The 144,179-nt window shown below is 43.5% G+C and overlaps 4 protein-coding genes and 1 long non-coding RNA gene across 7 annotated transcripts; 2 read left to right on the forward strand and 3 right to left on the reverse strand.

Annotated features, from left to right (window-relative positions):
- Window positions 1-6,925: 6,925 nt before the first annotated feature.
- Window positions 6,926-13,066, forward strand: prep (prolyl endopeptidase). The gene is made up of 14 exons (XM_034579244.1): window positions 6,926-7,114; window positions 7,470-7,544; window positions 7,923-8,056; window positions 8,181-8,311; window positions 8,483-8,692; window positions 8,861-8,982; window positions 9,074-9,179; window positions 9,437-9,628; window positions 9,730-9,927; window positions 10,119-10,222; window positions 10,771-11,002; window positions 11,373-11,504; window positions 11,600-11,756; window positions 12,106-13,066. Exons 1-14 carry the CDS (start codon window positions 6,977-6,979, stop codon window positions 12,398-12,400), a joined length of 2,226 nt encoding a protein of 741 aa, XP_034435135.1. The 5' UTR covers window positions 6,926-6,976; the 3' UTR covers window positions 12,401-13,066.
- A 9,684-nt stretch (window positions 13,067-22,750) lies between these two features.
- lin28b (lin-28 homolog B (C. elegans)) lies at window positions 22,751-41,467 on the forward strand. Of its 2 annotated transcripts, XM_034579246.1 has the most exons (4): window positions 22,751-23,425; window positions 24,286-24,464; window positions 35,095-35,282; window positions 37,923-38,993. In XM_034579246.1, the coding sequence occupies exons 1-4, from the start codon at window positions 23,416-23,418 to the stop codon at window positions 38,233-38,235; spliced, it is 690 nt and encodes a 229-aa protein (XP_034435137.1). In that variant the 5' UTR covers window positions 22,751-23,415; the 3' UTR covers window positions 38,236-38,993. The 2 variants fall into 2 exon arrangements, with proteins under 2 accessions (XP_034435137.1, XP_034435136.1); XM_034579245.1 differs by lacking the exon at window positions 22,751-23,425 and having other exon boundaries at window positions 23,911-24,464; window positions 37,923-41,467.
- A 7,935-nt stretch (window positions 41,468-49,402) lies between these two features.
- On the reverse strand, window positions 49,403-109,098 carry LOC117757982 (glutamate receptor ionotropic, kainate 2-like). 2 transcript variants are annotated; one of them, XM_034579241.1, is made up of 16 exons: window positions 108,578-109,098; window positions 90,547-90,714; window positions 89,562-89,825; window positions 86,883-87,064; window positions 85,179-85,232; window positions 83,491-83,664; window positions 67,586-67,729; window positions 66,649-66,756; window positions 66,384-66,497; window positions 66,087-66,293; window positions 64,877-65,100; window positions 60,591-60,709; window positions 59,501-59,718; window positions 58,521-58,746; window positions 54,943-55,193; window positions 49,403-52,233 (listed from the first exon to the last, which is right to left on the reverse strand). In XM_034579241.1, exons 1-16 carry the CDS (start codon window positions 108,702-108,704, stop codon window positions 52,069-52,071), a joined length of 2,745 nt encoding a protein of 914 aa, XP_034435132.1. In that variant the 5' UTR covers window positions 108,705-109,098; the 3' UTR covers window positions 49,403-52,068. The 2 variants fall into 2 exon arrangements, with proteins under 2 accessions (XP_034435132.1, XP_034435133.1); XM_034579242.1 differs by having other exon boundaries at window positions 89,568-89,825; window positions 108,578-109,097.
- A 10,382-nt stretch (window positions 109,099-119,480) lies between these two features.
- On the reverse strand, window positions 119,481-121,834 carry LOC117758247. The gene is made up of 10 exons (XM_034579765.1): window positions 121,758-121,834; window positions 121,595-121,652; window positions 121,465-121,498; window positions 121,269-121,348; window positions 121,202-121,235; window positions 121,040-121,159; window positions 120,766-120,937; window positions 120,266-120,375; window positions 120,003-120,177; window positions 119,481-119,611 (listed from the first exon to the last, which is right to left on the reverse strand). The coding sequence occupies exons 2-10, from the start codon at window positions 121,604-121,606 to the stop codon at window positions 119,515-119,517; spliced, it is 834 nt and encodes a 277-aa protein (XP_034435656.1). The 5' UTR covers window positions 121,607-121,652; window positions 121,758-121,834; the 3' UTR covers window positions 119,481-119,514.
- An 8,104-nt stretch (window positions 121,835-129,938) lies between these two features.
- Window positions 129,939-132,456, reverse strand: LOC117758307. Its single transcript, XR_004613263.1, has 3 exons — window positions 132,344-132,456; window positions 130,422-130,577; window positions 129,939-130,268 (listed from the first exon to the last, which is right to left on the reverse strand). It is a non-coding gene; the product is annotated as an uncharacterized LOC117758307 (long non-coding RNA).
- Between the last annotated feature and the right edge of the window lie 11,723 nt (window positions 132,457-144,179).

Here is a 144,179-nt window from a genome sequence, read left to right on the forward strand (position 1 = left end):
TTTTGACCTTTCCCAATATTAAGGTTGAGACTTTACAACATCATTATTCATGCTAAGAGGAGTACAAAAAATATATATTGGGTTAACTCAAACCTGAACTTAAGGTATTAATGTTAATCACTAAACTTAAAACTTTACGGCAATTCTTTCAACTTTTTCTTGTATGTACAGTGGCAGTACACTACTGGTTTTAATCATGTGTGGCACAAAGAGCTGCCACTGGTTGTGCTGGGATCAGTTCCAAACCATGTGGCAGCCACAACCACTGATTTAAAACCTGTCGTCATATTCTGTTTGGTTTCTGTCACTACAGACTGTATCTGATATGCACAGTTTGCTGGTGGCTATTAAAATATATACAAATGCAAAATCTATGCAGACACACAATTAAACTCAGACTCAAAAACACACAAACATGAGAACTACATGACCTGCAGAGCTGTGGACGCTGTGTCCTGCTCCGGGAACTCAGCTGACTGTGGTTGACCACGGATTTCATTATACAGTAAAAATCCTTTTCTGGGTATTTGATCTCAAGCAGTTCTCAAGTGTTTCCCTTTTCCCACAGTCCTTTCAAACCTGATTATCTGACTCAACACATTATTCATACTTTAATTCCTTTTTTTCTTCTCTAGTTTACGTTCACTGGACGGACCCCACACTGCTGAAAATGCTAACTTTATTTAGAATTTATATAAAATGTATGAATACGTGTAACTTTTAATCAGGGTTTACTGACATGTGGTCGGCAGTGTCCGGCCCCCAGGAGCCACACCTGACTGTATTAAACAGCTCCTCACATTGTTTTGTCTCCCCCCCTGATTACTAAGGCAGACTGAGATGATGATCAACAGGGCAACACGCCATCCGGGAAGGATGCACTCACACACACACATACATACACACACAAACACACACAAACACACACAAACACACACTCCTTTCAACATCCTGCTGTTTTATAGAGGTTTTATCCAGCTGAAGAAAATGGTCCTGTTGAGCTTAATGATTTGTGTGTGTGTGTGTGTGTGTGTGTGTGTGTGTGTGTGTGTGTGTGTGTGTGTGTGTGTGTGTGTGTGTGTGTGTGTGTGTGTGTGTGTGTGTGTGTGTGTGTGTGTGTGTCTCTCTCAGGAGCCTCTGGTATCTCGCTGCTCTCAGATTCCTGCCATATTTCTGGACGGCCGCTGAACAAACAGAGGTGAACCTGATCCACGTCACACTTTGACACAGGGTAGAGTTTCCTCTAACTCTTTCTCTCTCTCACACACACACACACACACACACACACACACACACACACACACACACACACACACACATCCTATCATCCCAAATAAAGACCTACAGGAAGAACCAAGTGTCATCCATTTACATGCGTATTCGTTCGTTCACATTCCTAATCGTGTGCCTCCTCCTCTTGTGTGAGTGTCGCTCATCCCTTGACGCTGCAGTGGTCGATATTGACCCAGATCTCACCTTGACAGTTGTTTAATTATTTACAGCCAAGTGGATAAAAATAGCCTGTTTGTCCCTTTAAATAAACCTTTATCAATCGAAGAAATAAAGTGAAACCTGTTTAACGGAGCTGCGCGACTGCACCAGTCATGATGGTAAAAGAAGATAGAGTTTCCCTTGACATGTGAGGAACAGAGCAGGACATTTTCTGGGTCAGACGCGTTCACAACAACAGGAAAATGTCAGCGGCATTTTGAGGGGTGGTCCCTGAAAAGAGCATTTTGACACTGGCACATCGACACTAGTGTTGATCCTTATCGCGTAAAGCTCTGGAATCTCCGTCTGCGTCTTACGTGTACGGCTCCTCTTTTTCATTCTCACATGGGCTCACCTGAGCATTTTCTGGACATTACTCTGATGTGTTTTAACCTTTGGACAGAGCCATTCTAACTTATTCTACTGTCTTCCTGTCTGTAGCTGCCTATTTACGGATCACATAAGTTTCTGTGGTGCTCTTACAAATGTCATGTTACAAATGTCAAACTATTTTCCAGGTATACATACGTCATGTCACGCATTGTGTGTTGACGAAAGCGTTTGTTGCAATGTCTTGGAGCACAACAAGAAGAATGGTGTGTTTAAATGCTGTGAGTTATCTGCACAGGAATGGTGTCCATTATAAAAGGGGAACTTTACTGCCGCTCGGTGACAACACCAGTGACATCACCAGGTGCCACTGTGTCTGTCTGCACATCTCTGTGTCTGTGCTGACGCTCACGTAAACACACACAGGGACACACATACACACACACACACACACACACTGTCTTTTAGGTGCAGTCAGACAGCACCATCCTCCACCTGTCTCCAGTGTTACCTGCCCCAGTCATTACAAGGGTCCCAGATCCCCACTGTAAGTGCACATGTCAACAGCAAAATTACAGGGCACGCACACACACATATTTGTTTTGCTTTTAAAAGGGTAATATCCGTCTGCACGCAAGCGATACGTTCATTTTCTCTATCTCCCCCCCCCTCCTTCTTTCTTCTTTTCTTTTTCGACAAACCCAGAAAACAAAGCAGGTGAGGTTCAAAGACAAAGCCCAGAGAAGGATGAGATGTGCAGAGATGACGGACGCACACTGGTGCTGTGTGTTTGTGTAATGACAAGGGGGACACTTTGTGTTGTTTGGAGCCTGTTTCTCAGTCAGTCAGTGCGGACTTTACCTCGGTGATTACAAACCCTCTCCTGGAGCCAAAGTGTCATTAGATCCCAGCTTTGTTCTCCCGGCTAAGCTCGCGCCCTCGCCGAACTAATGAAGACAAGAAAGTTTGTCCAGATGTCTGCGATGAAAGTGTCTCTGTCTAGCAATGTGACAAGTCTGACAAGGAGACGGAGAGACAAAGATCTACGTTCTGACAACGCTGTCAGCTTTGTGTTTTCACTGAAATGACTTACACCAGTGGTTTACTGTCAGTGTAAATATGACACGGTGCATGCACAAGCAATCTTCTCTTTCACCAAGTTGGCTCATGGGTAACGTGAGTGCTCTCTTTCCCTTTTCAACATGATCAGTACAAACAATGACAAACTTTGCTTCTCCTCAGGCTGATTGACTCGGTCTTATTGTGGGCTTCATTATCCGTTTAGTGTTCTGCTGAAAGAGATCACGACTGTCTGAATAGATACTGACAGAATCTGTTTTTTGGGACGTGGCATCATCCTAAAAACAGACAGAGGTGAGGTCACCGGTGGACGAAGCCGGACTTGTTTCCACTGCTCGGATAAAAAGTAATGATCGCTCTTTCGTCGATTATCAACACATGATATTAGTCACCCTGTCTTTCCTTAATCCAGAGAAACTTCGTGGAAATGGCACGGCCTCAGACAAAAGAACCAGCTTCACCTTCAGCCAACACACTGTACGTGCATGATGACAAACGCATTTAGCATTTCCTATAATTTGTGCTTCCAATCACGTCCGTCTTCCGCGTGAGCTGTAATTTCCCTTTGACTGGATCCTCAATAACATCCTGTCTGAGGACATCTGAGGGGACAGGTTGGACAGACCCTCCACCACATCACACACGGGACAGAGCAGGGACTGTTATTCCGGCCCTGGCTAATGACAGCTGAATGAGAGAAACAGGCAGGAAGCTGTTCCCTGTGATCTCTGTATTTAAAAGCGTCCTTATTATTGCTTTTGTATTGTATCGGTGCGCAGGGATCCCTTAAGAGCTCTATTATTAAGTTGAAGGACTGTGACACGACTGTGGCAGTGGATTTTTTTGCTTAGGATGTCACAAAAGGACAATGGCCTTCCCTTAGTGATGAAATAAATGCTCGGGAAAAAACAGTGTGATCCTTTCCAATGATAAAATGACTCATGAACAAATGTTTCTTTTATGGGAATCCAACAGTTGCAAATAAATGAAGTCAAAACCACACATCAACTTCACGGTGGCTCTTAGGAACATCTATCCATTCATTATCTAGACTCTCTCTATATCTTGGCTGGATCTAATCTCAGTTTACAATGGGCCATGGAGGCTGGCTACACCCTGGACTGGTCGCCAGCCTATCACAGCGCCAAAAGACAAACAATGATTCATGCTCACGATCTTCCATGAATCCTAAACTACATGTGTGTGGGCTGTGGGCGGGGGGGGGGGGCAGAGTACCTGGAGGAAACCAACGCAGACACGGGGAGAACATGCAAACACAGAACCTCACAGTGCTGCCCTACTTCAGGAAAAGTAAATTCCCATGAGAGTGTCTTCAACGAATTAGCCTCTGGGAGCAGCGGCAAATATTTTGGGGCTTCTGGTGCAAACATGCGGGTCAAGACTCATCACATGAGTCGATCGTTGTCAACACGAAACACAAACAGCAACACAACAGTTGTTTTAGGTCCAGACGACATTTTGTTCTCATCATGAGACATGGACGTGAACAGAGCTGACAGAAGTGGCCATGGCGTACGATTTTTAATAAATAACACATCTACATTTGGAAAAGGGTTGAACCGTCAACTCACAACAAGCAGGTTATTGGAAATCTGAATAATGAAACCAATAGTGAAGGTATTTCAAAACCTCCAACTGTTAATGTTAATTAATGTTTGAACAAGGTGTCAACTTACTGTTTCTTATTGTGTCTGAATTCGATTTCACAACGCACGTGAAAGTGCGTCAGTTTATAAAGAGGGATTACTCAGTGTGTTTTAAATAAGGCCTTGGTTGGCCAACAGCGTTTATTGTTTCATCCTGTTATGTTAAAACCAGTTCATCCAGTCGCATGATGTTAGAATTTTAATGTTGTTTTTTTATGATCTGTGTTGATTGACGTGATCACTGCTTCCTTCTCAGTTTCATTATTTCACAAGGAGGTGGGGGAAAACAAAATGAGCACCTCTCTCTCACTGAAGGAGCGACTGGGAGTGCAGGGCGTGGAGATTTACGAATGAGTTAACCTCGTGGTAACCCTGCGTAGTGAAACACAGCAGGTGGTCATCCATCTTTGTCCGCAGCGACAGGTGCTTCCGACTGTGGGGGGGGGGGACAATGGAGGAAAACAGGAGGAGGAGGTGGTCTATGGACACTCGGCCATTCTCTACAAATGCATTGAACCCACCCACTCACTCCGAGCATTAAAGTCCATATTTCAACACAAGCACAAACACGTTCCTACAGACTGTCAGTGTTTTTCCATCCCGTAGGACAATAGTTGTGTGACCCACATCTGAGCCTGACATAGGCAAACAGGAAGAGATCCCCTCAGCGTATGAGGGGTATTCTTGACTCCAACGTGAGGAAGAGAAGAAGAATGGAGTGAGGGGGAGGAGGAGGCCGGGATCATCCTTTGACCCAAAACATCCACCTACAAACATTTCCGATACCAAGGGTCTATCAGAGGAGGCCTGAGATCAGCAACACACCCACGATTACATTGATTTCAACATAGGTGAAGCATTTCTTGCTCTTCCTCCACCTGCGTCTGTCTTTCCCCACTTTCACTGTTCAGCCGTCCACACCGGGACGCCACCACGTGAGGAACCGTCTCCTCTCTTAAAAATCCGAGAGCCGAGTTGCATGACAGCTCTGACACGCTTCCGAGAGGCGAATATGAAAGTTACAACTCTTCAGAGACATCTGACTGTCTGATCGGCCGTGGTATCCAAACAATGCGTTTCCTTTTCAAATGGAACAAACGCTGCTGTGTAATTATACCTGTCCCAAGGCTCTTATCTGCATAGCTGCAGGATGACACACAGCCACAGTGTCGCGTCACTGGAGAAAAAACACAACACATGCAACAGGATCGACTCTGTACAAAACTCTGCAATTGATTTCAGCTGGAAACAGGTTTCTCTGTTGGTAGACGGAGAGAAACTTTTATCAAAATAGAGATTAATCCAAAATCTATGCAAAAATATAAATCATTCACTTCGGTTGATCCCTCGGATACGTGCTACCTCCGCGTCCTTTAGCCTCTACTATCACTCATTGTGTAAGAGGAGGTGCCGGCGGTAATGATGGTGGAGTCAGGATTGATTGATTGAAGTAAACAGAGGACGGAAGAAGAGGAGGATGATGAGCAGTAAGAAAGAGGAGTGAAGGGTTGACCTCTCTCCTTTGCTGCCACGCAGATAAGAGCGGTGATGGAGATTTCCAGTGGACTCAGATAACCTTTACCTGGAGGGGCACACGTCACCTTTACAACTTCACTGTCTGCACCAAGTCTAGACTTTTTGTTTTTGAAATAATAGGGCGATAGTGTCATATACTTTATGTTCTTTATCTTCTAGGCTCAACCTGAATAGTGACATTGGATACAAAAGAACTTTGGACTGTAGAACAAAAACAAGTAATTATCAGCTTTAGTTTTTCTTTCTTAAGTTTTGTTTTAAATTCAGCGGAATCAGAAAAACAGTTTAAATCCCTGCAGAGAAATTGCTGCCTTGCTGTTGCTCAACTTGCACACGCACACACACACGCACACACAGACACAGACACACACACAGACACAGACACACACACACACACACTTGTCTAAAAGGTGTCTAAGTAAAAGGAAATTAGAAAACTGCACCAATGCTAATGTGCAAAAAAGTCACGTGTGAGGTAGAATCTCATTATGGACAAAAATGTACAAATCACATATATGAAATTGCTCAAATAGAAAATGAATATTGCTCCATTGAATTAAAACCTGTTAAAGATGGATCAGGTGCATGTGATCGAATTTATTGTCTTAATTTGCTTTATAACAGTTTCGCATGTATATATAAAGGTGTGATGATTAATTTCTGTGTCATTTAATTTAAACCTTGAACACGATGATTAAACCAAATCTGAATTCATTACACTTTATAAACTCAGGGTCGGTGTTGTCTGTTCTCGCTTGTTCCCAGCAGGGGGCGCTGTGAACACTTTCTCCCAGCGTCGCTCTCCTGTCTTCACTCGTTGTGTGTGCGTCCTGACGTCACTTCCTCCTGTTCGGCTGCGGTGCCCCCAGTTGATGTTTTGCAGGATCAACACAGTCGTTGTCAAATCTCTCTCTCGCTCCCTGAGGCCGCGTTTCTTGTCCCGCACTCCCCGCACACCGGCTCCCAGCATGTCCTTCCAGTACCCGCAGGCGTACCGCGACCAGGCAGTCGTAAGTACACCCGGCCGGCCGGTTAGCCTAGCGTGCTAACCGGCCGGGGATGCTTAATCATCACGCTCATTCATTCGCTGGAGCGAGCCGTCTGCTTTGTTAGCATGCTAGTTAGCTTAGCCGCGCTCCTGCAGCACAGACCTGACAGTGTTGACAAATGAATGTGACGCCTTTTAATGCTAGTTTTTTGTTTTAAATGTAAATGAAACACATTAGCTAGCATGTCCGTCGCTACTTCGGTTAACTGGGCTAACAGCTGGCCTGGACGTGCCAGCTCGGTAGCACCAGGCTGCCTGGGCTGTTTGGATGCCACACCCAGCTGCCGCATGCTTCTAACATCTGTCATCTGCCTCAGGTGGATGACTACCACGGCAGCAAGATGCCAGATCCGTACAGCTGGCTGGAGGACCCGGACAGCGAGAAGACGCAGGTAAGATCAGCTGAGAAATCACAACACACGTCATAATGACATGAAGCCCAGATTGGCACATAACGTCCCTCAAAAGACAGCTGTGTAATTATAGCCTTGTTTTGTTAATGTTGTGCTGTATGTCATGTGTTGTCGTGTCGTGTTTTCCAGATAATGGTGTCATTCATAGTGCATGGGGCTCTGTAAGTTTTATGTTTTGTTGATGTGATGTGCCTGTTTCTGAGATGCTGGTTTACTAAGAGATCTGCAGAACTAAACCAGGTCCTGTTTAAACACCCTGGTTGTTCCCCTGCAAATGTGCTCATATATCAGTACATTTGATCACAGAGGTGTTACCGCTGTGTAAATCATCCACGTATTGGTATCTTCTTCCTCCAGGCCTTTGTCGGTGTTCAGAACCAGCTGACGTTGCCGTTCCTGGAGCAGTGCGAGGTCCGGGACCTGTTCAAGGAGCGCATGACGGAGCTGTACGACTACCCCAAGTACAGCTGTCCCTTCAAGAGGGGGAGCAGGTGAGGTGATGGAAGAACTGCAGGTTTACTTAGGGTTGCTTTCATTAACACAATAAAGCCTCCTATATTGTATAATAGCAAAGCCTCCTTTTTCACCTGAATGGATTTTTCCTCCTCTGCTCAGGTACTTTCACTTCTACAACACCGGCCTCCAGAACCAGAGTGTGATGTACCTGCAGGAGAGCCTGGAAGCTGAGCCCACAGTCTTCCTGGATCCAAACACGTTTTCTGATGATGGGACAGTCGCCCTGCGAGGTAAGAGATGAAAATGAACTTTTGTGTGATAATGTTGTTTGATCTGGTATAAAAATAGAATCTGTGATGTCCAAAAATACTTTGCTATTTATAGTATCCACACTGACGGCCAAATAAATCATTTAACGTCGCTGTTATCTGATATTCTATTTATGTCTCTCCTCCTTTGAGGCTATGCATTCTCTGAGGATGGGGAGCACTTGGCGTACGGCACCAGTGCCAGCGGGTCCGACTGGGTGGAGATCCAGTTCCTAGGGGTTGAAGGGGCCACGCCTCTAGAGGACCGCCTGGAGCGAGTCAAGTTTAGCTGCATGTCCTGGACCCATGATGGGAAGGGACTTTTCTACAACTCCTACCCTGAACAAAAGGGCAAGAGTGATGGTGAGATCAAGATGTAACTTTCTCTCTCCCCTCCCACAGCTTTGTTTTATCACTGATCTTTCTGCAGTACACACCCTCTCACTTTGCTTCTCCTCTCTACTCTCATCATGTATTTTTCTGTCACCACTGGGGGGCAGTGATGAATCTAAACCCTGTTGTCTCTGTTAGGCACTGAAACCTCCACCAACCTGCACCAGAAGCTGTACTTCCACGTGCTGGGGACCCCGCAGTCCGAGGACGTGCTGTGTGCCGAGTTCCCCGACAACCCCAAGTGGATGAGTGGAGCTGAGGTACGACCAGAAGGTTATCTTGCTTCTGAGAAAATAAAAGACCCAAAGGTTGAGTGTTTATTGATGTACGACACATTCATGTGTACTGCAGGTATCGGATGATGGGAGATATTTGCTGCTGTCCATCAGGGAAGGTTGTGATCCAGTCAACAGACTGTGGTACTGTGATCTTAAGACCACTCCTCAGGGTATTACAGGTATGTTATGCCCAACTGTTTATTAAGCTTTTCAACATAATTTTTTTTTTTTAACCCTGAATTAAAACTGTGACAACTAAACTACATATATAGCTTTGGTTTGTATTTATTGTGCCTGTTCAGCACCTTCTTATTTATATATAATATTTCCCCTGGCATTTTCAGCCTTGATTTGACAGCCAAGTAGGATCTGAACCAGGGTGGCTTCAGTAATGATTCGCCTTCTTCATAGGATTAAAACACTCCTTATGTTCCAGGACTTTTGCCGTGGGTGAAGCTGATCGACAACTTTGACGCAGAGTACGAGTATGTGACCAACGAGGGCACGTTGTTCACATTCAAGACGAACCTGGAAGCCCCACGTTATCGCCTCATCAACATCGACTTTGCGTCGCCTGCCCAGAGCAACTGGAAGGAGCTCATCCCTCAGCACGACAAGGACGTTATCGGTCAGTTGCTGCAATACTCACATTAACTGTATTACTAAAACATCATCTGAGATTCTTAACTTCTTACCCATCGTCTTTCCTTTGCCACGTGTCGCCCACAGTGTTCGCCACCTGTACGTACTCGAGCTTCCTGTTCGTGTGTTTCCTCCACGACGTGAAGAACGTGTTGAAAATGTACCGTCTGAGCTCGGGGGAGGAGCTTAGGACCTTCCCCCTGGACGTGGGCTCTGTGGTGGGCTTCACCGGACGGAAGAGAGACTCTGAGATCTTCTACTATTTCACGTCTTTCCTCTCTCCAGGTAACGCTATCCGCAGGTTTTCAGAGACAGAGTGTGATGATAAAGTCGCTAAAATTAAAACTGGATTGTACTGACTGAGTGGGACTTACTTGATCTTGCAGCTGTGATCATGTGGTTTGATTTCTGGGTTACGTGTTTCTCACATATTGTCTTGAACAAATTAAATGATGCTTTTCCTTTTTTCCATCCAGCCATCATTTACCACTGCGACCTGACCCAGGAGCCGCTGCAGCCCCACGTCTTCAGAGAGGTCACCGTCAAAGGCTTCAACACCTCCGACTACCAGACCACCCAGGTGACAAGCAATTATTTTTTCTTTTTGTGTTCCTAATAACTGAAGTGGTCCCTGAGACATATAAAGGAAACGTGTTTACATCGAGTTGTTCACGACAGCCGACCTCGACCCAGTTTTTCTGAAGCAACGACTCGATGTATGAAAGGTATTAATTGAGTTGTCAGGAGAGAAAAAAAAAAACGGAGCCGACACGTGTGCTGGACCAGAACAAATCCCTCTGTCTGTTGATGCATGACAGGAGGCGTTTTCAAACTGTCTAATGTCATATTTCTCAACTTTCAAATAGCTCTTTAATATGTTTTATTATTCAAATGAAAGCAGTTGAGCCTATAATACAGTTTCTCAGAATCCGATTCACTGTTTGATCTCTACTGAGGACAGTGAATAACATTGTAAATGTGAAAAAACGGAGGCACTGAGGACAGGCTGTTATTGTGCCTCCTTTCTACTCCTCTCTTCTGACCTCAAGGACAGAATAAGATCCAAGATAAAGCTTTGTTGTCCTTGATCGGTTCCTGACAGCCTGTCCTTGTCCATGTTTTGTCCAGATCTTCTATCCCTCCAAGGACGGCACTCAAATCCCCATGTTCATCGTTCACAAGAAGGGCATCAAGCTGGATGGCTCCCATCCAGGTTTCCTGTACGGCTACGGGGGCTTCAACATCTCCATCACACCGAGCTTCAGCGTCTCCCGCCTCATCTTCGTCAGACATCTCGGGGGAGTCCTCGCCGTCGCCAACATCAGAGGAGGAGGAGAGTATGGGGAGACCTGGCACAAAGGTGAGGCTGAACATGTGACACGCTGATGTACGTCTGATCACGTGACCATTCATGTCCAGGTTTGTGCGCTGGAGTTAACAGGAAGTAGATTGTCTTCTCTGCTACCGGTTCTGGAAAATAGAGAAAATACTACAATCGAGAAACAACAGTGCGACAATAGATTTCTTTTCTTGGGCCACAGACAACAGGGAAGTGTTAATAACGTTTTGCCGCCACTTCTCCGCTGGTAGTCGAGTTGAGGATGATAATAGTCCCAGCGTTTTATTCAAAATAAAACAGGTCCAGCAGCTTTATTTGTCAAGTCAGGCTCATCCGTCCTTGTAGCACAAACCTCATTTACATGCTTCCACTCTGTGCTTTTCTCTTGTAGCTGGCATGTTGGCCAACAAGCAGAACTGCTTCACAGATTTCCAGTGTGCAGCGGAGTATCTGGTCAAGGAGGGATACACCTCCCCGTCCAAACTCACTATCAACGGAGGCTCCAATGGGGGTCTGCTCGTGGGTATGTATGCTGCCGCCGGCTGAAGATCAACATTAACACGAGTCTGAGCTGCACAGTGATCAGTCGATGACGTATCTGTCTGCTTCCTCTCTCAGCCGCCTGCGTGAACCAGCGGCCGGAGCTGTTCGGCTGCGCTGTGGCTCAGGTCGGCGTCATGGACATGCTGAAGTTCCACAAGTTCACCATCGGCCACGCCTGGACCACGGACTTCGGCTGTTCAGAAGACAAAAAGCAGTTTGATTGGCTCATGAAGTAAGTGCTCCCAGATCGAGTTGAAGTCAAATACTGGAATAAGCGTTTCATCTTTAAATGTCTAATTTAAATTTTTGTAAGTAGAATGTCACTTAGCAGAACAGTCTTCTTAGGAAACCACATGTAAATTCACTAGATCCAGATTTTTGTTTGGATCTACACCAAATAAATATCAGTCCTCTTAACATGCCAGATTTTTTTTCATTATGAATTATTGCCTTGAGAAAGTTGAGAGTTGGCCGATAAGTGCTGATCTGAAAAGTCTTATTGTACAGAATAAAGAATACATTTACATTTTACGTAAGCCAGTGTTTGTTCTCTCTAACTTTCCACTCCTTCTGTGCCTCAGATACTCCCCGCTCCATAACATCCGTATCCCAGAAGGCAATGGGGTCCAGTACCCCGCAGTGCTCCTGCTCACCGGTGACCACGACGACCGCGTGGTGCCCCTCCACTCTCTGAAATACATCGCCACCCTGCAGCACATCGTCGGCCGCAGCTCCAAGCAGACGAACCCCCTGTTCATCCTCGTGGACACAAAGTCGGGCCACGGCGCCGGCAAACCCACCAGCAAGGTCATCCAGGAGGTGGCGGACACCTACGCCTTCATCGCTCGCTGTCTCAAGATCTCCTGGGTCAAATAACTAGTGTTTTTCTTTGGTACTCAAAATCATCTTTTGGAATACTGTTCACTTTCTGTACAACTTTACAGCAGCACTTGCTTATGTTTACCAAGCCATCACTATTCACTATATCTTTAGTCCTGGCCATATTTGTAGTCCTTTTAAATCCAAGCGACTACATTTTCAGTGGTGGGTGTTTAAAACAGAGGCTCACCTTCACAGTTACAGCAATCAGCCAATCAGCCGTCACAGTCCTGAGGTTTAAGTGGCAAACGTTTATTTGAATTTGATCATTTCCGCTCCAACATGATGCGTATTATTTATTTTTGGAAAGGATGTTGAATGGTATTGGGTTGTAGGGTTCTGACGAGACAGTGTTGTGCAAGTGGGAAAACGTGTGTGTGTGTGTGTGTGTGTGTGTGTGTGTGTGTGTGTGTGTGTGTGTGTGTGTGTGTGTGTGTGTGTGTGTGTGTGTGTGTGTGTGTGTGTGTGTGTGTGTGTGTGTGTGTGTGTGTGTGTGTGTGTGTGTGTGTGTGATGACGTGAGTGTGTGTTCAAATGTCAGTCCCTACATTTCTTTCAGACTGATGATGATTTCTACCTCTTGACATGTGCTGATTGTTTACCTTCGAAAAGGGAACAGGACACAATGCCACAACTACAATAAATCATCTTTTTAGACAGTGAATTTGTTCCTGTCCGTTTATTCTTTTCAGAAAAATAACACTGATAGAGACAGTAGCCGTAGTTTTTTGTCTTTTACATACATTACAAAGAGCTGACCTATAAGGTCATGGTCACCAATATTTATCTAGAGATGAACTACAATTTTTTTGTTTAGTAGCAAATTGAGAAATAAGAGTTATTCTTTTTTAATCTGCCACGAGTTGTGTTTTTTAGAAAAGGAAGTGACAGCAGGAACATGTGCAGATGCTGGTGTTTTTGTGAGTGTAGGTGTCCAGTCGTCCACCAGGGGGCAGTCGCTGTGACACTGAGCAACACGTGCAGCAGGAGCAGAAAGTGAGGGTGGTCTGACAATGGGCCCCATGTGGGTTACTCAACATACATGTTTTGTATTGAAGAACTTCACTGATGCTTCTCTCTCCTGTTTACAGAGGAAATACTTCAGTGACTTCAGAGAAATTCCTTTCACAAATGATTTCCTCTATTTAACCACTTCTGTGACGATTATTATATTTAACTTATGATATAAATTCACAAAGAAAGAAATGAAAAGTGCTTTAGTTTTTTTTTATCAGTTAGAAATAAACAACATCCTGTTTTATTTTCCTGCATGAATGAGTATTTGAAAAAGGAAAACATTTCTGCAAGGAAAGAATCTGCAATTTAACAAATTAATAAGTAGAGAAGAGCAGGTTTGACTGAAGTATCTTCAAGTGACAGATCTTCATTCTCATTTCTCTCCTTTAAATTAAACATTTTTTTCTAATCCAACATTTCATCCAGTTGGAGACATTTGTGAAAATACAGTTCGGCCTTTACATCACAGGACAAGCTTTAAACGGTTAGTAGGATAAATTCATCTGAGCTCAACGGGGGAAATTATTTGATTTTGTTTTAGAGGCTTTTTTTATGATTCAAGGAAACAAAAGCTCACAGCAAAAGAACTTTAGAATTCTTCTTGTCAAAACTTCACTTCCTTAGTTTGAATTTGAACTTTGAGATGATATAAAACAAACTTCCCATTTCTTCAAATAAGAAATAAAACATTGTAAAACAAGATACAAATCATGACAGTAATGAATTTAACATTTAAACGAGGAAAATAAATCTCTCAATTCAGTCCTACACAAAACTGAATTTGATGTACTTGTAAAAAGTTCTTTACACAGAGCAGGAGATGAAGTGGTCAGAACTTTTTATGTTTCTCACAGAGAACCAAAGAAAACATAAACAAATTCTGACATCTGAAGCCAGAAACACACACACATAAAACACATTACAAATTATATCAATTAAATCCCTTGCACAGTTTTGCACAGTTCATTTTGACCAGAAAAAGGCAAATTTACTCATCTGGTACAAACATAAATAATTTATCAAATATAGGCCTGAATTCAAGCGTGCATGAGAGTCTAGTGAACCACCAGGCGGCGCTGTGCAGCCCTGTGACACTGCAGCAGGCCCAGAGAGACTGATGATCTGCTCCGAATTATAAACGAATATATATAACAAAAAAATATTTCATCTTATCTCGACCTGACGTCATCTTGTTTATTATAAATCATTTGTTATAGATCATATGTTATATATTATCTGTTATATGTTATAGATTATAAACTATTGATTATAGATTACATGTTATAAATGATATGTTATATGTTGTATGTTATATGTTACAGATTATATGTTATATATTACAGACTCAATTATTTAACGTTAGAGATTGTAAATTATAATATTTAATTATATTTATATTTGTCCACACGTGAGATTTGGATTCAGACATGTTCATCTTCTGCTCTCTGCACGTTACTAAGTTTTAATGCTCCTGGCTTCTGATTGGCTGACACGTTTGAAGACGCTCAAAAATATCCAATGAGCACACACCTGTGGCCGTGCTGAAATATTAATGCGCCGACCGGAAACGGCCGCCCGGGCCACTGCGGAGGGACTATATGAGGGACTATATTCCGCAGCGGATGAGCAACGATTTAATTAATTCCTAACGACACGTCGCGGTTTTAATAATTTTTAGATGATTGGTTTATTTTCTGTGGAGGAAGTTTTCAACCTGAGAAGATGAGAAGAGCAAATATTCAACTACATCCAACTTTTCTTTAAAGTAATAAAATTCAGTTTTAAAGAAGCAACATGGAAAACCACTCACATGAGGCCAGAATATTTACTCTTTATATTTACTTCTAAATAAATGAAATATTTCAATCCCTATGATAAATGTGTTATCTTTATTATTATTAATATTATTGTTGTTCTTCTTCTTATTAATATTATTATTATTACAGCTAGTTTTATTATCCTCTTGAGTAGAAAGGTTATTCCTTTGTGTAGTGATTTGCATTTACAGAACAGATCTACTTTGTCAGTTTAAGATTCTTTATAAAAGTATTTTCTTAAACTTTTCTGAAATAGCTTGAGGCCTAAAAACCCATCCAGGTCTCATGGTGGGGGGGGGGGGGGGCGTTATTCACAGGGTGGGCTTCAGGGTTGTTGCACGTGATTGGTCCCTTTAAGACAAAGACCCTGTAATACTGTGAACCACACAAACCGGTACTTTGCCGCCTCTGTGTGTGATCGCATGTCTTTCCCGGAAACAGAGGCGTGACCTGGGCCCCTGTCCCGCCATGTTGGCTCTGCTCAAAGCTAAAGGGACTTCATGTCTGCAGCGTTTAAATCCTATACCCTTAGCTCCCATATCAGCTGATCCAGGGTCAGTTGTGGCCACTGCAGGAGAAGTGAGTGCACGAGGAGCAGATGTCAGATCAGTGAGGAAGGTTTGATGAAGAGGATAATTACCAACATTTAGATTGAGGGCTGGAAACCTCCTGAAGGAAGGTGTCATACTTGTTTTTGAAATGAAAAGGAAAGTGTATTAACTGTGGTTTTTAATGGAGGATAAAGAGGGTGCTGGGTGGGGGGGGGGGGATGTGGAGTATTGATCTTTATCAACAAGGGACAGAGGTGGGGGGATGGCTGGGAGGCTGCAGGGGGGTGGGGTGGGGTGGGGTGGGGGGGGGGGGGGGGTTGCCACATGGTTTGAAGAGCAGTGATAAGCTCAGGGACAAGCAGAGGGTTCGCTTCTAATATCCACTCAGTGTGGAGCTGAAAACATCTGAAACTGCAGCTTCAACCTTCTCCTCACCTCAGGACCAGTGGGTTGAGCTCAGAGATCTGAAAATGCTCCTCATCTCTGCAGGCTCACTTCTGTGGAGACGCTTTAAATCTGCCTCCTCTTCCTCCTCCTCCTCCTCCTCCTCCTCCTCCTCCTCCTCTTGTTCCTCCTCCTCCACCGCCGCTGCTGCAGCTTCTGTTACAGCTTCACCATAAAATATTCATCCATGGAAAGTCTCTCTTTGATTCCAGCGCGGTCACTTTGGCGTGCACGCAGGTTCACAAGTCGCGCAGCCTGAACATGTAACTCAAACCCCAGCGTCGGTGTGAAGGCTCCAGCTCCTGCGAGGCGACACCTTCCCTCCACATTCGCTCCAGCAGCGGGACGCAGAGCGCGCACTGCTCCGCCGGGGCCATCGCATCATCCACGGGGGGAAACCGGGAGGATGTCCGCTCCTACAGGTGAGTCACTTGTTTTTTAAACTCTCTACAGAAACGCTCCTGTTGCAGTTTATTCGTCTTTACTTTGCACACATGTGGTGTTTGGCTGCAGAATGAAGCGCATCTGCACAATCTGCTCCCATTGATCCGAATGCAGATGTGAACAAAGTGACTGGTGATTGGTTCTGGTGCCACAGACACTCAGTGAAGTTATGGATCCATTAATGCGCCTTTAATAAACCTATAATTTAATAGGGGTGGATTTAATCACGTGCAAACTTCAAGACCTTATAATAAAGAAATAAGAATGAAAACCACCTGTTAATCAAATGTGATCGAGCTCCTCCAGGATCGATGCTAAAGCTGTTGCACGAGTATTAAAGGATCATTGATGAGATCTTTCGTTAAAGAGACGAATCCCTCATCAGGTCTGAAGCCTCGTTCAGGCGTCATTTCAACTTTGAACAGGTCCAGTGAAGCTTCGGGGGGAAACACGTGGAAACACACTGACCTGAGGAATCCCAGGAAAACGAAACGAATCTAATAAAGAGCTGAAACGCGGATATTCGTGCGTCCTTTGTGCGCATTTTTTTGTGCGCATCGGCTGCACAGGCGCTTCTTCTCCATCCTCCCCCCCCTCGCTCTCTCTCTCTCGCTCTGTGACGTCACCGATACGTTCATTCACATATTTCCAGGCTCTTTACTCCTGTCGGAGCACACAGAGGAATTTCAGGACAGAGAAGAGCACGTGGTTTAGTAGAACATTGACTCACCTAAGTGATCGTCCTCGTTGCTGTTGTCTGAGTGAACCTGAAGTAGGACTGAGTGAATCCTGAGAGACTGAGATGAAGAAGTGTTAAAAAAAAACAAAAACAGTCCTCAGTTTCTTAAAAATGTGTCGGATTGAAAAGCTCTTGTAAGAAATGTGTGTTTCTGCCGAAGATATGTTTAATAATCACATGAAATATGATTTTAAACGAGCGGTTTAGTGGCGTTTTGGTGAAGTGCAGAGTGTAGAAAATGCACCACAGAGACTTGTGGGTCACCTTTGTGGTCACGTATGGAGCACATGCTTCACGTGAGAGGCTTTAAACTCCTTTTATTCGTTGGTTGAAAATATTTCCAAACGAAATTCGTGGATATGTCCAAGAAACAACTTTGATTTAGAGGAAAGTTATTATTCTTCTTCTTTTCCCAGAGCAGGAAGCAGAGCTTGTGAGAGGAAGTGATTTGAAGCTGCAGTGACTGAGGCCTGATCAGAATTAAAAAATGATAAACTCATCGTTTAATCGATGTTTTTCTGCTTGTGAGACGCTTCCTCTTCTTTCTGGGTGAAAACCTGTGTGTTGCATGAAGCTGCTTCGGGAGCACAACTCTGTTTACACTTTCTTGTGGAAGGATGTAAAAAGTGAGGGATTGGGGGCTGGAATGCATGAAGTGAACGACAAATAACAACCCCCCCACCCCTCCACTAAAAAGGAGAAAGAAAGGAGGAAAGAGAGAGAGACGAACCCAGTGAACCCTTTGAACTGCATTGACAGCAACGCTGGGCTAAAGGCAAATTTCCTCTGGGAGCCTACAGGGTGAGGAGTGGGGGTTGGGTGAGGTTAGCTGGGGTGAGGGAGTCTAAAGTCTGCTCAGGAAAGTTGGTATTCAAACAGCTCAGGAATCTGTGTGTGTGGCACCGGGGTTCAATCATCATGATCAACCATTCTCTGCTCAAGACTCAGAGATGAGACCGAGTTCAGTTTGCAGAGATTTTACCTCCAAGGCTTTTTTTCACTTCTTGGATAATTCACTGAAACAAGTAAATAGTTTGAGCTTCAGCTTTTCAAATGGAGACTTGTGTGTTGGGTTAAATCTAAATCTTTGTGAATTCATTGTAATTTACAGTTGATATTCTATTTACAAAACAAAACAAAAATCTGTATTTAAAAATGGTTTCAATGGATACATTTTCTGTTTAGTGTCTAAGTTGTATTTCCTCATCTGACATTTTGATAAAAACACCAGAAGTTACATTTGAATAAGTCCAAACCAAAGAAAACCTGCACACTCTAAAACTACATTTCCATACAGGTTTAACAGAGATTCATTCATTCATTCATTCATTCATTCATTCATTCAACCAATCAATCAATTGTTTTATTTCATCATGACTGGACTTTTCATACAGGCAGAAATGTGACGTTTAAACTTACATTACAAGCTTTTCTTATCAAAGCTTTTAGGCCAGTTCATTGCAAAACATACAAGAAGTTGCTCTTTGGTCCATTTCATTTGTAAATTAATAGAAAATAAGAGAACTGATTAACGTGAAGTTACAAACTACATTTTAAACTATTTTATCCTGCGGCAGTTTGTCTCACAGTGAAGCAAATAAAAAAGTAGATTTAAACTAAAATGTCTTGTCCCTTGATCAAGCATGGGTCTGTTAACTTTTTGCAGAAATTCATATGAACAGTTTCTGGTTTTGTTTGATCCTAAATAGAAGCAGAAGAAACGATTGATCGGAACTTAAAATAAGTTTGAAAACATTTTATCCTGCAGCATGAAGACAAATAAAAAGTATGACATTTATTTTCAGTTCATTTAAAAAATAGGCCCATTCATTCTCAAGTTACTAATATGAGTTCCCTAACTTTTAGTTAAGTTCATTTGAGAAACTCCTCTTCTCAAACCTTCACTGTATTTCTTCACAACTAGAAAAGTGAAAAAATACATAGATCTTCAGTGAAAAGACGTTATATAAAAATATAATAATCTTGTCCTGTTAATGCATGACTGTGGTTGTTTAGGTTGGTGCTGATAGTAAGTAAAAAAAACTAATGTGAAATAGACTTTTTTATATTTATGTAGCAAATATACATTTCTGGACTTTACTTTGACAAACTTCATATACAAATCACTTGGTGAATAAAATAAATCTGTACAGTAAAATATGAAAAACAATCTCATCACATAGCGACACGGTTTAATGAAAAATAACGAAAACGAAAGAAATGCAGCTGCAGTTTCAGATCAACTTTTAATTTGATGTAGTGTCAGTTTCTTTCCTCTTTGTTACAAAAGCTCTTGTGAAAAAATGTTGGATGGATAAAAGAAAAGTGAGTTAAAATAAGTCAGAAGTTGTAAAGTTAATAAAAACTCGTGTTTGTTATAAAACAAGAATAACAAAAGAACGTAGATGCATTATTAGTTTATATATATGTCATTTCACTTCCTTTACTTTCTTTTCAATATTTCATATAGAGAATAGATGATTTAATTCTCTTCTCCACAAGGAGAAAAGTGGAAAAAAGACTGAAACAAGTTGAAAAAAGTTTAATAAAACAATCTCATCCAGTAGCATTCGGCCAAATAAAATAACAAACAGTAAAAGAAGTTGTTTTTTGCAAATGTTCTTCTGAAAAGTTGCTCTTTTTAGTCCATGTGTTTGTCTCCATGATAAAACAGTGGAAAAACAATGTGATTTGAAATTAAAACTGGTTTAAAAACGATTTGATCCTCCAGTTTAACAGCAAATATTCAGGTGGATGTAAAGTATAACTTCCAGCTGGTGTTACAACTAACAACAGAAAAGAAAAGTTCAAAGTTTCCTTACAACTAAAATATATTTGGGATGTTTTCCTTTCACTTGACAAATGACTTAAAAAGTTGTTCACTCTGAGTTTAAGTCTTTTAAAATCTCCTCATGTTGGTGTTTCCGCTGCTGCTTGTGACAAACAGGCTCATCCACGTCAGGCTCCTCTTGTCATTAGCTTGCACACATGTCAGTGAGCTGTGTGATTTCCACTGACGTGTCCTAATCAGAAAGCTCCTGTCAGGATATGAGTGAGTGGATAACATCTGACACTGGCATCCAACCCTGTGACCAAACAGTGCGGAGGCCTCCTCCTCTGCAAGCATCTTCAAAAACAGGCCTTCGCGCGGGGGGCTGGGATGGATGGGATTGGGGGCAGGGGGCAAAAAGCGCGTGAATTCCGGAGGGTGGGCTCTGCGGCCCCGGTGGGTGGAGATGGGGCTTGTTGTTGTTTCATTCCTCCAACGTGTTTTCCCCCCTCTTCTCCTCATACCCGGGAATAAACCCCCTTGACAAACGTGCCACCAGGGGAGATGTGAGATAAGATGGGGGGGGGGGTCCCGGTGAACGGAGCATGTTCTCCAGGCCTGTTGTTATTGATCTTGTGTGTGGTCTCACCAGAGCTGATGGTGGACATGTCATCTGAATTAGCACTGAGAGGGGCAGTGCTGTTTAAACCCGTGCAACACTTTCACTTTAAATGTTTTCAACGGAATAAGGTACATTTTGTGGTGTACTGTAGTTTTGAGCATCAATAAAGTATCAAGTTTGATTAATAATGGCTGTTTTTTGCCTTATTAAAGTTACTTAAAATAATCGGAGGTCTTCTATTTGCTGTTTCTTTGTGCTGTTGAAACGCAGAATTGAAAACAAGCTACAGGCCAACTCCTGCCTCAGTTTACGGGCTCTCTCTCTATATTCTTAAAAACTGTACATCCAAATGTCCTCAGCCTAAAGGATTGATTTCCCATTGACAGCTTCACGTCACAGGACCGAACACATCAGTTCTCCCAATTGTTTTTCTCAGGGTTTTTTCCGTCACATTCCAAAGCTGTGAGTTCAGCTCTCCTCTGGTGCCCACTATGATGCTGGGAGGTAACTGGTCGTATATATGGGGGGAACACGAGCTGCAGCAGCAACAAGTCCATGCATGGAAACGCAAAGAGAAAGTGAACATGTAAAGTTTACTCTGTGTTGTTCTCAAGTTATTCTCAATTTTTAGTTACAGTAAATTCTCTCTCGGTTGTTTACATATTTCATATATTGAGCTTAAGTTTTTAAACCATTTAAGAGCAGAGTTGCTTGTATCTGCAGTCAGAAGTCAGTGGGTTGAATAACACAGATTGTAAACTAGTGGTATTGTTGGTTTACTTTGTATCTTCCAAATCATTTAATGTTCTATGCTTGTATAATAAATATCTGAGAGGATCCTCAAACATGTAGATAGATAGATAGATAGATAGATAGATAGATAGATAGATAGATAGATAGATAGATAGATAGATAGAAAGTCAAGGGCATTGCACATAGAGAAAACAACTAAAAAGAGACTAAATACAAAAGAGAAAAACTATGAATAAGAGACAAGCGTGCAAAATTACAGTAGTGGTTTGCAAAGGTAAAAATAGGAATATGACAAACATAAACGTGAATATAAGGTGCAGGAGTAATCAGAGAGTTTTGTTGTGGACAGAAACTAGAGACTCGTGGTTTTGAGAGTTTCACCGTTTGACAGACGTACAGGTGTGTGATTCTCTCTGTGTTTTAGAGAGGGAGCGTTTCTTGTAACTGTAGGTTATTCGTTGAACTTAGAACAGAAGATTGAACTGAATTCTTTGGTTGTAATGTGTGTAAGAAGTCATGTTGATGACGTGGGACAGATGTTTCACCACTGTAAGGGTGTTTCCTGTTAGCTGGGAACTAGCAAATTAAGCAATTGTTGGTGTAATGTGCAGATTTGTATCTCTACTCACATGTTGCAGGTCCATGAAGCACAAAACACAAAACACAATACACGGGACACACAGATACCATTTGGATCCATGCACCTTTGGAGGGGAAATCTTTAGAAATAAGACAAGACAGAACTAGATCAGCTTCATCGTGTATTTAAAATCATTGATTATTTTTGTTACAATGGTTTATTTTTTGTGTTTTATCTGCTTATATGACCTCAAACCTATTAAGTCACAGAGCTGATTAAAATGTCTATCTAATTATCTGTATATAAGATATGATGAGACTGACTTTATTAATCCCAGTTTGCGCCAAGATTACAGTAACGGTGAAAATACAATAGAGTACAATAGAATAAAATAGGGAAAATAAAAAATATAAAGTGTATTATGAGTGGTAATAAAATATAAAGAGTAATGTAGAACCAGTGCCTTATAGAAATAACAATAGAATTCAAATGAGTTATGTGAGACAGTAAACTATTACTAAAGCTTCAAGAGAAAGGAGTAGTGTTAATAATAATAGGAGAAAGTAACATGGAAGTAATATTGCACATATTGAACATAATATGATGCTAGATGTAGTAATATTGCAGATGAATAGTAATACTGCACATACAAAAGTATTATTACACATACAAAAAGTAATATTACACATTATATAGAACATTATATGATGCTAAACGTTGTACTATTGCACATGAATTGTATTATTGCACATGACCCAAAGTAATATTGCACAGAGCGTGTAGTAGCCTAATGTTGTTGTGTTGCAATATGTGACGGTTGAATTTCCTAATCACGCGACACGTCGTTGTTGACGGTTGCGGGTGCGACTCCCCTCTTCCCCGGGAATCGCGGGGCAAGGGGAGCGAGTCGCGAGGGAGCGTGTAATTGGCGGAGTCACGTGTTCTCGCGACGGGAACGGGCACAGCCAGCTCGCGAGCGAATGAGAGCGAAGGAGAGAGAGAGAGAGAGAGAGAGAGAGAGAGAGAGAGAGAGAGAGAGAGAGAGAGAGAGAGAGAGAGAGATCAGTACAGAGGTGGTGTGAGTGGAGAGAGGGATCGAAGGGACGAGAGAGAGACATGATCGACGGACCTGGAGGCAGAACGCACCTCGTACCATGCGAGCGGAACTGGTGACCGATGGGATCGAGGATGTCGGATTAATGGTGACCGCCGCAGCCCGTTTTCGCAGAGGAAGCTTCTCTAACGCAACTTGGGCGCAGAGGGTCCGCGGGGAAACATGGCCGAAGGTTATAAATCTGCAATTATTACCACTATCAGTATTTATTTCTTCCTTCTATTCCTCTGCCGCGCTCATAGTTTTTCTTTCTCTCTCTCTCTCTCTCTCTCTCCCTGAATCTGCTACGCGCGTGGAAGTAAAGGGGGAGGAGGAGGAGAAGGAGAGGGAGGAGTGGTAGTAGTAGAGGAGGAAGAGAAGAGAGGAGGAGAGAGGGGGGGGCAAGGTGCAACGTGATTATTGTTCCAAAGCTTTCACACAAAAAAAAAAATCTACGACCTGAACCTCCAGTGACGAGCAGCGCGTGCAGAGAGCGAGTTTCTCTGCATGGATTTGTCAGAGCTGTACAGTAGCTCGAGGAAGCATGTGTGTGTGTGTGTGTGTGTGTGTGTGCGTGTGTGTGTGTGTGTGTGTGTACACCTGCCTTCTGGATCCCATGCAGCCCACTGCACTGTTGCAGCAGCGCGGCTGTGAGACGCAGCCCTGCACGAGTGGACCTGTGAGCGAGCCAGAGGCAGACATCTGTCATGGAGAAATAAACGACTTTCTTTAGAGAGAGAGAGAGAGAGAGAGAGAGAGAGAGAGAGAGAGAGAGAGTGTGTGTGCCTTGATGTGCCACACAGGATCAGAGCACCACGCGCCCCGGTGTGATGGCTGGAACAGTAGCACACAGGAAACCTTCGTGTTTGCAAGTGCTTGGGGATTCCCCCCTTCCCCTCAACACACACGCACGCGCCTCTTGAAGTTTTAACACTGCTAAACTTATATAAAACAGTGTGCGCGCATGCATGGAGGTTGGCCCCCCCTGTGATCCAAAGGCCTTGTGTGTGTGTGGAATGATCCTAACCCGCTTCCTCGTCCCCTTGTTTCCAGGAGGGCCGGGTAAAGGTGGCGGAGAAGCCGCCGAGCAGGAGGACCGGCCTCGGCCTCAGGTCCTGTCGGGAACGGGCTTCTGCAAGTGGTTCAACGTCCGGATGGGCTTTGGATTTATCTCATTGACGAGCAGCGACGGGAGCCTCGTCGAGCCGCCTCTGGATGTTTTCGTCCACCAAGTAAGAACAAAGTCAAACACACACATTAGGCACGTTTGTAATCTCCAATCTGCACAATCTGCTTTGCGCACTGGCCTCCTCCAGGATGTGTTTTGGTTTTTCGGGATACGCGCAAAAGCAGCGAATTACGCACAGTTTCTATGAACACTTTCCCTGTCACTCCTCCAAGGCCCCCCTCGTTCTCCCTCGGTCTTTATTTTGCACGTCAGGCAACATCCGGATGTTTTGCATTGTTCAACACGTTACTGTGTAATCACATGTCGTGCACGGGCCTGAGGAAAGAAAAGAACAACAACACGTTGGGTTTCCTCTTCGAGCCACATGCGTCCAGCGCCCCCCCCCTCCCTCCTGCACGGCCCCAGCTTCCCTCCTGCTTTGTGAAACGTCATGTGGCTGTGACACGGTTAGTTTCACACTTTGGGCCCCGAACTACACAACAGAGCGTCCCCTCGGATCAGGTTGTGATCTCGGAGGCTGCAGGTTGTGTGTTGCTGATTTATTCCAAACCAACATCCTCTCCTCACTCGAGTGACCTGCAGCCTGGTCTCTCCTTTTTTTTTTCCACTGTTGATTTATTGTGCATGGAGTTCATTTCAGAGGCCTTGTTTTCGACTTATTCGTCCCTCCCTTCTTTCAGCTCCTCCCCCCCTCCTGTTAAATCGCCCCCTTTACAGTCCCATAAAGTGGCTTTAAAATACAGGAGGAGGAGGAAGGAGTGAGTGAGGATGAGGAGGATTTCTGTGTTGACACCCTCCCCTGAGGTCTCACTGGATGCTGTGCTGAGCAGTTGGGTTCTGACATTGATCAATTTCCTCATCAGCCCCTTTTCTCTGAGGTTGAACTTCAATATCTGTGGTGTGATTGTATCGTTTAAAGTTGCCGGGCAACCCAAAATTAGAAAATTGACTTTTTTGAGTTTGGATTGTTTTTCTCGAATAATGATGTTTTTGTGCCAGTTTGCTTTGATGAAATTGGATCTGTGACTCTGCTGAGTTTAATATTTCTCTGTGATATTTGTCAAAGCATTCACTCCCCCTTATTTTTAATTTTTAAATATATTTGAATTAACCTATGACTTTATTTCGTATTTGACATTTATCCTGACATTGATAGAGTCATTAACCACCTCCACTAAGGAAGTTATGTTTGTGTTTGTTTGATAGTTAGCAGGATTATGGACGGATTAACACAGAACCTGGTATAACGATGCTGAATGATTCAGAGAAGAACTTTTCATTGTTTTCTCAGAGAATAATTCATGGATCATAAAAGAAAAACATCTGGCATGTTTAGATGACGGATATTTACGTGTGTGTGCAATTTGGTGCGGATCAAAATAAAGATTTGGATCTATTGAGTTTAATGTGGTTTCATTAGGGGACTTTTGGGCCTTAGTGCCATTCTAGTTTATTATTATTTAATTATTTAGATGATTTAAAAAACAGACATGACATTCAGCTGTCAGATATAGATTTCAGGGATCACATTTAGTTTAAACTACACGTTGACCTTTTCTGGTTGTTGGCATGAATGTGCATCATCGTGTCCACGTCAAATATCGCATTTTTAATTATGATTCATTTGTGAGCGCCGCTGTGAAAATGAGCAGAGGCTGAATCACAGCAGCCGGGTGATGATCAGTTGTGGATCGATACCGTCAGGTCGGGGCTCTGTCGACTGACTCCACACTTGCAGGCTCCACATTTCTCTGCTCCTCGTCAGAGATGTTTTAGCAGTGAATCAGTCCGGGAAGAAGAGGGAGTGGTGGTCTATAGTCTGGGAACCAGCCTGAAGAGCTGCAGCACAAGTCAAATAAACACATGTGTGTGTGTGTCAGAAGCTTGTAGGACGTGGCTGCATGGGCCATGTAGGTTCTTTTCTTTTTTCTAAAGAATGATGTGGTTCAACAGGCTCGGTCCAGGTGTTCCGATAATAATTAGGTGTAGAGATGAAGTCAGCTTCTGCTCTGGATTAGGATTTTCTGGAATCGTGTGTAGCTATTGTTTAATTCTTTGAACGTTGTGAATCATGCATGATTGACGAGAATATAATGAATAAAATGTTTGTATAGCCCAGCGTTTCTGGCTTCAGCTTGTGTTGACAGTAATGTAAGTGTCGCTCAGCACAAAGAGCAGACGATATGCATTCTCAAACCAGGATTTGCATTCATCTCGAGACTCTCATTAACTCTGTCATTTTGTGTGACTGCTGCTCCTCCTCCTCCTGCTCCTCCTCCTCCTCCTGCGTGTCTGCTGGCAGCCGGGAGTCATTCAGACATATAGATGATATTTCCGGGTGTTTACGTTTGTGTTCGTTTGGCTTCAGGATCAGAGTGTGAATGTTGTAATGCTTTTGTGCGGCTGCAATTGAAGCTGATTTTTATTTTCCTGTATCGATAAATCAGATCAGATATAACCCCCCCCCCCCCCCCATCATCTCTGTCAGACATATTCTTTTTGCATAAATCCATTAATTCACCAACATCTATTTTATTTCTGTTGTCTTGGGGGAGGGATCCCTCACATGTGACTCTCCCTATGGTTTTCTTTTTTGTACCTAAGACCCATGAGGCTAATTGTGATTTGTGAATATGGGCTACACAATTAACATTTAATTGATTATCTGTTTACTCAATTAATCTATTGTTTATAAAAGTGAAAAATGTCCATCATAATTCCCCAATTCACCTATGGAAAGGTATTAGAATTGCATTTTCATCCGAAGCAGATTCAGTTTCCTTCTATAAATTAAAAAGATATGGATCTAGTCTTTACATTTGAGACACTGCATCGAGCATAAGTTTGACATTTTATCTTTCAAAGGGAATAAAATGAGTATTTGAGAAACCAGATTGTTGCCGTTAGATTTTCTTCTCATTGATTAATGCTCTAATTGTTGCTGCTGAACAAACAACTGATTGCAGTGAAAGAAACACTTCTAATCAGCGGCAGGCTAACAAGCAAACCTGCATAAACAGGGTCTTATTTTTAAATACAAGCTGTTTAAAAAGAGAGAGTTTGACTTGACGCATAGGTCGGGCGATATTTCCTGCATTTATGATATGAGGTTAGGAGTAATTTCATGTTAAAGAAATAAAAGAATAGAGCCTTGGAAAGACAACAGAGTTATTCCTGACCCTGAAATGCACAAGAGAGAGAGAGAGAGAGCGATAGAGAGGTGTAAGAGCTTTATAGGGAGGGGAAAAGGGAGTATGGGAGGACAGGAGAAAGGGGGGGGGGGAGAGTGAGGACGAGGAGGGGGGATGTGGGAAAAATAAGTGTGGGTGAGGGGTGGGGGGTGTGCTAGTGGTAGCCGAGGAGGAAAACATGAGCAAGAGGTTGGAAAAAGACGAAGGGCAGGACGTAAGAGAGGGTGTGTGTGTGTGTGTGTGTGTGTGTGTGCATGTGTGTGAGTCAGCGAGAGGGTCCCCGCCCGACCACGAGTTCTCTTCCTGGGAGGCCTCTTCATCAGAGCTCCTATCTGATCATTTCCTTTTGGAAGGTGAGCGTGTGCGTGAGGGAGCGAGCGGGCGAGCGAGAGTAATTAAGCTTCTTCACCCGCTCCAGCCCTCTGCTCAGTGATTCTACACACAGGCCATTTCATTATCTCTGTTTGTCAACCCCTTTCTCTACCTGCACTCACTGTGTTTTTTCCCCCGTGTGTAAAGTGTGTTTGTGTGCGTGCATGTGAGTTCCTGCTGGGACATGGGGGAGTGTGTGTGTGTGTGTGTGTGTGTGTGTGTGTGTGTGTGTGTGTGTGTGTGTGTGTGTGTGTGTGTGTGTGTGTGTGTGTAGGGGGGGTGCACTCTTTCCCTCTCTCTCTCTCCTCAGGCATTCTTTAAAAGAGGAATTTCTTTAAAGACAAAAAGGCAGGAGGGTTGGGTGGGGTGAAGGGGTGTGTGGCGGTGAGGTGGGGGGGCTGCTTGCCCTTTGTCGGTAATCAGTTTGAAATGTTGAACAGTTTGCTGCTGCTGTGGTTATTCTCCTGAAACCTCCAGAGAGTGTGTGTGTGTGTGTGTGTGTGTTCAATTTATGGAGCCTCTGAGAGTAGGTGTGTGTGTGTGTGTGTGGTTCTTGAACAACCAGGTAGTCGATGTCTACATGTGTGAGCCGTTCGAAGATGTTTTAGTTTTTTTGAGTGTGTGTGTGCGTATGCGTGTGTGAGTGCACGAGGGAGAGTGTGTGTTTTGTGTAGCGAGGTTAAAGTGGGCCCCTAGTGAGATTAACCTCTGGTCCGTGTCACCGTTTGGCATGCAGGCCCCACCCATCTCTGCCTCCAGATAGCAAGTATCAGGCTTTGTCTCTCCTGCAGCCACACTATCCCCCCCCCCCACCCACCCACCCACCCACCCGCCGCCTCCTCCTCCGCCTCCGCCTCCGCCTCCACCACCCAACCCACCCTTCTCTTCTGCACATCAAAAAACACAAGAGAAGAAGAAAGAGTAGTCACATGACTTCCTTTTGAGGAACCGGCCACATACAGCGGAGTGATTGGTAATTGGAAAGGTGGCGGAGGAGAAAGCAAGCCGCAGGTCACCTGAAACACAAACAGAAGCCAGTTCAGCTGCACTCTGACATTTTGGGTATTTTATCTGATTAATAAAGGAAGTAACATAAAACATTTGAAAGAGGCTTTTTGTGCGCTCATTTTAAAGTTTTGCATATAAGATAAATAATACAAAATCCCAGTAAAACAATCAAAACCCCAAATAAATAATAATAGATTTTTAAAAAAGGCACCAAATTCTCAGCTATAAACTGCATTTGTGCTTGAAAAAACCAATGATCAAAATGATTGCAGACAAATATATATATAAAAAAAATACACTCTTGCTTTTTTCATCCAGATAAATTAGTTGATAAGATGGGAAATTGGTTAAAAATGTCAAACAAATGCCTCACAATGTTAGAGTGAGAGAAAATAAATCCTGGCTCTGCACCTTTTGTCCGGATCAATGCCAAAATTTAATGGGTTCTTTCTTGGCTCACGTCCCATCCTTCCTCCAGGTCTTTATGTAATCCTGCTGACAAGCAAACCAACAAATAAAGGGGTGAAATCATAATCTCCTTGGTAGGGTAGAGAACTTCTGTATATGTAGGATATGTCACTGCATGCGTAAGAAATTAAAATAATCGACTATCAAATTCCCTCTCAAAACTGTAGAGGTTGTAAAGGTTGGTAAATACTGTCAGTTTATTCATTAAAAACAGTTTCCACTGATGAGAAGATAACGTGTGAAGCTAAGATCTAAAGGGGCAATGAAAACGTCTGAAGCCTTTATATCTAAATGTGTTGACGTCCATTTGATCACATATTCCTCCAGCTTATCTGTACCTATCGAGTAAAGCGGTTAATGACCCACATCCTCCCTCTGTCACGTCTGACCAACTGTTTGTCATTACATGTTTTCTGTGGCAGTTTGAGGTCATTGCCAAAACAAACACAGGACAAAACAGTAGCTGCTGTTTGTTTTGCTTCTGCAAATGTGGTCGAGTGTAACACAATCAATGAAGTAACGACTTTGATTCAAACCATGTGCCAAAACCACATCGATCTTTATAACTTAACAAAAGTGCTGCTTAGGATTTGAAAAAATAAGGCTTGTGTTAAAAGCAATCGATATTTTGTGAAAGGGATAAAATATGAAAGTTTCAAATGGTCCAAATGGACTTTTTGTTACAAACACCAGTGTTTTCTGAGAGAATCTTGATGCTTTGTCGTTGGGATTCTGTTGTGAATGGGCAGGGTTGTGCGTTTTATCACCCGTCACCTCAGCGAGGCTCATTTCCCCTCTCGTGCTGATAAACGTAGCGAGATGATCGAGTGCCCCCCCCCCCCCCCCCCCCGCAGATCAAATATTTGCCCCGGTCATAATCGGGGGAGGTGGGGTGGGGGGGTGTTGGATGTTGTTAATTTGAGGCACGGGAAACATGAAGGCTTTTAAGTGTTTGATGGGGGTTGGGAGGGGTTCAGGGGTCAGGGCCACTAATGACAACGTGCTGAGGAGTGCCGGGATGTCAGCGTCACGAGAGAACGGCTCCGTTGGTGGTTTTCCTCGGCGTGTTTGCGAGTTTGTTTTTCTTTTCTCTCCTTTCGCTCGGCTCCTCTCGCTCCTTTTCCCTCGCCCCTCTTTCTTCTTTGGTGTACACGCGTCCTGTCGGGTTACGTCCATCCGAGCTGATCTGGCCCAGCTTTGTCCACTTAGCATTTCCTGTGTGTAAAAAGCTACTTAATGGCACCACGCCACATGGTGACCGCCATCTCCCTCACGCTCACCCCGAACACACACACCCTTTTCCTCCTAAGGCCAGCTCGATCCGTGGTGATTGGCTCCGTGTGGGCCACCTCTGATTTAAAGCATCCCATAATTAGCCCCTCCATAGCTGTTGGGTCTCCTCTCCACTTCCCCATCCCCTCATGTTAAAGCTTCCTGTATTGATTGCTGGGCCCTGGTGATGACGAGGGCCTGGCCAATGAAAAGGAGGGCTATTTCTATCCAGGATGTTGGCGTCCGTATTGATCGCTGCCTCCTTCCTACACACACACACACACACACACACACACACACACACACACACACACACACACACACACACACACACACACACACACACACACACACACACACACACACACAGAGAGAGAGAGCTATAGGAAGATATTTATTACATATAAGGAATCTAGAAAGAGAAGTCAAGCAATACTAGAGTTGGTGTCCATTTTGTTGGATCAGTTTCTTCAGTTTTGTAGGGTGTGTTAGTGGGGGGGCTGTGGTGAATTGCAGAGAGCTGGTGTGGTCCCCCACTCGGGCAGGGGGTGGTGCTGGGATGGCTTCACCGCTGACCCTCGGGATTTCTGCCGCTGACCTGTGGGGCTCCTTATCAAATGGGGGTTTTGTGCCCGGGTTCCCCTAAAGTCCAGCCACTGATCAGGAGTTGCTCCTCCACTGGAGCTGAACAGAATGTGCTGGAGGCATTTCCATGAACCACTGCCCCCCCCCCCCCCCCCCCCCCCCCCCCCTTCCCCGAACGAGCCCCCTCATCCCGCTATAACCCCCTCCCTGCTCCAGGCCACTCCTCCATTTTGTCTTCTCCCTCCCTCTCTGTCTCTCTCTCTCTCTCTGTGACGTTCCCTCATTCCTTCTCCCGAGCGGTGCCCTTTCCTGACCTCCGGACGTAAAGTGAAACGGGTCAGGACACCCGCCAGGTCACTGGAGAGGAGGGGACTCGGGTTGCAGGTTCTGATTTGTGAAGCCTTTTTTGTTTTTGTTTATACACACACACACACACACACACACACACACACACACACACACACACACACACACACACACACACACACACATACACACATGTAAATACACATGATGCCTCTCATTACATAATTGAGCAAACTGAGCTGTCGTTCAGAAATTAAACTCTTAAAGACTTGTAGGCATGAGTGTGATACCACATCCTATATGGAGAAGGTCTGTGTGTGTGTGTGTGTGCATGTGTGTGTGCATGTGTGTGTTTTCCTGCATTTCTACAGAACAAAAGAGGTTGTGTGGTTTCCTCACTGGTGCATTGTGGGCATTGAGGGGGTTGGAGAGGGGGTAGGGTGCTGAGACAACCACTCAACTTTGACCTGGAGAGACAAGCTGCTTGTATGAAGACAGGAGAGGAAGAGGAAGAGCTTGTGCTACCAGTCGATGGTTATTCATCATTATTCAGAAAACATTATGGGTGATGGGTGCGATTCTTTTTTTATATTTGCTTTTCACCAATTTACGCAGCAGGACTGTCTGTGACTGGGCCGATTTAATCGTGCTAATCATTAAACCAGTTTAAATCCGAACGTTCACACAGCTTGAGGTGCTTGTGTTTTTTGTTTCCTAAAAAAAATAGAAAGCAGTGTTTTGGTTGAGAAATTAATAAATGATCAATCTTGAGCCTCCAGGCATTTGAGATCAACTCTTATCTGTTGCTCAGCTCCTCATCCCTTCTGTTTCCTTCCCTCCTCTTAACATCTGCTGTGCAAACTCTGTCGCTTTCCCTCCTTTTCATTCCCCCCATCCTCGTCCTTTTTTCCCCTCAAAGCCAAATCCAATACCCGAACGCACAAAATGAATGAGTCGTCCGTCAGCAATTGACCAGAAGCACAGTGACCTTGGCTGGAGCCCTCACAAACAGCAGGGAGAGAAAGGAGAGGAATTCTGAGCGAGTGGATTAGATTAATATTTGGCAAATGACTTGTATTGAATATTTCAACACCGGTGATTTTTCTTTCTTTTTAAAGTGGGTAAATGTCAAAGTGCGTAAGTAAGTAGGAGGAATATTTAAAAAGAAGTTTGATCTGAAAGCAGAAGACACAGTTGATCTGTGAATATTTTCTATGGGCAGGAAACTGATTATTTTTAAATTTAGATAAGTAAGATTTTAGAATATAAATTAAATAAAGTTTTTAATTCAATTTCAGTCATTTGAAGCAGTCTTTTCTTTTGATAGTGCCTCTTGAATTTGACTTTGTAGCTTAGTAAGATTTATACTCAAGATTGACTGAAAAAAAGACAATATAGAAAACATCTAAATATGCACATTACTTTTAAATTAATTAAAATAAGACAAATATATGTCCATGACTTTATTTAATTGTCAGGTTTAAAGTTTTTGAAAAACATAACAGAATTCTGTAAATCCCCTTTTCCCCACAGTATTAGTATCAAAATTTCTGTTCTCACAGTATCAATAGGAAATAATTGTATTAACCTTATTTTCACTTTAATAAAACGTTGTCTTTAAAATAGTTTTAGGTATTAAATTAACGTTTTATGTAAAAAGAGATAAAGTTAATTATAAGGTTAATATAATAAACAAACTAATACGATTAAGTGTTTTAAATTGACATAACTACCTGTTTTTAAAAATGGTATTGCATTGAAAAACTCTTAAGATATGTTTCTGATTCAGTAAATGCCTTTAGATTTAATTTAAAAAGAGTTTGTGATAATATTGAGTTGAGGGTGTCAGATAAGCCAATGCTTTTATTTTCTTAAAAATAAGGTTTTTAGTTAAAAGAATAATTTAACTAAGTTTATTCTCATCAGACTAGTTTTTCAGAAACAATAAAACCAAAACTATTTCAAATATATTTTTCAATCTTATTTAATCCCTGTTTTATTCTAAAATTTGACTTGATCTAAATTCATTGTATAGTGATCATCAGATTTCTGGACTCTATTCTTAGTTTGAAATCATTTCACACGCTTTTGTCACTTTGCATTGTTTTATACATCAACACCACAATCTCTCTCTCACATAATCATTTACGTCTATAAATAAAGCACCTATAGAGCACTTTTAGCTTCCTGTAATTGCAGCCGGCGACACAGACGCTATAGAAAAAAAATGCTGCCGAGCACATTTTCGCTCCTTCCTCTCGTTTCACATTTGATTCCCTCTGATCATTTGTTCCTTTCTCTTCCTGTCTCCTACACGTTTCTCTTCAGCCTTCAGCAGAGTATGCATTCACAGACACCTTGTATTATATATATCTAGATAGAGGAGGGAGGAGTGGATGTATAGTAGGTAGCAGGTAGGTTTGCTGTGCACTCTGCACTTGTGTGGGTGTGTGTTTACCTATATGCCAAGATCTGCAGGGGTGGGTGCGATTCATGAAGGTCGAGGATCCAGCGCCTCTCAGTCGTCTATTCTGTGTGATCAACGAGACATAAATCATTGTTCGGTGGTTATGCAGTAACCAAATCAATAATTCCGATCATGTAGATAAGACAGATGGTGGAGGGGCTGATGGGAAATGGTTGCACTGGTGGAAAAGACAACCTCGTGTTTTTTTCCCCTGAAGAAAGAATAGGAAGTGGTGTTTCTGCGAAAGGTAGATAAAGGGAGCACAGCAAGTCCTTCTGTGCGCAAGCTGCCTCGACAGTTGGTGCAAACCACACACAGTTGATCCACCATGTTTGAAAATGACGTCTTCCTGTGTTCGTCGTGCTCGTGTGTGCTGCAGCGACGAGCCTCCAGAGCAAACTTGCAAGTGTTGATAAGTCTCGTCTCTTGTGTGACAGTTATCTGGAGACAAGGTGTTGATAGGATGGTTGTTTGTTCACTCACACATCGTATATGTTAATTTTTAATCTGATCGATGTGGACGTGAATAACTAAATTGTGTCATCTCATTACAAAAAGCAATTCTTAAACAGTTTATCAGTAAAGCATTTACAGCCTTTGTCAGTTCGATTTATTATTTGAGGTTAAGATAAAAATACCCATGAGAACCAGTCAAGGCAAAACACATACCACTGTGTATTTAAAACCTTTAGAATGACGTATTTTGAGATTTTTTAATCAACATTAATTAAATCCCAAATTATTCATCACTACAAAAGGACGTGTGAGTTAGAAGATCATTTAAATGACTCAGATATTGTTTCAGCTATTACACTGACTTGTGTTTTTATGATATTTTCTATTACAATTCCTATTATATAGATTACATCTTATCAATCAATCAATTGAGTCTAAAATGAGTGAAGATGTAAGTCACTTTTGTTGCACTTTTACCCTCGGGTGTGAATATATTGTCGTATTTATAAATCTCTGTTAAATAGATAATTGCTTTTTTCCCCCCACAGAGCAAACTGGTGATGGAGGGCTTCCGCAGCTTAAAGGAGGGTGAGCAGGTGGAGTTCACCTATAAGAAGTCCTCTAAGGGCCTCGAGTCCCTGCGGGTGACGGGACCAGGTGGGGGACCCTGCTCAGGCAGCGAGAGGAGACCCAAGGGGAAGGTCCCACTCCAGAAACGCAAACCAAAGGTAGACCGGTGAGTGTGATGATAAAAAGGAAAAATAAATCTGTGTTCACGTGATTCCGTGTCTGCAGCAATGAGGTATTTTGTGCGTGAGCGTTGGTCGTTGCATTTTCCAGAGCCGGGCAGTGCTGCTTAGTAGGAGACATGCTATACATACATCTCACTGCACCAAGCCTTTTCTGAGTGGGCTGAGATTATAGATCAAATCTATTCAATCTGCTCGAGCACATGCCTGTTGCTATGGTTATTGTGTGCCATAATAAGGAATTGAATAGGGCACTTTGCCTTCCATTGCTGCTATTTCAAATCAATTTGCAGGCTTTTACATTAGAGGCTCGGACTGGCCCTATATGCTTCTCAATGTGGCAATAGGTCAATCAATTGTTTTGTCCTCAGCCAAATCCTGAAGGGTGCTTTGCTGAAATGTGTCAGATCGAGCCATATGGAGCTCCTTGAAAATGCCTGGTGGTTCGAGCACAGGAGGCAGACAGAGCGTGCCTTCATTTGATGTATGGAACACCCTGCTGGGCAGAGCCGAGCAGAGTGCTGCATCTGCTGTAGGAAGGCATCACATGACGACAAGGCTGCCTTTTTACTTTGAAAAGGCCAAGCTCTGTTTGGTGGTGCTACAGCGGATGAACCCAACCAGTTTCGGTCGGAGGTGTGAAAAGAGATGCTTTAGTCTGAAAGGGAGAAACAGTATCTGGGAGAGACGGCTCCCTGATTGTTTTACACAGCTGAATAATTCAGCTTATTTGGGATAATTGATCCAGTGTTAGGTCAAGTGTCTCCAGCTCCTGCCTCTGGATGGAGGGTGGATTGGATTCAGATATGTCAGGTAGATATCATCCGGCCTTTTTGTGAGCACGCTCAGTGGGACATTTTTAGCTGCTCTGACCCCTGCTGGTCACTCTGTTATGCAACAAAACCATTGTGTGGTCCATTCTTTGCACTGGTGCTCCTCAGATCACAGCTTTCTCAAGTGTGTTTGATGTGCATGTGACTCGTGCAGGAGCATCAGCGTGTGTGGGAATAATAAGAGAAGACAGTGATTATGAAATCACAAGTTAGTTCACAAGCAGGATCTTTAAAACTGGTTGTTGAAGATCTATCAAATGTTTTTTTTGATTGTTCTTGTTATTTAACATAGTTCATCAATTAGTAATGCGAATTATAAAAATCCATCAAGACAAAATATCAAAGTTAATATTCTTTTTAAATAGTTCTTAATTTATAAAACAGCTTTAGACAAAACAAAGTTATTGGGCAGTGTGAATTAGTATCAATAAAGTTTCCGGCATTAGGTGCTGTATTATGTGCTCATTATCCTTTATTGTACAAATTTTGTTACCAAGAATAATTTTATTTAATATCCGACTGTATTATTTTCTGTAAATGTTAAAATGTCGATAGTTTTCGGGATTGGGATGAAAATAACTGATTAAACCATGTTTGTATATTTAGCCCTTGTTTAATTAAATATTAATAATATAGTGACAACCTTTATAAATCTAATTGTTTGTTTTTGTAATGAAATGCTGATAGAATAATGTATTTTCATTGATACCCATTGATTTGTTATAAAAAAAGCTACTTTTTAATTAATTTAAAGATCATTCATCAAAGTATTTGTAATCAAATTAATTTAGTTCCAGTTCAGTGAATCTAGGTTGTTAGCAAACTTGTTATTAGCATTTTTAAACCTGCCCTTAAATATTATTTATTCAATTACCGCTACCTTTTGTAAGAAACAAATGGCAGATATTTATACTTCTTTGTTTAATTAATTCTCCACAGGAGTTCATTTTTAATTGGAGGGAAAGAAAAGGACTATTGTTAAATGCTTCCCGGAGATAATTCAGGTCATTTTCAGAGGCAACAAAGACTGAACTAAACTTCAGAGTGAAAGCTGTCTTTTCTTCTGTCGTGGCAGTAATTTGCTGACATGTTTACCGTGTACTCTTTTTGTACATTAGGCTGTCAAATCAGATTCATCTTAAAATCCTGACCCACTGATCCACGAGCTTCAGCTGCTTTCAGACAACATGAGTTTGTTTGGCCGGAATTTAAAATCCACAGGAAATCGTGATGTATTAAAATTGTGAATTTTAGATTCACCTGTGAAGTGTTATTAAGAATTGAACAGCAGACCAACAATAAAACTAGAGAAGAGCATCTGAAGGCTAAAGCAGCAAAAACGGTCTGAACGTCTATTTAATCTGACACCGTGCCAGAAGCACTGGTGGCATCGTGACAGGTGGAGATCTCGGCCACTTCGCACTTTCCACTGCTGCCCTTTCAGCACTACAGTGTTTCTTGTCATATTTAATAACATGGTGGAGTCTGGCACGTTGCAGAGTGACACTCACACTGCGAGAGAGCCATAGCGTGTGTCATACCGCCATCTGGTGGTGAATCCAGGCTGGAGCAGGTATTTTTGCAGGGCTGAGAATAGATCCTTCGAATGTCATATTCAGACACATGTATTTATTCTGATGGAAATTATAACTATTAACTTCAACTGACAAATTATTCTCAACAAATTGTATTATTTTATTCATGAAAATAATGTAGTGATGATCTCTGCTTTTTGTTGCAAAATATTCATCCCATGTCTTCTCTCTTCACCCCCCCCCCCCCCCACCCCAATAGCTGTTATAACTGTGGAGGTCTGGATCACCATGCCAAGGAGTGTGGCCTGCCCCCCCAGCCAAAGAAATGCCACTACTGCCAGAGCATTACGCACATGGTGGCTCAGTGCCCCCACAAGGCGCTGGCGCCCCCCACAGGCTCTCAGGACCAACTTGCGTCTACCTCGGCCACCAGCCCAGGGGCCGGGCCCTACCTCTGCCCCCTGGAGGAGGAGGAGCGCTCCGGCTCTTCTCCCCTGGATGGCTCCTCCTCATCCCCCGAGGAGCCCCACACACACTGCGGCCCCCGGACCCAGAGGTGGAGGAAATCCTGAAAACAACCCGCAGAGGTGAACCCATTCACCGCTACTCCCCGACCCTCATGTCTCCCCTCAATCAAGGATACCTGACCCCCCCCCACACCCCTCATCTACCTCGCACCTGTGAAAAGAAATGGGAGGTCTTGATTTCTTTACTTTTATTTTATTTGCTTTTAATTTTTTGATATTTCTAACCAGTGCAGCTATGGCAACGATCAATGGGGTACGGACAAGCGTGAATGTGTGTGACTGACTGACTTGTTGTCATCTGGTGCTGCTATGGCAACCACCGCTGGAATGGTGACTGCAGGGAATGACTGTTTTTCTTGTTTCAATCAGTGCAGCTGGAGAGTGAAACAACGTGGTATGAATCTTTATTTCTCTCTCCTTACTCTCTCTTCCCCCCTCGGACCTAAGTGTTGGCCATTTTGAATGCTTTTTCCTCACAGATGTGGTCACATTTTGTTTTTTAAAAGCCGCAAATTAATATCCTGTCGACCCAAACCATTCCGACAAAATCAGGATGCACACACGGTAGCTCATTTTACGAAGGATTAGAAGAAGACTCTTAAAAGCTCAAGACCCTCTGAGCGATTATCGAGACCCGTAGGATTATTCGCTTGGCTTCTAAAGATCTCAAGGGAAACTTTATGGATTCCAGAGGGAATTTTTCATATTTTTTTATTTTCTTTTAAACAACACGTGAGCTGCTGCTCTTGATACACTCACTACATACCTCTCTCTTACATGAAATAGACTGGACCAACTGATTGTCAAAAGAGCGAGCATGTGTGGTGCACGACTGACAGAGTGATTCAAGGTAATGAATCGATTGTTAGATTTCCACTTATGATTGTTGTATAATTAGTTTTTAATAACTTACAGTTTATAAATCATAGTATATGTCATTAATATATACGTAAAAGCCACAAGATATAATTGAAATTCTCTTAATTTTAAGTAATGCATATAAAAGGAATTAGCTCAGACGTAGGTGACTAGTCGTGTATATTGCGTGGGATACTTTTTATTGTCGAGTGAAAACCTACAGCTCTCTCTCTCTCTATTTAACCATTTTCATCCACGACAACGTTTTTTTATCGTCACGCCTTCTTATCGATAACTTCAGATCGACGATAATCACCTCAGACGCAGCGCGAAGACTCGTCCCGTTTTTATTGTAGGTGACAGCATCACAACAGCTGCTCCACTAACTTAATACCGCACCAATTCTTCCTCTTGGAAATGAATGTCACTGAACGTCAGGCCGTTTGCTCTCCCAGCTGTTTTACAGTGAGATCCAAACACCTGCTCCTCCTCCATCTGTGCCTACCATTTGTTAGTCAGCACCAGCCAGGCGAAGCTCCCACCAGCCGCTGCCACCGCCACTGCGTCAGACTCCCCAGAGAGAGAGAGAGACAGAGAGACAAAGTGAGAGAGAGAGATGGCGTGCTGCTTTTGGTATAACTTGAATCCCAAGTATGGCTTTAGTGGCACTTATTTGTGACCTTACAACTCTTCTCTGACCGTATTGAATGTGAAAAGAGCTCAACCCGAAGCCGACTCCTCACAAAGTTTACGCCGGGTCGCTTTGGAGTTGTATCTTAATGTTCTGACAAATCAAATAACTTTGTATGATGATATCGAGCTTGTGTGTTTTTTCTTAAACGAAGCTCTACGTAGACAACCAACTTTTTTGGGGTATATTTCTATACCAAAGAGTTTGGCTTTATTTTTTTGAAGGCATTTAAACGTTAAGACGTGCTGACGCGGTTGCTATCGTCGGTCTTTCGGAATGAGAAGGACTTATTGCGGAAAAGGGCGACACTGCGGTTGTTTTTTTATGTTTATGTACAGCTTTTTGAATGTGTGCGTGCGTTAAAAATCGAATCTCAACAATGCAGCATGACAGAAAAAAAAAAAAAGACCAAACTACAGAAGGAGCACAGGCAATGCTCCAACCTCTATGGAAACAACATCTTTTTTTTGTATGATGTATTTTTTACATTTTTACACACAATTCCTCTCAGGATGATGAACTGTTCTCAGGGAATTAACCAAAAAAATGTATTGTGTTCTTTTGGGAATCATCCACTGACTGACTCCGCGAAAACTCTGTTAAGCAATGGTGACGAGACGTATGTAACCAGTTCATGTACTGATATTAGCAACTACCTCTTGAGTTATACATAGTTGTGCATTTCTTATTTTTTTTGTTCTGTATATGTTTTGATGAGCTTGTATGGTTAACAGTAGGTCTCTGTTGGACCGAGGTGTCGTGTGAGACGTTCCCTAGTGTTGCCACAGACTCCCCTGGTCTTCCTTCCCAGATTTGATGAGTTACTTTCTCCTTCTTTTTTTACTGCAGAAACTCTTCTTTTTTTGTTTACAGCAAAAGCCTACCTCATACGCGCTGTTCCTCCACACACTCTTTACCTCCTCCCAGCCCCCTCTACCTCCTCCATGCAGTCGTTTGTTAATTGCCACTCGTCGCACTAGAGTCTCACGGCATTTTCAACGAATCAGCCCCTCGATGCGGCTCATCACTCGTGACTCCAAATATATCTTACAATCAAAAAGGCCCTTTTTTGAAGTTTTCAGAATGGGCGTGTTTGCCTCAAACATCCAGGGTGAAGTTTTATCTGCCAGCTCCGTGTTGTACTGCGGGTGTATACCCCTCATCACGTATACCCTCATCACGTATACCCTCATCACGTATATAGCTGCAGAAAAGCCAGTGAGTTTACCTCAGTTTGTTGGGCCAGCGATAGACATTGGTAAATATGAGATATTTTACATTTCTGTGTGAACACATATTTGAAAAGACATGGACTGTTGTTTTTAGTTTGTAAGTATTTTATCATAACCGTTTTTTTGTTTGGTAACCACTTGATATGACGGGCTGAAGGTGGAGAAGAGTAGGATTGTACTTGGCACAAGGAGGTGCTTATCTCTATGTTCTGTTTGTCTGACCCTATTACCAAATAGATATTTTCTTCCTTTTGGGCTCCATGGTAACGGCCTTTGTCAGACTTCTTCTCTTTTTTCTTTAACAGCCCCAGATAATCAGATGTTACATGTGGTTTGGAGACGATGCCCCTTCTTGTTGCAAACTACATTTTGTAGTTTAGAGCGGCATTGTTAACATTTAACATGAAATCAGTAGATTTTTGTACTAATGGTGACATTGCATAGACCTCATTCTTAAAAAAAAAAGGTTTATGAAGATGACTATTATCATTACTTTTTTGAAAAACTAACTCATGAGATTAAAGATTGATTTTTTGGGGGTTTTGCTTCTGACTGCAGTATTACAGTTGAGAGAATCACTACGGAGTATTGCCAGTTATGAACAAAACACACAACCACAGTCAAATATAGTAATATTATTGTTCTTAGTAGCTTTATATTTTCTTCCAATCAATGTAACTACTGATTGATCTCTTGTTTATTGTCCTGTTCAGTATTCAACGCAGCCGAGGAAATAACCCCCTTAACTTAGAAATAATCAGATGGCTTGTCGAGGCTGCATGTAGGATGACAAATTGGTGTTTTTAATATTTCCCCACTCTTTCTTATTAATCATGCAAACATGAGACGACACATGCAAAGACTCCCATCCATGCAATCATCACAAATGTTGCATAAGGTTTTACCCAAGATGGAACATTTGCGATCACGCGTGTACCGGTTGTATCTCAGCAAAACCTTGAACAGTGAACATGGTGTGTCAGATCTACTGTAATACACAGACACAGTATTTACTGAGGAATAAAATCAGTATACTTACAAACTTAATTTCAAATTTATACCAATCTGAGACTCACTTCTGCCCCTGAAGATTGATTCACTCATATATTTGTTGAGAAACTGGGATAAATCAGAAAACTGTTTGAACCTGTAGTGAAATAAGAGTTTCTGTGTCGTTGTGTTTCTTTTCTAAAAATGAAATTCATGCTTGATATCTTTGTGGTCTCATGATCCAGTATTTAAAGTAGATTTTTTTGATTTTTGTTGCTGTCCTGTGAAAACCGTGTATCTCCAAATATCAAGGAAAAGTGTTTAACGTTTGGGGAAAAGGCTAAATCAACATCTGTCAGGCTGTTAAATCTTAGCTTAGCTTTACACCTTATTATAGCAACACTACAGATTTTAAATGAGCAGAAATGTTAGCTTACCTTTGTTCAGAGTACGACTTGCTGATTCCAGACCTTGTGCTAAGCTAAGCTAACCAGCTGCTGGCTTAACTTAAGTCCCAGTTATTTGCTTCTTGTTTATTAGCATACTTTCCCCAATCCTAATGCTAGACTGAGCTAGGCTAGCTCCTTCCCTGGGTTCCGGTCCTTGTGCTAAGCTAAGCTAACAACCTGGTGGCAAAGAATCAGTTCTTTGCTTGTGTATTAACACACATTCATTCAAGCTAGCTGTTTCCCCTTGGTTCTAGTCTTTGTGCTAAGCTAAGCTATCCACCTGGTGCTAGGCATTAGCCCTAGTGCTACACAGAGCTACGCTAGCAGTTATCCTCAGCCTCCAGTCTCTGTGCTAAACTAAGCTAACCAGCTGTTGGCAATTAGCATGCATTCCCTAATGCTAATGCTAGACAGAGCTAAGTTAGCTGTTTCCTGTTTTTGTGCTAAGCTAAGTCAACCCACCTCTGGCATAACTTTTCCATTGAGCATCAAGTTTAAATTCTAATTTTTAAAAGAGCCTTTACACATTCAGTTTGTCTGAAAACTTCCAAATCACAAAATCTGGCAATACACGGTTTTCATTGGACAAAAACTCAACGCTAATTTAAATTAGAATAACGTGAATTGTATGTGTAATTGAAGGAAAAGTCTGTTTTCATTGAATAAAAACACGCACACCTGGTCCAAAGACTACACGAAGACCCAAGAATGATATAGAATATAGGCCTACATTCATATAATGAATATAAAAACCTTAATTATCATTAAAGATGTATGAAAAGCCTTTGGAGACGGACAGGATGTATCACGCCATGATCCCAGACGACTGAAGTTCACATACCTCAACTGCTCTGTGCTTTGCCTTGACTGGAGAACAATGTGTTGTAGGGGATGATGATGATTATTGTTTTTTTTTTAAACTGTATTATGTTGGATTCTTATTGTGTTTATGTACATGAAATCATACTGAACCGTTGGACCTCTAAAGAACCTATAAATCCAACCAAGGCAGTTTAAAGTGCAGATACCTCCTTGTATTGACTCGTAACCTCGCAGGTCTCATGTTTGTCTGTGTGTTCTCACTCTCTACATCAAGGCCAGAGGGAGTCTTCTGAGCTCGTTTCCTCTGGAGTACGTCTAGAGCCAAGCACTGATTGCTTTCGAATGGGGAAAATGTTCTTCTGTGTGCATATCACTCATTATTTTAGCCCCAATATAAGTGTACTGCCTTTTTTAATCTCTGTGAATCTTGGATTGGATTTTTAAATATGTCTTAAATGTTTTACTTGATTGGAAAATAAACATATTATATTGGCATTAAAGTATGTATACTTTCCTACTAGACATCGGAGTGGTTAGATGTTTGCTTCTTCTCTATGGGATTCAGATTTAAAAATTCACTCACACACACATTTGCACACATGCTTGTTTTACGTTCTGTCTATCTATCTATCTATCTATCTATTTTTATACCTTAAATACATATATATGTATTAGTTTCTTTGAAATATTCTGGTGCTGAAACTGTTTCTTAATTAATATTGAAATCAACACCAATTATAACGAGTCATTTAAAACATGTATGGTGCAAAGGTCCAAACATCGGTTAACAAGAGACATATTTTTGGCTTCTAAGATTCTCAGTATAAACATCAACATGTATGCACATACAGTGGTTTCTAAAAGGCTAAAATCAATTTCCCATTCAAGTGAAAGTGGTCTCAGACTTATTGATCCCACTGCATATAGAGACAGGTGAGTCTTGAAACTCTACTGGAGGGATGAACACCATTCTTCCAAAAGCATATCCCCTCATTGACCAAATAACCCTGTCAAATTACACATTTTAGGGAATTTGGTTAGTTTTCAAGCATAAAAACTGCTTTGAACTACATGAAAAATGATATGTTACCATAGCAGCGTTGTTTCTGGAAAATCAAAAGAGCATTTTTAAGTTCTCACAATACTCTGACCAGATTTGAAGCTCATCTGTTAAACCTGCTATAGGAGAAGAGAAAAATACATTTTCTGTTCCCAGTAGGTGGCGCTGTGTCCTAGTCTGACATTTGGCCTGTAGCTGTCTTCAGGCCTGAACTCAAACATGTGGAAGATCTGATGATGTGACATCTGATGACAGAAGAAAAATGCCTTTTTCTTTATTCCGTCCGTTCTCAGCTCCGCTCACTAGGGGGAAACCTGGTGCTGTTGTATCCTCGCTCCCCCTCAGGCCTGTGAAGGACACAGCCAGAGCAGATTAATCACCTCAACACATCTGACTCACCAAACACACTGGTGTTCCTTCACAGCCGTCTCTCTATTCTCCTGCTCCTCTTTAATGGCCCAGCACCTTGCTTTTTATAACCAGCTGTCTCTCTCACTGTCGTCCTCCTCAGCACATCCAGGCTTGAGGGGGTCCATTAAATCCACGCTCTTTGTTTACAGTTTCCCTTTGTTACCCGCCATCATTTCCCTATACTGCTCTCCCCCTTCATTTCCTCCCTGTGTACCATCTCTGGAGATGGCTTCGTCAAGGTCAGCTGTTTTTTACAGCTTGTGATATTGGAGGTATCACAGGGAAGCGGCGATAAGAGGAAGAGGAGGAGGAGCACGGGGGGGAGAAAGGACGGAGAGAACCAAAGGATAAATACTGTCATGCCTTTGCTGCAAACAGTAAGAGGGGTGTGTTTGCACGATGTCAAAGGCATGTGAGCGGGTCGACGAGATGAGAGGGGTACATTTCTTCTCCGTCTTTCTCTCTGTCGTCCTATTCCTCATTCCTAAACTGCGTGTTGACCTTTGTAGTACCGCCTCCAGGCTGTATGCTTTAACCTTTCCAGTGAGAGAGAGGGGGCCCCTGCGCTGGGAATACAAGATAAATCACAACTGCTGTCTGCTAATGCGACAGACAACAAGACACACCGGCACGCAGGAGGCACCGCGGAAAGCTTTGTACCTCCTTGGCTGTGCCTCCATGAAGATGTTCACACCATTGGCGCACTGGGCTATTACTATCTACAAGTGCACCCTGAATTATTCATCCTTCATTAAAATGCACTATGGGTGATGATGGCCATGAGTGTGTTTTGGGGTATTCTTTTTTTCTTTTTTTTTCTTGAGTAAAACACAGAGGTCATTAGGAGTCATTTCTGGTCAATTTTGTATGATCAACCATGCTCCAGAGAAAGACAGGAGAGAAAAAAAAATCCAATTTACTTTCTGTGCATTGGGAATTCATGTTGAAAGAGATCAAAGGGGACAGACAAAGAGATGAGAGGATCGACATCTTCTCATCTCCATTTGGCTCCCTATGAGAGGGGGAAAATTACTTTAAAGCTGCAGCCTTGATGAAAGAAAAGGGGCCTTATGCCTGATGTATTTCTCCAGAGGTGGAATCAACACTATGAATGACTCAAAGGCAGAGAAACAGAGAGAGAGAGAGAGAGAGAGAGAGAGAGAGAGAGAGAGAGAGAGAGAGAGAGGGAGAGAAGATGGGAGGAGGAGGAGGAGGGAGAAATGGAACATTTGTTTGAAAGAACCTAATGGGGTATTTTGGTGAAGAACGAGAGTGCTATTTGACAGCAGTGAACAAAACAGCGATTCCCCTGTCAGGAGATGTGACTATAGCTCCAAACTCAACGGCGTCATTTCCAGTGTGTGCATTTTATAGAAATGGCAGCAGATATCATCAGAAGTTGCTCATACACGGCATCAATCAGGAGGATTTTTATCAGACTGAGCAGCGTCAACGCATCCATCTGAAATGTGATTTTTAGTCTCATATCCTCCACGCTCTCTTCTGAACAAGTGTAGAAAACAGGTCCTGGAAATGAAATAGCCTCCGAACGCCCCATTAGTTTCTCTCACCCCTCGCACTCTGAGAGACAACCGGCGCCGTCATCTTTCTGACAGAGCTGTCAAAGCATCGAGCCAGCCACCCTAGTTACACATAAAGCAAATAGAAATGAAAACATTGTCAGTGAAAAGACTCATGGGGTAACGGAGACGCCAGGAGCAGGGTGAATCACTTAGCAGGCTGTGCGCCTCCATTCTGCAGCTGCCACCCACCACAACACATCTGCCACGGCAAAGAATAAAAAAAAAAACACTCGGGTAGAAAACCAAATCCAAATGAATGGTTATGTGACACAAAGGATCACTTCGTCAAATTGAAATTCATTTGCAGCCGAAACAGGGTTTGTCCCCCCGGGTACACGTGTGTGACCGTGGAAACCCGCCTACAGGTGGCAAATGGCGGGAAAGTCGACATGCAAACACACAGATTGACACTTAGCGGCAGTAAAACCATTAGATTTCTTTGTGTGTGGCCGGTGGTTCTTCAAATATGCCCCCCCCGTGCTATCTCTGGGCAGACACATGGCACCGCTGGGCAAGATCCTCATGCGTATCAAATCATCACTTTTCTACCAACGACGCCTCAGCCAGCCACTGCAATTCCCCGTTTTTTATTGCACTTCCCCAGGATTTCATATTATACATGCTGAACTTCACAGACAGGAGAGCTGAAAGTGTCGACTGTCGGGGAATCGTCTACCGCAGGCGGAATATTGCACCGACGATTGCTACCGGCTTTGTTGATATGAGCCACACAGTAACAAATGATTGAATTATTTATGCAGACCATGGCAGGAGTGATTGCTTTACACTGAGGGGAGGTGAATAAAGACATGTTGAATATTAAATGAATGTAGTTTAGCTTTTTCTTGGCAACAAGTATACTTTTGCACTCAGTACTTTAATTCACTTTTAGCTGATATTGTCTGTTTGGAATATATATTATTCAAATTTTATAATGTTTTCATATTTAACGCAATGCCTTAATAAATAAGTTAGTAAAATACTTTTCCTGTTAAAAGTTTCGGTCCATTTTCGTGTATTTTGCACTGATTTAAAATAGTTGATATTCACTGAAAAAGGAGATTAATAAAGTTCAATTGGCAACACACAAATTAATCATGTTCTTTATTTTCATTTTCTGGAGAATTAAGTTAAAAAAGACTCAAAGATTTTAGCTAATTTCGACATGCCAAGATGCTCACAGTGCTAACAAGTTGTTTCGCAGATATGATGACTCACTGAACACAAATTGCAGCAGAGGCTCATGGGAACGCGATTAATGTGTTTGGTTGTGACCTCAGACTAATTAGAGATCTGACCTGATAGTAAGTGAAAAGTCACCTAATGTCATAGAAATCCATCCAATATCCTGCTGGTGGCGCCAGAGGAAAGTCTGGTTTCTCCTTCATCCCCATGGGAACATGAGACCATCAGTCCAATGGCTGACGAGATATCTCAGTCTGGAATGACCAACGTTACCATCAACAGAGCCGCAGACAATAAAAAGTGTTTATAGATACAATGACCTGACAGAAATGTCACATCAAAGCAAAAATAATATAAAAACCAGCTCCTCTCATTGATTCGTGCCCTTTCTCTTAAAGATTCTAAGAAAATAAGGACCACCAGTATAAACTACGGTAAAACCTCTGATGATATATATTTGATGGCCCACCCTTAATGTACATAATGACTTTACAAGTGCATATACTTGCTTCTTGTTCCACCGAGGAAGATCAAAGTGGGTCGACATGATTCTTACTCTGTAATCCTGAATTATTAAACTCGCTGGGAAATGAGCAGAGGAATACATTTCCTCCTTCACCGAACCTTCCTTGGCAGGTGCTATTACCCTCTAATATCTGTATGACAAACCAAAGTCACATTCAGAAAGCAATTTTGGGTCCACAACGCAATCTCAGCCATTAATTGCCTAATGAACAAGATGTTATCTAAGGATACCTTTCCAACGACCACTTAGGAAAAGAAGGAAGAAGACTTAATATGATGGAAATAAGTGTGACAGACTAAACGGCCCCTGCTGAACGCACCGACGCATGCTCTGACCTTCCCTGTCAATCTGGAGGGCAGACAGGGTGGCCATTTATGTTGTGGCGGCAGAGGTCGGCCCGCAGAAACAGTTTTCATCATTACCCGCATAGAAGAAACAAAAAGGCTGGAGCTGTCTGACCGCCCGCTGTCGTCTGTAGGAGGGAAATAACAATAAACAATGAAAAAAAACCTGAGAGTCAGAAGGGAGCATTCTCCTGTTTGTTTGTGCAGCCTCCTGCGTTTCATTGTGAGTTCTATACACTTACAGTCGTCTGGATTCCTGATTTCGGCAGCCCGGCACACAGCCAGGTGGATAGATGCACCCAACGGCCAGTCGGGAAAAACAGCTGCCCAAACATACTCACAATCCTAATTTAATTAACAATTTAGCAATTACCTAATGTAGTCATTTAGATAATACAAATCAAGTCTTTGGGCATTTAATCAATAGGAAGAGTCGGACATTTCAGAACACTGCAGGACGTAGTGCTCATCATCGAACGCACTCTACAATGAGGTCCCACAACAAATCCCAGTTTTCTGCTGCATCTCTTACCCAAATCAAAGGAAAGCACTGTAGGAGAATGGAAATAATATAAGGCAAAACTACAATTATGACATTTTTTTAATGACATTATTTGTAAAACCTTGCATCAATGTCAAATTCCATTTTTTGTTTTTCGACAGGACAGCAAAGCCTTTGTAGTCGTTCCCTAATACATTTTCTGGGTACTCGATCGGTTCAGCTTATAGCGATGGGTGGAAAATGACAAGCCACACTGGTAAGAACGCCATCGGGTTCCAGGCGTACATCTCCTCTGTCAATCTTCATAATGTGCAAATGAAATAAGTCATTAACTATATCCATCCATGAACAGCTGAGATGGCATCGTGTTTTATTCTTTTACTTTTTTGGAATCTGTGGAACAACAGATCAAATGATTAAACAGGTAGAATGAGACGACAGGGGCAGTGATGTCGTGACCTACCGAGTATGCTTGTCATTTCTCAACATGGAACAGCGTCAGACATGAGGTGCAGCGGGGCCACGTGTGATTGGGAAGAGAAAACACGTTTGGAGACAATTAGTGGATAAATGATCTGCTCCGCCCCCACGCCGCTGCCACCCTCATCATCATCATCATCATCATCATCATAACATCATAACATGAGTGACTTGGCGGCTGGTGTAAGAGCGGAGGCGAGATACACGGTAACAAACAGCAAAGTGCCTCGTCGCTGGCCTTTATTCCCACATCTGCAGCCTAATGTTTCACACATCGACAAGTAGCTTATAAATTCCTTCTTGAGCTTAGAATCAGCAGTTGAAAAAAAACAAAAACAATATCACCACAGGGTTCGTTAAGTGGCCAAACTGGAGCTGCTGGTCCTATGACATGATCTTCATCAGCCAATGTTCAGAGTTCTCATCTCACGTTGGCTTAAAGGAGACAAATTATGCTCATATTCAGGTTCATAATTTCAATTTTAATTTCAGCCTCTGTCGGACAGACTTTTATAAATACACAGAAAACCTATAACACTGAAAAAAGCATAACACGTCTCAAATGGAGAATGATAACTGAGCTACGTCTCCTGATGATGACCATCTGAAACGACAGAAAGCTCCAGGAGAGCCCCTAAAGAGACCATGTGGTGTAAATATCAACATCTTCTCACGTCATTTCTGTCCATCATCGAGTCCTAAAGGAAATGTTTCTGAGATAAGTGAAAAATATGAGATTATTTAAACCCATCTTTTTATTTTTTTTTACTTTTTCTTTATTCAAGTCGAGCCAACAGTCTTTTGTCTTAAACTGTAGATAGTGATGCAGAAATTTGAATTTGATGGCCTTATTCAAACTGAACAGCACACTCTTATCATTATAATCAATTATTTGTAGAGCTTCTCTGATAATGTTGTCAGGCGAATCTTAATTTAGAGCAGATACTTTGGAATGGACGTATATATCAGTTGATAAGTGACAAGAAACTTCAATAAAAGTCTTAAGTAGTTTAGACAATGTTTGTTTCCCCCAAAGAACGTCTACAAGTTGATTTGCTTTTACAGTTACATGTCCTGGTTTGTATGAATCCATATCAAATGTATTTGATTGTTTGTTATTTAGCAGGATTTAGCAAAAATAATACTCAAATAGTTTTCATGAGATTCTGTGGAGGAGTGGGACGTGACGAGAGGAGCCATTTACATTTAAAAAATACTGTTGGCTGATATATCATCAGCAATGACCTCAGAAAACCCAGTATAGGGAACAGTGTGTTGTATTATCATATTTTTTATTATTATATTATATTCACTAATCTAAAAAAGTAAGACTTGATACAAAAAAAAGAAAATCTCATGATTAAATCTGATTTTTTTTTTCTTTTTCAGTTTCCTGAGGCTAAAACGCAGCGTGATAGCAACATCATCGCCTGGTATCTACAAGCTAAACTCGCATATTTTACTATGACTCACCACAGCTAGTTGTCAGTTAGCCGCGCTAACCGCTCGGTGCGGACTGTGCAGACAGTTGCAATTTGTAGGATGAGTCACCACCTTCGTTTACAGTCTCATTGTTCTTACACACCCGCCAAAATCCACTACATTGTCCCCAGACACTGTAATCGCTGGCCCCACGAGGCCGACGGAAAGAAAAAGACTGACTCTCTGAGCGATGAGAGACAGAGATGAACCCTACACAGCAGAGTTTTGGAGCCGCGCAGCCGCTGCCGCCTGTTGTTGGAGTTTGAGGGCTGAGTTGGTATCTGCTACATATTTTATCCACGGGAGGGGCTACCATGATACAAAGTACTACAAAACTTCTTGTTCTTGTACAAAAAAAACAAACATTTTTTGTAGAAATACTGCATTTTAAACAACAACCGATACAGAGTGAGAACTGCAGACCGCGCGTGAAGGATGGACATGGATGAGGACTTTGACAGTGTACGTTTGCTTTTGGAGGCTTCGAAACATAGAAGGCGTGATGGGAAGTTCTTATACGATGGCGGACCTTTGGCACGAGAAAGGCGTTACAGAAGAAAACGATGGGTGTTCAACAAGGTCAGCGTAGATGAATCCGAACTAAACATCACTTTTATACATCAGTCTCACGTCAGTAAACCTGCTTGGGTCAGTCTACCGCTCCCGCTGTTCGTGTGAGATTAGCGTTTTGCTCAAATCATTAGAAAGGAACTCAAGCCACTGAAGGGAGGGAACGGAAGGGGGGGGGGGGGGGGGTGGGGGGGGGGGAGGGGTCACACACACACACATGGAGGTAAGACAAAAGGGCATTGACATCAACAGAAAAAACTACATCTGGTGTTACTCTCACAATAGACTTTCCCCTTCTGCACAGGTGTCAGATGAGTGTGTGTGCATATGTGTGTGCATACATGTGTTACGTGTGTGTGTGTGTGTGTTCACACTTATGTTGTTTTTTTTATCCCAAACCCTACTTGGATCGTTTTAATTTTACACACGTCATCAGCACAACAAACCCCCACGAGTCCTTCCTTTTCCAGCTCCCTTCAAAGTAGTGAACGTCACAGTGAGGTGACACTGCTCAGGTATCTATATTTCCACAGGAAACATCCGTCTACATAAGCGAGTGGGTTCAAAAGGAATCCTGTTTTTTTGGACTGCTAACTTCAGTTTGGGGTTAAGTCAGCATTAATGTCTCCCAGTGTCCCCCTGTCCTCTTGTTGGTTTTACTTGGAGGGGGTGTTTCGGGGTGCGTTCCGCGCTTCACGCCATGGTTTCCTTTCCCGGGAGTCTCCTGTCGTTGAACGTGTGCATGTTAATGACCTCCTCGGTCTTAACGATGGCGGGGGGCTGAGGCTTTTGTTTGAGCCGGCGTTGGCACTTCAGAGACACGCGTAGCTCGTCCATCATGGCGCTGCAGAATGACCGCTGCAGGAGGCAAACGGGACAGAAGGAAAAGTTATGGCCCGCGCCATGACATCTGGCACATTACACACACTTACACAACTCTACTGTGTACTGCTAATGCTGCGGTAGAGGTTTCTCCAAGGATACATGTCTGGACAACACGATGGAAATGTGTAGCAACACTGTTTGCACTGTCCAACATTGACAAAGGTTACGTGTACAATTTGATTGTGACTTTAGCGTTTTTAGGTCAGTCTTGAAGACATTTGTTTTTCAAGAAAAGGTTCATTCTCTAAGCGCTTTGACTGACATTTTCTAAAATTGGTGTCATACCCCAATACCCCAAATATTTGTTGTTATCTTTCAAATTAGTTGTCATACCTGCATTATGACCTAATAGTTATCAAGTTATAAGCTTTTGCATTTGGGGATTTCAAGTAGGTGAACATAAAAAAAAGATTACATTTTAAGGGGTAACATTGTAAAAAACAAGATTGAGTTGTCTAATAATGTTATTTATAATCAACAAGTTGGAAGTAAGGTAAGCAAATGTAATTATAGATTTATTTTTTATGTTTTAAAGGCGTCTGTATATCTTCAGTTTTCTGCCGTCTCCTCAGGACCGTGTGGGTGTGGACAAACTGGGTCTTGACTGACAGCTCCACTCTTCTGTTAATTTTGCAGCACCTGTTTGGGCGGGATGACTCGCTGACCTACCATCACTCTTATTGGTGCACACAGATTAGTGACATCATAAATCTCCTCCGCGGTCCCGCCTGTTTTTAACCTGAGCAGCGGGTCCAATCAGCCGCAGTAATTAAAAAAGCACCTGTGTGGGGGCGTGAACAGGCTGTAAAACTCAAAGTTGAGTTCCAGCGATGGACACGCCGAGTAAAGTCGAAGCTATTCACCGAATGACTGAACAATGTTTTGGGTCTGATGTGTCCCAGATTTCCTCCTTTTTAAACTTCACTGTCACACAAAGGTCTGAATGCTGCTCCGGAGGCTGTCGCTCGCTGCCAGGAGCTAAATCCAGAGCTAAACACGCTCAACAACACTTGCAGTTGTTGGCACACGAGAGGAAAATGTTAAGACACTGCAGAAAAGACGAAAACATCCACTTTCAACAGATTAAATCCCCCTAAAAATATTGGTAGCTTCTTTTAAAGCATCAATCACCCACTCACACTGACACGTGTTATGTAACTTCTGTAATATGAGCGTCTGTTTGTCCCTGCATAATGCATGCGGTGTGAAATCCCATAAAACGCCAATATGCTTGTGCGCCGACGTTGCGAAGACAAATTCACACACATTCACTTACTGATTATGCAAAATCTAATTCAAATTCTCGGAGGGTGTGGGAGGAGAGGAGATATAAGAGCGGAGGGAGAGCATTAAAGTATGAAGCTATTATTTTTCTGTTTGTGTGGGTGTGTCAAATGGATATCTGTGGGTGGCTTATGCACCAGGTATATCTGTTTGTTTCTACGCTTTTTACATTTGTTTGTCTGGCATACGAATGAGATAGATTGTGCACTCGCGAAAAGATGAGTGATTATGGAAGTGGAGAGGGTCAGGGAGGGTGAGCGGGGGGGAAATAATGGTGAAAAATAATGAGGAGGGATATGGATTAGGCCGATGGAGAAGATGGCAACTAAGGGGATGGAAAAAACCCAGAAAGCTGGTGATGTTGTGGTGGAGGAGGTTGGCAGGGCGAGAACACCGAGAAGGAGAAGCTTGTCGTCAGCATGTAAATTACCAGCACCTTCGTAGCCCAGAGACTGTGGCATTTGCAAATTATCGGAATATGTTTGACCCAGTCTTGCAGCTCTTGATTAATGACATCAAGGATGTTCTCTGAAACATATGCAGCCCGTAAAAAAAAAAAAAAGAGAGAGCCAGAAATTAATAACCGTGGCAATAAAGTAAAAATACCGTAGAGCTGTAATTCTGTGGATGTAAATAATTAAAATGTACCTTCTACAACATCACTGCACAAGTTCAAATGCACCTAAATACTCCACACTGCGATGAATCATGTGCACGGAAATAGAGCCCGGATGGGAGAGGCTGGGATTTCAAGTATAGAAACATAACCAGAGGCAGGAGACGCTGCACATATGTGTGTTTTCACTTCATATAAATCATGTGAAGAAAGGATAAGCTAAGGTTTTTTTATTTTTAAAACAATACTCATACTCATATGTACTAAGAGGGTTGATGGATTTTTCTCGTTGACCCGGTTAATGAAGCGATATCAAATTATAGCAAGGTGGCAAAGATGGATTATTAAGTGCAGCAGGTGCTAATATGAGGTTTCAGAGATCTGAGTTAAGCAAATCAAGTGAGGAGAGTATCAGTCAATGTCTTTTTGTGGCTGTACCTCAGCAGCAGAGTGTGGAACCTGGGCTGGGTTCATAAACATTTGGAAATGACCTTCAGGTTCCCTCACGTCTTGTCTATCTACTATTTTTTTGTGATCCTATCATGGATCCATAAAAGAGAAGGGACATGCAAATTAAACGTATGTTGAGTTTTATTTGATTTTTAGTTTTGTTTGTTCTATCCCCCCCTTCAAAATAAAGTGACTTAAGAAAATGAGACATGAATAAAGATGAGTGAATCCAAAATGTCACACAGCTTAAGAGGAATTGACTGAGACACAACGACAACAAATATACAGCCGAGTGTCTGATGCTGTGAATGTGTCAGAAATGGCTCCGGTACCTTCTCCAGCTGTGCGTTCTGTTTAGACTTGTAGAGGACCTCCCCCACAGCCACGAACACTGACAGCACCAGTCCCGCAGCCAGCACGATGAAGATCCCGCCGATGTTCTGCACCCCCAGAGCGCTGGCCTCTTTGCTCTCCTCTTCAGGACAGCCGTTCCCCCTCCACCACTTCTCCTTCATCATGTGCAGCTTCCCTTCCTCCTGCAGCTGCAAAATGGCTATAGTGATCTTGTCTCTGTATGGAGAGCCTGCAGGGACAGAAACACAACATGAATAACAGCAAAACATATCAAAATAAGAGATTATGCCAAAGTATATCATAGTCATCGCTGAATAGATATTATATATATGTAAAACTTGCATCGTATATGATCATATAACATGTTATTGTTGGCTGCTTAGAAGGAGTTTTTTTTTGTGTAAGTCCTCCTTCAAATCCCACTAATCCCCACATTCACAGAGTGATTCCAAAATTCTCACTCCTCTCCACAGTGTGTGAATTATAACGCACAGGGAGTTGGCAACAAAGACAACGGCTTTGTGCTGCCGAGCTGCTGTTGACTCTGACGAATTAGCTGCTGTTTGCACGCGCTTTCAGACGCCACAAACGCTGCACATAAACAGGCAAATCAGGGCAGCCCGGTGGGGTGTACGTTACACGGGTGCACATGGGTTTGGGATTATATGTGTAAATCGGAGATAGGGTTTCTCGATCAGTGTGTGTGTGTGTTTTTTAATGCATGTCGATGTCATGTTGAGTAAAAGCACCCAAATCCATAGACAGAGGGAAGGCGCCAGAATTAGCGACAAGGCATTAAAGCACAGCAGGTGCTGCGGTGATCAAAGGAGGAGTAAACGCTGCGGAGAACCCGAGTGGGGTCGTGTTCTCTTCCTATCCACAGCGTGTGTGACACAACAAGGCATCGCACAAACACACACACACACACACAAACACACACAGTTAGATTAATACTAACTGTGAACATTCATGTTTCATTTATAAACTCCTTTAAAAGCTTGTTAGTGTATTTATGCGATAACAGAAATCATACATAATGAAGGCTGTTGGTACATTTAAGTCATTTCGGCTCATTCACACCGACTGGAAACACTGGTGAAATGGGATTTTTTTTTTTGTATTTTGGCAACACAACAAGAATCATTTCACAATTTGCTGCTAAAACTCTCGGGGAGCTGAACTGAATCTGGCCCCGGGTAGAAGGTAGCATCACTTTGTCTGCTGCTCCAGAACAGTTTTGCCTGTCAGCCCCTTTAGTTGATTCCCCCTCTGTCTCATCTATCATTTATCCATCGCCATCCATCACCCCTTCATCTCGGAGTGTCTGCGTCTTTAGACTGACAAAGAGGACATGATGTGAAAACTGAAAACTGCATTGAACGCCGCTGATTTTTGAACAGCGTCTTCTCTGTTCAAAAATACAAGTGTACCTGTGATGTGCTTGAGGAGAACATGTGCTCTTCTTTACGACGTGCACAGTTTGAGACCCTAAAGTGCACATGTACATCTATACATTCTGTGCATGTGCAGCAGATTTGTAGTCCCCAGTCGTGTACCGTCTATGCATGTGAAAGGCATATGCCCGCTTCATTTGAAGATGAGAGATCTATCAAATATCCGAGTCCCCCGATTCCGGCGTTGCTCATATTTCAAATGATTAATGATGGCCTAACAAAGAAGGCCTTGGATAAATGCTAATAGGACGGGTCCTTCGAGAGGATGATATGGAGAGTGGGGCCCGGGCGAATGTTAGAGCGCCGCGCTTGACACACCGCGCATACACAACTACCTGACAGATGTTCAACACCAGAGGACATCCATCACTCCCACACTGTCTGGCTTCAAGTATTAATGCGATCACAGTTTAAGGCGATAGCGGCAGATGACGCATTTGCGTTCTGGGAACAGGACGTGTGAAAACCCGACAAGCGCTAAACGGTTAAGACTTATTATACGTCTTTCTCTGGTTTATTGCTGTAACAGCCCTACGGGGAATGAGCCGCTAAACAGTGCTCAGCGGGGCAAAAGTTATGGGCTAAAGGTTGACGTGCGGGCTGAGGTCTTCGTCGGGTTTGGGACAAGGACATAAGGAGAACGCCACAATAGGAAAGAGGAAAAAAGGGTTCCCTCTCTTTGCAGAGGAAACGCTGGCACCAACACAGATCTCACTTTGAACTAATAAAGCAATTATCTCCAGCCCTCTTCTATCACAGAGGAAACATTTTACAGGCTATAATCAGCTTTATTTCTGAAATACCGCGCAATGAACATCAGGGTTAGAGATTGAAATGAGTTAGTGGGCAGTAATAACTTTGAGAGAGGACATTTTAAATCATAATTTTTTATGCATTTGAATACTAAACCACTTATAGCGGAGTTAAAATGATTTGGGCTATATTTCGCAGTCATATATTTGATACACTGCGCTGCAACATGAATGTAAAAAAAAAGAAAAAGGGACGTTCTCGGTCTGCGTCCGTCTCAAGGGCGTCGGCGTAAGTACTTGTGCACTTACGGCGCCACGGAGGGACTATATTTCACAGCATCACCTCAGCTTTGTTACAGCCGCGGCAATCACGGCATCTCTGCAGATCTATAACTGCCTCGCACTCATCAGCGGCACCCGGGTCCAGATGTGGATGGCCAGAATTAATCCTCTATATTTTGATGGCCTTCATATCACCGATGATAGATGTGGCCATTACAGCGGGTCGCAGTGCTCTCCCTGGCCTCGTCATGACTACTCTGACCTCCGTGACACCGGGGCTGGAACCATCACTGGCTTATCAGCGGCTCTCGGCCAGGGTTGTGAGCCGCACATTTATTAACTCTGTCATACGCTATGACATATGCGGCGAAACCTTTGGTGGATAATATCTGATTCGTGATATTGTTTTGGTAAAAAAAAACAAAACAAGATTGCTTTACAATAGGAGAACAGCTTTAAAATGTCAGGGCACAATTGTTTGACTGTAACTGGGTCGAATAAGGAGTTTAACACAGTTGTTAGGGCTCGTTTATACTTTCTGAAGTGCTCTGTTGTTGTGTTCCAATGCACAACCCAATTCAAACAGTGTCAAGTATCCCACGGGGAATTGCACCAAATTGACTTTGGGGTTTCTGTGATTGTGCCACTGTTAAAATCTTGCCTTGTGTGAGCTCAGTGTTGACTTTAAAAGTATTCGTGAGCCTTTATTTTAACCCAGGTTTGCTTCTGTAAATAAAACTGGGAGAAAATCATTAAAGCTAGAAAAAAAAACCGAGGTTTAGCTTGAGCGGCGCGTGTTTTTATATTTTTTGCCCTAGGCACAATTTAACCTTATCCATAAATTCAACCTCTTCAGCCATTCACTTTTCATTAAGCCAAACCTTTTACACCTCACTCTGTCGAACCATTATACCCGCGACCCCATCAATAAAGGTCAACCTTTCCATTCTCAGAGCTTATCCATCATCCATACCGCACACCTTCGCACGGTATATCTGCAGAATCTCACTTTGACTCAGAGCCATTCAAACATTTTTACAACACAGACGTATATCTGAGGTCAGCTACCCATCGGCGCTCCCACTCCGTAGGCCTTGGAGTCTATGAGGCCCCCGATCTGCGTGAGGTTGCAGTTGCGCTGCGTGACAAACTCGATGGTGGTGGACTCCATGAGGAAGGCGTAGTCCGAGGTCAGGGCGCGTTGGATTCCCTCCTCCACGTCCTTCACCACCACGGACTGTCTCCGGCTGTTCATGAACTCCCACATCTTGTCGTAGGTGGAGATTTTCGTCTTCTGCAAGTCACCAGAGGGAAAAGAGCAGGATGAGAATGGATGTACAATCATGGCGGTCTGCTCAAAATTCTGATAGATGACCGTACTTACTTGAAAAACTAAAGCAAAGTACATTAATATTTCTATGAAACAAGATTTTATTGTTACTATTTGTCATTCAGCATTATTCAGCAGTAGCCATTCAATCTAAAATATCTCTTTATATAGTAGTTTCTGTGGCTACCTTGGCATGAGGGCTTCCCACTGCCACATACGGTTTACTTTGATGCCCCTCACCATGTAAGAGCAGCATTAAGTTACTGCTAATGCAAACTGAGCTGCTGTTTCATGCTTAAAATGTTAAACTAGTGGCATTTATTGTGAAATTCAATCTATAAAATGCATCCACAAAACAACACACAGTCGTTTTCAGCATTTCTTTGACGCCAGATCAGTTTAAAAACACTGCAGGAACACAAAGAGAGCAGCAAAGCCGAGTTCTCAGACGAGGATTTGTGTTAAACTCCAACTTCTCAGCGAGGTAACAAACCCCCAAAGCACAGTGGGGGTGCTTTTGTGTGAAAAACGACTTGCAACCGTGTGCGGAATCAAATCAGACGGCAGCTGCAATTGTCATCCACTGATTTCTTGATTGAAACAACATCATTTTATCACTGTAAAGCCAACATGCTCTTTTGTGTACTGTTTAATTAAAGATTATAACAGAGAGACAGATTCCTCATTGGACGACTCTATAGCACCCTGACCCAGCTACCTTAAAGAAGGTCATCGTGGCGCCGTCCTCCACCACGCCGTACAGGATTTTAGTTTGTTTGGCCAGGTCATCGGCCGAGTCGATGGGCGACTCCATCCTCTCCACGGTGAGGAAGGCCGCCAGGTTGGCCGTGTACGAGGAAATGATGATGAGGGTGAAGAACCACCAGATGCCTCCCACTATTCGAGTCGAAAGGGCCTTGGGCATGAGCTCTGATCCTGGTGTGTGAGGGAGGTGGCATGGGGTGAATGTTACAACTGCAGCATCTATTCATCTCAGCAAATCTGCACATTATGATTCCAGTCTTGTATTTAATTGTTTACTGTGATCAGTTAAAAAACAAGTTAACTTGTTTCAAGAACTCTCCTCAAGTCGTCAGCGGAGGCACACGTTGTGATCACTTGAGAGAGCTCTCAAAACAAGACGACTGTTGGATTTCAAACGAGTGAAACGATCTTGTCGCAGTCACCAGCGGGTGCTTTAAATAATGCTGGAGACAGTGAAGTGCTGTTTAAAACGTCCTCCGGGGGAAATGGGCTTAGCAAAAATCAATCAAATCAAATAAACACATTGAATATTCATCAATCAGGACAGTGTGAAGAAAGTGACAGGCTGTTTGGGCCAGAGAGTCATGTACCCAAGGTAACCTCACATCCTGACTCCACACCCCACTGATCTCCAGGTGCTGGGGGGCCAGGGGCAAGAGGAGAGGACTATGGGTAACGTAGTGCTCTCGCTGCTATTCATCAAGAGCAGATTCAAAGACTGTTTGTGCTGCTGGTTTTAAAAACATTGTTTTTAAAACCACAAGCTTTTAAAACAAAGGTAATTCAATTTAAATGATGTTTAAATCCCTCTCATACATCCCTCTCTCCCTGCCACATTCACTGTAGCTTTACTGCATTCCTATGAGCTAAGTTGATTAAATTAAAAAACCATTACATGCACATTTACTCTAAGTTCCGTCTGGACCCCCAGAGGTCTCTCTGTTGCCGCTGGCGTGCATAAAACAACCCATCCCTCAGAGACAGTGGGATATAGAGAGCTCAAGCTCCGCAGAGCAACAGCAGCCACAGGCTGAGGCAACTACCTTGCTGCATGAGAGCCCCAACTCCAAACCAGAAACTATTGAGCAGCGTAAAATTGTTTTCCACTACATCTGAGTCGGGGTTGCACGGGTGCGGGTTGTACCACTCGTAAGGGCTAAACCTATAAAGGAGAGAGAACAGAGACAGATATGTCAGCACATAGCAAAGAACAGTGTGTTCGCTGGCGCAGATTAAACAGCAGAACAAATTATACATTTCGGAACGCCGGGCAGGAACAAGGGGAATGTAAATGTGTGGGAAACCTGTGATGTGGCCTCAGGGTCAGAGCTTCTGCAGAGGCCAAAGCGAATCATTCAAGCTTTTGCTGAGATCCACTTATTGGCATATTCAAATGCCATCAGTTTATTGTGAGAACAGATCAATAGGCTGGAATAACACTGTCACTGGCGATAATGTCCTAGTACGTGATGATCTTTGGGGCTCATTTGGATTCACTGACTCAGGAGCCTTTACGCGTTTCCCCCAGCAACTGCAATCACCATTACTCTCCAGACGCAACATCCCCCCACATCAGTAAAGTGGGAATTGGTCTCTCCTTTTCCCTTCTCGTTTCCCCCCCCGAGAGCCACCTCTGTTCTTCCTCCTCCCTCGCTGATTTTCCCATTTTCTCACATTCCCCTCACACCTTCATCTCCGTTGCATATCCTGCACCATTCCCTCCCCAACGACCCGCACCTCATTTTTTATTTTTTCCCAGATTGCCTTGCTTCTCCTTGCGAACCTCCGTCTTCCACCCCTCCCCAATCCTCTTGCTGCTTGCCTCAGCTGATTGTCAGTATCTTCAGGTCAGTCGTGGACATTTCTCATCTATTATCCTAAGTAAAAGTGGCATGGCATTAGCGCGGGGTGATTGGGTGTGCGTTAAGCATCAGGGACTGATTGAGTTTGTGCTGAAGTGGTTGATGGAGGGAACATTGCTTATGCAGAGTTGAGGGGTCCATCACGTAAGGCTGTTTAGGAGCTGCTCCCCCGACACGCTGCATGCTAACAATCCCGTGGACGTATATATGATTCTATATATGCCCACACCGTGTTTACACAGACACAGGGCAGCATTTCGGATTACAAAACCAAATGTTATATAATCAGCGGTGGCATTATTTACCCCCCCACCCCCTGACTGCTGTACATCTCCATCCAGATTTGTCTTTGATCGCTCTTTGTTGCCGCAGCAGCCCAATTAACAGCCTCATTTTACAAGCCTCGTGAAAGTGGCACCATTTTTCTCATGCTGCTTTTTCCCTTTACGGCTATTTCTTTCCGCCGCTCCCTTGAGAATCATCTACGTGGTGGCGGCTGCGATGACACACTATAATTCTCCCCGTCAACTCCATCAGGATGCCTGATTTACTGGAATGTCAATGAGCTCCGTCTCCTTGGAACCACAGGCAACAGAAATGGCACAATGGCCTTGTGGAGCTGAGCGGAATGCAATGTGTGTGTGTGTGTGTGTTTTCATGCCTAGGTGCATCAAGCTGCTGGCGCATGAATGTTTGTGCATGCGCCTTGATGGCTGTGTGTGGGAGTGCAGCTCTCGGTGCTAGCGACTGTATTTGCATTGGCTCAATCAAATTCATCTCAAAGTCAAATATTTCCTGTGATGATTTATTTATGTTGTTCACAGATGTCACATATAATGTTTAGCTGCAGCCTGAGGCGAACCGCGGGTGCCACCAGGAGATCTGTGCTGTTTGGACGACGTGGTGGGTGTAAATCTATAAAACACACACTTGATTGCATTGCGTTTGTGTCTACATGTGTATTGTGCATGCACCAGGCCCGACACCTCCTCTGTATGACCTTTGCTTGCAGCTGGCCCGTATTCCTGCGGGCCGTGTACTGCACACCGATCACCAGGAAGAAGGGGATGTGGAACACGCAGACGTAAGGTCACCTCCTCACATCGAGCACGAGGGACATGTGGAATTGCACACGGAATTCTAAAAAGACTCCCCCCTTTCCCCACCGCTCCCCTTCCTCCTCCTCCTCCTCCTCCTCCTCCTCCTCCTCCTCCTCCTCTTCGCACGTCCCTGGCCACAATAACACAACACGCTCCCTCCATTAACTGTCTGTTGGATTCAATTACTCCGGCTGGCTTTATAGATCTGTTGCCTTTCTCCTCTCAGGCCAAGTGAAGAGGCTGCGTTAGGGGGATGTTAAAATCACACAAGTCCGGGACTCGGCCTGTACACATGTTATCGTGCAATTTAAATCAGCCATTCCATAGAAGAGCTTTTTCCTTTTTGCAATCTGAGAGAATATCATTTGTTATGCTAACAAAGAGAGAAATCAATTCATCCTCAAACAGAGCTGGAAGCAGCCGCTGAGTGGAAGGTTTTTCTCTGGAGCTTGAAATGAGATAGAAAAACAGTGTGTGTGTGTGTGTGTGTGTGTGTGTGTGTGTGTGTGGGGGGGGGGGGGGGGGGGGGGGGGGGGGGGGAAGTGGTTCAAAGATGTTGTGAATCCCTGGTGAGACTGAGGTGTTTTATTGTGCAAAAAACCCCAACAACAACAGGACTTCACAAACTCACTCCACTCGCTCTATTTGCAGGGGATTAGAGAAAATAATATACTCTGCATTCGGGGGATTGACCGAGCAATTGCTGGTTGTGTGATCAATACTATACAATTATGAAAGAACCGGCTCAGTGACCTGTAGCGAACACTGTACTTCAGGTTTAAACTTTGCTGAACATTGTTTTGGTCGCTGAGGACAAACACTATTCACTGCCATGGTGAGGGCACAAAGCATGCACGCAGAAAAGAGACAGACTGATTTAATAAAAGAGACATCATACAACATGCTAATCACTTACCCTGACACAACTGTGGAAGCAAAAGGGCTATGGGTATGCAATTTGCATATTCTGAGCTAACTTAGGTGACAGTTGCAGCCTTCCTCTCATGTGATCATTTTGCCGGTAACATTTGATGAGATGTGTGTTAAACCCAAACACTCCGAGGATCAAAGTGGAAGACGAGGAGCCCCGGGGTTAACACACACACACATCTCTCTGCGTCGTTCATGCATCGGAGGTTCAGGGAGGTGGGATCATCCAGATGTTGTAAGAACTGCGCTCGCACAATGTCAACATTGCACTTGGACAATTCTTACAGCTGATTAATAATGCAGAGCTGGTTTTAACAGTTTGTGACGCTTGTGTGAAAAAACGCCTGGAATGGTGTGAGGAATCAGTTTGAAAGACTCATACCAGTGTTTTCCTTCTTGCTTAAGCTTGTGTACTGTTCTTAATTTCCTCAGAATTTTTTTTTAAATCATTCCCCATTCAGGTAAAACGATATATTTTTGTGAAATCTGGGGTTGGGTATCGTTTTTTTTTTCTTCCCAAAAACGTATTGATGCCTTAATGGTGCCAGAACAGATACTTTTCTCTTTAAAAAAAGCACAAAATGACAGTCGACGATAAAAAGATAACACTTTTTTCATTGCTAAGGCAAATTGGAAGTAAAGATTTTACAATGGTAACAGTTTAAAGTAAACACTCATCATAAATTGTCTCCCCACAGCCGGGGTCAGGGTCGCTCACAGCGCCGGCTCATGTGCTTGTTATGGGGTCACATGAGAAGTCAAGCACGGAGCATCCATCTGCGTTCAGACGTATCCGTGCGTCACCGTGTTCTTCCATAACGTTTGTCTCATTCTTCCCTTTACACGGAATTGTTTTCAAACTTTTGCTGCACGCCCCGATGTTGGACTTCTTTCGCATGCACTTTCGTTTGGCTTTTAGGCATTTTGCTGTCACACCGACTTGAGTTTGATGTAGTTTGATGATTCCTTCTGGTAAATACCGGCCATTCGCATTTTGGTACCCAACCCTAGTTAGATCTAAAATTGCATTTGTATTTTTAAATGATGTCAACCCAAATTTGACAAAAAGAAAGCATCCAAAAAGCTTTCTTTATACTGTTATACTTTGGATAATGATTATCAGTTGTGTAAAGCATAAGCAAATGTGTGAAAAACATTGGTTTGCACCTTAACAGTGACATATTTACTGTGAGATTTTTATATTCTTTTGTCGTAGACCACATCTGCATCACCATAGGCCATAGAATAAGAAGCATCCACTGCCATTTACAGGAGTATGTGTTTTTTTTTCTACCAGTCACAGCTTGATGATTTTCAGAGGATGAATTACCCTCTTCAGCCCCAGAAGGGAGCGGCCGCTATGTTAGTGAAAGCAGGCAAAACAAGTATAGATAAGAAATGGAGGGAGGACGGAGAGAGGGAGGGTTGACATGTTACCTGGCTATGACAAACAGCACACAACTGACACCCAAGCAAGCCAGCAGAATATACATCCAGATATCGGGTGAGAGGGGGTTGAGGAAGGAAAAGACCCCGGGGTTGGTGCCGTTGGGCTTGCGGTACAGGATACTTATCCCCAGCGTCATGTAGGGCTTGGAGAAGTCGATGACCTTCTCTCTGACGTAGGTGATGGCCAGAGGAGCCACTGCCAGGTCGACTTTCTGCAACGAGATAACACGGGAGGTGACTGTCGTTTGTGAAAAGAGCAATTGAAAGGAAACCCCCCCCACAACCAATCGAATTAACATCTGATTCCTGTCGGCGACTGGTCTGGTCAATATGTACAGGAGGCCAAGCCATGACGGAGAGGAGGAAATAGGCCGGGGTCATGAGTTCGGCTGGATTATCAGGAGGGGGGGGGGGGGGGGGGGGGGGGCTCAGTTTTTCAGGAAATTACAGGGTTAGATGTGTGATCCTTCTTATGCGGCGACAAAGGTGAGTCACTGAGGCTACAATTTTAGGATTAGATTAATCTGTGCGACGAATTAACTCTCTGTCCCCTGGGAAAAAAGATTAGCCTTCTCTGGTGCTAAGCATTTTTGCATAACTCCGTCAAGACATAACTTACATAATTATTACAGTTTATCTTTCCTTAGAGTTTTGAAACTCTGTGACACTCGTTTCAGGTTTGGTTCTATTTCTGTTTGCTAGCGCTATTTGTGTTCATTCACTTTGCTGGAAAGTAAATATACTTAATTTCTTATGTGCTCAAGACATTTTCTCTGTCTTGTCTTACCATTAGCCCCCTGAGAAATTGAGCCATTGTGTTTGATTACAAAATCATTTATTATAAATGCATTATTTCAGATTTTGAATATGATATAGTCTAAAGCAATATCTAGTCTCGGATATCTGGATAATTAATCTTATTCTAAAAATACAGACCCGTGTACTAAGCACTTTTCTTCTTCAAGTCTTTAAATAATAAAAAAAAAATGAGAGTCATTGCCTTCAAATAAAAATAAATCAAGCAGGTTGTGGATTTAAAATAAGGAAAAAATTAAACTTGATTGTAGAAAATACTCCAAACCATTAGTTCTGCTTTGGAAGCAAATTTAACTATAACTATTACCACTGTACTGGCAGTTTGGACAGAAACATTTTTTTTTCTCTGAATCGTCAGAATCGTTCCTGTTTGCTGACTCACGTGATCAATGAGCTCCCGCACCATGCCGTTCCACTGGCCCGTGCTCTCATCCAGTGCGCCGAACTTCCCATCCTCCACCAATCGCAGCTCATAGCGGAAACCCAGGATGGTGGAGAGCTCCCTCAGCAGGTCGATGCAGTAGCCCTCGAAACGGTCGTTCCCATACAGAGGCTTGTCTGACTTCTTAAACATCACGTACGGCTCCTCCTGTACAGGGAAGATATGTTAGTGTACAGGTGCAGAGGTCTGTGTGTCAGGTATTAGATTGTTGTTTTGTTTGGATTTGTCTGTGTCTACCAGTATAGTGGATACACGCAGGGATTTGTTAGCCAGAGAGTCGGTGATGTTGGACGTCCTGCTCCTGTGACTTTCTGTCATATTCAGGCCACTGGGAGGATCCCACGTTCCAATCTGTTGAGACAAGTCAGCGTCAAGCTCATATCACCTTGTCTCGTCTACGGATAGGAAATAAAAAACGCTTTGAAAGACCCAGACATCCGACAGTTTTGTGTGTCGCACTCAGAAACCACATCAGCATCATCTACATAAACGAGTGATACACCTTTTCCAGCCCTTCCTCCTTCAGACTGACCACGTCCAGGTCAAAATCTGTTCTCAGCCCATTGGTCTTGTTGAAGAGAACACGTCCCGTCAAACCGTCCCAGTGAGCCTGCAAACAATAAAACGCAGCTTAATAATCTAAAATCCTCCTGCGCAGTCATTCCATTAACCTTAAGGTATCGTCTTTCTCAGCAATATCAATCCAACCTCTAACCATAAAACTTTTTTCCTCCCCAATTACGGATTCCTGCCAGCTCTCTCTCCTCACTGTCTCTCTCAACAACATAACAAGAGACAATAAAGAAGTGGGGAGAGAAGAAAGTTTGACAGGTAAGACTTCATTATGCATGTGGTTCATTGTGCTTGAAGTTTCACTTCAAAGCCATTGGAGGAACAGACGGGCATGGAGAGCGACAGCAGACACAGGAGGGGGGGGGGGGGGGGGAATGGAGTGCCAGCTACCACAATGGCTCATTCTGAAAATTACCTGCAATGATACCATCCAGAGAGCTTTGCAGAACAAAGCAAATGGCTGACCCTGACTGGAGTTAAGGAGACGTGCAGTGGCTTTGATATAAACAGGAGTGGAGATACGCAGGGAGAGGAAGCGGAAGAAAGGGAATGAAAGATCACAAAATGTAGTTATTGTGGATAATGCAGAGCTACAAATGGATCAGGATATTTGGGTGTTGAGACTCCGCAGTAAATTGGTTTGGGACGTTTATATCATCATCACAATTTACTACAAGAGAAATGTGCAAATAGCCTAATGTGCCATTTAGTTCATTAAAGGCGTCTCCGTGATTTACAAAGTGGAGACTCGCAAACACGTGACTGCACAAATCAATACGAGACACAAAAAGCCACAGGGTTCAGCAGATCCCAGAGGTCAAAGGTCAAGGCAGAGTGTGCACTAGACGCTGGTGATGGACTCGTACCTCTTTGATGAGGTTGATGAAACGCCCGCCGAAGCGCCACGGCTTGTGGCGATTGCACTGCAGAGAGCTGACGGTGATCTGCTGCGACTGCTGCACCGCCACCGCCACCACATGCACGGCGTCGTACATCAGCGCCGCGTCCGTCTGCAAACAGGAAGGTAATATTATTAGGCATTTTAGAGCAATTGTCGATTGCCTTTGTCCACATGACCTTTAATCCGTCCATTTGTTCACCTGCCGAGGAGCATAAGAAATCGGGTGAAGTCCCGGGTGACTTGCTTTACTCCTTAGTCGGGACAAGGGAACGTAAATTAGGAGTAATGCCAGCAGTAAATGCCCTGCACAAATGGCACAGTGTCTCAGCCTGTTAGTAAAAATACCCGGCCACTGTCTGAGGCACTGCGAAAGCTCCGCCAGGGAGAGTCTCTCAGTGGAAGGCCGGCCTGTCAGTGTGAAGACTAATGGTTCCTGATGGTTGTGCTTGTTCCCCAGAGAGAGGGAACGCAAAACAGGCACCAGTGCAGATGGGACAACTCTGACTGGCACACTTGCTATAACACGCTAAATATACACACACAGCATAGTAGGGATACATGAAGGATGGTGCTTCACACAACGGCAGTAATAAGTCATCAAAAGGAGTAAAAATGCTCGACCTCAAATCTCACACGCTGCTGTGCTGAGATTTATCTTTATCTTTTCCTTGCTGCCTCGAACATGCGCTGTGCTCATTCCCTCTGTCCACACAGTTTGAGACGCAGCACGTTTCCCCAGATCAACACTGGGCTGCTTATAGTGCAGATCCTCTTTTCCATGGTCCCACACAGGCTGAAACACACTGTGGTGATCTTATTTGACAAGTCCTGGATGACCAACCTGCGCGGGAGCATGAAAAACGACTTTGAGACCACAAAGTATCCGCAGCTATAGGGTCTTTGCGGATGTGCCGGCTGTCGGGGAGAATGATCCGCGCTTCGGTACAGCCGGGCGCAAAAAAGCAGGAGACCGCTGAGCTGCTGCTTAGCGAGTATCAGTTCCCTATGTTGTCTCCATAGGCGCAGTGAAGCATACATGCCATCCACGTGGGAGAAGAGGGAACGCATGAGGGGGTCTGGGAGGGGCAAAAGGAAAATTATGCTTCATGTACAATTTATTCAAAACCTTATTTATGGTGGCAGGCCAATTAAAGGAATAAATCTACTGTCCAGCAGGGAGGAGGGAGGAGAGGCGGGATAGAGCGGATGGAGGGGAGCTCACGTGTGGTTACCGCGGTTGGCAGATTGTCAGTTTTTAGCTCGCCCCCCCCCCCCCCCCCCCCCCCCCCCCCCCACAGTTCTCCTGTGCTTCTGGAGTTGGTGGCTGCTGATGTCAAAGGCGGCAGCAGATCAGAGGATGGGAGAGCAATCTCTGCACTCTTTCATCCCCGCTGCCTCTCTGGGAAATGGAACAGCTACAGCGCCGTATCTGCTCTCCCAGCGTCAGCATGCGTGTGGATGTGTGTGTGTGTGTGTGCGTCCGTGCTGGAGCGTGCGCGGTGGTGGTGTTTCGTGGCAAATGCTGATTAGGAAAAAGAGTCTGCCATTCCACTAATCTATTTCTTGAATAGAGAGGAGGATTTCTTATAACACAGCCAATATCTGAACACTTTTTTTCTCCACTGAAGGGAAAGTTCATCATGTTCAATCATCCAGTTGTTGTGTTGCCAACGTTGTACTTAAACACACAATTGGACTGAATCTAGGTTTTTCTTCTGCAGATGCATTTTCAAAAACAAACTACTCAGTGTGAATTCAGAGATGTTGTAACAATCACGTTCAGACTCAGTTCGCCGCCTTCCATTGTAAATGAACAGGATGGGTTTTGAACTTTTTTGATTAATTTCAGTTTGGATGTTACATAGTTGAAATCATGAAATCCAAACCAAAAAAAACCCTCCTCTGCTTCTACCAATCTGTTTTTAATATATATTTCTTCACTCGAGTTTTGCTTGTGTCCTTTCCTCCAACAATCATCACGTTCTACTCCTCCATCTTTATTCAATTTGGCCAAACTAATCACAACAGCTATAAATATCTTCGGTTTAAAACATAAAAAAAATAACAATCTGACAACTCGTCTGCTAAAAACAGACGCTGTCTTAAATTTCTGCTTGGAAGTTTATTTTTACTTTTCTTTTCATATAATGCGTAGAGTAAAAAGTCCAGCTGAGGATATTTGAGCAAAACCTTGATGTGTGTGACAGGAGGCTGATAATTAATTTCATAAAAGCTCAACAGATGTTACCTCCTACATTTGACTACAGGACGTGATGGACCACTTTGTTTTCCCCTGAACTCCACGCAGCACAAAGAGCATCCAGCTCAAACTGTTTGTTCCTGCCGTCTTTAAGTTGGGCTTTTGCATCAGAATCAGCCGGAGGTGAGACAGTTTCATTTGTTTTTCATGAATATGTTTTGTCAGTTTGTTTTGTTTCAAGGTATTAATACCCTGCACATAATAAAAACAAATCATTTAAACCAGCGAAGATTTCTTTTCCTGCGGCACGAATCTCACATGGCTCGGGGAGAAGGACGATTTTTATGAATAAATGTGAGATTTAATTAACTTCTAAAACAGTTTTATATTTTTGTATGCAGTTCTGTGTGGAAGTATAATTACCAGCCTGCGGTTGTATGCCTCCAACAACCAGTGCAGTTTCAGTCCTCTGTAAATGTATGAGGTCACCGTGACCTTCAACCATGGAAATCAGTTAATCAAAATCTGAAGAACTTCCCTAAACCCAGACTTGAGGAATCATGTTCACGAGGCCGAAAACAGGTTTTGACCACTCAAATCGAATCAGTTAATCCTTGAGCCTAAGTGAAAAATTGCTTCAAGATTCTTAAGATAAGAAATTCATGTGGCTAAAAGGGTTTTGAGAGGTTCCCGTGGCCTTGACCTTCGATGTCCAATCACCAAAATCTAGACATTTCCTCAAGGTGTTCCTGAGATGTTACAAGACAATAAAAAGGTGTTTTGTAAGGTCAGTGTGACGTTGACCTTCGACCAACAACCACCAAATTCTAATCACTTTATCCGGGAGTCCAAGTGAATATTTGTACCAAATTTGAAGAAGATCCCTCAAAGTGTTTGTAAGATATCGTGTTCACAAGGCAACAAACGGGTCCAGTGACCTTGACCTTTGAGCGCCAAATTCTAATCACTTCATCTGTGACTCCAAGTGAATGTCTGCACCAAATTTTAAGAAATTCCCCTCTTGAGATATCATGTTCACAAGTATGGGACGGATGTACAACCAGAAAACACAACTACTCCCACTACTGGCATACAAATTTACGAATACAAAATATACATAACAAAAGTGATAAAATATGTTAACATGATAAATCATATTCAGTATTTGTGTAGGAATCTAGTTTTCAAAATGTAGACTTTGAAATGGCCTCACAACAACACTGACAGCTACTACGTTTACTCCAGGATTAATCTGGGCAACATCAGAGACAGGAATCAGTTTGTTGTAACACAAAGATGGATCAGGATGCATCCGTATATATTTGAGGAGGAGGAGGAGAAACAGTTTATTAGATGTCGTACAGTGCAAACACATTTGAGTTGCTCCTGTGTTTGCACTCCGAGGCCAAAATACTCCCCTGAATCCCCCATCAGCCTCTTTGTTTGAATGATTTATGTCATTCTGTTAGCTCCCCCACCTCCGACTTAACAACCCTTCCTGGAAATATTTCCCCCATCTTTTAACTTTTGCCCGCCGTGATATATCAAACATCGCCCCGGCTCGGATGATTTATGCGGTAAAGATCTTTTTCCCGACTTGCCTTTGGTGCAGAACAATTCCTGAAAAATCCCCTCGCGATGGAAGCAAAAAAAACAAGGGGTGGCGCTGGAAGGAGGAGAGATGTGGGGGGGTTGAAATGACGGCTCACACCACCGGCAGATTGCGCTCAATTTAAAACAATCTGAGAGCGATCGCGATATTTATTTCGCAGCCAAGCACAGGTCCTGTGGGGTGTTTCTTTTAAGTGCTTAATGCGAAACCAATCTTCAACCACGGGGGAAACTCGGACAGAGATGGAAGGTTTCAAACAAGATGCCCAGAACCTCTGCTGCCTCACCTCTCTCTGTCTCCCTCTCTCCCACTCCAACACCCACGTAATCATTCAAAATCACACAATCCCCTCCTGCTTCACTAGGCGTACTCGTAGATGACCCTGTCCTTCGCCAAATGACTCACATCCCCCCCCCCCCCCACACTTTACATCTTTCTTTTCCAGGCCTTGATATCTCAGTTCATCTCTCTCTCTCTCTCTCTCTCTCTCTCTCTCTCTCTCTCTCTCTCTCTCTCTCTCTCTCTCTCTCTCTCTCATGAACGCGATACGTGAGGAGCATATATATCAACACACATGCAGGAACCAATTAGCAGGATGTGGTGTGTACACAAAAAAACACACAGTGACAAAACTCAACTTGCTGGCTTCCCAGCGGCTTCTGCCTCATTTGTCGTATCTGCCTGCAGTTTCCTCATTTAGAGCAGGTGAGCTGCAAACTCTACTGAGCTGTAGCTGCTGCGTGTGTGTGTGTCTGTCTGTGTGTACACAAAAATATTCTTTTTTTTTTTACTGCATCAGTATTCACACCAGCTCTCCACCTGTGCATAATTCCATAACTCCTCTGATAACGTAGCACCCTGACAAACGACGTCTCTCTTTCTCTTCTCACCTCTTCTCAATCACTCACCCTTTTAGCCAGCATTCCTCGCACACTCACACACACGCACACACACACACGCACGCACGCACACGCATTCACGCCCCACTACCCGTCTGGAGATGGACGTGTGCTGCGGCTGCTTGTGTACAGTGGAGCTCCACTGTTTGTACGTATCACATACATCTGATTAGCCCTAATAAGAATAACACTGACCTGTTATTCACCACACATGGTTGGAATGCAGCTGCCAGGCACAGGGCAACAACACACACAAACACACACTCACACTCACACACACACAGACTGGCAGCATCGCCATCAGCAGCAGAGTCACAATGTCATCAGGGGGGGAGAGAGAGCGAGAGAGAGAGAAGCTCATTGTTTTCTCCGAGCTTGAAGTCTCAGCCCTCAGATCACAGACAGGCCCGTGGGGTTTGATGATTTGATAGAAGAGGGAGGTAATTATTCATTTCATTCCATAGTTTATGTGTATTTGTGCCGCTTCACCGCACGCGGTCAGTGCAGCGCCAGTATCGCCGTCGTGATATTACGCTGTCAGCTAAATTGTTGCATTTTTTTTTTAACTTCATGATTTTTTAGCAATTAAACCTTCACTCGTCAAAGCAGATTTCCACGTAAGGAAAATACACCATTAAATCATCATTTCTGCTTCAATCGAGATTCAAACCGCACCGAGCGAATTATTAGCTTTATCTGCCGAGATGAAATTCTCATGAGGGACACGGACTGTTAGCTTAGCATAAGGACTAGAAACAGGGTGAAATAACTGGCCAAACAGACACATGGTGATTTTACAGAAGGAGTAAGGACACAAATAAAAGTGTATATACTATATTTACAACAGATTAAACCAGGGGATGTAACATGTTAGTGTGTGATGCTTTTAGGCAAATGTTGTTTCCTATTGGACGGAACCAGGTTCCCAGTCTGTATTCTACGATATTACACTCACATCTATTGAACCTGAATGTCCAGAACACGCCACAAAGGTCTGACTCAATCCAATCAAGCTGCACCAAACACTCACAGATATCATTCCCTGAAATATGTGTGATCTTTTTCACCAAGACCCATGAATTTTTTCCTCTGAGAAGTTGGTGAAAATGTCAAAAAAACACACACTTGAAGAAAGTGAATAAAACATTTTCAGGATTTATTCAGATCCGTGCCAAAATTGAATGGGTTCTTTCTTGGTACATGTCCCATCCCTCCACAGAGTGTCATGGGAATCTGTTCTGTAGTTTTCGCTGCAAACAAACAAACAAACCAACCAACACTCAAATGGACGGGGGTGAAAACAACACCTCCTTGGTGGAGATAACAAACCAATATGACTCATGACTCAATGATACACATGTTCAGGCCTTTACAGTGGCTAAAACCGTCATTGTCTCCAATTGTCTCATATTTAGCTTCTTCTCTTCTATTTTCTGGATTTGTTCTATCCCTCTTTCTCCGTTTAAATTGGCTCATTTACCCTTAATGTAAAATGTAGCCCAGTGTATCTGGTGATGGTGGCTACGTGAGGCCCTGGGTGACCAAACCGTGTCAGTGTGTTGAGAAGTTTCACTCAAGTAATAGAATAAAAAGAGTTGAGAAACAGTGAAATGTGACACATGTGATTCATGGGCCACATTACGGCTGTTTCAGAGGGGCGAGCGGGCGGCGTCACATCATTTTGCAGAGGAAGAAAAAGCCCTCAGGTGACCAGGGCTCCTTGTGTCATCTCTCTCTGTCTCCAACTCTCCCTCCGTCTCTCTCTGTCTCCTCCTCTCTGACGGCCTGTTCACCTCCAGTTCACTTCCGTCTCTCCTTTCCTTCTTTTCCTTTTGTCTCTCTTTTAGCATCTTACCTCCGCCTTCTTCTTCCCCCGGGTTGCTCTCTCCAGTATTTCACTGAGCTGTGGGTATATGTGGAGGCTTTGCCAGCGCTGTCACTGTCATTTTTTACTCTTTCTTTTGTGCGTTGGAGGTTTAATCCCTTTCTCACATTGCATTTCCACATGCTGAGGCAACAGAGCAGCCCCGTTGCATTTTTTAAAATTAGGTTTTTGTCAAAGGGAAAGGAAGTAAGAACCGGCTTTCTTCCGATGAGGACCCCTGGGTAACGGATCCATTGATTTATGGATTTATGTGAAAGCACATTCATGGCTCTATTGTAGATTTAAGTGCACTTTAAAGAGGGATAAAGAACTACACAGCAGAGAATTCTATAGTTAAAAAGAAAGGTTCCTGTGGGAGTGATGAGAGAATGAGCAGAAGTCTGTTTGATGGATGTGAATATACATTTATTCAGTATTGATGTTGTCTTTCTCTTATCAAATACTGACAGAAGCTTTAACGTTGAAACAAAACCTCCACTCTGACCTCACATTGCTCTTTTCACATCATTTTCACCTTTTAGTTTCCCCAGTATTAATAAAATAACATATTTCAACAGGGTCAGATTCTGGTCCACTGACCAGAGGGTTGGCGGTTCAACCCCAGTCTCCCCCATTCCGTGTGCAAAAGTGTCCTTGGGCAAGATACTGAACCTTAACTCATGTTTGTGTGAATGGGTGATTGGCAAAGCTGTCATTTAAAGAGCTCTGAGTGATCATCAAGACGAGAAAAGCACTACACAAATACAGACCATTTACTAAGCGACCCTAAGAAACTTTAATAAACAATTACTTACAAACCTGCATCGGCAAAACAGTTCAAACATGCACCAACACATTTGTTCAACTGTAGGGATTTGAAATCTGAGCTGCTAATCAGTGAAACATCAGAGGATCAACCACAGTTACTACAGTTCTGAGGTGAATATGTGCACGTGTGTACATTTCATGACAATGTTTCCAGTTGTTGTATTTCACTCAAAACAAAGCTGCGAACCTCAAGGTCACGCTAGTGGAGAGGTCGGGGGAATCTATAGAGTCAGTAGGATTCATCCTCTGGAGGCCATGAATACGTAATAGTGGAGACATTTCAGTCTAGATCACAATCTGTATATAAAGACATCACCTCGAACATGTTTCCTGTCTTTTTACATAGTTCCCATCACACTAATATATTCAAGTGCTAATTTATTCAGTAAGTTTTGTTCCGATGAGTTAATTAATGCATAAAAACGGGGGTGAAATAAGATGATTAATGGCTGAAACATTTTCCAATTAGCACACACTTTGGCTCCAAATGCACAAGATGGTACCAATCGTATCCAGGATATTTTGGCTTAATGTCTGGATAGTGGGAGGAAGTGGAGACGCGTCGTCCATCTTTACATACAGTCTGTGGTCTGGACTGAAGCGGTGGACAAACGGACGATCCCCGGAGCGATGCTACTAGTGTGGCTGAAAATGTCACAGATTGTTACTGTTAGGCGCTGCCCACGAGGAGCGACCAATACGACACTTGTCAAAGTAGAGGCGGTGAATCCTCAGAGCAGTGGTGTCCCACCAGAGCCTTCAGGCAACAGCATGCTGTTGGCAGCACTGTCCACTTCAGAGTCCACCCTAATTAGCACCACGCTGCCTAACCTACCTCTGATTAAGTGGCTGTTTAACATGATGGCCTTTCCTCATATTTAATCAGCCTCCAGCCAGGTCCAGCTAAAGAGGCTAGTAGGTGCCCACTCCACAGGTTTTTCACCCCCTCAGTTCATTACTTACACTGTCCAATATTTCCACAGCAACAAAGCTTTCACAACTCAAACCCCTTGAAAACAAGCCAAGACACGAGTTGTGATTAAACGGGGAGTCACTTAAGAGCTCGGCTTCGTCGGCGGGCAACCAGCAGTTAGAGCCGGACGCTGCGGAGTGGAGGAGGAGAGAGGAGTTTGTTGTGACGGCTAAACAGTCCTTCGCATCTCGCTACCATCTGGTGGAGAGGATGCAGGCGCTATGGAGGGAGTCTGCACTTGATTTATAGTGTAAACAACACAGGGAGTGTTAATTACATCTGGGGTGCTCCTAAACAGTGGGCAAACAGGGCGCCACTCCACAAGTCCCAGATAGACCGATGCTACCAATTAAAAAAAAAGTGTAGTCGGGACATCTTTTTGTTTATCTTATATTTCATGAGAATATGCACTTATTTGAACGTAGCACTAACGGTGCAACTATACAGCGTGAAATCCTCTTTGTTTTCCATGTGTGCAAACAAGAGACGTGCTTTTCCCAACGCATTTCTCCAGAGATATATTAGTCATTTCGTTTGTGGGTCACGACAATGCACATGCAAAGATATATAAGATATAAGTTAGCGTATAAGAGGCATTTTAATACTGTAGCTGGTTGTAGTGTCACCAATTTTATATATTTGATAAAGTTTTTGGCTGCATAATACACAGCACAACAAAATACAAAAATTGGAATGAGATGCATCAACAAAAGATTAAAACTATGGGGGAGACAAATCAACTCTATGCTCTTAAAACTTATTTTGATTTAAACATTGGGCACTCAGTTTAAATAAATAGGTTTAAATAAAGAATTGTGATATTTGACCAGTCCTGTGATTTTACATCCTCCATCCTGAGTCTTCCCCATATTTTTCTATACATCTGCCTGAATGTTGATCAAGGGTTTTACTCTGACTCTCCATATTCTAACATTCAACTAGACAGAGATGCCTCTGATAAGGCGGTAAGTTTTTATGACAGCTGTTATCGAATATCTACTATTGATGTGACTTGAATTCTGTACGTGAGTTTATATTTAGCATTTTGTACATTATTTTCTATGTACATCTATTATGATATCTACTATGACGTGATTTGTTCAAAAGGGATTGTGGTGATTTAAGATGGCGAGTGAGCTCTTTATCAGAAGTCTAAGAAAAAAACGTTGTGCTGGAAACGTCACTGGCAAATAAATCACAGGAGCCTTAGGTGCGCAGATTTTCTCTTTTTCAAACAGCACATCATCTTTCATACTTTTTTGGGAAATTGGTAACTAAATGTAGTGGAGTATAAAGTACGATCCCTGCACCTGATTATATATACTGTTCTTGTTCTTTCTCTATACATTCTGTACAGTATATGTGCGTATAGGTGGGGGGAGCCGCCTCTCAAAGGATGACAGCTTGCCTAAAGATCCCAAGGCCAGCCAATATCCCTGAGCACCAGTGTGACCATGACACTCGGCTCCCGCTGCCTGCACCCGTCTCCAGGGGCTGATTGTGTGATAGTGATCTGATGATGGTTGTAGTCCCTGATTGCACAGGCTTTTATTGTCCTATATAACATCAGCAGGCGCCTGCTTGCATGATACTGTCGAGGAATGTCTGTCGCATGTGACCTGCAGGAGGATATTTGTGTGTTTTTTTTGTTTAACTCATTTGTATTGTACTGAATTTCCCCACTTTCTTTTTTAGTATATAAAGATAATAAATAAGAGCCACATTAAAGTGAAATGTGCTAAAAAAAACAAAGGATAATATATCTCTCCTTTTAAATACCTCCGCTCCCTCCGCCTGTTCTCGCTCCACAAAAGGCTTCTATGGACCGAGGGAGCAGTGGTGCTAATAACGTTGATGCTGTGCCAAGCCCAGCTGGTGGTGCCCGGCACAGGGCACCGAGTGTCTGCTCTCCACAGTTGCTGTCTTTAAAAGGCTCGCTCCTCTGCCAACTGGGATCAGACGGAGTGAGATCACATCGGCGTAATGGACGCAATCGACCTGGTGCATGTGTGCAGAGCTCGTTCTGTTCCCTCTGTACGTCCTGTATCAAATGCTACATCAAAAACAACATGAGGTTCTATGTAGCTGCAGAAAGAGCTGGAGAGCAGGTTGCATTGATACCTAATAAGAGACGTATACAGAGCATATACAGCATTTGAACAAAACGTATCTGATATATAAACCAGGATTTGCTCTGTAACCCAAATATATACTGAGGGTGATATTTTGGACATTTTTTAAAGATATATTTTGGGTATTTCGCCTTTATTGATGGACAGTTCAAGCATTAAGGAGAAGAGAAGATGTGGAAAACGTGTGTTAGCGTGGGTGTTGTGGTTAAAAGATAAAAAATAAACTTGGAAATGCTCTTTAGAAAAACACTGTTTCTGTTTCTGAACAAAGTTTGGGGGCATTTCTCAACCTCAACTCCTTCTCACTAATTGGTTGAAATGTCGATACTAATATATCTGAGGTAACTCTGCAATAATCACAGTCATGCTGATGTATTAGTTGATGCATCCAAACAGAAGCCGCTGCACAGAACTGCTCTGTATGGATATTGGAGATGAGTTCATTGAATGTGCTGCAGGAACGTATTTAAGCTGCAGGGTGAAGACTGAAGTCGGTCTCAAACAAATAAAAGAACTCCCTAAATGCCAGATCTAATATCCAGTAGAGTTCATTGGTGCAGTGATATATATCAGGCTAAATTAGAGTGTATGTCCTCTATTCAATACCACATCGACTGGGGAGCACCACATTTGGCTCCACACTCGTGCTGAGGACCCTGATTGGGATGAAATGTTGTATGGATGCAGCTCGCAGGGAGAGGGATCCATGTGTCGGGATTCTCCCTCTATTGTCAGATTACAGGCAGCCGAGTGCTCCCTTACAACGAACCCACCGGCGAGGCCAAACCTGAGCCAAGCACCCCCCACCTTCCTCCCCGCTTCGGAGGAGCCTCTAAATGTGGGGAACTGAATCAGACACCTTGCACCGTGCGCTCGGCGTGTTTCACAGCTCGGTACAGGACAGTACAAACACACGCTTGTATGTAAACATGCGCGGTAAAACACGCTCTAACGAGAGCATAGCCGCCACCTCGCGAGCTCCTCTATGTGTGTGGGCGGCTCCCACTCGACTCCCAGCAGTCCTTGTTAATGCAGCAAGGTGTCTGTTCTCTCTCTCGCTGTGCATTTCTCAGCAAACCTGCTTCCTCTCGTTTTCCCCTCGGACTTCACTCGCTGCTCACAGTATCCAGAATTCAAGCATAAATGGAGTTTAGGTATATCCACTCAAAGTATTCTCACTGTAGTTCTGCAGTAAATGTACTCCTATATGTTCTGAGAGGTTATGTACTAAGATTATTTAAAAGGCACAGTCTGTAATGATGTAAACGGATATAAACAACTGGGTCAAGATATCACATTAAAACCCGCTAAGATAACAAGTGCATTGTAAGAATGGCCCTCACTAGTGTGCATCCCCCCCATGAAGGTCCCCTTATGAAAACCACATTTAAATTTACTGGATCCAGATCTTTATTTGGATCTGCACCAAATTGTAGCAGGACCCAAACCGCGTCCTTCTACCAAGTTTAACAGATAAACGGAGGCAACAACTGGTCGATCACCTTCAAAAGTCAAAATATCACATTTAAAACATTAACAACTGCAATAATAAAGTTCAAATAGTCACAGTAGCTCAGTTCAGTTCCAAACGACACATGTATTGATGCCCTTGAACTCTGCAACCAAGTGAACTGGGGCTGAGAGGATTCATCCTGACACTAATGACGAAGTCAACATGATCAATGTCTTTCACATCTAAAATACTGTACATGCTCTGGATTTAGTTTTCAGAACAACATCCAGGGGCTCGACTCGCAGGAGAGATTTACAAGAGCGGCAGCGTCACGGCTCACAAATGTCAAGTCGGTCACAAATTACAGATAAATCTTGCCAGGTCTGCGGGGCTCTCGCTGGGCACGAGGCTGCAGGCGGGGAGTTTTGTTTTGATTAGTGAAATGTGTCAAAAAATTAACGGGGTAGGAAATGATTTTGTGTCGCAGATCACAGCTTTCACGCTCCAAATTTCCGCTGAATTGAGACATCAGCGTGCGCGTGCATCGATGAATCCCCTTGTGCGTGGGTCTGCAAATTGTGTCCCGTGGGTGGGGGGGGGACGGCAGACTGCCAATAACAACTTTATAGGGAAACAGTAACTAAATGCGAACACTGCGAATAGCTACAGCTGAAGATGCACCAGTATACACAGAATTATAGAATAAGTTATAACATGAGTGGAAAATATATCTCTTTAATCATCTTTGTGTCACAACAGCTACAAAAGCATTATGTACAGTGTGCAGGAGGAAGAAGAAAGGCAATTACACTCGTGCATTAGGGGCAAGGCTTTTTAAATCATTGTCACGAGCAATTATTTACAGTATCCTGGGAAAGTTTACACAGTCCTGTGCCGATTTAAAGGCATCGCTCAAGGGTGTGTTTGCAAATCTGCTGATGACGGAGAGAGAGAACAAAACCCCTTGCTCACATTTGGAAGCGAGTGAAGTATCTTGATGTGTTTTTCCAAATCATTTAGCTCGTATTAGTGTTGCGAGCTTCTTTATACTGTGAATTAAAAAAAGAGCAGCCTCATCGCGCCACACACACACACACACACACACACACACACACACACACACACACACACACACACACACACACACACACACACACACACACACACACACACACACGCATCGCCCCAAACATCTGCTCTCTATTAATAACAGAGTCATTATTATGAGCTATTACACCAGAACTTTCAATTGTGTTGATGACACTGGAGAAAATCTAGTCCTCTGTTGTGGTAATTACAGCTCAATGAAATACAGACGTAAATGAAACGATGTAGATGGAGGAAATATCTGCAGCCCAAAGCTTGAGATACGCACACAACTGGGAAACAGCTTTTTTTTCTCCCTCTCTCTCCCTCTCTCTCTCTCAATTAAATCCAAGTATATACTTAGTTCAGTGAATGGAGAATTTAAAAGAATTCAAATTACAACAAAGCATTAAAATCAAATATGGCATTAGCTGCAGGCGATGATTATACGCAGATGGGACGGAATAATGATAAGATTAGATGCGTAAAATAAAAAAAAAAGATCCAATCTGTATATCTGTAGGTTTTTTCCACTGCTGTTAATTCACACAGTGATAATGAAGTTTGAGGTAAAACAGTTAGAGCTGGAAACAACTCCAGGGATTTGGTTAAAGAGTCGACGGAGGACGGAGGCAGACGATGTCACGCCCACAAACTCCACTAATTAGCTTCCCCGCTCGTATTCTGCTTGGCTCCGCGTCCGAGGTACAGCTGACAAAAAAGAGTTGAGAGGCCGTCTCATTATGCATCCTTCCTCCGAGACAACGCTCGGCCTCACCCAAGGCACCGAGTGTCACTGTGATTATACACCAGCCCACATTAATGCGAGGCCAGTGGTGTGAGCAAACATCACACGCACCTCCCAACGCTCGCGACATCCCCCCCTGCCTGTCCTCCTCCTACTCCTCCCTCTCATCATCAACCAGCCCTCCCTCCTGCACCACCATTTTACCTACTTCACCTCCCTCCCCCCATCCTCAATCAATCAATCCCTCATGAAATCACAAGGTGACACGGAACGGCGTCGCCCTGGTAACCACCGCCACACAACTGTTGCCTGGTCACCGAGCGCAAAAAAAAAAAGAAAAGAAAAAGCCGCCAGAGCCCAGCGAGGCTTCTGTGCAGCGGGGAACGACAAGGTATGAAGAGAGAGGGAAAACAGAGAAAAGGCTGGAGGGAGGGTCGGGGGGGTGGAAGGTCACACACTGGCTGCTGCAGCCCTCGCACATTTTAATTTAATGATACCCTCCTGGCTCCTCAGAAGCCCAGGGCGCTGTGGCATTAAATGTCAGACGCATCTACAAATTAATTAAGGAACGTGTGATTTGAAGAGAAACCAAATATTATTTAAATCCATGCATTCCTAATGTAGGCAGGAGCTGGTTTTCATAAACACTCGATTATGCTTTTAATATAGCATTAAAATGACAATGTGTGGCTGTATATGCTCGCTGCGATATCTCTTTATTCGCTCGTTACGAAGAATCCTCTTAGGGAGGAACACTCGACAGACTAAAACACATCAGAGCTGGATTTGTAAATAGAGCGCTCTAATGAAGTACTTTATCAAGCTTGCACGAGGCTTTGGACGTATTATTTATTATTTAACGGCAGTTCTGGTCCAGTGAGATGTGTCAATATGTGGTATGGGGATCTGACAAAATGATTCATGCAATGCTAATTAATCAATTCAACAGTCTCCACGAAACACCCATTAATTTCCGGTGGACGGGAGAAAAAAAATGAAGTCATTTAACCTCTTTGTGCATTGCATTAATCTTTCTGCATACATAACTGCTTTGCTTGTTTATCTGCACTCGAGTGCCACACGGGAACAAGAAAACAGGGATGCACAGGCTAACGCTGGAGGGAAATAAGATATGTTATTTCTATATTTACAGCAGTGTGTGCTGCCGGTTTCTGATAAGAAGTTTACATGGCTTTATTTAGGGGAAAGTAAAGTTAAAACACATTTGTTGCCGTGACAGCTTTTTATTTTTTATTTTTTGTTTGTGATTGATATATGAACATGCATCAGGCACCGCGTCTAATTTGAAGGCTCGTCTTTAAGTCTCTGATGCAAAGAAACTTTTTTTCATTACGCAGATTTCTGATCCTAAATCTGCCAAGAAGAAGGAAAGAGAGCGGCTGAAAGAAGGAGAGGGGAAAAAAAGGAGGTGTTTGTCTGCAAGGAAGGTGTCATGAGGGAAGGAGGAGGGAAGGTGGGGGGGGGGGGGGGGGGGGGGGGGTAAATTGACTGTTTACAGCAAGAGACACAGAGAGGGACCTTGAACGTCCATGAGCTTCATTCCAGTTTTCACTTTCAAATCACCTTATCCCGTGCTTTTTTGGACGGCATCCTAAAAAAACCAAGGCCATAATTTCCATCCAATTTGCTCCCTCTCTCTGCATGAACACTGACAGATTGTCATATTTTGGCCACGCTCCCAGAGGAGAGTTGTGAGAGGCAGGAGGGCAGATAAACGGCTATTACCATTCACACCGCCTCATTACTGAGCATTTAGACCCAAGAGCGCCAACCCAGAAGCCCCACGCGGAGGGGCGTGCACGCTGCTCCCGCGCCCAACACCATGGAACCAGTGATTGACACCTGGTGCTCACGAATTCTCCTCTAAAAGCAATAAAATATGTAATCCACCATCATGTGTGGCTTCATGAAGAAGAGCCTCCAACACGATATCCCCCGAAGGTGCACTCCGCTACACACGGTTCCACTCGGTCACAGGAACGAGCTCCGAGCGTGGTTCTGCATGCACGACATACCGTGCGTTACGTAAGCAGCACAAAACAAGTCAAGCCTACCGTCATGAATCCATCCAGCAGGCCCGAGTCCGGTTTGGGCGGGGCTTGTAGCCGCTCCATTGACCACTTCTCGATGATTGACGTCACCTGAGAACTCTCCGTGTTGAGGATGCGGAACCCCGTCATGTTGACGCCGCTGAAACGATACGGCTCCATGTCCAGGGCGTAAAGGTCCTGCAAGCATAAAAAAAGGTCCGGATGCGTTTGAGCTGCAAAAAATGACTAAATAAATTAAAACATTAAGTTGAGTGTCAGCTTTGGTGAAACGAGGTGAGAGGGAGAAGTGCGGTTGAAGGTGTTTCAGGAGTTATTTTATCTCATGCTGAGGCAGGAGCCCTGATTAAGGCGAGGCTCTCAAGGTTACAGGCAGGCTTTTGGTGGAGTGCCATCTATCATGTGGAAGTGAAAGGACAACCCAATTGTCCTGCATACAGCATGTCTGGCACCGCACCAGGCAGATGTCTCTGGGATGAAACAACACTGTTGACGGCGCAGCAGCGAACGATGGATACAGAATGTGTGTGTGTGTGTGTGTGTGTGTGTCTGTGTGTGTGTGTGTGTGTGTGTGTGTGTGTGTCACGGTCAATGTTTGCTGTCCCATTCGGACAGCAGCACGGATGGCTCGGCACCAGTGTGCGGCAGCTTTGGCCAGCGCAGTGGCCTCCAACCTGCCAAACACTGGCTGATGTTAAGAGCAGGCATGTTTCCATCTCGACTAGCAGCAGCAGCAGCAGCAGCATGTGGCCCAAACACGACTATAATCACTGTTCTCGTTCCTTTCCCGATGACATACCTGCTGTCACTCACCCAACCCCTCCCCCCCCCCTTTCATCTACAGCCTGGTTCTTATGTGAATGCACTCGGGGGAGCTGCGGCGTCCTGCACACGGGTAAATGCCTTATTTTTTTCCGGGGTCAGTTTTCTCCAACCTCTTCACTCAGCCTTTTGCGACCGTGCTCCAAACTACACACCCAGCGTGCCATTTGTTTGTTAGAACTATAATGGACCAAATGGGTGACAGTCTCATCTGCTCGGGGCTATTATCTGAGCTCTCAGTCCTCTGTTTTCCCGCGTGCTCAGAGAAGATGTGCTGCTCTTCCTCTGGAGCACAGCAATCTTTGTAGTGGCTACATCAAAGAACTTTGGAGAACTTCAATCGCCGCCAGAGTCAGAATAAAATATCTCCAACTGCTTTTGTTTTCTGCGCTCAGAGCCGCGGACGGCCCGGTGGGGTGAGAAAGGTTGCCGCGGAGTTTGGAAAACAAGCGCATTGTAAAACTTTTATTTCCGCAGCGGATGCTTTAAATGCAAATTGCTTATTTAAAATCAACTATGACAACGGGTCAGCTTTTCATGTCCGTGCGTTTCTATTCGAGCAGCAAGTCGGGTTGTGGCCCAGGTTCAAAATGCTCCAAACAAAGTGAGAAGAATACCGTGTTTTCCTTTGAGCGGCTCCTGGTATTTAATTTTGTTCTCAGAGAAGAAAAGCTGTTATCAGACACTCGGGCAGATGGATGTTTTTCCGCCTTGCATCAAGTAAAAACTAGGTGAGCATTTGCAGAAAAACTCAACCTTACAAACACAGTAAAAAGCAGATAGAGGCATTCAAAAATAAAAAGACACGCAACATGCATGGTGTGTAATTGCATTTTTTCCCCCCAACATTAAACAAGTGCCGGCGTACTTACCAGGGTAGTAAAAATATAATGGTAGTACTCTGTCATCATACCCATGGCGAGGGCCTGTAGGGAGGAGAAAACAGTGGGTAGTGCTGATAAATCAACGATTAATGGCTTAATGAGCTCGATTCATTTTAATTCTTCATTTAGCTTTTATTTAACCGTCACTTTTGACGTGTCTTCTCTTGCAGGGGAAGCAGCTGAGAGTGAGGAATTCAACTATAAATAGACCATTGCATTTTGATTTGGTGCTGATTGACTAATGATTTACTGAATGAGCATCACACTGAGGCACACGCAGGTGATAATGTCTCAACCATTCTTCCTCCTCCATGTTCTACCCCTGAAAGAGAAATTCACACAAACACATTTAAAGCGTTAAAGGGTTTTTTAATTAGTTACTTTTCACACAGAACGTGTTGTTTGTACTGATATGGTTTTATTTATTTCACACCTCCGTCTCGAAGGGATAGGAGGAAAAAAACAACGTATAAAAAAACAACACCAATTCGTTGTTTTCTGTGAGAATGGCTCTTCATAGTAAAGAAAATACAGTGTGTGTGTGGTCACGATGAAAAATATAAACACAACTCGAAGATATTGGAGGAAGCGCTGAACCGTGCTGTTGACATAAAGTGTTTGTGTTGTTCATGTGCGCACCAAGTCTCCACCATCAATAAATAATCCTTCTCGTTGCTTCCTGTCGACATACAGCTGTACGGAGACGCAGCAATATGCTCGTGAGAAGACTTCAATTCAATAAGAACCCCCGCAGTTCTCATAAATAATGTGCCTGTGTTAAATGAATTTAACATGCCTGTGAGCAGAATTAGACTTTCTAATTAAAAAAACCTTTATTGTGCAATGGAGTGCGTCTATTATGATGGGTCAGTCGTAGAGATCTAATATTCTGCGGAGAGATTAAAAAACGCAGAGAGCAGAAAGAAGGTATCTGAATCACTCGCATCATTGCTTAAAGAGAGAAGCGAAGTAATAAAGGTAACACACATGAGCTTATTGTTTTAGGACATGTGCATAATGAATGAACTTTGAGTCGATGTGTCTGTGTCGCTTTGAGGGGAAATTATGTAAAATTTGGCGCTGCAGTAAATTCACTTTTAATTAAATTTCAGTTTCGCTCTGATAAAATGACTTGTCTCATGCACAAATGCAGCAAAACTCTTCCATCAACTTTAGTTATAGAACTGTTTACCATAGGCCGTATATAAAGATGGACGACGCGTCTCTGTTTCTTTCCCCTATCCAGAAATTAAGCCAAAATATCCAGAGAAGAACGCCGCCATTTTGTCTATTTGGGGATGGAGGGAGCGAGGTCCCGTCATTTTAGTTTGGTCCATGTCCCATCTGTTAACATGGAGGAGGCGGAGTTTATGACCTATACTGCAGCCAGCCACCAGTAAGCAATCAAGATGCTTTGGCGCCATCATGAAGTCCATCTTCATAAACAGTCTATGCTGTTTACATATTGAACCTATTAATTAATAGGTGTGCAACTAATATAAAGTCATTATTCGTTATTGATCAATGATTGAAAACGACTCAGACTTTAAGGTTACGTCTTCAATTTGTGTGTTTCGTCCCACTAACATTAGAAAACCTGTAGGTACAGTATTGACGACGCTTGAGGTCTCACATGTTTGGTTAAGTGGTGAATCTACATTTCTACTGTAGCTCATTAAGGTGGGCTCGTACCTGCTTTAGGATCCAGGCAGCCATCTCATGGCCACAATCAAAGATGACGTGGAACTCCTTTGCTTTCTTCATCTCCTTCAGAAGTGGCTTGGCGTCCTTGGTCTCGGTGGGCAGCTGTCGGATCTTCAAACGAATGTTGTATCGTGACGGCGCCTTGATCAGCTCCTGCAGTCGAATGAGACCTGCAGACAAAGAGGATACATATAGCGTGAAAAGGGACTTTTAAAAAAAAGATGCAGCAACGTAGCGTGTTTGATCTGCCGCCATTTTGTAGTGTCTCTGATGCTGAGGAGGCCAAAAGAGAAACAACTGGTTTCAGTTTTTCTCAGCATGAGAAAGGCTCATATGCATGCCATCCTAATCTGCAGTCTATTGATCCTCCCACTCGTGCCTGGCAAGCAAACAGACTGCCACAGACCTATCAAGAGAATTTAACACCAAGCCAGCACATTGCACTCTTTTATACCAAAAGCACGGAATAGAAAGAACGTCGATCTGCAACCCCCCCCCAACAGAAACTTCCAATCCCACCGAAGGCTCCCAAATGTTGATTTGCTCTCGTCGTCTGCAGTGCGATGCGATACAGTAGCAATGAATAGGTTCAATTTTATCGTGATGGAAAGCCGCGGTCAATCCGGTCTCTTCTGTCTCTCACACACTCTTCAGATGTGCTCTGATGAGGGCGGCTCTGTTTGCCCGGCTTGTACTTGCCCCTGGGGAGCCTGACGCAGCCGCCGCCGCCGCCGCCGCCACATACCGAGCGACAATCTTCACCTTTCATTTCTCGACCACACGCTCAGGTAGAAAGCTCTCCGGGAGATGCTGTGATGAGATTACAATGAGTTTCTCCCTCAGTAAAGAACTTCAGAGTTCAGGGATGAAAGAGGCTGGATTGATGGGAGAGATGATTACTTGTCATGGGTATAAAAATGGCTGGAGCAGCGAGGATAGTTCGAGAGGGGGAACTGGAGAGAGATAGGATTTTTTTTCTTTCTTCCATGCAACCACTTTAAGATAGCTCAGCCTATTTTTTATTTTGAAATGAAGTGCTGTGTGAGCAGTTTAATGGCGTTACTGTGAGTGGGGCTGGGTCTCCCCGAGGCCTATAGGAAGATTGGTGTGAAATAGGAACATGCAGGTCTTGTTGTGAAAATCACCATTGTAGGAGGAATACTGAACCTCCTGGAGCTTTCCACAGGTAATCCCAATAGATCCCCACTCTAGGTCATGTCTGCATCTTCCTGTTTTAGTTCGTGCCGACACTTTCGGAGGTGTTAAGCAAGGGGAAAAAAAAAATCTGTCAAGGGAGCTCAACGTTTGGGTAACACTGTCAGCGTAGATGTTTGTGGGCTCTGGCTAATGCCTTCAGACTTTCCCCCTGGATCTTCTAACGGCTGTGTGTGAATATTTTATCCCCTCCGATAGTTTTTCCTGCCAGCCGTCAGATAGGCTCCAATCAGCAGCGTGGGGCCCTGGAGCATGAAGCTGTGTGATTACAGCCTGGGACCGGGTGGAAGCGGCGGGGGGGATGCGGCGCGGCTATGCAGCTGTCACACTTTTCAGGGCGTCAGGTGTGTTGCAGCCGAAAAAACGCTCCCGAAGAGGAGGCCCGGGCTGCTCCGGTCTGACCGAGAGAGAGGCGAGAGGTCGCCCCTCGGCACCTCGCCGGGGCAGTTCGCCGGAGAACGAGGGTGTTAACATACTGAGCTGCGAGGCACGAAGCGAAGAGAGGTCAAGGAGATGAGCCGGGGTAATGTGGCAAGTGGGACGAGTCATTGGGATATCATCCAAGGTTAATGCTAGCATGCTGCAGGACTGGCTGTTTACCGAAATGTATGCAACAGCTGCAAAACTACACGTACTGGTGGCGGCAGTAAAACTAATATCACCGAGACGCCATTAGCTGATAAAAGCTGCGGAAACGGGTTTAAATATCTATTTAGTGGCACAATTTAGAACGTCAACCGCTAGACAATGTTCATTTTCTCAGAGAAGAGAGTGAATTCATTATGCAACCTGTCGAGAATTTAAACCTCCTCTCGACTCTGTCTAATTTACTTACATTAACTTGTCAGGCACATCATGCCAAATCGCTCGTAAATTGCGAATACGCATTTGAATATTGTTATCTTCTCCGCAGCGCTTACACTCTACCTCATAAAGATATCACGGCACTCCGGCTAAAATACGACTGGTCTTTTTAAAATGCACATTATGAGGCACTCCACAAAGTCACAGGATAGACAAAATGGCTCGCAGACACATTTGATAGCCACCCTCAGAGATCAAGTGTCTCCGTGTTATTAATGGCTGTTGTCAGCTCCCACATACTACAATTCTGCATTGCATTAATCTGAAGAGACACTGGGTCATTCTGGGTAATGTGGTTCTCTTTTTTCTTTCTTTGCTGCTGCTCACTCTCCTGGAAGACTGACATGGGCAGCACCTGGAGGACTGAGGCAGAACAGTAAGCTATTGATTTCTGAATTAACTTGACAGGTTACAAAGCACTCGCTGAACTCTGAGCAGCAGTGATACTTTTTTTTTTGTAATTCACCTGGTACAGCCTCCTGCTCTTCTGGACAGTTTTGGGGGTGCAGGGCTTCACACACTGGGCATTCATCATCACACAAAAAAACACAGACAGGACGTGAAGAGGAAGACGGACACCATCTGTACCTGTACCTGTGCTGTCGTCATAGACAACAGTGACCGTCCTCCACTTGAAGAAGTGCACCAGGTCCAGGATGGCTCTGCTGAGGGACGAGAAGTCGGGGTACAGGCTGACGTAGTACGAGTCCCTGTTGTCCGACACCTGGTGCTTCCACTTGGTCTGGACGTGGGGCACTCCCAGAGCGTTGCAGATGGATTGGACTGCATTGGCCGACGAGCTGTGCGAGGGGCCAAAAATGGCCGCCACCCCGAGGGAGAGCTGGTCACATGCTGGTCGGGAAGAAGGAGAGTCAGGTTTTTTGTTTCTGTTATATTTACCACCTTTAAACACTTACTGTTCAGTTTCCGTCCACGTCAAGCCAAAGAACCAAACAAACCAAAACAGACCACAGTCCGACTGATGTGGCGTTTTGGGGGTTGATGCCAATACCGATATTATGGAGTAAAAAATGTCTGATACCGATAAATCAGCCGATTTAAATATTTATATACATATAATTATCAAACTCTTTCAAATGAAAAATGAAAAAGAAATGTAACTGAGGCTTGAGAGTTTACAATTTAAGCATTAACTCTATTATAAATAACTAATAATAAATAAATAATAATTTCCGCATTGTTTTCAAGCTCATATCAACTGATTCTTATCGCCCAACTCATGAAAACGTCTTCCTCTGATGACAAACCAACAGATACTGCGAAGAAATGAGATTTATTAATATTAATAAATGTGAAAATATTAATCACATCAGCAGAAGCTCACAGAGAGAAACTAGTACAGACAACATTACTTAATTAAAACCCCTTGTTCATGTTTCGCGTATCTCATAAAAAGTTGATTTCTTCTCTTCTAAAACCTTATCATGATATAAAGTTATATGAGAAACTAAATAACAGTTTTACTTATCTAGATAATTCCACTGATCAATAATCAATCATGCTTAATTGCAAACAAAACAAGTTGCTGCTAAATGTGTCCGTGATCCCTCACCTTTCCTGGAGGCCTCAAAGCTGTCGAAGATGTTGATTCTCTGGATGTCATAGGTCAGCGTGGTGTTGGGGAGCAAGGTGCGGTTCCTGTTGATTGTGTTCAAGGCAAATTTAAAGGCTAGTTCCTCTGCTCCGGAGGGGCCGCTCTCAATGGATTCAAATATTCCTCCTGTGGGCCGAGAGGGGAAAAAAAACAATATGACCTCAAGTTCAAGAACTCAAGGACTCACAACGGCCAATTCCTTCTCCTGTAATTGCAATAGATTCGTTAACACAAGTGACAATCAGGTAAATGATTGACCTGATCGAGGCAATTACAGCTTGAGCAGTGCTATCGTCTTTCTGTTCTTTAGCACCACTCCCGGTATATGTGCTCTCATATTATTGATGAAATCGAGTTCAGCCCAGTACAGAGCTCAGTCACGCGCTGACATGAGACGGATCTCGGGGCGTTCGGATCCGGTGGGGCTGATTTGCATTCCGTGGCAGTCGTCAGTGTAATTACGGGCAATTAGTTGCGTAGGGAGGTGAGTTCAGGGGTGGGCGCCCTTCTTTAACTCCCTCGCTCAGCCTTGACAGAAAGGTTCACTCTTCAATTTTGCCCAATTGATTCTAATGATTCTCAGATGAGAGGAGGGCAAAGAAAAACAAGAGCGCGGGGATTAAGGAGATTAGGGCGAAAAGACACAAAGATAGAGAAGGAGAAAGAAAGGAAAAGAGAAAGAGAGATAAGAAAAGAAGGACAGGGAAGGTCAATCAAGTCAGAAATTGAGATAAAACATAAAGTATATAATTTTTTTATAAACTTATTTAAAGTTCTAACTATTTTGAGCGCATGATATTTCACTGTTACTTTAGTTGTCGGAGTACCACGCTGTGACTGCTTGAGAAATCTTGTTACCTTTTGGATATATGAGAATCACACCTTTTGCGATGCTCTTTAAGTGTAAACAGCCTCAACACGTAAAAAACAAACAACAAACCCTGTTTCACTGCCGCGCGAGCCAGACGATATAATTAACGCCGCAAAGTATGGCGCCGTCGACTTAAAGCGGCTCCTTTCAGACTTGTCGTTGTTATTTTGAGGAAAAAAACGTTTAATGCTCCAGATGGTCCGTCAGCGTGCTTCAGAATCCTAAACAAAGGAAGACGGCGTTCCAACTGACCCGCTGCAAATGTGTCTCCATTTCAAGATTGTGTCGCAACTAATGGATTTATTTAAATCACAAGAAATGCATGACAGTAAATTTTGTGCTTGGCGATCATTCAAACAAAGTACCTGCTCGTGTGTATGTATTTTTGTTCCCGGTATCTTACAAGCCTATGTATGTGTGAGATTTGGAGAATAAAGTGCATCTTGCTGAGTTTATACCTTCGTGCGAGTTTCATAAATAACAAAATTATTAATCTTCTGTCTGAGGACTTTGAAAATATTGTGCAAGAAACTTATTCGGACGAAAGAAGCACACGGACTTGGAGGAAATTGCCTCTTTACTGGAGGAGGAAATGTTTTGCAACGGTCAACTCTGAGGTTACCGTTGGTTATGTCTGCCTGATATTAAAACAGGTTACAGGTCTGGCGAGCACAGGTTCTCCTTCCCACTTAATTCTGTTTTTCTTTCCTTTTTCTCGGAATATTACGGCTTTATTCTCAAAACCTGTTTTTCTTCAATATGGCCCTGATACTTTGTCGTAGCGAGTCACTTGGGATATATCTAATTCCTACAGATGTTCCTCTCCCAGTTTCTCGATACCAATTCCGAGAGAAGGACTTTGCAATCGGCCGAGTACAGACCCAATAACTTATATAACGTATTTTAACAATTGTATGCTACTAACCCTGTTTGGAAGTGATGATTGCCCTCATTGATGTATGGCTTATTACTTGTGGGGTTTTCCAACGTGAACTATTGCCAAATACTCACATACGCTACATCGATTTGTGTACTTCCCGATATCCGACCTGGCATTTTTTCGGTAGTACCCGATGCTGATATCAGTATCATAACATCTCTACAAATTTTCAGGAGTGAATGGATTCAGTGATGACAGAGTTATCTTACTCAACCATCATTCGACTGAAGTGAAGCTGCCACGTTGTGGATTGCATCACATGTAACAAAATACAATTTTTCAAAAGAGTATTTCTATGTCAAACAGCTCAAACAGCTGTAGAGCAAAGAAACAACTTTCAACTTTCCAAATAAACATGGTAATAAAAAAACAGCTCTAACAGCTCGTGCACCTTTGAGGACGGACTAAATCCTGAGAAAGCTTTTCAGAAATCAAACTTAAAAGAGAGCGGATGAGGGGAGGAAAAGGAAAAAAAAGATGAAAGTAAGGGGTTGTGAGAGCTGCTCTGAGAAACCCTCTCGGAGACAAGAGGCAGAGTTCAGGAGTCCATCCACGGCTCCCACCCTCTCTGAGGACGGAGAGTCGGCTGGCAAATCCAAACTAAGAAAAAAATAAAAAGTTTAGAGCCTGTTTATTGATTCAATTACAGAAAGCGAGGGAAGAGTGAGAAGGAGAGAGGAAGAGACAGAGAGGGAGTGGAGGAAGAGAGAGAGAGAGAGAGAGAGCTTTGCAGGGAGAGACGGCGGCTATAAATAGCAGCAGCGAATGATAGAAAGGGAGAGCAGGAGGGCAGAGAAGATGTCATTTACTTAGGGAGGTGAGCTTTATCACTGTCACCATGGTACAGTCATACTGGATGTTGTCTTTACTGTCTTCATTTTATGGTACTTTCTTTTTTTATTGTCTTTTCTTACACTCAAACACACACACACACACACAGTTTGTGCAGCCAAACCAAAACCCTAACCCCGGACATTCACGATTACCTATTCATGCCTAACCCTAACCCTAACTGTGGCCAATTCATGCATAACTATGACCTAATCACAATTCACATTTTACCCCAAACATTATCCAGGACCACAGACGTTGTACCTCATAAGGACCGGGCTTTGGTCCCCATGAGGTCCACTAGCCCTGACAAGGTCGGTGTTTATGCTGGAGAAGGTCCTACCGAGGTAACAAAAACAAGTACACACACACGACCAGCGAGGCATTCGAGTGCATGTTTTGTGTTTCACCAAAGCACTGAGTGAGCAACAATAATGAAGTTTTCATGTGTCCCCCTGCTATGCACCAGCAGTGTGACGTGAACATGTTGCTATTCGTGGTCATTTCATTACACTGAGATGCCACATTAATCTCCTAAGGAATGAATACCTAAGAATCCCCATTAAAGATGATAGGAATCACGTCAGTCTGGCCTAATAAATCATTATTGTGCCACAGCCCTGAGGGAGCAGACAGGTCTGCAGCGGCCTGTTCAACGAGTCTGAGAAGAGAGCATGGAGCATAAGGATATTAAGTTATGTTCATTGCATTTCTTTGGCACGATGTATAGCTTGGATATGCTGGTTTTAAAGAAATTGTTTTTTTGGAAATCACAGAGGAGGCAAAAACATCCCATTTGGTGTCTCGAGGGGTATTTCAAACATTGAATTACCTTGGAATATGATGGCAAATCAAACAAGAAATGTTTGATTTGATGTTACATGAGCGTAGGGTTTACGTTTTTTAGAGAACACATCTTCAATATTGTTTCTATTGAATGACGAGTCTGATATTTCTTCCCAAACTGGACCAAAAAGACATTATAATAGATTGTAATGTATATTTAGCTTAAGGCCGAACACCCCCGTGTCTCGTATCATCCGTCCTCCCTCTCGCCGCTCGCTGCTGCAGTCTGTCCGATTGCAGGTGTGTGAGTTACAGCTGAGATAATCAGCGTGTGTGTGAATTATGGAGCTGCCGTCGTTGGGACTGGTGTGAATTATGGTGCAAATGAAAGCTCTAAGTGAGTTATGAGCTGGATAATCACCCTGACTAGAAAACAGACAGAGTGTCTCTCAGTGTGTGTGGGTGTGTGTGTGTGTGTGTGTGTGTGTGTGTGTGTGTGTGTGTGTGTGTGTGTGTGTGTGTGTGTGTGTGTGTGTGTGTGTGTGTGTGTGAGAGAGAGAGAGAGAGAGAGCATAAAGTTGAAATGAAAGTGTTGTGTGGGAGGGTGTCTCCTCTATGTAAATTTTATTCTCTTTTAATGTTTGCTCACACTTAATCATTGTGGATTGATCATAAAACTGGTTTCTGACAGAAATGGAGTTAATTTGAAATTAGTCTCAGTAAACAGAAACCACTCACCTCTGAAGGTCGTACATACATCACATAGTACCGTGTATTAGTACTAAGTATATTTTCAGTACATACATATTCTAGACATTTGTGACTTCAGTATACTGTGAATAATAGCAGGGAGGATTATTTACTACTAACAGATCTTTGAATGAAACTACACTTAGCTCTCTTTACTTGCTCTGCTACAAAGGAAGATGAGAGTCACACATGTTGCCATGGCGACTGATGCATCTATTATATGACACTGGCAGTTTTGGAATCTGAACAGCTGATTGGTGGAGGAAGGGCGTTGAGATAGCGTGGACGGCCTGTCTCTGTGACTAATGACCAGCAGCATAGCTGCAGGATGGCGGTGGGCTATTGGGGGGGGTGGGGGGGGGGGCTGCCATGGCAACCAGTGAGCAAACTTGTCGCTAGGGCAAGTAGCTCGGGTATGCACATGGAGTCAGTGTTTAGGCTTTAAGACCCACCCACCACCCCCCAGCCCCCTGGCCTGCTTCTGTCTCCCCTCCGTCTTCCGGCGGTGAGGACCAGCGCTCGGAGCCAACAGGCAGGCGGCAAAAGTGATGGAAAGGCTCCGTAAATATCTCAGAAATTCTCAGTGGGAGCGCTCCCGTGACATGTTTGTCAGTGAATGGGACATGATGCATGAAGGCCTGCGGAGCGTCGCCGCTGCTGGTCATTAATCTGAAGCTCCCCTTGTGGTGGACTGACCTTCCTACGCGGCACAAGGGCCAATTCTCTCTCTCCCTGAAGATCCCCAGAAATCTGACCGGGGCACGGGATACATCAACTGAGCCCTGCGCTCACCAGGGCTGTGATATCACACAAAAAAGCCATCATCACTGAATAAGAGTCACTGGAAAGCTGTTTGTACAGATATAGGGCAGAACTTCATTTGTTCTTCATCCTTTACGAGTGACGTCCTTTTCTATCCACTTCCTCAGGCCTTGGCTCAGAGATAATATTTTACACAATGCTGTTTTTTGTAAGATCAAGATAAGGAAAGTACCAAAATTGGTTAACAGAGGTTTTTTTATTTTTATAAGATGATACCAAGTATATTCTTGGTTGAATCCAACCCATGACTTTATCTTAATGGTAAAAGAAACTGATTAGAATACTTTCATTGGTAAAGTCAGGGGAATGCTGGTGTTATAAAGCATGAAAGATCAAGACATCAAAAGATCCATAACCTGGAAACATGGTTGATAACTCCACTTCATATGAGCAAAAAACAAAAGTCAATGAATCTTGTGACTCTGCAATGAATCAATAATTTAATCAACCGCCCTGTTCAGAGTTATGGAAACTGAACCCAGAGAAGAAAGCAGCTCATGCGAACAAGAGTTGAACTGTTGTTGTTTGACTTGTTCTGCGTGTTACTGGTATTTTCCTCCAGAATAGAATCACTCCCGTCACCCTAAAGCCTCTTGACACTGGCCGGGACTGTCACCTGCCACTGCTGGACGCTAAGCCTCAGGCTGACTCACACACTCGCAAAGACACGTGTGGAACACACAGAATCACGCACTCCGGAGAGATTGAGCCTAAACAAACCTGTCAGGTAAGAAACAACTGAGTCCGAGGGATAATGTGACCGATGTGAGAATTTAAAGCCCACGCCTGCGGCATTCAAAGACACCTCTGTTCAGTTGCACTCAGGGTAATAATTAGCTCTACCGTGGCCAAAAGATCAATCTCATCCATCTCTTATAATGAGCGCACACACACACACACACACACACACACACACACACACACACACACACACACACACACACACACACACACACACACACACACACACACACACACACACACACACACACACACACACACACACAAACACACAAACCCTCATCCCTGACCCGGCTCCAAGTAGGAAACCAGTGATCATATAACATGTATTAAGTCTGTGCACTGGCAACAGATGTGCTAATTTGCCAGACTCTCTCGATTCATAATAATGTGCCAGCTCGCTCCTCAAAATATGTGCTAATTTGCAAAGGGCTCATTGTGGATGTGCTAAACTACCGGCTGACATTTTGTGTGCTAATTTGTCAAGCAGGGACCCCTTTTGGTACTAATTGTGCCAAACTGTGAGTACACTTCCACAGGCCTCGAGTCGCTGGAGTCTCACACGGCTCCAGCCCTGCTCGCAGTTTCCAGCCTCTCCACTGCTCTCGAGTCGTGAATGCGACAGGAAAGAAATACCAACCACTGTGAAAATAAGACGTGCAAAGCGCTAAGTGCTTGCCTGCGCACAAATAGAAAGACACACTCACACGCGCGCACACACACACACACACACACACACACACATGCGCACATTACACAGAAATATGTGCCGGCTCTTGAGAATAGACAGGCTCCTTCAAGAAGTCGATTGTTATGATGGTTATGTCGTGTCATTAAATGCACATGCACTCACACTATGGTCTGTTCCTCAGCGTATACTCTCACAAACACGAGGCCATAAATATGTTTTTATATGATGATGTGTTATATTAAAATGCACTGTCTTACTGAAGCGTTTGAGTAAACATACATGTTGGTGAACAATCATGCTCAGACGCAGTGACAGGCAGGTTTAGCAGTGACACACACTCACACCCACAGTGTGAAGCTCTTCTCCCTGAAATCCACATGGACACAGTCTTTCATTCCCTGAAATTGATCCATCAATATTTTTGCAAAAACGCCCATTATTCTATTTAAAGCTGCAACCTTTGATCATCCAGTCAGATAATACGATGGATATTATTTTCAGTTGACTGATTAATTGTTTGTTGTCCACAAAGACATCCCAAAATAGATTTTTTTCTTTTTAAAGCCCAGGGTGGTGTCTTAAAATAGTATGTTTTGTTTTGTCAGACAGAAAAGAAACATGTGGCATGAAAATAAAAAAACAATAAATCCATCACATATTTTCTCTTGTATGAAATTGTCATTGTTATTCGTGGAGGTGAAAGATGAAACCCCAGAAATTCAATGCAATTTATAATCACAGAAAACAAAGCTAAGAAGCAAATCTTCTCATTTGATACGTTCAAACTTATTATTCATGCTGCACAATAAATCACATAACACATCTTGTTCCTGCCAGCTACTCTCCAGCTATGGAGCACCAGCATTAAAGAAGCTCTTTGCATGTGAAAACGATTAAAGTGTAGATATTTACTGATGTGCACAAATCAGCGGAGGCACACAGGGCAGAAGAAACGAGCCGTTATAGTGTCTGTAGTATAACATGCGGAGAGGTGAGCTCTTCCTCAGGCACTGCTGAGGAGCAGTCAAGCTTCAATAAATCTCTTTCACTCTTTGCAAGCAAGGAGTTTCCAATTGTCTTTATGTTGCATCTCTGTGGGTCACTTTGAAAATCCTTCTCCCCACTCCCCATCCTTCTCCGTCAGTTACCAAAGCTGAGAATAATGGCGATTTTCCAGCTTCTTTTTTTTTTTTTACGCATCCTTCACATCCTCCCTTAACGTCCCATAACCCTAACCCTATTCCAGGCTATGACAAGAAATAGAGGATTTAACGATGGGAATTTGATTTATACAAACAAATAGATTCTGTAAAATGGGGACAAAACAGGAAACTAATAGCACTTAAGCGCCTTTCGCACGCTGTAGGTTTTATGATCCTTAGAACTCGCACACTCGATCCTTCGAATATCTGACTTCCAAGTATGAGTATTCCCAAAACTGCTGCCCCCAGGATATAAAGTTCAAGTAAATAAGACAAATCCCAAATCTGCAGGCAGGAGCTTTTTCCGCCGACACAGAAACAGGTGATTTAGCTGTGATATACAGGCCACAGGGAGCGAGAGGGACTGCTTACTGAACAGAGCGCCTCCTGATGCTTTATGCCTTCACCCGTCGCTGCCATTTCTCTTTCCATCTCCCCATATTTCCTTTCCTTTATCAAAACGCCACGTACACACACACATCATCCTCCTCGCCGCCTCTGACTGGAGTACATCTCACGGTGGCCTCGGCAGGTGACAGATGGCGACCTCACAGCACTGCTCCCTGCAAACTGAGTTTTAATCAAGCCTAAGCACGTGTGAGAGATGCTAATTATCCACTGCAGGCTCCGAGAGGCAGGAGTCCAGCCTTGAGCGCATTGTAACTATGCCCGTGCATGTGCATCTCGGTTTTATAATCAATTTTCTCGTTGTGATAAAAGCATTTTTTTGCCATTTACGGCCGCCGAGAAGCGTGAGGCAGGATGGGCTGGTGTGTCTCCGGCGTCCCCGGACACTCCAGCCCTCGGGCTGTAACGCTCACCAAAATAAATATAGATGAGAACCTGAGGAACAGTAATCTTCAAGTCTTAAAACAAACTCTCTGAAAGTTAAGCAGTAGGATTTCCAACTGTCTCTCTTCCTCCTCGCCAGAAATCGGTTTGCAAAGACTCTCATCTCCCTTCTGTGCCATCTCTGAATATTTACATTTCACCATCTGAAGAGAAAGTGAATAAAAACCCACTCTCTTGCACGAATCCAACATATATTTCACTGCAGCCGACCTCGGCCTATTGAGCTAAAAAAGAAGTTCAATTTATAATGTTGCAATTAGGTCACAGCAAATTATGTGAGACTCTATCATCCCCTTTACTCGCTTCTCTGCTCTCATTCTAATTCTCACTGTTCTGGCGCTCATCAAAATGACCCTGTATTACACTCTCCCCATTGTAACTTTGGACAAAATGGCTGTAAAATTAGACTTTCTTTCTTGTAGAAGGGCAGATGTTATCTGCTGTCAGAAGCAAAGGTCAAGAATTAATTCAGGAGGCGGCTCTTTAATGCTCACAGCTGGGTTTTCAGGGACGATAGAGAGGAGGAATAAAAAGGGGACGTTTGACAGGATCTTTGGTAAGAGATCCTTGCACAGAAGAAAAGTATTATTTAAAGATACAGGAAATGACACAGAGGCTGGTTGAACTTGAAAATGCTAAAAAACTTGATGTGGTAAAATATATCGAGTGAATGCAACAATAATGTTTTAATGTTAAACTGCAATCATTAGGAGAGTCATGGGTTGGTGGTTTAAACAGGAGTTATCATACTGTGGTATCTGTGGTATCAAAGCCATTTCTGCCATTAAAGGATATGGAGACTGAAGGAGGCAATATGAGGACAGGTTTCAGATACCGTGCAGACCCCGACCACGTCCCCTATGTGTGGGATACACTGTCAAGCAAGTCAGAGGGATGAAAGAACGTGCATCTCAAACGAGGAATCGTACCTTTGTGTGCAAGGACACTGAGAGCAGCGGACGAGAGGAAGAAGCGCTTGATGATAGTGAGAGAGAACAAAGTGGAGGGGACGGCACTGGAGACAAGCTGAGAGCCAAAGGGAGACAAGGACGACGCAGAGGACAGAGAAGGACGAAGGCAAGGAAGCAGGGGGAGAGGAAGGGAAAAGAGAACGGGCAGAACATTCCATGTTCTGGATTCTGCATTGATTTGAGGCTGGACGTGCACCTCGCCGTCACACTTCCTCCTTCACAGCCTGCCGGACGTGTTCGAGGGGATAACAACAGGTGACGGGCACGGCGGCTGAAGATGGAGTAAGCTGTGGGAATTTCGCAGATGGCAGATGCTTGTGCAAAAAAAAAAAATGGGGAGAGTTTGGAGAGGGAGGGAGGGGGGCAGGGGTAAGAGGAGGCGGTGGCGGCGGAGGGGCGGGGCGTGACAAAAAAAAAAAGAGATGAGCGAGGGGAAACGAAAGAGTGAGAAATGGAGAATAAAAGAGGTCACAGGAGGCAGATAAAAGACACTCAATTAAACGTCTGAATGGATGGCCCATTAGACCTGAACAGACACCTGCATCCTCCCCCGCCCCCCCTCGCCGCAGGGCAGGAAAATGTCAGCCCCTGCTTTGGGTTCATCAGCCTCCCATTAGCCACCGCCATACACAAGCTAGCGGATAATCACAGCTACAGGTACAAGTCAATATGCTACACTGTGCTGCAAAGGTGTGTCAATTATTCCTGCAACACGCACACGGGGGGGGGGGGGGGGGGGGGGGGGGGGAAGAGAGGACGGAAGAAATGAAAGAGGAAAATAGCCAGAAGCACAATGATAAAAAAAATCACTGAATAATGAAGTTCCACCAACACGAACGCTCACTTTCTTTACAACACACAAGAAAATATATCTATTGAGGATAAATGCGCAAAAAAAAAAAGACAGAGGAGGCGGAACAGTCGGAAAATTAAAAGTCCGTCTCTTAATCCTCCTGATCTGCAGTCTGCCGCTCATTTCACCATTTCTCACATTCATTCACACCCCGTTGAGCAGGAAATTCAAAGTCTTTTGTCATGTTCAGAGAGCGCTGGCCGGGCGTGGGCATATCTCACCGTTCAGCGTGCGAGGGAAACGCAGGAGACCGGCTTCATTATGCCTCCTCAGAAAACTTAAAACAGAGCGTGCTGGGAAATCAATCCGAGTCTGCTCCAGTCCACCGTGTGTGTGTGTGTGTGTGTGTGTGTGTGTGTGCGTGTGTCAGGGGCCAATTGTTGAGTCAACCAAAGAAGGGGGACGTTTGTTATGGAGGAGGTTGTTGTTTTGTCTGTTTGTGTGTTGGCAAGATAACGCAAACAGTACTCAACCGATTTCCATTCAATTTAGTGGAGGGGGTGCAGCGGGAGCCAAGGAAGAACCTTTTCAATTTTGGTGCAATCAAAGAATAATTCATGGATCTTGATGAAAATGATTGTGTGAACTTTGGTGCAGCTTGATTGAATTGAAGAGGACCGCTGGGCCTTGGCAGAGGTCTGCGCTCTCCTGAGTGTTATTCTAGTTTTGACTGTGAGTGACCAACAGTGGAACACACACGCGTCAGCCATTAATCTTTGTCAAAACGTTTCCAAAAATGAAGTCGGATCTTTTTAATGTCTCATCTTCTGCGTTCTTTTAACACTAAAGTCACTAAATCAGACACAAATCCGCTGGTTTCTTTCCTGCGTGTCTCCTCTTTCACTTTCCTCTGGCAAATACCTTCGAACACCAAAAGAATGGATGGATGATTAAAGAACGCCACAAAACCACTTCAAGAGAATAGGAGAGAAAAATGAAATTTCCCATCACAGGGGGATGTTTTGCATAGCCCTGGTGGATCGTGGATAATAGAGTGTCATGCTGATTCAAAGAACATGATTTTAAGTAAGCCTGCCTCAATACGTCCTCCCCCAGAGCCCATTTCCCCGTGTGTCCTTGATTCAGACGGAGAAGCGTTCTCACATCCAAAGGGCTGTGCTGCTGTCAATGGGGGCCGAGAATTCTCTCTTTCAGCCAGTCGCTCCCCTCCTCCTCCCTCTCGCTGCTTTATTCCGCTGGCTGTGGATGAAGGCGAATCGCCGCATCCTAACCTGATCGGCGCCTCACATCATACCCAACACAGCCGGAGGGCTTTCTGTAATCGATTGACTTCTGAATCCCATGTAGTTTGGACGTCAATGCTTTCATTTACGGTTTATGTGCCTTCCAGAATGCTTACTTGGTCTGTGTGCCTGGCAGCCGCACTCGAGTGTCTCTGTTTGCAGGACACATCGGGACACAGGCTTGAATTCATGTGGATGAAATCAAAAATGCGTATTTACATCTGAGCCCCTTTAGCAGCAAAAGACAATCGATGAGCCCTCAAGCAAACACATGAAACATTTACTCCAGCTCCCGAACGGCATCATCACCGGCTTCCACAAGAAGCCACTGAAAAAAAAAACTGTTTGTTTGCCTCTGAGCGATCACTTAATAATTAATTACCACAGGTGAGCTCCTGCAAAGTTAAAGATCTCATATCGCAGAGAAAGGCGCGACACTGCAGCGAGAGGAATTTCTCAAAATCGCTTGAAGCGCAGACCGTTACGAATCAAACTGAGAGTAAAGGAGCGAGTGCAGCTGAGTTTGGACGGAACTCGGATGTCGAGACGAGAACTAATGTCGGCATCAGATCCAGAGAGAAGTCCCTGCAGCTTGTCGCAGCTTAAAGTCGTCATCAATTCAAGGCAACACATTAATATAATCAACTCCAAGTTTCCACCTTAAAGTACATATTTGTGTTTTTTTGCTCAGCGTCCATGTTTGCGTTGTCACAGATGGTAACCTGTGATGGATACACAGTGAAAGGGGCATGTGGGACTTGGCAGTGGTTCATTGCTGCGCTGCCAGTTTCTGTCGTCTCGTCTATCGCTATGCAAACATATTGATTTTTATTGATTCCCGCCATCTTACGCTCCAGTGGAAGTGGAGACAGCCAAACACGTAATGAGACATAATGGATCATTTCATTGGAGGCTAATGAAAATACATATTTGGATTTCTTCCCCCCCTGAGGACCCTGCAGGGATATTTGTGCCATAATGTTTCTTTTTTTTAAAAAGCAGTTTAAATTCCCTTTTTAAAAAGGTACTTCGTGAAAATCTGTAGTCTCGGGCAAATTTTCAACTTGCTAATGCTACATTGCTGACATTTATTCTGAGCTGCGGTGCGTGACTCCTGGCCTCCCACTGCATTTCCACAGCGCACTCGACTGTCCTTCCTGCCTCTTTTCAGAGAAGCCATCACAAAACAGTAATAAAAGAGCACAAGTGAGAGTGGGCTGAGAGTGGACTGCTCTGAGGCAAACTAATCTATCTTTACTCCGTATCTGCAGGCCTCAACACTCACTGTTTTTCTTCTCGCTCGCACTTTACTCCCTCCCTCCCTCCGACAAACACTCTTGTTTTTCTTACACCTCTCTGTGACTTTCTCCCCCCCCCCCCCTTTGGTGGGCTTGTGAGAAGGACGGCTCTGGTTAAAAGATGCAAAAGAGGGGAATGATTCCTTGTGAGGAGTTTCAGCTCTGACCGTCAGTCAGCCTCGAGCCAGACGACCAGGGCAGACACGCTGCAGGGTTCTCCTCAGGGGACATTTTCAAAAAACAATCGCACATATAACCTATGACCCCTCTGATATGCAGGGAACTCCCAGAGTGACAATGACAAGAAGTGATAGGCTGTGAATAATGAAAGCCTGTGTAGAAATCAAGCTGTCCACGAAGCAGCAGACGAACAGGACTCCGAATAAAAAAACAATTTGTTAGAGGAGGCACGTTGTGTTGGAACCGGTTCCCCTGCAAACAAAGTCAATCATCTAAAGCCACCTTGAATGTAAATAATCTTTTTCCAATGTAGCTGGTAAATCTGAAAAAAAGAAAAGAAAAAAAGAGACTTGATTCTAACCACTGCAAGAAAACTAATTTCATACCTCACAGATATTTTCCATTTTCAAAATGCCAGGAAATCTGCAACCTGAATTAATCACCATTGAGCCTTTTGTAACTGAGGCATGACAGCAAGACCTTCAAAGACTCAGGACTGTAAACATGTTTTTAGAAATCCATCTCGATATTTCCCTGCTTCCAGCCCATGTGTGGTGCCGCATGCTAATGTACGACAGATCTCCTCTTTGTTCTTGAAACCCACAGCGGGTATTTTTAAACCATGGAAATCATTTGCCAGCAGAGAAGAGATAGTTTCATATAAGCTATGGCAAGGCCAAGTGACACATGAATATTTTAAGCGGCTTTGTGCCTATTTAAGTGTGTTTGCCGTGCACACGCTGGCAGAGGGCCAGGGCACGGGGTGATATCCATAATTCCCACGAACCCAAACTAAACTCCGGCACGCTGATAATTCAGGCTGGAGGAAAGGAAAAGCAAAATAAAGTCAATTAACTACAAACTCCCCTTGAATTTGCTCCCTCTATACTCCTGCTTGTTCTTATAGCTTGTAATTTTGCCGCAGTAGTTTACGGGGGATGAAAAGAGTCCTAAATATTAGGGAACACAACAGAGGACAGGGCGTTGTGGAAGTACGCAGATAAACTTAGCTCGCACCAGCGGGGATTGTGTCTTTTGCCAATGGACTGAAACACACAAAAAAAGAAAAGACTTGATTTCTTTTCCAAAATGAAAAGACAATGTTGTGTTTTGGTCATAAATATTCCCTGGCATGGCTGAGCTGGGAAAACATAAACATGAGCGGGAAATAAACAAACATCTCTGAGTCCACAATGCTTTCAGCAGCAGTCGACAGCCGGGGGGGGGGGGGCACACTGCATCTGCCAATGTTGTCTGTAGATGGTGGTGATAACGTTACCACTCAGCCACAACATGCCGCAGACCTACTATGGACATTAAAAATACAACACTATCTAACCATCTCATTTCCACTGTTGACATTTGTTGCCTTTGATTTTGTCGCCGTGTAATTGACATTTAATGAATAAGACATGTCTGTAAATAAAACTCAATCAACTCTAATGAAATGGCAGATATGATGAGTCACTGCTTACTGAGCATTTGTTGTGGGGAAGGCTAAAAAAGATCATGTAAATATGGCTCCGTTTCCCTGGAATTAAGCTCAAATGAGCTCCGTTAATTTGTTGTCACACCATAATTCATCTTTAGCGCAGCCCTGAATTTTCACCTCGCTGAATCCTAACAAGCAATCGAGAAGGTTGAACTTTCACAATAATGGCTTCGTAAAATACAAAATTATGGACGCCAAACATCGTTCAGCTTGCAGAGTCACTGCCGGGAATTTAAGGTGTTAGATTTCATTTCTTGAGTAAAGTGGACATTTTACAGCTTTTTCCTTCAGCCTACGAGAAAACCAAAACTGCAACTCCAAATAAACCTCCCCCACTTTGTTCCTGTTCTCTGAGATCCTTAGCCACAAAGTCTCATTCAGTTCTCGAAATGTAGGTGTGATCTAGTTAGAAAAAGAGCAGTCTCGCTGAAGCAGATTTTATTACACCTTGTAAGGGCTGCACCGGGTCCATTTCAGCATCTAACTAAATGAATTACCTGTATGATTTATAAATGAGGAAGCCTGAACACAATAATCCAATTCTGTCTGGGAATTAGCTCAGCGTATTTGCCTGCAGCTGGTGGCCTGTACACTTCTTGTTGTTTTTTTTTTCCCCCCCTCACTCTCTGACACTTGTCGCTCCGCGCGGTGAGACCGGTGCTGTGAATACAAAGGGCCGACTATGCTCTGGTGTGTGCGTGTAAAGGTCTCGTTCTGACAGGAGAACAGTGGTAGTACAATGTGAACTGCCTGTCTGCGCAGAATGGAACCTGGGCAGGGAGGGAGCAGACAGCCCAACGGGGGAGCTGACCTCCTCATATGGCCAGCCTCTTGCAGGAGCAGCTGGGATCTATCTGCTGATAAGGCACATGCTGCAGGACGGGGGAAAGCACGGGAAACGGACCGGCGGGCCCCGATGTTTCTCAACGCAACTCGGCATCTCCCCCGTCTCCCCCGAAGCACATGCACTGACATACATCTTACTTTCTTGATAAAAATCGCCCACACAAAACTGTATCTTCATCTGTCTTTCTCCGCTCAGCCCCTTTACAAGCAAACCGAGACAAGATAAGTATATCATCTTTTCAAAAGACAACGAAGAAATGGAGCAATCTTACAGCGGGTAGATGTGAAGAGGATGTTTGACTGTCAAGGGAAGGCACACACAAAAAAAAAAAACTGGAGCTTTTTTAAGCAACATAGGCTGACAGGGAGTTGGTCCCTGTCCGTGGTCCTGAACAGGCGGATCGGGGCTGGTTCAGAAACTGGGACGGAGATCAGATCTTTTTCACGAGGGTCATTTCACTGGCACCGACACAACAATAATCAAATAATAATAATCAAACATGAGCTCTGCCTCAGAGCAAAAGATTTCCGTCAACTGAATCACCTCTTATCTCGCGTGGTCCCGTCTATAGAGATCCCCTCCAGATTCAACATGTCAGGCAACATATTGCTTACGTCGCGCAACGCCCACACAAACACACAAGATACAAATGATTACATTTATTCCTTGTTCCTTGTCAGTCAAGCATCCGCTCCACATGTTTCCTGTCAGAGAATCGCTGCGTATACGTCAAATATTCGCACAGACTGAAAAAAATATGAAATAATCAAACCTGAGCTTTGCCTCAGAGCAAAAAGATTTCAGTGACCTGAATCACCTCATATCTCGCATTATGTCTATCCATATTCTCACACTCACACACTCTCTTGTACTTCTATCTACGAGGACACTCATTGGCATTATACATTCCCTATAGACCCTTACATTGACGTTGACCATCCAAACTAAATGCCTAACCCTAACCTAAACCTATTTCTAACCCTAAACCAATGAGCAAGTATTAACCCTCAAACAGTCCATTGAAAAACCAGACAAAATGCCCTCACTCTGTAAGGTATAAAGAACACACACACACACATATTACATACATATATATTACATACATATATACAGTATCACCCACACATATATTTACATATATACACACATACATACTCACATATACACACACACATATATATTAGGATTAAAAGGATGTGTTGTCAACATAATGATATAATGAAATATACATCCCGTGTTCCTGTCCACTTCACATCTCTCCCTGTCAGAATAGGCGCGTATACCTCAAATATTACTGTTCCCTTTTCTCTCCCAGGATTTCAGTCATTAGCCCATTTGCCGGCTTGGAAACTTTGGTGTCAAATACTATTACGCTGGGACGTCGCCGTCCCCCCCAGGATTACTTTACTGACGCCCGGCGTCTGTCAGACAACGTGTGAGACGGGAAATCGCTCGTCGGGCCGAGGATGCAGCGGGAGGAAAAGCACATCCCGTTGCCATAGCGGCGGCTCTCGCGGACGCAGCCTGACTCTTAAACAGGGCCCTCGGGGGAGCTGGGGATTGTAAGGATGTGTTGTCAACACTTGATGACATCCGCTGTCAGGAGGGGCTCCCCTGTCACTCCGTGATGTTCCCTGCACATGCGACAAAATGCAGCCATCCTGAGACGGATCGAATTAAGCAACAGTTGAAACCACCAGAGGCCGCGATTTAGTGGGTTTTTTATGGAACAGAAAGAAATGGTGTTAATTGCGGTGTTACTGCTATGAATCAGCAACAAAGCCACTGGAGGAGCAGCTGTTGAAGAACTATACTGTAATAATCAACATTAGGCTAATTATACATTTCTTCTGCCGATAGGTGCTCTGTAGTTCTTGAAGAGAAGTGGCTAATCAACTTTCACCAGATCAGTGAGAGTGATGATTATCTGCACTTAACAGTTATGTGGGGACATTTGTGACTCAGCCAATCACCACTGGAACTGTCCTTTAAATCAAAGCCAATAAAACAAACAGACACATCTAAATAAACCACTTCTAGCGGTTCATTGGGATTAAGGATAACAAAAAGTGGTGCTGTCTGGTCTATCGATTGGCCCATGTGACAGATCAGAGTTATCGATCCGTAATGTCTGCATGTAAACATTTACTGCAGGGGACGTGTCGGGGTGTCAGCAGTTTAAATGAGGCAGTGGAAGATACAAGAGTCCGTGAGGATCCTGGATGTTTGGGTCGAGTTTCATCCGCTGCGTATCCCCCGAGCTGTTGCGTTGCGAGAGGCACCTTCTGGTCATAGCCACAGTTGATTTTCTTTCCAAAGTTTACTGTAACACCGGTTTGAAGGTTTGTGGAAAACCCCATTCCCCCTTCACGGTGTCATGCGTGTTGCAGAAAGGCACACGGGACAGTGCCACGAGACATTATGAGATAATAAAGATCCAGAAATATTATTTGTTGCGTGCAGGTTTTGCAAACTCTACCGTCAATTGCAAGACGAGGGATACGAACGGGACGAAAACAGAGCATCGATGTCGTTACACCGTGGATTTCCATACATGCAGGCACCGCGTGATCACACATCGCTACAGCTGATATCGTGTCATAAACCAAAAATCTTACCGAATCTCAAAACGTGTGGCATCCCGCGAGTGTATCCAAGAAGCAGCAGCAGCAGAAGCGGGATCAGCCTGAGGTTGGACCTGAAAACGAGACTGGTTATCATCAGATGATGGGAGGTAATCTTCATGTTGTTGTGGAAAAAAAAAAGAATGCACAGTGGTTTAAACCCCCCCGGTGCGCGGGTTCGATTCCCCCGTAATTCTTCTCCGGTCGCTGGGCAAGGCAGGGTGACGGCGGCCCTGGATGCGCAAGATCACGGCATGGTCACTTGCGCTCTCCCTAAATCCATTAGCAGTCCCGGCATGATCCCTTCCACCGTCTCCTTCTCCTCCTTCACTGCGCCAAGAAACAACAATCCTCCGGGTCGAGGGACGGCGGGACATCCATGTCGAAGGGTACGGGTCCAGTGGGGAGGGGGCTGAGAGAGAGAGCCCCAAAGCATGGGCTGTGGGAGATGAGCTGGAGAGGCTTGGTGAGGAGCCGGAGAGCGCCGAGCAGAGGATACAGCAGCGATATGCAGCCCCCTATGAGGCGCTCTGGGTTGCTTGCGCTCCCATTATACTGCACTGCTGCACAGGCTCTGACGTCGAGCCAAGGTTAGTGTTGTGAACGCGCACCAGAGAGGGAGAGATGGGGGGGTGGGGGGTATGGATAGAAAGAGAGGATGAGGTGGGGAATGAAGAGAGGGATGGATGGATGGGTTGAGAGAAAGGTAGAGAAGGGGGAGAAAAAATGGGTAAGGTGAGGGAAAAACTTTATTTCATATCATATTTTTAGGCTGCTTTTTTTTTTGTTGTATCAGTTTCTTCCATAACTCAAGTGGCACCAAGCTCACACACATGTTAGCAACATTCACGAAACCAAAGCAATCTGCTGTAACCGATGTAAAGTTATTTGTTTACTGATCGATTATGACCATCTCGTCAAATGGGATCATCTAATGTGATAAAGGGAAACTTCAAACTCCATCGAACGCTGTTTTTTAAAAATATTCTCTTTTCAGGACCATGGACAGAGACCAGTGGCGGATCTAGGATTTTTCTAAATCAGGGGCAATAAAAGGCACCAATTTACACAAAGGGCTCAACTATATGTTCTACATCCGTGCACACGTCCTGGTTCCGTAAGGTGCACATTTAAGTCATTCCTTAACTCTATAACTTTGAGTAAAACCACATAATACTGAATATATGGGGAAAATTGTTCCCTGTTTAAGTACATTGCGTATTTTCAAAAAAGCTTAGAAAATAAACATTCTTAAATCCTTTTTATATATATTTAGTTTTGTTCGTAAGTGACTTGTTTATTTATTTTTCTAAAAAGACTACTGACAGTTCAGGGGCACTTCAGGGGCCAATCAGATTTCAGCTGGATCCTCTGCCTCAGAGTTCAAACTTTTGTACCAAGATTTAAACCAATCGGAGGTTTCCGCTCATTGGCCGTTTGTACAGGCATTTCCTGTATTGGACACAAAAGAACACAACTCTGTACCCACGGCACATTTGGCAACCACACAAGTGATGTAATCTCACGCCTGCAGGATATCATTGTTCTCCCGTACACCCAAGTAAGATATGTAGGTCCACTTTCTGGTTTTATTGCCATTGATAACTTCTCCCCCTGAGACTCTTTTGTGAGATTTCAAGCCACCACCTTTCAACAATTTACACCATCAATCCAGAAATGTGGGAGGAGTGGGATGAAAGGAATTAAAATTGGCAGAACAGCAAATCCGTTAGGCTATATCGACACGTAGCTGCTGAAAGGCACGAATATTTAACCTATGCAAATAACTCCACTTTAGACTTGAAAGCCTTCCAGCAACAGTCTATTCTCGAGTGAGAGCCGTCCCCCGATGATGTGAAGGTGTGTGCGTGTGTGTGGGTGGGTGTCATATACACACAAAGGCTCCACTGCTCCAAATTTCACAGGGGGAGACGTGCCACAGCCTATCAGTCCAGATTGTCGCGTTCATATATGATTAGCCGGTTCAAACGGGGGTATATCCTCTATACGGCGCGTGGCACAGAGGAGATGGATATCTGCAGCTCTTGTGTGGGCCCACATGCTATTGATTTAACACTACATGCACCTTATCAGAGTCCGCCTCCAGTGAGGAGCTCTTCATGGGCCCGTGCGTCAGCTGGAGCTATAGGTGCCGGGCTATTTAATCCCAACGGGGATGTGAAAGGGGCCCTTTGATCGGCGCCACCAGCGTCCCAAAGGCTTGGATGAACACTATCACTGTGTGACTCCAGTGTGAATGGATGGCCTGTGTGTGTGTGAGTGTGTGTGTGTGGTGTAAAAGTACTGCAATAGTTAGTAAAGGATATTTAAATTTCAATCGTATCACCTTGTCATATAAACTATATACATTATTGTCACATATCTTTTGTTAGAGTGCTGCTCCATTATACAGTACGTTATCGGATCTGTCCAATCCCCCCCCATGAATAAAAAAGGCAATACTTTTAATATCGTGAAGGGGGCGTTTAGATGCGTTAAAGGGAGACACGACTTGCAGTTACACGGGATCGAGCAGGGTGGTGTGAACGTTGACTTTGGACCGTGTGTCAGTTTGCGTGGGTCTGCACACCAGCAACTGTGCATGCGCGTGTGAGAAAAACCAAGGAGAGCGGCACTCGTCATGCGACCATCTGGACCATTAGCATAATGATGGAGGAATCCAGGGTTTCCGTATCAGCAGAGCCTCACACAGCATGAAAGGAATGCTTATTGAGCTCGGGGAGAAGACACATCCACTGACTCGCTCCCCCCTCTTGAAGTCACAGCGCCCTCTGGCCCCATACTGTGGCATTGCACTAAGTGTGAGAAGCCATCAGGTTGTTTAGACTCAAAAATGTCATCTGGAATTAAAGGTCCAGTGTGAAAGGAATCTACTGGCAGACATTGAATATAAAATATTCCTAGTGATGTTTTCATTAGTGTGTTTCATCTAAATTGTACAAAATGTTATATTTAAATACTTTATATTCACATCAGGAGCAGGTCCTCTCTATGGAGGCCACCATGTTTTTTACAGTAGCCCAAACTGGACAAACTAAACACCTTTTGAGTTTTTATGACAACTCAAGGCCACAGGTTCTATTTCCTGTTTGGAAGTGGAGGGTGAGCGGAGGGGGATTTAGCTGCAACATGAAACTTCACCACTGGATGTTTCTAAATCCTACACACTGGACCTTTAAGGCACAAATGATTCTCACCTGACTTACTGATAGAAGTCTAAATAATATTCTTTGACTGTGTCAGGTGACTGAATATTCTTTCTCCTTCTTGAGTCTGTGTCCGAGCATTGAAAGTTTGAGCAAATACATCCGTCATATGCCAAGTTAAATTTTTCTGTGTGTAAATATCCTAATAAGTGACCTATTCCCCCCTTTGACCCTCAAAGCATCAGCAGTGTAGATAACGGATGGATACCTTCACCATTCAAAAGTCATGGAATAACAAACTTTTCACTTTCATGTAAACCAGTTAGAAAAGAGTGGGTGATGACTCCTGCTCCATTAGCTTGTTGTGACTAATGGCACAATGCCCCTGTGTCATTTGGATGATGTACTCTTTTTTTTAAATCCATGATCAAACCATGTTTTTCATTGTTGTTGTTTTTTTTGAAGAAGACCCAGAATTAGATGAGTTTATACACACCCACTCACTTGTAACCCGGGGAGGCTTCAATACGAGCTGGCTGGTGTGTTTATTCAGATGCTATTCATGCACTGGGTAATGCAAAGGGGACTTTATGCAAAGGAGAGATAACCACCGCTAAAAGCCTTCTGTCATCCTCTCTCTCTCTTCCTCTCTCTCTCTCTCTCTCTGCTCCCTCCCTCCCTCGCTCTCTTGCACAGGCGGACTGGTGGAAAGATAGCATTGGCACAGGGAAGGAAACCATGGAAACGAGAAGCTGATGCACTTTGAATGGTAAGACCCTGAAAAAGAAGACATTCATTCACTTCACTTGCCCTGTACTAAAGCCTCATCTCCACCGCATTATTCCCAGCGACTCGAGTTTATTCTAACATGGTCGGGTCCCGAAAGCCCACAATGGTCTCACTTCATCTGCCTATTATGTGAGGATGACTGTAGCTGAGGGTGTCTTAACACTTTGGCAAGAAGAAGAAGGGCCTCTACAAAAATCACACACACACACACACACACACACACACACACACACACACACACACACACACACACACACACACACACACACACACACACACACACACACACACACTTTGTCCTTCAGCGCTCACACATGCAAAACGTACAGTACGGACCTGGTCCTTCTACCCTGCTACTGTATCCCAGCCATCATCCCTGCGAGCGCACGGTGCCAAACGCTCGCCTCACTCCAGCCTGCGATCGTTTGCAGTTTTTTTGGCGTTCAGCGTATTTACGTTCCTCGCTCGAGGTCGTGCTTCTGCGATCCCTTTAAACAGAAGCGTGCTGAAGTCAGCAGCGGCCCGTGTGACTTGAGCGGCGCTGTCAATGAGATCCCTCAGATCTAAGTGGGACTGCATTCTTCAGAGATGACAATTAGTCAAGTGAGACAGTAATTAGGACCTCTCTGCACACTGTCACTTCCCGTTAGTGCTGACGGATGCCCCCCCGCTACCCCCTACCCCCACCTCCAGCAACTGCAGTCAGGCAGGCTTACTTCTGCTGCTGCACCCTGACTTTGAGATGTGACATCTAACTTCTCTCTGCCGTGGCGATACTTTCTGAAAAATGACAAGGTACGTAAGTCAGTGGCGTGATGGTTGAGTGTGGTAACCTCTACCAGATCTGTTGTCATTTATCTATCACTGATCTCCTGGATCCATATTCGGCCCCTGGGTCACTCGGGTCGTCCTCACATTCCTTTTTAGTCCCCAAATCTCGTTTCAACACTAAAATGAGTTTTCTCTGTTGCAGCCTCCAAACGATGGAAGAGCCTCTTGTTCCACATTAGGTACTGCTGCATTATCAATAATTTAAACTCTAATTTAAAGTCCTCCCTTTTTAAAAACCTTGCTATGGATTCAGCCTCGGTTTGTCTCATGATGCTGTCCCTTTGTTATTTTAATCTTTTGTGTCTTTTACTGCATTTTTATCAGCCGAGTTTCTCGTACACCTTTGATCTGTATAACATTGAATTTGATTCTACCGATGCATTTTTATATTCTGTTTTATCTGTTGGTGTATTGTTTTTCCTTTGTTACGATTGTAAAGCACTTTGGCTGAACCCCTGTAGCTTTTCAAAATGTACCTTAACAAAACATCATTAATATCATTGCAGTAATGGACGAGTGATCAGGTCACATGCAGAGCTGGAAGCTGTCAAAGTTTAAAATGCCGTGATCAATGAGTGACCCACTTCCTCAACTCTAGATACCCGGTCATCCCCTTCAAACAGACCAACCAGGAGTGGATTAAATCTGTGCCAAGTGAACATCGAAGAACAACTGTACACCCACGATGGTTTTTGCTTATTCTGTCTTCGGAGCTAAGCTGGAATGGATGAACTCCTCAAACTTCCAGCGACGTCGATCAAGCACATTCCTCTCAGGCCCCACGTAGCTCGAGAAAAGGTCTGATCAGGCAAAAGAAGTCCGACACCTGTGCAACCTTTAAATTGGCTCCTGCTCAGACTTAACTCACACGATGTATCTTAAATTAAATCTCTTTCACTCTCTGGATCCATTATTTTTAATTAGATTTGGTTAAAGATAGCATCACAATTTCAGACAAGAGTGAACAAGGCAGTAAAGCATAATGCTTCCTAGTCCTGGAGGGGCCATAAGCATTCGTACAAAAGTTCAAAATAAAAGCTGCGCATCCAACGTGTACAAATGAGGACCATTATAATAACATGCACCGTGTTTTGAATACTACAGCAAAGGAATTCCCTATATATTCTCAGTGTTAAATACAGAGAGGGACTTCCAACTTCTCTATATATGAGCTGCTTCTGTCCATCCACATACTCACTCTGCTCCGAGCAGTCATTAATTAAACATCTTTATTTGATTTCTGTGGATTTTATTTATGGTTGTCAGCATCAATGGTATTATTTATGAGAGAAATACACAGTGAGATGCGGAGGTTCTCTAATAATAAGCCCTTAAATGCAACAAAACAAGTAAGCATAAATAAATTGATATATTTTTTTCCTTTTATTCATTTTGTATGAGCTATATATATTCTTTGTTCTTGTCAGAAGAATAAATGATGTTTTTTGTGCTCCGTGGTTTCAGATCAAATCATTTATATTCACTAACTCACACAAACACACACGCACGTGCACGTATACATACGAGCCGGGCTGATTGGACGGTGGACGGCTGGAGTTGTTATTAAAGAGCACCCAGCGGAGTCTGGTTTGCAGGATAAGGACGTCGTTACAGGGCAGTACTCAGCGTGAATGATGAAGAAACAGCCCCCCTGTGTGTGCATGGATGTGTGTGTGTGTGTGTGAGTGTGTGTGTGCATGAGAGAGACTGAGAGAAAGTTTGAAAGAGAGGAGTACAGAATGTGGACAGAAGCATCAGCCTGCCTACATACTCTGGCCCTCAAACACAGATCTTGGCACTGCTTGCTAAAAGTGACTTTCCCCATCGGAATAGTCTGTGTCAGGAACTCGCCTGCAGGGAAAGAGACTGGAGAATGAAAGCTGAACTCACATGGCTTCACAAACTGTTTCAGGAGGAAAAAAGCCTCCAATAAAACTTGGCTCTCAGCAAAAGAACGTCTCCATCTTTGGAGTGAAGGGACGGCCTGTCGGAGGAAGACGTGGAAGCGGAGACACATTGGTGATTTGTGAATTCAGGGCGGTGTTAATGGATCGCTCCTCATTAGTGCTTGATCTAATTCTTGCCGTTTTTCAAACCGCTGACAGAAGGACAGAGGAGTATTAGGGTCAAGCAAAAGAGAAATGGAGGAGAGGAAGATATTTTGCTTTAGAAATCAAACTAAATCAGATTGAGAGTTTTTTGTATTTTGTAATTAAAGTCAAAATCTACAGAATAAAGTGGAACCGTTGAGAATAAAGTTGAAAATAAACTCAAAATGTTGGGAAAAAAGTCAAAATGTTGAAAATAAATGTGAAATGTTGCACGACTGCCAGTTCAACGTTCCAAACTTCTGTGGTTTCTTCTCCTGAACAGACGCAGTCCTTGGCACAAAGACCGAACACTGATCACCACATTGAGTTTGTGTTTGAACTGTTTTTATTTCCAATTTCACCAATTCATCTTCACTCGGCAAATTTGTAGAAGCAGTCATATTCGTACATTACTAGTTTGATATGTTCTTAAAAGTTTGCGCTTGAAATGTTTCAAGTTGATTCTCGATATTCAAACGAAAAAAAGAAAATCATGATTTACTTTGACTTTATTCTCAAAGTTCAAGATTGCAAAAAAAAATTCCTGTCCTCAAATATGTTTTTATGCCTGAGCCTATTTCTCTTCATACCTAACAAAGAGGAGACAGAGAAATCCCCCATACGGTTAAATGCTGTATCATGTCACTTAGGAAGTGACAGCAAGAAAAGTCAGGACTTGAAGTTCTTCAGTTCACAAAGACCGACACCATTTGGTTGGAATGCCTCAACTTTTCCATTAGACAACCTGCTTTACATGCAGTTACACTCCTGCTGTTTTTCTCTTCTCACCGAGGGGTTAGAGCAGCCAAACATCCCTGACACTTCCAGGCCTCCATCTCAGCAACGCAACCCACTGTGTTTCCACAGAGATCTGGGGATCAACTGCCTCAGACGTCCAGGATCAGAAACTCCAAACAGGGATAACACCCTCTCAGCATTCTGTGTTTTCAATCGAGGGTTCAGCTACTGTGACCGGAAAATAAAATGTCCCAGACAGCTATCACGCAGGAGTTGCTGGCAGGCAAAAGCTGGCACGACTAATATGGCTTTTCAAAGTGAAAATAGCCCGGTTTTGTTCTCACCTTCCGCAGAGGTACAGCCATAACGCCTTTGTCTCGTTTATCTCTGAGGGGTCATGGTCTAATAGCTTTTCAGGCTCCTATTGCTTTGGTACGGGGGATTTAAAGTTGGTGTTTCAATGCCCAGACAGTGTCGTGTAGGAGGCTGAGCGACTCATTTACATGCAATTCAGCATTAATCAGAACCACGATGAATGTGATAAATGTGTCTTTTAGATTAAACCGGCATTTGACACATGAGCAGAGTCAAATTTAGGGATTTATTTAAAATAACTGGAGGTTCATGGACTCTGATCAGCTGCAGCTCCGGTGTTTTCATGGGTTGCCAAGAAACCGCAGTGGGACCAAAATATACTGGACGAGATAAGGAGAAATGCAAAACGTGTGACGAATGTGTCTTTAAATGCAAACCCCCGGTTCCATGGGTGCACGGAGCTGTGGTGGATTTAAGGACACGTGAGATGTGTTCAATTCCCAAAAAATTACACTGTAAAAAGTTATTTTACAGAAAATGACTGTACTATTTTGCTTTTCTTTTTTGTTCATTTGCTTGATGGTCTCTTTTGCTCAGAATTGATCATATAAGAGATAAACTACTACATTAAGTCTCAATATGGAATCTGAACATGCCACTCGACAAATACCCGCAGACACTTCTCTGCTTCTCCGACCAACATGTGGTCTCATTCTACTTTCTGTTGTTTCTGCTTCTTGTATAAATCCTTTAGGGGAGTTTCCAATGGGCAAACACTTGCTCAGTATCTATAGAAAGCCCAGTAGAAAATCCACCCTGCAGGAAAACGTTGCTACCAGAGCCTCACAGCGTCAAACTCGGGGGGGGAAACTGTGGATGTGGAGCGGCAGATAGAGCATCAGCGAGGAAACATAAAAAGGAGTTTGATCTCATTTATGCTCTCTGTACGTCAGCAGGTGATGAAATGAGGCTGGTTCTTCGGCATGAGCGCGGTCAGTCCTCTCCTCTTCATCCTCATCCTCTCCTCTTCATCCTCATCCTCATCCTCGTCCTCCATTAATCACGTCTGTACATGTGAAAATTAGCTTAACCTTTTCCGCTGTGCCGTGCTCTACTTCCACTCAAGGACGCTTTGCAAAACCAAGTGCAAGTTGCATCTTTGCACGTGTTTTCCTCCGTTATTCACAGTGAATGGACGCCCCTCATCCTCCCTTACTGAGGCCGTCTCCCAGAACAATTAGCACGTCCATAAACCCTTCAGTCAAACTCTTGATAGGGGGAAAATAGAGGCATTTAGGGACTTATCCTCCTCCCCCCCCCCCCGAGGCTGTAATTCCACTGACAAATCTGCAAGAGAAGGTTGGGTATGAAGTATAACATAATGTACGTGAAAAAGTGGAGTACGGAGAGCTAGGAGCGAGGAGATGGCGAGAGAGAAAATTAAGACACAGAGGGAGGGAATGAAAAAGAGGATGTAGGTAGAGCACGAGTAAAGAAGAGAGAGGACGAGGAAAGAAAATGAGCTTGGTTCCCTTTGTGGCACAGGGCTTCACCACTTAATCATCCCCTGGTCTATAAATAGGCCTTCACAGCCATGGAATATTGGGAGATTAATGGGAGAGAATGGAACGCCCATAACGTTCTGAAGCTCCAACACTTCTGTACTAGTGCAGAGTTCATTTTGCTTTCGCCACCACTGTCAGAATTCCCCTTTTGTGGTTTTAATCATAAAAAAATAGGGATGAGGGAACGTTTACTGCAAACTTCCTTTTTTTGCAAAAAGGACAGACATGCACGTTCAAAGCTACATAGCAGCAAATTATAGCCTATAGGAATATCGATGCGGTGCAAGTGTGAACAAAACACCTTAATGCACAGCTGAGAAAGTGTTCACCCCCTCATTTTATATTCTGTGCGACACGAAGCATCATGAGTTACTTTCAGCTCCTATCACCAGTGTTCATCTCCTGAGGAAATGCGATGGTGGACGATCACCTTGTATCTTTATGTTTCAGAGGCGGGATTTAGGTCAGAAGTTTTCTAGTCTTGACGACCACTCAAAAAACTTTACAGCACAAATTTGCTGGAAACATTTCCGGTGTCGTTTTCTCAATTTGCAGCACGTTTCTGATTTTGCACGTGTTGTGACTTTTTGCAGCGCGTGTGTCGTCAAATTGAAGAGATCATTTGCACGTGTTTTTTATATTTGCACCGTTATTCACCCATTCACACACATTGAGTGCATCTAAGCATCTTTCTCTCTCATGCATCACTCACACACTGCCAGGAGCGATTTGCGTTACAGTATCTCAGCATCCATCCCCCTAAGGAATGGAGATGGGGATTGAACCCCCGACCTTCTTAGTTAGTTGACGACCTCTCACCACAGACGCGGACATGGAACATGCGCTGACAATACAAATGATTACTGCTACTGCTGTACATGTGCTTGTCAGCGTCCACATGGAGGTTTTCAGATAGAAAATTTAGATTCACTGACTTTTCCTCATTCCCCCAGCGACCCAGCACCTCCTACCGTCTGTGCCTCATGCCATCTGCTGACATATACACCGCCTGCACTGCTCACACCGAACCACAGCTCCCCGTAAGCCTGTGAGCCCATTAGCGCACTGCAAACAAGCTGAGCAGAGTGGAACTTAATGGGAAAAGGGATTTCATCTTTTTGAGCATTTTTATTGTATTGCTAGTGATTTGTCTTCTACAGTCGTCGTCACACGAGATCAGGAAAAGAAAAAGAAAAAGCACCTAATAGGTATTTTCCACTGAAGATAACAATGAGGTTTCACAAAAAGAAGAATTGATTGAAATGATAAAATTACCACAAGTTTACCGTGAAAAAGGCTGATTTCTGTGTGGTTCTTCAATCAAGAGAAGTAAATCATATAATCATACAAGAAAAGACAGAGCAGATACAAATTTAAGAGATAAAAATTGGAAAAGGGGTCCTCTCTCGCCGCCGCACCTCGGTGTTGCTGTAGAATCACGGGCATTGGCATCCAAACCGCACTTTATAGTTGAGGCATTGGCCGGATTTCTGGTCCTCCTTTCGGCAAACGAACCCCACAGTTGGGTTGTAGCTGAAAAAGGAATCCAAGCAGTTGATGAATCAGTAAAATATCCAGAAATCAGTTTTTTCTTTCTTGCTTTAAAATGATTTCTTGACCAACGATTTTTTTGGTGTGGTCATGTTTCTTGCCCCTCAGACCACACAGTAAGTGTAAGTAGGTGAGCTATGGGCTTAGCTCGGTTTAAAAGTTTCAGACGATATGGTGCCTATTGGCTGGTTTTCTCCTGGGCCTCATTAAAATGTCATCTTCTCCAATGTAAATGTGCATTTACAAAGTTTCCATTCACTGTTTAAGCAGCAGCTCTGTGGCGGTTTATCATGATGATTAGGAAACTTTGTTTGATGGTCAGTAATTACCACATATAAATTCCTATCTCTCTTCTCTTATGAGAGAAACTTACGCGTAGAAGTTCTCCCCTGTGCTGATGGCTGGGGTCATGGTGTCAGTGGTAACAGCCTCGATGTAAATCGGGTTGTCACAGATCTGTCCTGGGTTTTCTGCCTTCAGGTTACTCAAAAGCTCCCAGTCCCCCGTCCCAGTGGGAGAGTCCCGGTCGTACCACTTGGTCCAGCACGCTGCAGAAAGCGAGTAAACAAGAGACGTCACGACTGCACGGCGGGAAACAACTTAACACTGCACGTGTGGAGCGTGCTCACACAGTACCTCCACCGCAGAACGGGGGATGGCAGCTGAAGCGAACGCGATAATCGTTGCACTGCTTCTTGAGCGTCTGGTCCTGGTTTCTGCAGATGAATCCTGAAGATGCGTCGTTTCTGACAACACAAACAAAGAGAGATATTTACTACAAACGATCGAGTGGATGCAACAGTGCCAGTGCCTGGACTTGTGATTTTTTGAATTTTTGATCCACTTTGTACGGATCTGAAGTTAACCCACATCTGAACATTTTACGGTCCTGTCCTTTTATATGAATTAATCAAAACTTCCTAAGTTTGAATCATTGTTTTGTCCAGCAACCAAGTTTTGTTATGGCTGATTGCAACTATCCCTAAACTGAGTAGCTATATAAAAACTAACCACAAAAAACATGAACAGTAAAATCAACTTTTTAAAAACGTTTTTTTTTTTCAGTTCAGTATGCTTATCAAGACAAAACACAAAAGTTAAATAACGTATCTAAAGGCTAATTGCATAATACTTACTGAAAAATCACATCCCCGGCTGCAGCCACACTGACCCCAGACAGAGTCGTGGCCTCGATCTGGATTGGTTCGGGGCAGATCTTTCCTGGGTTCTCAATACGAAGATTGTAGAGGGTTTCCCAGTCTCCAGTTCCAGAGGGGTCATCTCTGTCAAACCAGTTCGTCCAGCATTCTGGAACAAGGTATTTCATTTGAGATAAGTCGTTTGTAAGTTTCCTGTAATTGCAAAGTTATTGTGAAATGTCCAAAAAAAAGAGATTCTGAAGGTTCTCACGGATGTGGGTTAGATAGACGCAGGGTAATTCTGGATGGAGGTAAAAACAAAGAAATGGGTGTGTCAGACCGTTCTGTGCAAACTGAACCACAGAATCATTTAGTTTGTACTTTATATGTTGGGGGGAAAAAAACCTTGCAACTCAAAATGATTTAATATTGACATAAATTTGGTTTTCTGCATTCAACAACAGCTGATGAGCTTTTTTTCGTCACAAATTTTGCTCCACATCAGACGTGAGACAAAGACGATACTTACTTGTAGGAAGTGGTTTCACTAAATTGGGTTTCAGTATCTGCTGGTTGCTTTCTGGTCAAGATAATCAGAACAATGTTTCAATATTTGTGATTGTGCCCGTACATTGTAAAGCCATCAATATATTGTACAAATGATCATGGTCTTTGCAGGTGATGAGATAAACTTACCGAAAACCAATCCTGCAACAAGCGCCACACTCAACTATATGAGGGAAAATATGGATTTAGAAAGGTTACAGAATATGACAAACTGTGCATATATAAAACTTTATAGACATTATACAGAGTTATACATTACCAATTTGATCATGATTGCAGACGATATTGGAGCTTGAGACCTGCGATCTCTAACTGAGCTGTTGGTATTTATAAAAATAAAGAAAAGATAATAAAATGACATATTTCTGCAGTATCAAAATAAGTTGTTTTACATTTTTTAAAGATGAATTAATGCCACTTACTCTAGTTGTATCTGTTGTTCTCACCCACAGAACCTCTCAGAAGAACAAGGACCGTGTCTGGCTTCGTGCAAATATCTCCCCCCTTAAATATAGTGTCCAACACAATCCGGAAGATAAATGAGTTACAGACAACAAGCAAACGGTGAAGTTCACAGGCGGATTGGGTTGTCTGACAAATCCCCGAAGAGACAATCTCCCATTGAAAAAACACTGCAATTCTAAGGGCGAGTACAACTCTTAAATTTCACGAGTTGAAAATAATAGTCGAAGATAACGTTTCATTTTCTCTGAAAAGAGCTGAAAGGCTCAATAGGTCAGTGGCATCTGTGTCATTGACCGAGATTTAACCCAGAAAACCACGTGAGGTGTGAGGAGAGGGGGGGGGGGGGGGGGGGGGTTAATCTAATGTTTTTAAATAAAAAAAACAACAGAAAACCTGCTTCCCTTCCTGACAAGCACACGTCGATGGATAAATAGATGACACATGATGAGCGTTTACCTTCGTGTCCTTTGCAGAATGAGCACAGCTGCAGTGAAATGCCATAATCCAGATGTAAATTTAGCTTCCTCTTGGCATCTGTCATGATATCTGTGCAATTAAAAAGAAGAAAAAAAAAAGGATGTTTCGAGTGCAAGAGGCTGAAAGGAGTCAGTTCACTGCACCTGGACTCCGAGTCAATACGGGGACTGTGTGAGAAGCTGTTTGTGGTTATGTGATGATTTATCTCGTACGAACAAAATGCTCCGATGCCCCGTTTGGGTGCGTAGAGAAAATAAACTAAACAGGTTTTTATAGAGATCTTCCCAGACGTTGACAATGACCTTTCCGTGCAGTGTCTCAGGTGAATTTTATATCAGTCTGTTCAGCTCTTTGACGAAGACGAGAGGACGATCCTTCACAGGGAGCTCTGTGTTATCTAAACGTGCACTAATCCATTTTAATATATTGTCAGGGTCAAATTTTAGAGGTTGATCCGTAGACTGTATATATATATAGATGGACGACATGATGGCTCCAAAGTCAAAGCATCAAAATCACTACCTGGTGATTGGTGAAACCCTGTCTCCTCCAGGTTAGTGAGTGGGACATGGACCAAATAAAAAATCCACGTCTAGTGAATTTTTCTTAACAATGACTTTCACTTAAGTTCATGTAACACTGATGTTTATAACAAGTGTAAATATAGTTTTATTAGTTATTTGATACTATAGAAAAGGGGGTTAGGGTTAGGGATTGAATTCCCTGGACAGTTGATGGACAGTGAGAAACAACTAAAACAAAGCACGTTGTTGTTACAGCTACGAGAGGCTGCTCATTTTCACCGTCCATCCTCGGTGGCGCTTGTGTGCGCACTAATTAATTGCCCTTTGAGAAGAATGGCCACCTCCTTCTGTTCAATAGCAGCTGGGGACGCTCTCTGTCTGTTCATACATCAGCATTAAACTTTGTCATCTGGAGGAGCCGGCGTCATATTTTACACTAAATTGTGCTTTGGACTGGATGCCAACGTACAAATGACAGCATGGTGTGGGACTCATTTATCATCTCCCCTTCACCAGCGCCGCCCCCCCCCCCCACCCACCCAACACACACACACACTCCCCCATCTCATCTCTCTGCCCCCCCCACCCCCCAGTCACTCCCTCGATGGAAATCACAGACTTTCTCTTGACTGCATTTATTCTATAACATAACCGGAGACCTGATACTTATGCAGCTCGGATGCACGGGCGACAATTAATGCAGGATTAGGTGTGACGGGGACATTATGCAGTGATCAGTAAGTGAGTGGAGGTCAGGTGATGAATGAATGCGTACTCTAGTAGTCAACAGAGATTCCTACAGGGGCACTGACAATAAACAGTCTTGATCCTAATGAAGTAATTGATATATACCTGAAGGTCGTCTGTATTAAAAAACGCTGTATTAAAGCTTCTCTGTTGATTAAGTTGACATCGTGTGGGTGTTTCTTCTACTTTTTTTGAGTTATTGAGGGGGGAGGGGGAAAGACTAATTATGGTTTCAGCTTACGTTGCTTTGTTATTTCTTTCTTCCCGACTTACATAAGCGCACATGTCATGTTACACTGTGCTTACTGTCACAGGAGGAAAATGACCTAGAATGTGACCTCATAAGCCTCATTGTCATTGGCGTAGTCGGGGGTGTTTGGTCCGGTGCCGTTAAAACAGATCCTCTGTTGATCATTTAAAGATACGTTTGATCAACGAGACAAATAAATAAGTCTTTAGTAGAGAATAGTTGTTACCAAATGCTGAAACTTCAAACTAACTCATGTACATGTATTTATTTGGTCACAAGCGGAGAACATTCATACTCATGTTTCTTTATGGCCAATTTTCCGTTTTGCTTCAGCTCTGCTTTTGTTCTCTACCAACTCCTGTAGTGAATATCTGGGTCAAACAAGCTGCTAACTTTGTCTTTGTGCTGAGGAGGAAGCGCACAATTAGTATTTTGTTCTGCTTAAAATATCAGCCTGAAGCGGCTGAAAACACAAAATGAGTATAGGCTACATTTTAAAATGATGACTGGACCAAAACAACAAGCTGAAAGTTGCCGTCATGCTACATAGAGCTGAGGGATGTTTATTTTTACATGTTTCATCTTTAGTCATGTTAGCTGTTGTTAAAATAAAAGATAATGACATTAATCTCTCTGTTGTAGAAGAAGACGCAAAAAAAAGACCAACTTAACCGTAACGATGCTAAAGAACAATATAGGGTCATGTGAGACAATATTTGTTTCTTCTCCAGTGAAAAGACCCTTAAAGAAATTTAAATACAGTATACAACATAAAATAATGTGTTATGAAGCTAATGTAGCTCAATATGCTACAACCCCAAACAAAAGAAGCATTCTGCTATATGCATTGTATCTGCTGTAAATGATTACTCATCCATAATTTAACCTCGAATCATTAACTCTAAACTAAACTCAGAAAAGAGAAATTATGACAAAATGATTCACCCCTAAAGGTCTAAAATTCAAGAAACTCGCCTTTAGAACAAAACTAAAAGCATTGCTCCATTGTATTTATATATATTTCTGAATATCTGGGCCCCCCTTCAGTGCTTAAAGCGGCAGGAAGGCACAAGGCCATTTGTAATAGCTCACAGCTGAAAAGTTACAGGTGCACGGACTTGGCTGTGGTAAGTGCCGTATATTATAAAACGCATCTTTGACCTTCCGCTGCTCCACACTCACCTCTAATGAAACAGGCTGTTTCGGGGGTCATAAACTTAACCATAGCATTAGCGAACCACTTATGCAATTGGCAGGCCACTGTGTTGCTGCACTCTCCTACCAGCAGTATAGAATGTATATTTGAGCTCGGGGGGGGGGGGGGGTTAGTAATATCTGTGGATTTTGGAATGGTTTTGTTTTTCCAGAAGCAGGATTGCGTGTAATTGTTGGTGACTGTGTTCGTGGATATTCGCCAGAATCATCGTGACCTAATAGCGGCTGATTGCTATTTAAAAAATAAATAAATAAATAAGGGAAATCTCCGTGTTCATAGTGTTTCGTGGGCATGAGGGTTTTTTATGTTGTTGTTATCAACAGATTTAATTTGGTGCCACAATGAGAGTCCAACTGCACATATCTGCTCCGACATGCCCTGAACTGAAAAGTCTCTTCCCTCTGTACACACATCACATCGTTCGAGAGAAGCTTTTGTCTTCACTATCCAGCTGCTAAAAAAATCCTTAGCGGTAGAAAGTGGCCCCGAGGATAATTATGCAAAGTAGAGGTAAGAAGATGAAAATGTGCTAAGGGTTTAATTATCACTGGAAATGAACTTCACATTGCACAAAGGCAACAAAGACGAGGCACTTACGAGACACAGATTTGATAATGCGCCTTTTAAATGCAGCTCCCTGTGTCTGGCACATCTTGGGGTCGCACGAAAGCCTTATTTATTGGCGTCGCTTATTAGCGTGTGCAGGCAAGAGGTTGCCGAGAAGCGGCGGCATGATTCAAAGTGTTACCAGAGTCGACAGCAATCCCTTTCCAATTTGGAGAATGGTGTTTTCGTGAACCTCGGCACATTACTGTTAAAAGGTATTATTGCGTTTGCTGCACATGCAAATTGGAGCCGCAGTAAATATCCAACCCCTGCACACATACAGCGGAGGGTTGTGTTATTGATGCACGCATTTACTCCGGGAGAATTCGTGCCATAAAATATGCATGCATGTATTTCCAGGATGAGGAGTGAGCGGGAGTGTGAGGACTCATTGATATTTTTCTCAGGGCGGCAAAAAAAAAATATATAAGAAACCTTCTAGGCCCCCCCTCACCCCCCACCCTGGTGACCCGCTCTTTAATACATGCTGTACACACACACACGCTGTCCACACACATATATGCGTAAACCTTTTATTGCTCTTAACTGTGCCTCGGTGTGCGGCGCGTCTGTCAGCAGTGCTCTTACACGTCATCATTTGTCTTGCATCCTGACAACCATTCAATCAAACACTGGCTTCAGGGATTGAGCCGGAACTCTTCTCCACAGGGATGACTGTTACCATGGTAACTGCGGAGGTGTGCGACCCACCAACAAGCCAGAGAATGCAGTGTTGTCTTGTTTGTTTGTTTTTTCTCCACTGTGAAAACATCAACTTTGTGTTAGTTTATCCGTCTCTCCCCATTTCTTTCTATCTGGTTATCCCCCCCATGAGCAGGATTGCATGTACCTGTCTCACGCGCACGCACGCACACACACGCACACACACACACGCACACGCACTTACAATCCTGGGGCTTGTGGGTAATTGTGATGTGTCACAGGTGTGTCAGAGTACAAGCTTTCTCCCATCACTTCTCAGCCTGGAAAATCTCCACACTAGTTATCCAGCAGAGGCTGTAGAATCTGCTGCAGCACCACATCCACACGGAGCTGTGCAGCGCGGCGATAATGTTTGATTACTGTTATATTACTGCCAGAAATTGTACTCTGTCGTGAAATAAAAACCGAAAAGATGCTCAACAAAAGTGCATGTGCTTAAAAAAATGGGATTACACCATTAAATATGAAGCCATTGTTGAAGGTAGCTGCAGAGAATGAGCCTTTATGGGTTTTTCTTTGGTACATTATTAAGTTTATCATCATAATTTAGCATATTAGCATGGTAGCATTTGCGATGAGACGTATTGTACAGCTACCACTGATTGGAAAGTTATACTAATTACAAACTGGAGCCAAATTATGTTGTTCTCCCCCTGGTGGCTGGCCGCAGTACAGGTCAGAAACCCTGTCAACCTACATGTTAAATCCATTTGTTTCTTATCACACCGATGTTTGCTCAAGAGCTCGTACTTGTGGTTCAAACACGAGCTCGGCTCTGGCTCAAAGTAACGTCAACATCGCAAAATGGCAGCACCTGTATCTGGTATATGTTGTCCATATTTGCAGGCTAAACAGTCAATAGGCACAAACAAAATTCAACGAATCAAATCCTGAAGGTGGGGCTAGATGGCAAATCAGGGGTGTTACTACAATTTATCGTGAATGGAACCTGAATGTGTGCAGCAATCTACTTAACGCTCATTAAGACAAAAGTCAGCCTCATGGTGGGAAAGTCAGGGGATCAATCATTAGGAGTTATCCTCTGGGAACCGTGAATGTCTGGAGCAGATTTAATGGCTGTTAAGATATTTCAGGCTGAGCAACCAACCTACAGTGTCTAGAGCAATGATGCTAATATGAAAGAAAACTAGAAATTTGACAGGAAATTGATGAGGAAATGACTTAAAAGAACACATTTCTATTCTAGTACTGTAATTATTCTTTCAAAGTTACATTCCTCTCTCTGCGATCAATTGCCTGAGAACCCCTTTTCCGTGCTGTAGTGTGCATCTCGGCTGCCCCGCAGCAGAAATCATGCAGCATGTCTTACATGGCGCCTACTTGCTATTTTCTCTTGACATCCTCTTTCCTCTGTGAGTAATTAAAGAGAGGGTTTGGGCACCGACAGTGACAGGAGGTCTGCTGAGATAGCCAGTGGTCTAATTAGAAGCACATATCTCCATTCTACTTTAAAAACACTAGTCACCTCTGCTTTCACGCCAGCTGTGATTTAAGCATCCTGCTGCAAAATGGGTGTTTAATGAAAGGCTTTTTTGCTGCAGGAGTGTTACGGCAAAAACAGAACGACACTCAGGAGAATTAAGGTGTTGTTCCTCTTTTTTCACTTCAGCGTTACGTCTGAAATTATGATTAATCACCTCGGAAGAAGAGACACGTGGCAAACGAGCTGCACCTCGGTCTGAACTCGCAGACAGCGAAACAGAAATGTGGAACAACATATGGTCAGCGCTCGCACGGATGCTGGTTCATCAACATTGCGATGTTCCGTGTGGCATCTAGCTGATAAAATATTAACCAGGGAGAATATTTATGCATGGGTTTTCATTTATACCCGACAGGCCTCTGTTGTCAAGGAAGTGCTATGAACTGAGTCATTACGCCAGAGGATCATGTTTATTCAGCTCGCCTCCGTATTATTCCTCACTCACAGCCCTAACAGTGGCCCCGTGCTCGTTCACGTCGAACGCCGTTACAGCCAACTGCCAATCTGCTCTCCGCCGTGCGGGGCTTGCCTTCTGACAAATGGCCTGGAGGAGCGGTCCAAGGAGAGTCCTGTCAGAGGCAGTCAGCCCTGTGATGCTGCAGCAATCTGAGCAGATATGGGGAGGGGGGGGGGGGGGGAGGAAGGGAGAGCCTCAAGCAGGGAGGAAGGGGGGAGGGAGAGAAGATGTCCACGAAATATATATATATATCTGTGGATCCTTAAAAAGTTCTATAACAGACGCAAACTTTTGTAGGTTCAGTCTCCGACGCAGACGATTGATCGATTTATGTCAAAATTTCTTTCAACGAGATACTGACGGAGACGGGGATGAAAATGATTTCCATAAAAACTGAAATAATCCTTGGGATGGATGCAGCGATCAATGCACGCTGCTGCAACAAGAGGAGGCGATAGTGATTATCACAGCTCACCCTGGGCATGCTTCGGGGTTAACCAGTGTGCAATTGAAAAGCCGTCCACAGCAGCTTTGATTTACAGTTTTATTGGCTGACTATTCTGGTGAAAAGTGCTGAGTCTGGTTATGATCCCGGGCGGAGGGGGGGGGGAGGGAGGAGTTTTACATGGAGACACGGTGCTCGACACAAGGGGACTGAAGTCTCTAATAATCCCATAACATCAATTACAGATGCATCACCAGGGCTGTGCTTTACACCAGAAGAATTAAAGCGTAAAGAGGCTTCGGACGCTGCTGCCAAGGAGAAAAACAGCACGTACGGGCAATTTGTTTAATTTACTGACCTGATGTTAAATGTCAAATGATGATACAGAAAAAAATATGCAGCTGAGGATTTAAGCCGCATTTGAAAAATTAATATTCAGAGAGGCATAGCATGTTAGAATGCAGCGGTGGAGAGGGATTAGGTAAATTCAAGTACTGTACAATTTAGAATTCTCCTTGTACTGTTAGTTTTTTGATATACAAATATATACAAAGCTCTAGAAAAGTAACATGAAAATATAAGTATATCAACCTACACAACAGTTTCTGGCGATTAATTAAACATTGACGACTGACATGTCAGTTTAAAATGCATTAAAAAAGCAATTAAGTAAATTCACTGAAGTACTGTATTTAAATATTAAAAAAATTGATTTCTATTGATCTCAAACTACATAACAGTATATTAAGTCATTCAGATTGCTGTAAGTTCACCATAGCGAAATTTTAAATTGTGCAAAAATGTGACTTAAAAGTTAATGAATCTGGAGCAATTGTATAAAAAAAACTACTGTAGAGAATATACTGTGATTGACACTGTGAAAGGGGCCATTCTGAGTAGTTTTATATTTGAAACTATCAACATGTTTTGCTGATTATGTACTTTTACATGAAGGTCTTGTACTTGTATCCTAATTTTTTGTGTGGCTGAAATTTAATCAAAACTTGAACTTCACAAAGTCATAAATGTTTTGGACTATTTCCCGTCTCATATTCTCCTTGGTGACAAAAAGTCGTCCTTCATCCAGCTCAAGACTCTGCTGTTGATGTGTCCTTGAAGAAGACCGGTGGCTCAGACATGTCCCCCCCCCCTTCAGCAGCCGAAAAAGGTTAATGTCCCCTCAGCTCCCAGTTTTAAACATTCATTAACAAAGATAGAGGAAGCAACTAATGGAAAAGGACTCAAGTTGAGTTTTAGTGCATTAAAGGTCAACACAGTAGCATCAGCACCATCTTTTGTTTGTGCTTTTTCCCCAACGATAAATCACATTCATTCAACTTACTTTCACTCCACAGTTTCCCCCGTGGTCATCTAAGTGCTCTACCCTGCAGAGGCTGCGCCCTGAGGGGGGGGTCCGCCCCCCGGTTTGAGAACCACTGAGGAGGACAGAATCCCCGCCGGGCAGAGACAGAGTTGGAAAGTCATGCAGAAGTGAATCTCTCCTCTGGGAATCAAAGGCCTGCCAGGGAGAAAGAATTTACAAAACAATTTTGGGGACATTTCTGCTTCATCACATGAGGCTCAGTGAAGGGACCGGACAGGGGGCGCTGGCACGTCCTACAGCAAGGACTTGCATTTAAATCCATAATGTGCTGAGTACAGTGCTTTTCACTTCAACACTGCTGCTCCTCCCTGATATTGCGCATTATGAATCATTTCATTGTAAACATCCCGGAGTAGTGCTCCAAATTCCAGATTTGGTTCAACAGCCCGGAGTGGTTTGTGCGTTGGAAGCTCTGCCGTGGTGCAGAATACAACTGAAACTATTCTGGTGGGAGGAGGAAAGAAAAACAAAACACCACATTCACTTGCAGCGATATCACAGTCAATGTTTAATAATGGGAACAAGAGAGGAGAAGTAATACATGTATAAATCCTCCCTCTTCCCCTCAAACAAACATGTAAGTACACAGGGACACGTGCACATGAACGCTCCCCTCATGACACGAGCTGCAGCACCATGACAGGAGGATGTCTCACTCCGGGGGTGCGGTATTGCATTGTCAGAGTTGTGTGACAGATATTAATGTCATGGTGGAACATGATAGATGGAATTTCTTTTTTGATGTTGCTCTCTATCTCCGGCTCCGTCTCCCCGAGCCTGGCACGCCGCAGACAGGCCTTTAATGAGCTCGGGAAGCATCCATTTCCGCTGACAGCCTTTCCTCGGCGGCTTCTTTGCCTAAAAACGGTCTGACGGGCGCCGACTGCCTGGGAGACGCGGGGAAGTCTGTGACAGAGCACCCAGATGTCTTGTACCCAGCAACGGGAAGCATGTGGTAAATGAGGGCGGCTTTTTGTTTGCTTTAATAATGAAAGATAGACCTGCATCTTGATTTTGACACTAGTGCAGTTCTAAACCTGCCTGTGTGGAATGGGCTGTTTGCTCGGCCTTGGTAATACTCCGCAGCTACTTCAGAAATATTACTATTATTGAGTCTTCCTCAAGCTGTTGTACAACAAACTGTCACTTATTCATTGTGCATGTGCTGGACGTTGTGTGCAGAGCAGTAAACAGTCTATGATGCAGAGTGAAGGTAGACAACTTTGTGCTCATCCTACCTGGTTTATCTGCAATGAAGATTTTTATAGTCAATGGTTTTTTTATCCAATGAAGCTAAATTTGCTTCGTTCTTGTTTACACGTGGGGCTTCATAAAAGTTTGAGAGATTTACTGAAGTGGTGTAACCGTGTCATGCAGTGTATGTCGGATATTCAAGAGGTTTGTGGAATTAGTGGGTAGATACCCAGTGTGCAGAATGAGTTGGGTAAAGCATAGAACCAGCACACAGCCTGTATCCTGGGTAATTTTTCATTGTATCATCTTGGTCGAGGTTCAAGCCTCCGACATGACAGAGCTCCGATTAAAAAATAATGACGCGATGATAAAAACGACGCCAACTGTTCATTAATTAGACGCAGACGACAACCTCGGTATAAGCATCATCGTGTTTATCCTCATTTCTGTCTCCTCACTTGCTCTTTCCACCGCCCGTGATAGTGACAGTGCAATATGTTTACGACACCATTTCCTCCATTATTCATGTGAGAGAAAACTGTGAAGCCGCCGTGTGATAGACAGCAGTGTTAATCAGTTCTTAATAAGTGTTGTCTGCGCTTATTACCTGTCTGTTAAAGGAAAATGATCACTGATAAGAGGAAAGGGAAATTCGTCTGCTACTGAATGAGACCTGCGCTACTTCTAAATATACAAATACAAACATGTTTACTCAGATAATTAGGCAGAGAAATATATTTTGTGCATAATAGATGCTCTCAAAGAAGAAGAAAATCAAAAGGTTATATCATACTAGTCATTTTCTCATTTTAACGAGACATAAAGAGAAAGAGTTGTTGAACACCAGTGTATTACTGCACTTAATATACAGCCTCCTTATTCTTCCTGTACACACCGAAGCAGCAGTTTCTCACCTCCTGCCTGTGCTGCTGCAGTTCTACAGTAAAACCAACCTGACACCTAGTGGTAGAAACAGTCAACAGCTACTGTATTGCACTGGATTTGTTCTCTTCTACCTCAAGGTTCTGTATTGATCCCGGGCAGGAAGGTCTCCTCTTGTCCTCCTGGGTGCTCATAGGTCAGGATTAATTACAGGAAAGCCCCCCCCCTTGTGGCTGAAGGGATCCAGTGTGATGTCGAAGGACGAAGAGACCTGGACCTTGTGAAGAACAACACCCCCCCTGTAATCCAGCTCAGGCTATTTCAGGTAAATGAATGGAAATTAACCACTGCTACTGCTTTGAGCTTCTCTGCTTAGTTATGCAGTATTTTAAATATGTTTTAAATATGTTATTACAACAAGGGATGTAACTGGACTGGAAATTTGGGTTCACCATGTTGCCCAAGGACACTCCGTAATTCAGACTAGAGGTCCCGGGGATCAAACCATTGACCTTCTGGTTAGTGGACGGCCCTCTCTACCTCCTGAGCACAAGCCTCACATGTACCTCAAAGCGTTAGGCCACAGTCTAAGTCTTTTGTGTTTGGAGTTTGCATGTTTACCTGATGGATGTGGTGCTCTTTGCTCCCATGGTTCAAAGACGTGGTGGATGGATGACCTGGAATCAATAACCTGAAATCAATAACCTGAAATCAATAACCTATCAATGATGCAGACACAGTGAGAAGTATTACAGATGCCTGGAATCTAACAAGACGAGGGTTGTGCATCAGTTTTAAGATGCAAATATCAATGAAATGTAGAGACAGGGATAAAAATGTATATATAAATATATATCAGGGGGCCCAACAGGTTTATTCTTATCACATCAGTTCTTAGATCACAAAAAACTTTCATAGGTTTTTAATTTAAAGAAATTTCTGGAAATTTGTGAAAAAAATCCCCATTAAATTCAAATATAACAACAGAAAAAAGGAGTTCACATCAAAAATATGAATTCCTGAAATGCTGGAAATGAAGATGAGTCATACACAACACAAGAGGGCGCTGGAGTTCCACTGGTGATCTTGCTATTTCTCATGATGCTCCATGAAGCTGAACATAAACAAAGGAGTGTTTGAACAGGTATATTATTATGGGGATTCTGAAATTATACACAGTGTGACATATTAATTATATATCTTCCATAGTTCCATGTGTTTTTGTTTTAGTGTAGTCACAATGTAGAAGAACCCAGCATTAGGAATTCCACAGCCAACCTGAGGACAGCCCTGTGCTCAGTGGAGGTCACCAAAGCGTGCAACTATTTCCTTTCTGCAGGATATTAACACCTGCATATCTGTCCATCACAGACCTCACACCTGAGCAAGTGAAATCATCCACTTCCTGCGAGCGTCCTCTCCCTCACCTCCCCGCTTTATTGTTCATCTTTGATGTGTGACGGCGTGCATCCGAGAGTGTCCCTGTGCTGACGCATGATTGGTAGAAGCACCCCACTCCACCCTGCGGCGCCGTCTCCTCCAGGAAGTGGGCATTTCTGCCCAGTTCCTGTCTTCCTCCATGACCCCGCAGTCAAACATGTGCATATTTACAGACAGTGGAGCGACAGGAGAGGCACTTTAGATTCAGATGGAGGCTGAGCTTAATGGTTGCATTGGAGGGACAGTGATATCTGTTGATTTGTGTTTGATCGTGGCAGGAAGACGTGGAGGGAGTGGAGATTATGAGTAAGAGAATAAGAGCATGGCAGTACTGGCAAAGGTTGCCTGAGGAATCGACGGGTGAGGAGGCTGCAACTGAAGTCACACAGCCCTGTTTTGTTTTCCACATTCAAGGAATCGCGTGGAGAGCCTGGCTGAGTTGCACAGTTATTAGATGCATTAATGGTGTTGGTTAATAATCTAGAAACCCAATCACAGCCCATAAATTGAGCATCAAACCTCTTTGTATCTGTGGACCACTTCTTTCCCTTTGCCCCAGAACCAAAGGTGGGTCCATCCCCTTGTTCCTCACCCGAGGAGGAGGAGGAGAGAGAAAGAAATAGGGCCCGGGTGCAGGAGGGTAAATATTTGTTCTGTGGTCTCAGTGTTCAGCTCCGGCCCTCTGTGTGCCTCTTAAGAAAACTTTCTCCCGCACGGGAGCAACCAAAGCAAACACTCCCACATCACGCCGTCTGGCTCGTCGTGGACCCTCGCGTGTTTGTTTGTTCAGACGACAGCCATGACAGACGGAGGAACGCTGAGACAGAAGAAAACTGATGAAGGAGAGAGGCAGAGAACGAGAATTGGAGAGAAATAGGCGGAGGAGGAGGAGGAGGAGGTCGAGCTGAGACAGAGGAGCGATGGAGGACTACATCACAGATGGTGCGCTTGTCCTATTCCCAAAAGCTTTGGTCTCCACAGACATGGGTCAAACAGTATTTAAGAATAATTCTCAGCATATGCTAAAATAAGCTCGATGTGGGTAAAAGACGAAATGCACCTCAAAGAACATCGATATCAACAGGAAAGAGAAATAGTTCGGGACGCTTCCCTGTTGCAATACTTTTAAGGGTCCTTGTTTGGGGGCAATCGCACGAATGATGCTCACTGTTGGTATTTGTTATAAAACTGAAGAATTGTCTGCAGCAAATTCAGGAGATTGATTTTTAGGTTTCATTCTTTATTCTTAAGATTTTGATGCAAATGATTTTGATGAAAACTAGTATTTTAAGGCAACTATCAATCTGTTTGTCTCAGTGTGTTTCGTGAGTGTGTGTGTGTGTGTGTGTGTGAGTGTGTGGGAGTGTGTGTCTGACCCCCCCCGTCTCTCCTCGGCTCAGGCCCATTTTGTTGTGTGTGTGGGGAGCAGGGGAGTTTGAAGGAGCAGATCAGAGGACGCTGTAGAGGCTCACTGAGCACTGGGGTGAGATTAGCTCCCTCACAGAGGAATCAAGCTGACCTGGGAGGCATGCCATCAGAAGGACAGATGGATGAGAACTATTGACCCGCTGACCTGCATCAGATTCTCACTAACTCATGCTAATTCGCATGCAAATGGGTACAAATACCCGCTCTGACTTTTTTGTCTCCTTCTCCGTGTCGATTCCGTTCCCCTGCTTCTCTCCTTTTTAACCACTTTGGCTCATATTCCTCAAAACACACTCTGCATTTGTAAGTACACACCCACGTAGTGCCACATAAACACACACACACACACACACACAAACACACACACACACACACAGCAACATACAAACACATTCTCCCTTGTGGCGTGCCCTCATGGTGGTCGGTTGCACTTCTAAAGGCTTAATCTGTCGGTCCCACCTCCCTGGTTAAGAGAACAAAGGCCCCTCTCCCCTGACACAAAGGGAGCTCACACACCCCTACACACACGTCCGATTCCAGCCCCAGACGGACCACCCATCCTTGAAGACCACTGCCTCACACAGAGCGCGGCTGTGTATCAATGACCGAGAGTGTCAAGGAACTCTACTTATCTCGTTCAAGGCATTAAAGTCTCTTCTACCATTTCTTTCCCAGAGTGGGCAGTTCACACACTCTTTGGGGGCATTTTGTTTGTGTGGTGGAAAAGGCGATCAAGGGACACCATGTCGAGGAGTCCCCAGCAGGCTTTGATCCGAAGGTCTGCGGGGATACGCGGTCTCTGCGGTGGAGAGATTAGAGCGTCTCACCGCCGAACACAATTATTACCATTCTCGAGAAGAAAAGGATGGAATAGTCAGTTCTTTAAAGAGCAACAACTCACGAGAACCACTTTAAAAGGTCAATGGAAGCTGTCGTGGAAGATGTTAGTCATGCTTCAAATGATGAAGTTTGCATCGGGCTGCCAATAACAGACTTGTCGCTTTCTGTGTTGATTCAGTTTCCCCTCTGGTATTTTTTGTGCGGGCTGATGTCACAGGGAACATCCGTACTTTAGTCTAACTAGCCTCCATGATGCGTGTTTTAAAATGCTAAACAGCTGTTGTTTTACACAGTGAAACGAACGACAGCCAGAACAAAATTTACATTATATTTAGTCTAAGCGCTTATACAGAAGTTTTTATTATTCTGTAGCTGAAAATAGCAAAGTAGGGCAAACAAGTGTTTGTGCTCTCCATGTTTTTCTGTCCCTCAACATTGTCGTAAATAATACATAAGGAGATTGAAATCGAATCTTTGAAGTTATGTTTCGGTATTTTTCACTTCTTGCACAGATGAGAAGATTGATGTAATTATTATTTCTGTATGCCAGCGATGAAGCTCCCGCTAGCGGCAGGTTAGCCTCACATAAAGACTACGATAAGCCTGTCCAGAGGTACAATACTTATTCTATAGCTGTTTTGCGATATACTGTATTTGACGTAGAGTGTGAAGGATTCAGTGACATCTTCAGGTGTCGCACATGTCAACGTAGCCAAGTGGACTTACGTATGGTTACCTGCTAGCCCATTGAATTAACTATGTGCACTACACAAAACTCTGTGATACCAATTTTTTTTTTACACTTTTTGTGCAGATTAAAAAAGATAAAACACAACATGTGAGTTATAGAGATGTTGATTGGTAGCATGCGTTGCTTTCGGACAGTGCTAAGCTAGCATTTCCCAGTCTTTGTACAAGGATAAAGCCAACCAGGTGCTAGCTGTAGCCACGTGAGGGTTGTATTAATCCTGTCATTACACCCTTAGCATGAAAGCAAATAAGTCAATCACACGTTGAATCAATGTCACCTTGCTTTCTGGGCCCGATTATAAAAATGCACATTTGGGAACCAGCTATATTTTGTATTGTAGCACTGTAGCTACATCAGCTTGGACATTTACTCAAATGTCAAGACACTCAACTTCTCGATGTGAGTGTTTAACTTCATGTTGATTATTTTCTCCTAAATGAAAGTAACAATATTCTTTACACATCAATTATATGTTTTCCACACGTTTACATTAATATGTCCTTCAGTATCTAAGTGAAAGAAATAACTGCCTGACTTGGACCACGGGTGCACTTTAGCTTTAAGGCTCCGTCCAGAATCCAGTTATTTCTAGAAGTCCGTGTGTGTCTTAATGATTGAACCAACCTTCCTCCCAGGCTGGATATTCCCCCATGGATCACACCAGTGTGTGCCATCAGCCTTACTGCTCCATTGGCTGAGTAACTGCATTTGTTTGAGCTGAGCTTTCTTCTCGTTTACTCACAGCCTCCGCCGCGTTGCCAGCCAGATCTCCATAATCCGCAAACAATTATCATATTTGCCTCAGTGGACGACTCAGGTTTTTGTTTACTGATTCAAAATTAACAATTTACACAGCTGGCTTTGTAGCGAACACCTTTCTTTGCTGGCAGGCGTCCATCTGGAAGCAGAACGACAGGGGTTGATGTTTGTGGTGATAAAAAATAAAGCAGACATACACAAGTAAGTCTTTGACAAACTGGGGAAATATTGTGATTTTTTTTGTTTAAATAAGGTTTGAAGTTTCATGGATATGATGGTAAACACGACGATTGAGCTTTGATTAGTACAATGTTATTACAACCATGTGGTGGATTGAATAAAAACCCCGACTTTATATGATTGAGAAGTGTTTTTTTTCATTTCACAGCTACTTTACTTTAAGAAATATATAATGTACACAGAACCTTTCAAATGCAACAGCATCTAGTTGTGAATATCCAGCATTTCAGTCTGTCAACTTTAAATCCAATTGTATTACCACAGAAAGGAGCCATAGGTATATATGAATCAATAAAGCAGATTATTATGATCACGCAAATAAACTACTTATAAAATCTTGTAGGAAATTACACGATTTGATAAGTTTTAAAATAATGCACTTAATGTTTAGAGTAAAATCAAAGTCATTCCCAAATTGTGTCCAAAGATATTTTCCAATTCAGCAGAGTAAATATGATTTAAGGGATGTTTGTGGTACAAAAAGCAAAAAAGGGGATTAAAAGGAGATGTGTTTCAATTGTTGGGGTTGACTGAATAAATAGATACTCTACTCTTACTGGAACAGAGCTCTGAATGGTTCTGAATTACCAAATAAGAATAAATCCTGTTGGTTGTATTTCAACATACGTCCATGTAGGTTATTTAAATTCACTGCGACTCCTAATTCTGTAAAATGTCCACCACCTACAGGCCAAGACAAACTGTTAATGTATTTCCCAATGTTGTTTGTCCAACTGTGAGAGGCACAGGAAGGATTTGGATTTCTGGATGTTATTGGGCAACAAGTATGAGATTGCCAGCTACGCCGATTGTGCCAAGTCATAAATCTGGCATCCGGCTCCCCTGCATCAGGCAGCAGATCTGTTGCTCATGCTTTGAGATTATGTAAAAACATGCACTCACTCTGGTCTGCTGGGCTGAAGTCAGGCAGAGGAGGAAGGAGACGTGTGGAGAGGAGGCGAGGAAAAGCAAGACGGAGAGGAGCAAGCAGTGAGAACAGAGAAAATTAAAGGACAAGAAAATGAGACAGCATGAACAACACTCAGCAATAAGCAATTATTAGTGAAACTATTGACCCATTCCACTCTCTCACCTCGCTATCGTCCTTATGCAAATGGAAAAACACTCACTTTTTACACATGAACACTCAGGCTTCCTTTCGTGTTGCGGCGAGGCTAAGCTCCGGTGAGTCACACCGAGGTCGGCCTGGTAATTGCGACAGAGAACTCATTCACCCTGAAGTGTTCATGACTGGTCATTTTAAATGACCACTAGCGTCTGTGATTCACAAACATTTCCTCCATCCTCTAATCCGGAGCTTTCCTCAGGTCTCTGCTTGTTGATCAGGTCGACGGCGTCGCTGCTCTCAACTTCATCTCCTCGCCAGGCCGTGTGTTTCAGATTGAAATGTACACAGCAGTATGTGAAGCTCTGTTATTCTTTATTGGTTGGTGATATTTACGGAGATGTGCACATCAACCTGATGTTGATAAATGGAGACGAGTGATGAGGCTTGGCTGCACCCCCCCCTGCTGTGTTCTCAACTTATTTTCTACCTTCCCTGCTCGCATTCAGGTCTATTAAATATGAAGCTACAGTCACTTTGCTTAGCTTAGCATAAAGAATAGTCCAAAACACATTCCCTTTGAAAAACTAAAATTGATCACTTAGGTTTTTGAGTAGAATTTAGACTTGAAATGTTAATTTGTGAGTTTTAGAGGTGGTTGCAGGTTAATATTTAACAGAGCGATGTGAGAGTGGTCGCAATCTCCTCATCAGAATCTATGTAAGAAAGTGAAAAAAGGTAAATAATTCACACAAATAAACTGTGTTTCCGGCCAAGACGGAGGTTGTTGTGCTGGAAATTGTGTCAAAGAGTTTAAAAAGGACAATCAAGGGCCTTTATGACAGCTCACCTGGTAGAGAGGGTGCACACACGTACGACACATGTACAGAGATTTGTTTCCATCTTCCAATGAAGGCAGAAATGCCCAACAGTCCGCTGTGGTGATCACGTGATTTTCTTTACAACACACAAACACCAGTGACGGCTCTTATCACCACGAACCCTCATGACATCTTCGTCGGTGTCTTTCTACATGTATGACACCGCTTTTTCCACCGGGAGATATTTGTGGTCGTTTTGTTTCTTTCATTTTGTGTCTGTCGCACGTTAGAAGCGTCTTCAACAGTAGGAATACAGAGTTCAGTGCAGGTCTGGAAGCAGCATATGAATCACTCTGCAGAGAGAGCATCCAAAATGGTGCATGGGAGATCATTGGCTTTAGGAGCACAGCCTTCAGAGTTTCCTGACCAGCATCCACATGGTCCAACAACAGTGACGGCAGGAGTCCTCTGCACAGGGAAGCAGCCAATTCTACAAAATGAACACTGATGTAAAGGTTCTAGGATGTGTTTGTGACCAGATTTTGCTATAAATAAGAAAATATGAGGGTTCTAGCATCATTAGTTGGTTTTTTGATGGATCAGAAATCTTGTTATCTGACTCCTGGCAAGATCACAAACTTACAGTATTCTTCAAAATGCCAACATGTGCATAAGAAGCATTATGTTTGGTTTGACAAGGCAGGAAAAGATTTGCAGTTCTGTGGATAAATAACGGTTTTAAATAGGCTGCGGAAGATTCATGCTGTTTACCATGACTTCCATCCCACACACTGATTCTTGGCCGAGTCTGCACCCTGAGAGATTGGAAGATTGATTACGGAGGCCCGTGTGGGTGTCTCGTGTAAATACATGCTTGTCTTCGTCGTCAGCGGCCATTCCTCAACCCAAACCAATGAGCCAGTCTTTCCAGGAGCGCAGGCTGTTATTATTCTGGTGCAATTGCAGGGTTTTCATGTCTTTCCTTGTTGCTTTGCCGGATGAAACGAGGTGACACTGACATCTCTGTGCCCCTGAAATCTGTCTGGGAAACTAAGGACCACACAACTCCAGTTCCCTCTACAAATTGACTGTTCTGTGTGCATGTAGTGTTGATTATCTAAAAGCTCATATCGTGTAGTTTGATAGTTAGAAACACTGATGATGCTGTGATAGACTCTAAACAGGCTGAACCTCGAGAAAACATCCGATAGCTGTGATTTGTCTTGTGATCCGTGAAACTAATGAAAGTTAAATGCTAAGGGAATTGATAAAAACATGAATTCAATTAAATATGATTTGTCTGAAATTTCACTTTGGTTGAAATTATAAACACTTGTATTAAAACAGTTTTTACTGGATGAAAGTCTTAAGTTTTAAGGATAAAGAGGAAGCCAGTAAGTTTCTGAAGAAACGCTCTGGATCTGGGTTTACTACTCGCTGCCTTAATAAGCAAGAGGCATACTAAACATCTCAAAACCCATATTAAGAAGATTAGTTTTAATTTTCTCATAAACATTCGGTACTTCCTCCCTGCAGTGTCGATGTCAGGTATGCATTAACCTTGAGGGACGTTTGTGACACTCGATCTGCAGGACAGTTTGTTCTTTATGAGCTGGAACAAAGCCGTTTCACAGGTAATGACTTGGTCCGACTCGTAAATTGCTCAGCAGGGTCTTAAAAAACAAGACATCAATGATTTGTTTGCAACCAATCGTAACTATCAAGATGAGACAATGATTTCTTGTAACGTATAAAACACCAAGTGCTAACAAAAGTGAAAGGAATTGTTTCCTGACAGCTCGTTGCTAATGTAACTCTGCAATACTGCAGATGACACGTGATTAAAGATGTACGACTTGATTCTGTTGCTCTAAAATCTATTTTATTATCTCCAAAACAGATGTTTTTGAAAGTGTGCAAATACAAATATTCATATATCATATAATTTCAAGCAATAATTCATTTTAGTGCCTGGTTTTTAGCAGGTTTTAGTGGAAAAATTGTAACGTAAAATTGTAAAAAAGGCAAGTTAGCCTTCAGAGCTAATGTCTGCAGCTGCCTGTAGACGTCTTCACCAAGCGGACAGGACGACTTGAGATAAAGAAATGATTTTATCCCACCTCAGAAAAACCACCTCACAAACAAATGCCTGACCCGAGGAACCTCCACCGACCGAGGGGGCCCCCCCGACTCATGATTCGAATCCCTGACTTTCTCGGAGCAGCGCTGATGGACAGACTAACATCTTCAAACAATTAGCCGGTGGTTGTTGTTGGTTTTCCATTGGTTCAACATGTTCTGCAAAGTGAGTGCAAACTCTGGAATGAGATAACACAGTTAAACTGACTTTAATTGTCTTTGATGTGCATCTCTCTGCGTATTGGACGTGTGATTGACGTAGAAATAATCAAAGGTTTAGAGTGAGGATAAAGTGAGAGAGTTTTGTGCTCACAAAAGCAATGTCTGTACAAATGTTTACCTGAAGGGACGTTAGGTTGGCGAATATTTAGTTTGACATTACAATATCAGTCACAGTCTGATGAATATCCTTCTATACATGGGTTTTATCCACATAGAAGGTTTTGAGTAACAACCAGAAATCTTCTCGCCTTTGTTTAAAGCCATAAATTGAATAAGCGGTGCTACTTCAGCAGTCAGAATAGTGCTGATACCACAGTCAAACAAAGTATAGGTGTGACTAGAGGGCAGTCTTTGCCTTTGTCAGGCGGTCGTAAGCTGGACTGTGTGTGTTCCAGTGATTTATTCAGCTCCCCTGCTGAATGCCATGTAGTGGCTGGACACCCCGCTGGCCGCAATGACAGGCTCCATAGCAATCTGCCAGACACACAGCAGGACAAGACAAGCTCCCAGCTTCTGGTCTGTGTCTGGAGCTGCATATCCATCCCATTTCCTTTCCCTCCAACATCATCACTCTCTCTCTCCCTCCAACTCATTCTCCTACTTTGATTCTGCATCTGCACCTTTTTTTCCCCAGTTTGTGGTCACGGAGATGCAATGATTGCACTTTTTAAAAAGGAGATAAATCACATGTGCTTCGTGCTACTTTTAGCTCCAACTTCTAAATGATGACTAATTTATTTTCTGCTGTTTAAAGGTGTTTGCCGATTGAAACGCGGCAGGACTGACAGCTCTGTGTTTTTCATTCTGCACCATGACGCAATATGATGGAAATCTGTTGTTATTTTAATGACATAATATAGTGATCAATAATATATATATTATATATATTATCTTTTTTCTTTACTCTTGAATATGAAGTAATGCAGCAGCACATAAGGGTGAAGGACATCTTCTCTGATTAAAGCATCATTTGATAAATACATGTAAAAAAACATTGAGAGCACTTTATGACAGTAGAATATAAGAAAAGCTGGATAATGAGGCTAAATGAAAATATATAAAAAAAGGAAATCTCACTTAAACCAACAGGCCTCCATTTTCACCAAGCCACACGACAACCCCCCCCCCCCCCCAGGCAATCAATTTCATAAACAGTCTGTCCGCTGACACATTCATCCTTTTCGACTGCATGAGTTTCACCACGGAAAACATAACGCCGGCGCTTTGGCTCTGCTCCGGCGCATTTCCCATTCTCCCATTCTCTCCACTCCGCCGGCCATCACTCTCCAACGACAGATCAATCCCCGCGACCATATGTGGTGATGTCATTTTCCTTGAGAGTGAGAAGGATGGGCCTGTTGTGTCCATCTGCTCTGGTTCGTGGAGCATTCCAGCGCTTTAGCATTTGCATGGCTGTCAGGCCGACAATAAACACTAATCTCTCTCCGAACGAAGAGAGAAATGAAGCTGGTGTGAAATAACAAATGTAGAGGAGGTAGATCTCTATCTGCTCAAAATGAGGACGTGAAGTAAACGTCTTGATCTCCCGCTCTTATTTGGCTTATTTAACTAATTTGACCGCCTCAAAAAACACTAAAAACCTTAATTTATTGCCAACCAACAAATCAACCATTATCATCTGCAAAGAAAGAAACATTTACTATAGATGCTAATGTCAAGTGCTGACGTGGAAGCATGTTTTTGCGCCACACCAGTTCACAATGCTTCTTTTATGCGGCAAACAGGCCGGGCAGCCTATATGTCACCATTGAATGTATAAAATATGGTGAACAAACACACACACACGCACGCTGCCACATGCTCGAGCATCCCCTGGGACGCACCATCTCAGAAACGGGACGGCCCCCGGCAACACACATCTTACACCTCCTCTGCTGCCACACGTGCCGCGGAGCAATTACCGCCATTAAACTACTCGCCACCTGTTAACTGCCATGTAAATATTCATCTGTAGCAGGGAGAGAGTGTTTCAGCCTCTGGCCTGCATGGAAATGACTGGTGCACTAAATCAGACCAGTGACAAGTCAATGCAGAGGGACGCACACACACACAAAAAAAAAGGTTAGTGAGCTCATGAAATGTAAATGCTGTGTTGCCACGGAAAAAAAACTAAGCGTGCTGGGGGGTGTTTCTGCGAAGATTTGCATGAGACATGGAAAAGGCTCGCTGCTGTTGCTATTGCTGTCGTGGTTCGGCCGGTGCCTATAAATAAACTCCACATATTTACGTATGTGTTCCGTGAG

The sequence above is a fragment of the Hippoglossus hippoglossus genome, chromosome 24 (assembly GCF_009819705.1).
Source record: "Hippoglossus hippoglossus isolate fHipHip1 chromosome 24, fHipHip1.pri, whole genome shotgun sequence".
Taxonomy (NCBI): Eukaryota; Metazoa; Chordata; class Actinopteri; order Pleuronectiformes; family Pleuronectidae; genus Hippoglossus; species Hippoglossus hippoglossus.

Coding starts and splice junctions, on each gene's coding strand:
- prep (XM_034579244.1), top strand. CDS start 6,977: ATGTTTTGCAGGATCAACACAGTCGTTGTCAAATCTCTCTCTCGCTCC. Junction 8,693..8,860: donor ACAAAAGGGCAAGAGTGATG/GTGAGATCAAGA, acceptor TGTCTCTGTTAG/GCACTGAAACCTCCACCAAC. Junction 11,003..11,372: donor TGGGGAGACCTGGCACAAAG/GTGAGGCTGAAC, acceptor TTTCTCTTGTAG/CTGGCATGTTGGCCAACAAG.
- lin28b (XM_034579245.1), top strand. CDS start 24,201: ATGGAGGTTGGCCCCCCCTGTGATCCAAAGGCCTTGTGTGTGTGTGGA. Junction 24,465..35,094: donor TGGATGTTTTCGTCCACCAA/GTAAGAACAAAG, acceptor TTCCCCCCACAG/AGCAAACTGGTGATGGAGGG. Junction 35,283..37,922: donor CGCAAACCAAAGGTAGACCG/GTGAGTGTGATG, acceptor CCACCCCAATAG/CTGTTATAACTGTGGAGGTC.
- LOC117757982 (XM_034579241.1), bottom strand. CDS start 108,704: ATGAAGATTACCTCCCATCATCTGATGATAACCAGTCTCGTTTTCAGG. Junction 89,826..90,546: donor CTTTGAGGCCTCCAGGAAAG/GTGAGGGATCAC, acceptor CTTCCCGACCAG/CATGTGACCAGCTCTCCCTC. Junction 65,101..66,086: donor TGCGGGAGCTCATTGATCAC/GTGAGTCAGCAA, acceptor ATCTCGTTGCAG/AAAGTCGACCTGGCAGTGGC.
- LOC117758247 (XM_034579765.1), bottom strand. Junction 121,349..121,464: donor TGTTGCAGGATTGGTTTTCG/GTAAGTTTATCT, acceptor TATCTTGACCAG/AAAGCAACCAGCAGATACTG. Junction 119,612..120,002: donor ACAGGGGAGAACTTCTACGC/GTAAGTTTCTCT, acceptor TTCCTTTTTCAG/CTACAACCCAACTGTGGGGT.